The sequence below is a fragment of the Nicotiana tomentosiformis genome, chromosome 4 (genome assembly GCF_000390325.3).
Source record: "Nicotiana tomentosiformis chromosome 4, ASM39032v3, whole genome shotgun sequence".
NCBI classification, from domain to species: Eukaryota; Viridiplantae; Streptophyta; class Magnoliopsida; order Solanales; family Solanaceae; genus Nicotiana; species Nicotiana tomentosiformis.
Window position 1 is genome coordinate 60,380,314 of NC_090815.1, and position 144,179 is coordinate 60,524,492.

Genomic DNA, 144,179 nt, shown 5'->3' on the forward strand with positions numbered 1-144,179 from the left:
TCAACCCATGTGTATCCTAGAAGCAAACCAATCAGTTCACAGTTGGTTTGCCAGAGACTGGAACATCTGTATCTTTTGTGTTGTTGCATATATGAAATAGCTTGCCTTTCCATTGAGTGTACTCTTCTCTAATGTTCAGACCTTTACAGTATGCTTGTGATGTTTCTTCTCCTCTCCTGTGTATATTCTAAAGTCAGACCTTTAAATTCACTTGATATGTGTTCTTTTATTTGGTATCAAATGTAGATTATGTGTTCTTATGATAGGAAGGAAAGTATACTTTTATGGTAAGTAATGCTATATCATTTAGTTTACATTGAAAGGGCCTCATTGGCATTTGAACCTATAAGAAAAATATGTTGTTAGTGTTTAGGGGTATTTGGGAGTGGAGTTTAACTCTAGGTCGGGCTGCCCTCCCCGACACAAGCATTGCCCTGGGCCTTGAGTCCCTTGGGAATCTTGAAGTATCGGGGGATTCAAAGGGGGCATTGACCTTGAGTAGAACTTCCTCCTTAGCCCTTAATTCATTGACACATTTGTTTCTTTAGGGGTTTAATGCTTAATGACAACGAAAGGTTTTCAGTATAAATTATTTGCCGTGTATAACTACCACATTAGTATAATTTCCCATAGTATTTCAATATTGATAATTTCTTGTTCCAGTCGTTTGTCTATATACATTTCATACATGTTTGAATATGCTGAAAATATGGAATATACATCTAATGACCTTTTTTCTTTTTTGGGCATGTACACATTTGGGCCTGCTGAGTTACTAGGGAACTCAGGCCCAAACTAGCCTTGTTGCATTTTTTTGGAGGGTCCAGTCAGCTATAGCCGTATCTTTCAATTGCTGGGCCTACCTTCTTGAGGCCCACCCACCAGAGTCCAATCTTCTTTCCCTCATCTCCTTCGTTACTATTTATTGCTTCCATAATCTAGTTTACTGCTTCATTACTTTCTCCTACTGCCCTTGTCGTTTTGTCATATTTTGTTATCATGTATTTAACACTCATATATTAGATCATGCACTTTACCTTCATGCTTTAATATCACATGAAACATGTGCAAGCTTTAAATAATATAGGATTTAAAGAGAATTAGTTAGTAATTAATCTTCACTTCGCTAATTATAATGTATTCATATCATTACCATGATCTCGCTCAGTTGCTTTTTCTTAAAGATTTTTGAAGCCCAGAATTTAATCAAAACAGCGCCCCTATTTTCAGAAAGGAAGATTAGAAAAGAATCGCCAGTTTTTACTAATAAGAGGAAAATCAGATTTTTATAAAACAGTGAAGCACTATCGCCCCAAAAAATGGATTTTTTTTATAAGACTGCCTCGCTTCAAATTGTAGAAAATCAAGGTGCATTTAGGTTCACTTTCTTACAAACATCTTTAAGAGTTATATAAACATCCGTTCCTTAAATCAACCGCCCCCATAACTTAATTTCATTTTTACAAGCCTTCTAAAATATGGAATACTTTCAGAACTCTTCTAACCTATTTCATAACTCTTTATAATTTCACATCCTCCTAAGTCTTATATCCCTTTTGGATACCCTCCCTTAGATATATATAGTAAGCCGTGCTTTTAATGGTAATTAAGCATAGTATAAATAACTGATCTCTTAAAATTAGTCTAAGTCCTATGGAGCTACTTCAGGTAGATTTTAAGGGGTGCCTAACACCTTCCCCTTAGAAGAACAAGAACCCTTACCCATAATCTCACCGGTTAGCAGACCAGTAAAAATGTAACTTAGTAATCAAATGAGTACCATAGTATACCTTTAAATATTAGGTAGCGACTCTCTTTCATCAATAACAGAGAGACCACAAGTTGAATTCTGTCTTGACTAGTGTAAAATAGGGTGCAACAACATGGTGACTCTGTTGGGGATATTCACACTTAGGTTCTGATCTTAGCATACTTAGACTAATTTGGCATTTAGATTTATTTGTCAATTGCTTTAACTATAGAATTGCAATTACATGCTTACTTGCTTTATTTGCTCTTTCTAATTATCATACTTATTGCTGCTACACCCTTGTCTACTACTTCTTTATATACACTATCATCACATTTCTTCCTATCGAGTCTTGGCCGTATACTATCACACACAATGGCACGCGATGGTTGTCTTTTACACCTGTCTGAACCTTCTTTTCAAAATTCTCTAGTTTCAGAGAATGGCTTTGTCAGGTCAACTAACATAACTTCTCGCAGCCTTTAGTCCAATTCAAAAGTAGGAAACACTCTACTTTAGTAAATTAGGTCTTACTGCATAAACCCTATGTGAGTCGGTGTCACGCCCCAAAACCGAGGAGCGCGACCTGCGCTCAACCGAGTGAACCCGACCGAGCAAGCCTGCTAGATTTTCTTCTACCCAAACTCATCCACGAACGAAGATAATACATATTTTCATTAATTAGACAAAAACGTGATCATGCATACAATACCAATTCATTACCAATAGTTTCTTCATTTAAAGTCTCAATTTCACACACTTGTTTTTCATAATCTGAAGTGGAAATAGTAATTCAAACACAACATAACGAGTTTGATTCCCCAGCATTAATATACAACCCACACTATGTCAACGGAGCCTCTAACAGATACAAAAGAGTATAATATTGCCGGCAATAAGGCCCCGACTATACCTCAAACAGAATACACAAAGTACAAAAGATTCATGACCCCGGGATGAAGTAGGGCTCACCAAGTCAGATGGGAAGAAGGTGTACTGCTATCACTGATCAATATCTCCTGCTGTGGAACCACCTGCATTCATTTAAAGATGCAGCGCCCCCGGCAAAAGGGACGTTAGTACCGTCGAATAGCACTAGTATGTATAACTAAACACCCTCTCAATAGAACAAATAATACAAACAAGAATATCATAATATCAATGAAAGCCTTAATCAACATCAAACCTAAATTTAGGATTAAGACAATGTTCAAATTAATTTCCATATCTCACATTGGGATATTTTTAGTATCGATATACCATTGTTCACAATACCATTATTCACAATACCAATACCACCGTACTCTCAGCACGGAGTCCTATCACGACCCGATCGGCTAGGATATCTCATTAGAGACATCAACCACAATTACTCTCAATATCAATACCACCGTCTTTAACACGGAGTTCGATCATAACCCGATCGGCTAGGCTATCCATTAGGGACATCGACCACAATCACCATTTAAATTACAATTTCCAGCACAATCACCACCATGTGTGCAGTATGGTGTCCGTTCACGATCCGATCGGCTAGGCTGTCTTATTCTAGACATCAACCTTTTTATATCAATCATCGCATTTCATACTTCTTTTACATCTTTTCATCTCATTGGCACTAGTATCCAAGATTATAAAATCATTCTTGGCACATTAGCCGTATTTAGTATTTCATGCTCATCTTTTCAATTTCAAATATCATCATCATCAACAACAACAAATACAATTCAAATCAAGGTGTGTAGTACACATGTGAGCAACTTAGAGTCTAAGGCACATAGAGATATTTCACAAAATTTGGCATAATAGCCTTCGGTTGAACTTGACTTGAAGTCGAAACATTATTAATGCACAACCCATATTTTAACACATCCTCAATTGATAACATAACATAAATAAAGCATTTGGGATACTTGTTGAACATATATCTTTCAACCCAATCTTACTCGGAATAGCCAATTTTATAATGAACCACTAAGGACTTACATAATTTACATGAATATCATGGTATTCAATTCTAAGAGAAGAGTTTAGCCAACATACCTCAATCGAGCTTCCTTAAACTCTAAAATATTCTGAAATTCTTAGCAACTTCAATCTATTGTAGAAATATAACAAATTGAACCAAAATTAGGAAGATACTCACGGTTCTAGCTCATTTGAGCATTTTATCAAACACTAGGTGTGCATTAAGGTTTCAAGGTCTTTTCATGGAGGATTCCATCATCCCACAACTCAATCTTTACCATTTTTAGCTCAACAATCTTCTTATTGATAACACATGCATGTAAAATAAACAACTCTCATGCCCAAAAATTATCTTGCTAGTTACCCACTTCTAGACAAAATTCGAAATTGAGGGTTAGGATGTATAATCTTACCTCTAGGATGTAGACCTAGTGAGTTTCCCTTCTTAATCTTCCAAAATTTGAGCAAGAATTGAAGAACAATTATTGAGGAACACCTTCTCACTCTAGGGCACACTCTCTCACTCTAAAATGTTAGATTTTAGCTCAAAAATGGCCCAAAGCATGTATATAACGAAGTAGGGTCGGGTTTTAAAAACCCAAAAATGGAGCTTAGGAACAAGGACTGGGATCGCATAATCGATATGCAGACTGCATATTGGTCGCATAATTAGAGTCCAAAACCGGCAAAACATGTCTGTGTCTGCGGTTACTATGCGGCCCGCAGACCTATTATGCGGTCGTATAATGAACCGCATAACAGTTCTGCTGTCGCATAGTCGACCGCAGAATGGCATCCAAACTAACCCTCTCTTGCCTCACTTCTGCGGCCATTATGCGGCCCGCAGAGTGATTCTGCGGTCGCATAATGAACCGCAGAAACGCATTTCGCTGCCAAAATTTTTCCTTTACTTTCCAGTGCATTGTTCAACCCAAAAAGTCCGAGCCGCGGCGAGCTACAATCCTCAAACACGTAAGCCTAGTCCGGCACCATGAAACATTATTTTTTTTTCCTTTGCAAAAATTTTACGGGGCCTTATAGTCGGTCCTTGACATCGACACACAATTAGGAAAGCCTCCCTAATGTCAATGGGTCATGCACCCAACGACATGACTTCTGTGGAAAGACAAACAAACTTGACAAGACACTTAAAGATCCGAAGCAAACACTTACCCAAAACATCTTTCTTTTACCCACCTCAGAAAATGGAAATCAACCGAAACATCCCTGAAATCAGCATGGTAATGGGAGCACCACATAAGTTGAAATATTGGTGGAAGAATATTCGCCCGGAACACGGAGATGAGGTTCGAACACACCTGGGGGCATTAACCGCATTACTGAACATCCGAGCAGACAGGGTACTCACTCGCCTGTTGATAAAATTTTGGGATCCGGCTAAGGTGGTATTCAAATTTGCTGATTGTGAGTTAGTCCTAACACTGGAAGAAGTCACAAGTTTCACGGAGCTGCCGTTTAATGGAAGAAAGCAGTATTACCAGTTACTATCCCCGGTTACCGGTTCTTGGATGCCTTAGGCCTTGCCAACAGTAGGAGTCTCTGAATTATCGAGGACAGGTGGGTGAGCCTCGACCAGCTGTTCGACAGATTTGGGCACCATGAAAGCTACGAATGGTATTCAGGGGAGTTTCAATGTGACCAAACGACGTGGGAGAGTCTCAGGCCTATCACTTTCTCAATGGCACTTTTGGGACTATTGGTCTTCCCGCAGCGAAGGGGCCGTATAAACATCAACTTGTTGCCAATGGTTCTGGCAACCTTTCGTGGCAATCTTCAAGCTACTTTGGTGCCGACGGTGTTAGCTGAGATGCTGAGGGACCTGTCCACATGTGCACGAGGGTATGATTTATTTAAAGGTTGTAACTTGCTGCTTCAGATCTGGGCTACTGAACATTTCTTCCAGCGAGAGGCCACCATCGACTATTTCGTGGGCGTCAGCACTATGATCCGTAGCCACAATGAAAGAAAGAGACATTGGGTCTCCCCACATGGACAAGAAGTATAGAGGGAAACACTGACCAATATGACGGGAGAATGGATCAACTGGAAGCTCTCTTGGTTAGGTGGAAGGACAATCTTGGGGACTCCTCAAAAATACTTTATTGAGCTGATCAGACTTGAAGGTATTCAATCATACTCGCCCCCGCAGGTCCTCAGACAGTTCAGGATGATCCAAGATGTGCCTCTGTGGACAAGGACAGCGCTATACGAGGATGAGTACAATGGGCAAATCCCAATTCCCAGGATAAAAAGGCTACAAGAAGAGTGGAACGACCTATTCACAATGCCTATAGGTCAAAACTCGTGGTGTACTCCTGAGTATTACGTCTGGATTAATGAAGAAGAAGAGCTGGCCTGGCCAAGCAGAGAGGGCGTAGCCTGGTTAAAGGATGCGGTGGTTGCTTTACAGATTTTCCATGAGATCCTGCCACATTATCTTGTGACCACTTCAATGCACCGTCAAGTGGTCCCAGGATCCATTGACCACATGTTGCCACCTGCAAAAGATGATGACCGGGTAGTAGAATGCATCCAGATTGAGTCAAGTATAGAGCCAGAAGAAGATCCAGAGGAGGAGTCTGAATTCAACGATGATGAGGAGGAATTTGAGGAAGACCCGGAAGAGGATCTGTAGGAGGAGCCAGAATAAGTGAAGGATATGGGAAACGGCTCATGGGATGGTTATTAGAGTTGGTTGATTTCCCATCTTTCCCACTTTGTACCCTTATCCCTAGTTTTCTCTTTTACTTTCCAAAAGGGCAAGTTGTCCAAGCCCATGCAGTTCTATGAAACAGTGATGTCATCCTTGTTCCCACTTGTATCAGTGCAAATTATCAATGAAAACAAATTGCTTTGGATCTAAATGTGTCAAGTCTAAATGTTTGTCAAATCTCTGCGAATTAGGCCTACCTCCGGCAATGAGAGGTCCATGCGAATTCTAGGAAATGTGCTAGCTGTAATGCACGAATTACTTGTTCTGTGTGATTTTCTGCTTGTATAAATTAAGAAATTGACTCTTTCTCCTTTTTTTTCTTTCTTTTTATTTTTCTTCTTATTTTATTATTATCCCCGAAAAGAAAAGAAAGTTGGTTTGTGTCGACCAAAACTGGCGAAACCACCATACAATCTAAGATCAAAAGGAAAGATGTCAGCCGTAGAAGACCGAACTGAACATGCTCTGGTCATAGCCGACAGCCCGGGGCGATCGGGGAAAAACGACAACACTAGGAATGATGAACACGTGGCTAGGATAGCCCAGGAAATGGAGTCTTTAAGGGAGGAGGTACAGCATATCAGAGAACTGGTGCACCTGGCCGTGACAACACTTCCTCAACTACCTCGATTCCCTTCTTTGGATTCACTCCCTTATCACCTTCCTTTCACATCACGCCAAAACAACAACACCCCAACTTCAACTTCCACCACTCAAGTCATACCTCCAGTAACCCCCGCTAACCCACCAAATCCCTCTATTCACACTCCTTACGTACAACAATACATTCAGACATCATAAAACCCACCTATTACCACTAATGCAACTACCTCTCCTCGTGACAGAGTCACTTTTACTACCAACCAGCACATATCTGTGGAACATGCCGCCACCCATGAGCGGTACGTTCCCCCTATATATACCATTTTTGAACCTACCTTTATAACACCTATCACGGTCAGAGTGCCTTATGAGATTGACCAATACGTCGAGATGGAGAGAGAAGCCAAGCGTAAGGAAGAAGAATCAGTATCTGAGTAGTTACAAATGTTGAGAAGGCAAATGAAGAGCCTCCTAAGTTGCCTGTGGAAGTGAAAGTTTGGACTATGAGGATCTGTGTATTCATCTAGATGTGGATATGCTAGCAGGACACAAACCCCCAAAGTTTGATATCTTCGATGGGACGAAGGACCCTCACACACATTTGAGGGCATATTGTGACAAGTTAGTCGGAGTGGGGAGGAACGAGAAACTAAGGATAAAATCATTTATAAGAAGTTTGACTGGAGATGCACTCACCTAGTATACTCGACAGGATCAACGGAATTGGAGAACTTGGCAAGATATGGCGGAGGACTTCATGAATCATTTTCGATTCAACACAGAGATCACTCCTGATCGGTTCGCACTAGTGAACCTGTAGAAAAAACCATCCGAATCATTCCAAGAATATGCACGTCGGTGGAGGTCAGAGACTGCCATGGCGCAACCTCTGCTGGACGACAGTGAACTAACCAAGTATTTCATCAAAGCCCAGAAGGGAATATACTTTGAAAAGATGATGGGAATGATGGGACAAAAATTCCCCGAGTTGGTCAAGATGGGAGATTTCTTAGAAGAAGGCATAAAATCTGGTAAAGTACAATCCATGGCAGCACTACAAGCGGCCAACGAGGCCATCTAGTCAGGGTCAATCGGTAGCGGAAAGAATAAGAACCATACTACCAGTCCAACACGCATTACGGAAGCACCACTTATTCCCCAAACAACCATTCACCACCACCCACTTACGCTCCAGTATATAACACCCAGCCATATTACCACCCTCAACCACATTACAATACTCCTCGAGCCAACAGTAACCAAAACCCACAACGACCATATGCTCCTGTCCAAACCACTACTCATCAAAATTGACCTGCTTATGCACCACGCCCTTGTCCCAACTTTGAAGAGAGGGGTCCTAGAACTTATACCCCAATTGCTGAGCCTCTGGCCCAATTGTTCGAGAGATTGAGAGGAGCAGGATTGATACACCCAGTCAAAGGAAGGGTTCCTGAACATCCCTCCAAGTATTTTGATGCCACTAAAAGATGCGTGTACCATTCCAATATACCTGGGCATGATACTGAAGAATATCTTAAGCTAAAAATGAAACCGAAACCCTGATCAAGAGCAGATCCATTCAGTAAACTCTGACACCACCCAATGTGAATCGCAATCCGCTACCAAATCATCGAAATCAGGGAGCTAACATGATCCCATTGGACGAAGAGTATGACCTAAAGGGAACAATTGTCACTACAGGAAATGCAGAAGCTGCCATGATCCCTTCTCAAAAGGCTCCGATTATTACAGTGCAATTGAGGCCTACATTAACGGTTCAGACTTATCCGCAGAAACTTGCTGATGCTACTGGAGATGAATAAAGTCGGGAATACAAAATCGTCCCATGGACATACCAGCAAAAGGGAAAGGACAAAATGACAGACTCTGTCGCAGCCCATGGTATGACTAGGTCTGGGAGATGCTACACTCCTGAAGACGTCAATCGAGGAAACTTGAGAAGGGAACAAATTAAAAGAAGGAACATAACAGACCCGGAATCTGCTGAGTTTTGGAAGAGAATGTCAAGCAAAGAGTATTTTGTGGAGGAGCAGCTGAAGAAAACTCCAGCACAGATATCAATCATGGATCTATTAATAAGTTCCGACAGTCATAAGGATGCCCTATTGAAAGTATTAAGTGGGGTAAGTGTACCAAGTAACACCACCGGTGAGGCATTGGCCGCGATAATTGGGAAAATGGTCGAAGCAAACATGATCACTTTTATAAGAGACGAACTTCCTATCGAAGGCGCAAGTCACAATAAGGCTCTTGACATCACTGTCAAATGCGGAGAGAAAGTGGTGTTCCGGGTGCTGGTCGATGGAGGATCAAGAGTCAATATTTGTCCGCTCTCCACCATGCGGGAGCTAGGAATTCATTTGAGGGAAGTCAAGGAAAGCCACATAAGGGTGAGAGCCTTCGATGGTTCACAAAAGGATGTTATTGGAGAAATTTATTTAGCCTTGCAAATCGGGCCGGTCGATTTTCCAGTGTTGTTTCAAGTAATGGACATCTCCTCTTCCTACAACTTGCTGTTGGGAAGGCCCTGGATACATATGGCAGGGGCTGTGCCATCCACTTTGCACCAATGCATGAAATTTGAGTAGGGATGTCAGGAGATTGTGGTTCACGGCGAGTGGGGTCACTCCGCCTATTTGGAGTATGCTGTTTCATTCATTGAAGGGCTAAACAGAGTTGCCTTCCACGTAGTGGAAATCATATAGACTACCGAGATGGAGAAGACTGAACAAAACTTGGGAATGCAGTCACCGTATAGATCCAAAATGGCTATGAGGGAGATGATGAAGTATGGATATAATCCAGGAATAGGGTTGTGAGCCAAGTCAGACGGAATCACAGAGCCAATTGAACATAATGAGAAAAAAGGAAGGGCTGGCATAGGATATCAGACTCCAGAAGGGAAAGCTCGCACTGTTAGCTCCGGGAAAAAAAGGGTTTTGTATGCCAGAGCATGTTGCAAGTCCGGGATAGAGTTTAGTACTCGAAGATGATATCATCGATGGGATAGGAAAGCTGTTCCTGAATATGATTGAAGAACGCTGTGAAGGGACTAACATCAAGACACTGACTATTAGTAGTATCGTACTATAAAAGTTTTCTTTTGAAAAGTGCACGGTCAATTGAGGCATGTACCATGTCTGTACCTTTTTGTCATTTGCCTCTTGTGAATGCTTAAGACGTTCCTCTTTTGATGAAATAAAAGAATCATTTTCCCAAATATTACAACTCTATTTACCGCTTTATTTATACTTAACTTTTTCTTTTTATTAATCAAACTGCTAAAAAGTCGTATTCCGCGATTATGACATATAAGGAAACCGTTGAATGCAATGACCCAGATTACGAGGTGTATGATGAGGGCATGATGCCCGGCAATCTCTCACAAGATATTGAGCAGTTGGAGAGTCAGAAAAAGCCCAACCTCGAAAAAACGGAAGTGGTCAATCTTGGAAGTGAAGAAGATGTAAAAGAAACCAGAATCATCATCCACCTAGAAGCCGAGCAGAAGGAAGAATTGATTGAGCTCCTCTGATAGTACATCGATGTGTTTTCATGGTTCTATAATGACAACCCGGGATTAAGAACTGACATTATCTCGCATCGACTACCCACCGATCTTACCAGACCGTCGATCGAGTAGAAACCCAGAAAGTTCAAACCTGATTTGAGTTTGAGGATAAAAGAAGAAGTGACCAAACAGATAGAAGCAAATGTGGTAAGGGTTACCTATCCAATCTGGTTGGAAAACATCGTCCCAGTACCCAAGAAAGATGGAAAGATCAAAATATGTGTGGACTACCGAGATATCAACAAAGCTAGTCCAAAGGACGATTTCTCTATACCAAATATCCACATCCTCATCGACAACTGCACGAAGAACGAACTGCAGTCGTTTGTGGATTGCTTCGCTGGGTACCATCAAATCTTGATACACGAGGAAGATGCGGAGAAGACGGCCTTCACCACACCTTGGGGAGTCTACTGTTATAGAGTTATTCCATTCAGTCTCAAGAACGCCGACGCCACCTATATGAGGGTCATGAGAACCCTCTTTCATGACATGATTCATAAGGAAATCGAAGTGTATGTGGATGATGTCATCATAAAGTCTCGAAAGAGCTTGGAGCACTTGGATGACTTGAGGAAATTTTTCAAACACATGCGAAGGTACTATTTGAAATTGAACCCATCAAAGTGCGTGTTTGGAGTCCCCGCTGGAAAACTATTGGGCTTCATTTTAAGCAGGAAGGGAATAGAATTAGACCCATCAAAAAATAAGGCCATTCAGGAATTACTGCCACCGAAGAGCAAGAAAGATGTCATTAGTTTCCTGGGTAGATTGAATTATATCAGTCGCTTCATAGCCCAGTCCACGATAATATGCGGACCTATTTTCAAACTGTTGAAGAAATATGCTGCTACCAAATGGACAAAAGTGTCACTCCCCAAACCTGAAGAGGCATGGCCGACACCCCGTGCCCTACTCTGCCCGAGCGTACCACTTTGTAACTGTGAACTTTGGTGGGGTAAACCTCGACTTAGGCCGACGAGGCCTACCTGCAAACTGACAATACCAATCAAGGCCGATGAGGCCATATTCTGAATCATCTAAAAATGACGTCTCTCTCATTTGAGGGGTAAACATACCCAAAAGCTCATATACATAACTGTGCAGGCCGATAAGGCCTCCATGAATGTCTCCAACCAGCAATACTAAACTGAACATATACACAGGGCTGGTAAGGCAATAATACTCAGATATAAAATATACAGGACTCATCTACAAGCCTCTAGAGATAACTGAACTGTATCATGGTCGGGACAGGGCCTCGACCTACCCATAAAATCTGTATATATAAAATGGACTCCAAGGTCTAGACCTGGTAACTCCGAGGAAGTGGAGCTTACCAACCAAGCTGATGTTTGACTCTATCTACTAGGGAGGTCTATCCAGCTATCTATCAAGACCTGCAGGCATGAAATGTAGTATCCCCAACAAAAGGGACGTCAATATGAAATAATGTACCGAGTATGTAAGGCAACAGAATAACTGAAAGCTGAAACTGAACTGATAATATAATAACTGTAACTAACTGGGAGTCAAAGATGATCTGAAAATATGCTTACCTGCTGATACTGACTTAGCTCTCTCTATATTGTAAGTAAAATAGATGTCCGGCCCTATAAGGCTCGTTACGTATAACTGCTCTGTCGTAGTAGGCTCGCTCATAGGCGCTCGGCCATACTAGGCTATGTATCTCGACCATTCTGGGCATGCTCATAGGCGTTCGGCCACAGTAGGCTCGGTATATAACTTACCATCTGATCGGAGGTTGACCAATAGGGGCATGCCTACCAATTATAGCTCGATGGTGATGAAAATAATGTAATACTGCCTAATAGGGACCTGCCCATCGATTATAGCTCGATGGTGGTGAAAATACTATAATACGGTATATATGTATAGATCCTCTACTCTCTTGACTGGAAGAAGAGAATACTTAACTGAATATAAAGTCCCTATAAGGGAGAATACTATAACTTATGAGACTAGGATAATGTACATAAATTCAGGAGTAGAAACTTTTCTTTAAGTCTCGTTATTAAACGCATATAGTTACGCGATCATGCCAAAATAAAGGAAAGGTTTAGGCTTAAAATACCTTATCACAATCTGTCCAATAACCACGTTGAAATCGTCTCGTTGAACCTTAATCTACAACAAAAATAATAATACTATCATTAAGTTATGGAAGGTACAACTATCACACAATGAACAACAAGCTTATTTTATACTAAAATCGGCAGCCTCTCCCCTATAATCTTTACTTCCTCCCAGTTCGACATAACACCAACAAAAACAAGAACACAATAATAAAAACATGTATTCATCATTTTCCAACCTTATCTCCATCACAAAATACCATAAAATAGCCCACACACCCCAATCACTTCATACACAAAACGACAACCATAGTAGCGTCAAACAACCTAAAAATGTAATGACGAATGACCAGCCAACCACCCTGCCATTATGTGGTGTTTCTACACACCCTTTATCCTCCCAAACTCCATAAAAACAGTAGCAAAAGAGACAACACAAAAGCAACATGAAACACCCCACAAAACAGTCTACTAGAAGTTGAACAACTCGAACTCACGGCTTTCGATCACTGTCCCGTGAGTTCTTACAATTATTGAACGAATTTTTATACTTTTCCAGCAGAAAAAATGGATGAAAGAGATCAGTATACATACCTTATTTGGTGAATATCTCAGCTCCTATCTTGGTTCTTCAACCCTTAGGTTTTCCTCCAACTAGAACTTGAAAAGAAGAGAAAATCATTTAGGGTTTGTGTTGAAATTTTGGGAGGGGTTTGCAGGGGCTTATCTCTGGTTTTTATGCTCTATAATTAGTGTAATATCTGAAGAAGATCAGCCCTTAAAAGGGCTCTTTGGCCTACCCAAACTAGCCTCTTTTTGGACAGGTTTCGTGCTTTTATTTAAGCAAGTAGGTAACACACCTACTTGTCACCTATGCAGTATGTGCAGTCTCGCAAAAATACAAATATATCTCTACTCCGATATTGTATAGACAAGCGGTTTAATGCGTTAGAAACTAGACTCGTAGATCTTCAATTTTCTAGGTGGATCATCCCGTAATTCCACGTATGTTGGGAGAAAATCTCAGTTATATTAGACCTAATGTTCAGCATATTTATGAATGTAACTTGTGATGACCTTTGCCAACTTTTGTTCCACAAATCGCTTGACTTCAAAACATAACACACGAATATGATACGACTAAAATAACTCATAACATAACCTCCTTATTATGTTAAGCACCCTTGTCTTACCCCAAAAGTACATGTTATAACATTCACAACTTGTCGAGTTTCAACGAAACTTATTTTCTTCAATTCATTTAGCTTCTAAGCCTTCCAACCCTTTTGGTACTTGTTATTCATGATCTTAAATATTTGTAACCTGCACGGTAACATAATTAACTTACTTTATGTACTTTCAAAGATGATCTTATTTTTGATCTTATATCAATTGACTTACGATGTAATCTCACGTACGAAAACATGGGGTATAATATCATTCCCCCCTTTGGAACATTCTTCCTCGAATGATGAGTGATGTGCTTATCAGTATCATAACCTATAACTCTTACGAATACTTTAATATTGTCCTTTCCATCTAGGAAATTGCTCTGTGAATAAATCCAAATGCCAGGGCATTCCCCCCTTTAGGCCTCTTTCTCACACCACGACATGTTGATGACGTCCAAATCCACTACTTAAAAGTAAATGGATACGGTCGCATACAATATAATTTACCCAATTATGAGCCGGGGTCGAATTCCATATAAAATAATATGTAGGCGAATAGGCGTTTAAGAGAATTATCACTTGTTATGCTAAGCCAAACACTTGGAAAGGTTTTGAGAAAATATTTATAACTAATTGCTAAAATGTAAACTAACCTATAAAGCAAGTAAAATGATCAATGGCTACAAGCATGGATGCATTGGAATTACACTCAAGTAATGATCCAATGTATTTCACGATTTTACAAATATAAGGAAGTTTATGTTAATTAGCCTCGGATAATAATTCTATATTAGCTTCTTCCGAAGACTAACAAGACTTCCTAATTGAATTATCCCTAAAACAATTAAGATATTAAGAACTCCCGAATATGGCTACAAGTAGTTCAATCCTATCCCTAGGTAGAATCTATAAAGTGAGGGTTAACGCTTCAAGTTTTTGTTAATTAATCTTTTTTAACCCCAAATTATCTTTCCCAATGACTCACTTCATAATAAATAAAAATCGTTCAATACATAAGCACAACAAGATATTTAATCCACACTTATATATGAATATTCTCATAAACAAGATTCAAGTGTTGGAAAAAATACTAAACACTTAGATATTCAATACAAAGCAAGGAAATGAAGAAATGAACATAAATGGTAAGAAATTCTCAACCAAAAATATCAAATCTTCAAGACCCAAGTGTGTGTACAAGAACCCTAGCTTCCAAACTTGTCTTCTCTAGTCAAGAGACTCAAAAATAATCCAAAGGATATTTTACAAATTAGCTAGGTCGTGTATTTGTGAGATTGGAATGGAGAAAATGTAAATTGCAAAGTCTGTCTAGAGCTAGAGCCCGTTGACGCACCTGCGGAAGCATTCATCGCAGATGCACCTTCGCAAAAACGTACATTTATTCGCAGATGCAAAACTTGTGTAGAATTGCCTACTCTACAGAAGCGGACATGTCGGCGCAAAAGCGTCTTCGCAAATGCGGACCTCAACCGCAGAAGCGGATTCGTGGTCGCAGGTGCGCTTCCAGTGCAATTTCTCTTATTCCGCAGACGCGGCGCTTTCTCGCAGGTGCGGGCTCGCAGAAGCGGGCACCCTTCCGCAGATGCGGTTTCACTGAAGAAATTTTGCACTTCTTTCCCTCTTTTTTGCTCAATTCCACTTCAATTGACTTTAATTCTCTTCAAGGTTCATTGTACCTGAAAATCTAGTTATGCACACCATAAATCACCTTATTTTATAATTAAAGGACACAAAAACTAAAGCAAAAAGACTAGAATAAATGGTAGAATCACCACTCATCAACACCCCAACTTAAAGCTTTTGCTTGTCCTCAAGCAAATCAAAACCAAATACTCAATGTGGCTCTAACATTTAAAGCTCAATTAGCATCGCTATCATCTTCAAATCACATTCTCCAATTAAGCACAACACTTATGGTTTTGGTTGGCACTAATAATTAGGCTCAAGCATGTGAACTTCAACCAAACAACTCCCTCATTTAAATTAATCTCAAGAACGCAATGGAGTTTCAAAATAATCAAGTGACAACAACCAAGCCTCAAGAAGTGACTCAAAAGTACTAGTCTACTACATATTCTCAATTTACTCAATTCGGAATATATCAATGTCATGCTCAATTTACGCCAATTTACTCAATTCGGGTTATGGCTTTACTGCATCTAGGTAGGTCATACTATACCATAACACTTGCTTCGATTTTATTATTACTGAGGTCTGCTATCCAACTCCAGGTTACTCACTCGCTGCTTATCCTATATGTATATATCTAAATCCTTTAATGCTTCCTCATTACTGTTCATCTTAAGAATGACAGCCTAATCTCATCTCATACTTTAGAATTTTTATCCATCTATTGTTGATTCACCTTAATGTTGATCTATAATATACCACTGATAACTTTAAACCTCTTACATAACATATCGTCACTAGGGCTCACGTCTCATCGGGGAACATCTGAAGTGATTAGCTCGATCCACCTAGCGGCGATACAATATGTCAATAACCGTATTTCATAGCATCCCAATGTGATTCATCTTATGAGGGTATTCTAACACTGTTCAATTCACGAAATCCTTTTACTTTGAATCCTTACACAGTCAAAGTCCTAGACGTCATTCTCTTATCTCCCACAATTACACCCTTATTCTACTAGCAGGGAAGCATTCCATATCTTCTAAATGCACCTAGTCTTAAACTCCTCCGAGTTTATTCACGCTATACAGAGCTTTCTATAACTTATGAAAACCATCAGCTCTCTTGTTTTGATGGGCTTAATCCTGAGGCCTTACCTATTCTTGTCACCTTTTCACTCACCTTTTCTTGTACTTACTTATGTCTACCTAAAACTTTGTTTATCTATGATTTCTTCAGGTATCTTTCCGGAAAGCTGGTTATCAAAGAGCTCAAGCTGCTGCAATTCTGAGCAACTTCCTATCTCCTTTGGTATCTGACCTTGAAGGAAATTGGAACTCAAAGAAAGTTGCTTCAGTTGTGATAATCTTCCTATTTCAGGTGGAATACTTCCTGTTAGAGCATTGAAACTGAGATCTAAAATTCCCAGAGGTGATGACAAGTTTCCAATAGAAGTTGGAATTTGACCAGTGAGGTTACAATTTGAGAGGATTAGAACTTTGAGGAAGGGAAAAGAAAGAACTTGAGTTGGAAACGTTGTGGGAAGATTAATGGACATGATCTTGATATCTGAAACAAAGCCATTTCTGGTGCATTGTATATAATCCCATTTGCATGGATTTTCATGACTTGGATTCCATGAAGAGAAGGATGTAACAGAAGAAGAAGAGTTAAAAGTGGAAAGCCATGACATTAAAGAAAGTCCTTCTTGATTTAAACCAGAAATGGCAGTAGGGAATAAAGATATATTCAGAAACAAGAAGAATAAGGTGATTGTTTGTTTGGTTGACATGATTATAATGATGATGAGAGTCTGCAGGTACTCTGTTCTACTGTACTTCTATGTCAGCTTCTTCTTGCCAAATGCAGTCATTCAAGTTTATCTGCAATGATTTCCTTATCATGGTTACTGGTGTAGGAAAGGCACCAAAGTTTCTTCCAGAAATTTGTAAGATGTAAAAGAAATGGAATTTTCAGAAATTGTTTTCCTCCAAATAACTAGATTCATTGTCAAGATTGACACTTGACAGTGTAGGACAGGGTTGGGATAGAGTGGTATTATTGCAGTGATGGTTTGGAAGATTTTGTTTGTACAAATATACCTTCTTGCTGTTTATTGTCTATATATATGTAATGTGATAAGTTTTTGTCTCCACACGCACACATGGCTACTTTTTGCTATTACACCCTTTATCTCTTCATCCTCTACACTTCTCTAATATCTAATTATCTCCTTGATAAAGCCTAGCTAATAGTGTGGAACTTTATCTTTTATTTCAATTTCTTATTGCTAATTTAGTTTGTTGTATACATCAAGACTACTTCCTCCTATCCGGTCTTTAGAGTAGTACTTTTGTTTCAAATATTTGATGTTTTAGAAAAGTTAAGTCATGTATTACTTTCTTTGCTAAATCTACAGTTATTGCTTCATTTAATGGAGTACTCCTTAATTACGTGAGATGAGATAAAGAGTAATTTAGAAAAATATTATTATAATTAAGGTTATTAAATGTCTTTTTAAGAGGTGTGAAATTTTTTAAAAGATAAATAATGTGATTTCGAGAGAACAAAATTGGAGATCTCAATATAGGCGAAGTCACAATAATCATTACGTAGAAGAGAGAGTTATAATATATCTACGTTCAATTGGAAAACATAAAAGTTTGCCGACTACTGCAACATGTACTTGTCAATATCGAAGGTCACAAACCCAAAGAAATAATTTGCTTCATCCTTTGATCCTTTCTCTTATTTTTGTGTGTGTCCTTTTTCCTTGAGGCCCCACTTTGGTGAGACAAGTGCTTAGCACAACCAATCCTTCATTAAGGGATTAAAAATCCAATAATCAAGATTTTATCTTGAGTTGAAGTGTTTAATTACTAAAACTAACGAGAAGGACAAGTCACCACCATGAAGATATACATTTTATGCCGTATACAATAACAAAAAACTCAGTGTAATCTCACAAGTGGGGTTTGGGGAGGATAGAGTGTATGCAGATCTTATTACTATCTTGTGAGGGTAGAGAGTCTACTTCCGATAAACTCTTGGTTCAAGAAAAATATTTTAGGCCATATATAATTCAATAATTATAAGAAGCTCACTAAATCTTTTTTCTTTTTCTTATAATAAAGTTGTCCCTACCATGGGACAGATAATCTTAGGGCAACCATCCCTCAACAAAGTGTAAAAGCCCATTCTTTTTCCCATTCATGAACCTTCCCAAGAAACCATATATGAACCAAGGCATGGCTTTTTTTTTCAACACATGTACTCATTGCTCCCCTTTCTACACCATTCTTTAACTATGAGATCCATTTTAGCCAATCTGTTACATAGATAATTGAGATTAATTATTTCTTTGGATTTAATATATTGGGACAAAAGTGAGTTGTTCTAGTGGTGAGCACCCTCCACTTCCAATCAAAAGGTTGTGAGTTCGAGTCACCCCAAGAGCAAGGTGGAGAGTTCTTGGAGGGAGGGAGCCGAGGGTCTATCGGAAACAGCCTCTCTACCCCAGGGTAGGAATAAGGTCCATAGTAAATGAAGCATTATAAGTAAGATGTGATAAATGAGTGATAACAGTAAATCAAAATATGACAGGATGACATAGTCTATAGTGAAGTGAATGAAAAGACAAGAGGAGACTGGCCTTGAGACAATAAAAGAGATAAGCCATAAAGTCATATCCTTATTTCGAGAAATGAGTTAGTGGATCCAACATGATTACCAGAAGGACAAGTTAGACCCCCGGATTAATAGAAATTAGTATGGGCTTGTGAACAAGATAAACTGAACATAAATTAGGGATCGGAAGATTTGATAATAGTCGACATCAAGAGAATTTCAGAGATCGCATTCCGAAAATAATAGAATGGACAATAGAAGAATAACCTTCAAAGGTCATTCAGGGAGATACTTCCCTGAAGCAAGCACTGTGAGGAGAGTTAAGCTTAAGGGACTAAGTTTGCCAGTTACACTAGGTGTCACCCTCGTGCGTATGAAATTCAGTTATCCCTAGTACATAAGGGTTACCGCAAGGCGAGTAAGAGTCATTGAAGATGTGAAAAGATGCCAAAGATGAAGAGGTAAAACATTTATAGGTAAATATTCATAGCATTAAATGTTAGTACTCCCCTAAAGCGGGGAAGATGGTGTATATGGTATTAAGTGGTTCATGTAACTATGGAATAGTAAAGGAAGCGGTAAAAAGATGAAAGGAATGAGATTGCATTTATTCAGATCTTACAAATATATTACGACTCCAGAACATTATGCAAGCATGATGCCGGGGAGAGGCAGTAAGGGTTTCCGGCCAGGATGTTATTGATAAATAAGTGTGAATGGACACTTGATACATTCGGAGCCCGTGCGAAAGGTAAGTTAAGACAAAAGACATAACCCAAGAGAGGTACGCAGAATATAGATATGAGCATGGACTGACAAGTAGTTAGTAGTTGATTAAGGAAGGAAGAGCCTAGGTATGGCTAGACAAGAGGTCTCAGTAAATTGACAGATCATGCAAGATAAACGTAGTGAACCCCAACATAGGGAATTCAGTCTCGCAGATATGAAATCGTAATCCTTAAGAAATATTCAGATAGGAGTTGGGGTAGTTAAAGGTACCATATAAGTGTTACACAAATAAAAGAGAGTGCCATTGGGGAGAAATTCAAAAATTTCAATTCAGAAGCAACCCTACGAGAACAAGGGCATGGAGAAAAGAAAATAAGGATAATTATAGGCGAGTAAGAGCATCAAAAATTATGTCGGGTATACGAGGTGATAAGCTCGCATATTTACAAGATTCGGAGGGCCTCCCCTATGTACTACAACAAAAGACTAGCTGAGAAAATAAGGAAGAAGGCTTCAACCTAAGCACAGTGACCAGAAGAAAAAATGATCTTGGAACAACAGTCTCACTACAACATTATATGCACTCCATAATAAAGTGGCACCTATCGTCACCAATGAACGAGAAGTAAAATAAAAAGTAACATTCGAGATCATATAAGTTGCACGAAATTCTAATATATGTGGGCACTATAAGCCAAGTATTCATGCAACAAGTGACAGAACGACCAGGAAACATAACTGCTTACTTTAAAAAAAAACTGAGAAGGCACGGAAGGAATTGTTCGATCAATGACCCAGAGTTAATCACGTTATGAACGCACTTAATATTTTGAAGTGTTATCCATGCAGCATATATATTGACATTCATACAACTATAGGAGACTCCGGTATAAGTTAAAAAAAAGGAATTGAGTCCATGTCACAGACAAAGGCTTGAATTGTTAGAAGGTTATATCATTGATCTTCCATAGCATCCACGAAAGGCTAAAGTAATAACTAATGCCCTGAGCTGCATATCAGAAGATAGCTTAAGCCTACTTAAAGTCTGAGAGAGAAGAGGAAACTAAAGGGTTACATCAGCTAAGTGAATCAGGAGTCTGATTATTAGACCCAGATAATTATAGAAATCGCGATTCAGAACATTGCAGAATCACTCTTAATATCATAGGTACAAGAGAGATAGTATAATAGCCATATTCTATAAGGGCTCTACGATAAAGCTAGTTGGAAGAGTACCAGCCTCATAAGAAGTCAGTATGAAGATTTCACCGGATTGTGTATGCATCAGAGCTGCAAGTATTATAATAGAGCTTTAAGGTGTGGATGTGAATTCTACCCATGTGGAAGGGAGGTTATGAAAGCGACAGAAGATACAATGCAAGATTTAAAGGTAAGAAAGGTAAAGGTAAAAAGGTACGAGATACTCAAGTGCAAAAGATTGTGAATAGTCCAGTCTTCAGATAGAGAGCTAGAAGCGTTGTGATTCAGTATCCAGAAATAATAGTTCAGTAGCATATCTTTCATCCGATGGTTTTCAGGTACCGAGAGGTCTAGTTAAGAGGGTAAAGAAGAGTTAGAGACGGCGTGATATCTCGCTTGAGGTTCCAGAATAACATAAGGAAATCTATGGTACTAGTAAGTTAAAGGAAAGTTGCGAGTAGTATAAATAGATATGTGTAGGTCGTACTCTTTTCTTATTCTCCTGCTAATATTTCTGTCTATTATCTTATTCTGAAAACATCAACAAAACATTCCTTCAATTTTATCTCCCCTTGCTGAATCCACTGGCTCTTCAGTTCCAACCTTATCTCCATCACAAAATATCAAAAAACATCCCACACACCCCAATTACTTCATACACAAAACGACAACCATAGTAGCGTCAAACAACCCAAAAATGTAACGACGAATGATCAGCCAACCACCCTGCCATTATGTGGTGTTTCTACACACCTTTTCTCCTCCAAAACTCCATAAAAATAGTAGCAAAATATATAACGCAACAGCAACATGAAACAGCCCACAAAACAGTCCACTAGAAGTTGAACAACTCGATTTCACGGTTTCCGATCACCGTCCCGTGAGTTCTTACAATTGTAGAACGAATTTCTATACTTTTCCAGCAGAAAAAATGGATGAAAGAGATAAGTATACATAACTTATTTGGTGAATATCTTAGATCCTATCTTGGTTCTTCAACCCTTTGGTTTTCATCCAACTAGAACTTGAAAAGAAGAGAAAATCATTTAGGGTTTGTGTTGAATTTTTGGGAGGAGTTTGCAGGGGCTTATCTCTGGGTTTTATGCTCTATAATGAGTGTAATATCTGAAGGAGATCAGCCCTTAAAAGGGCTCTTTGGCCGACCCAAACTATCCTCTTTTGGACATGTTTCGTCCTTTCATTTAAGCAAGTAGGTAACACACCTACTTGTCACCTATGTAGTCTGCGCAGTCTCGCGAAAATGCAAATATCTCTCTACTCCGATATTGTATAGATAAACGGTTTAATGAGTTAGAAACTAGATTCTTAGGTCATCAATCTTTTAGGTGGATCATCCCGTAATTCCACGTATGCTGGGAGAAAATGTCAGCTACATTGGACCTAATTTTTAGCACATTTATGAACGTAACTTGTGATGACCTTTGCCAACTTTTGTTCCACAACTCGCTTGACTTCAAAACATAACACACGACTATGATACGACTAAAACAACTCATAACATAGCCTCCTTATCATGTTAAGCACCCTAGTCTCACCCCACAAGTACATGTTATAACATTCACAACTTGTCGAGTTTCGACGAAACTAATTTTCTTCAATTCATTTAGCTTCTAAGCCTTCCAACCCTCTTGGTACTTTTTATTTATGATCTTAAATATTTTTTACCTCCACGGTAACATGATTAACTTAATTGATGTACTTTCAAAGATGATCTCATTTTTGACCTTACATCAATTGACTTACGACGTACTCTCACGTACAAAAATATCGGGTGTAACAAGAAGAGTGCCAGAACGCCTTCGACAAAATTAAGGAGTATCTCTCAAACCCACCAGTGCTGGTTCCCCCCGAACCAGGGAAGCCATTGTTTCTCTATTCGTCAGTCTTGGATAACGCCTTTGGCTGTGTGTTGGGGCAGCATGATGAAACTGGGAGAAAGGAGCAGCCATCTACTACTTAAGTAAGAAGTTCACGCCATGCGAGGCCAAGTATACCCTGATAGAATGCACTTGTTGTGCTCTGACTTGGATTTCTCAAAAGCTAAGGCATTACATGTCGGCATACACTACATATCTGATATCTCGGCTCGACCCGCTCAAGTATATTTTCTAGAAGCCAATGCCTACCGAAAAGCTGGCTACATGGCATATTCTCCTCAGTGAATTTGACATTGTGTACATAACTCAAAAGGTTATCAAAGGACAAGCTTTAGCCAACCACCTCGCAAAAAATCTGATGGATAGGGGTTACGGCTGCTTACCACGTATTTCCTTGATAAAGAAGTACTATTTGCCGGAGAAGATATTGCAGAATCGTACCCTGGGTAGAGAATATTTTTTGATAGAGCAGCAAATTTCAAAGGAGTCGAAATTGGGGCAGTCCTGATTTCGGAATATGGACAGTATTATGGCAGTCGACATGAATATCAAAGAACTTTTGGTCATAGGAGATTCCGATTTGCTGATACACCAAGTCCAAGGAGAATGGTCCACCAAGAATGTCAAGATACTTCTGTACCTGCACTGTGTGAAGGAGCTACGCAAGAAGTTCACAAAGATTGAGTTCAAGAACGTCCCCAAATTTCAAAACGAGCTCGCCGACGCCCTTGCAATCCGATCATTTATGATTCATCATCCAGACAAGAACTACATCGACCCTATCGAGGTAGAGATCAGGTATCAACATGCCTATTGCTTCCATGTAGATGAAGAACCAGATGGTAAACCATTGTATCATGACATCAAGAGATTCCTTACAATAAGAGAATACCCGAAAGATTCTACTATTGTTTAAAAGCGAGCACTCAGGAGGCTGGCAAACCACTTTTTCCTCAATGGGGAAGTCCTGTATAGGAGAACCCCAGATTTAGGTTTGTTGAGATGTGTAGACACTGCTGAAGCAATCAAACTGTTGGAAGAAATATATGCAGGGATGTGCGGACCCCATAAGAATGGGTTCACATTAGCCAAGAAAATTTTAAGAGCTGGATAGTTTTGGATGACTTGGAAAGCGACAGTATCCACTACATGCAGAAGTGTCACTAATGCCAGATTCACGGAGATTTTATTCGGGTTCCATCAAATGAGTTAAACATAATGGGTTCACCTTGGCCGTTCACCGCCTGGGGCATGGATGTGATTGGACCCATAGAGCCTGCAACATCAAACGGACATCGCTTCATCTTCGTAACTATCGACTATTTCACCAAATGGGTCGAGGAATCTACTTACAAGGCCGTCACGAAGAAGGTAGTGGCAGATTTTGTCCGGAACAACATCGCCTACAGATTTGGGATACCGGAGTCTATCATCACTGACAATGCCGCTAACCTCAACAGCGACCTCATGAGAGAAATCTTTGATAAGTTTAGAATCGTCCACAGCAATTCCACAGCCTACAGACCACAAATAAATGGGGCAGTCGAGGCAGCCAACAAGAATATCAAGAGAATTATGCGGAAGATAGTGGACAATCACAGACAATGGCATGAGAAGCTACCTTTCGCTTCACTGGGCTATCGGACTACTATGAGAACATCCACTAGAGTACCGCCATACATGTTGGTATATGGCACTGAAGTTGTGATACCTGCAGAGGTCGAGATACCGTCTTTAAGAGTCATTCAAGAGGCAAAGTTGGATAAAGCAGAATGGATACGGGTCAGACAAGAACATTTTATGCTCATTGACGAAAAATAATGGATGTAGTATGTCATGGTCAGCTATATCAGAACAGGATGGCCAGTGCATTTAACATGAGAGTGAAGCCTTGCCAGTTCACACCGGGATAATTGGTTTTGAAGAAAATCTTTCCCTCTCATGAAGAAGCCAAAGGAAAGTTTGCACCAAACTGGCAAGGTCCTTATGTGGTTCACCGAGGACTTTCGGGTGGTACTCTAATCTTGGCAAAAATGGATGGAAGAGTCAACACAAAGCCTATCAACTCAGATGCAATCAAGAGATACTATGTTTGAAGAAAAATAGAGTTAGGTTTTTGATGTAACAGAATTACGTTCAACCTAACTTCCCATAGAGGGATACGTAGGCAACCCACGTAGGGTTCGATTTCTCACCCCCCCTTTCTCTTGTAATAGAAAAACCAAATATCACTTTTGTATGTTTCTCTGGAACTATGCCGACTTGATTTCCTTAGAAAGGGATACGTAGGCAATCCTCATCGGATTTAATCATCTTTTGTAATTGAACTACGTTTTGGCATGATTCCACTTGGATACGTATGCTGTCTGAGTCAGACTCGGCCAATTTCATTCTTAATCATGCATTTTGCATCTGTTGTAATCGAACTACATCTTGGCCTGATTCCATTTGGATACGTAGGCTGCTTGAGTCAGGCTAGGTCATTTTCATCATATTTCATCATAATCCACGAACTATGTTTAGACCTGATTCCCTTTCGGATACGTAGGCAACTTGAAAAGGTTTGGTCAAGACCTTAGGAAAGCCATGTAATGCATTAGTTCAAATTAGGACGCAGTCACAAGTAGCCACGTTGTCAGAAACATCACGGAGGATCGACATCAACAGGAAAAAGTTTTCAAGAGGATACGTTCGCGTGTGGAGAACTTTCGTAGCCTGTCATACTCTAGAACGACAGCATTTGCCTTTAAAAAAAGCTATCTTCAAAATGTTTTCTAAAAAAAATATATACCTATACAGTAACTTGTTCCATATACTGAAATTCATGGCGCAATCATGTCAAAAGATGGGTAAAACCAACAACTGTGGTCGACACAAACCAACTTCTCCCCCACTAAGAATTTTTTTTTGAGTGCAGGGTCGACAGGGAGTAAGGAAGCACTAGGACCACACTGGGGCAAAATGACGGATCCTCCTCTTGCCTAAGATTATCTCTCTCCCTCCTTTAATTAATATCTTATAGTACAACTAAAGCTAACTCTTGAATCATTTGCAGGTACCTCGGAATCAGACAGCTGATACGGAAAAAACCTGTACATAGCAAATCGCCTGCTCAATCAATCGGAGCACCCTGTACAACGAGTCGTCGACTTCACAAATTGAGGTTATGTATATAGAAAACCATCAGCTCAATCAATCCGAGCACCCTGTACAAATCGACGTCGGCTTCATCAATTAAAGTCCTGTATATAGTAAACTGTTAGCTCAATCAATTGGAGTGCCCTGCACAAATCGAACGTCGGCTTCGCCAATCGAAGCCTTGTATATAGCAAACTGCAAACCTCCAACAAAGCAATTTGCATCGCTGCTCCATCTCAACGGATGCCAAAATAGACAATCGCAAACCTCGTCATCGATGTTCCGCCAATCGATGGCCGCAACTTAGCTTCGCAGTCAAGAGTTTCGTTTGGGCATGCTTTCATTTAATTTGCTATTTGCTTTGAATATTTTAACATTTTTCTCACGTAGCTTCAGGTATGATTACGGTTTAGTCAATCACTTCTAAATGGAGATTACTTTGTATTTTAGTGTAAAGCTCTCCCAACAAGCGGAGACGCACTTTACAAATCAAGCTCTTCCGACAAGCGGAGACATTCCTCAGTGCAAAGCTCTCCCAACAATTGGAGACGCACTCTACCAATCAAGATCTCCCAACAAATGGAGATAATTTTCAAATGCTTCGACAGCTGCTGAACGTTACACAGCGGGCTAACAAATAGAGTCAAGATCAAGTATCCCATCATCCTAATCCCAAATAATGGGTCACTGGCATCCAGGCATTATCATTCCTACATCATTTACATCAGATCTTAAAATATTCTGCATTACAATATATTGTTGTGCATGTATTTCATTTGTTTTGCAGGAACAAACACCGCAGCGTGTAACATTTTCTTAGCAGCAGACCGAACCACAATGCTATGGGGACAACCAACCAATTAGCGGGCCTAAGATCCAAGCTCAAGACGATCAGTGAAACTCAAAATTTCGAATCATTAAAAATCAGGCCGCAAAATCAAGCCATCATGAGTGCCCAATCCTCTGTCTCTCTGTATCGTCATAATACGATACTGGGGCAATTCCTGAAAGTGCCGCTTCCCCAAAATCTCTACTCCAGAACTACATGAGGCCTGATCCTTGTTAAGTCCGAGGTATGTAGCCAATTCAAAGCCAGAATTCGGCCCCAATATTTCCAAAATATTCCCAGATTCTTCCTTAACTCAATCTTGCAATTCACCATTCCCATTTCCTACAATACATGCCTAAGTCGGGACAAAATTGACTCCGGTTCAATTTCTTTGCCCGAAAACTCTTTTATCGTCTCCGGTCAAAGAGGGGTAGCTGTTGATGGCTAATTTTGACCCTCCCTTTTTAAATTAATTTATTTATACTTAATAATTTATAATAAATATTTTTAAAGTACTTTCTAGTGACAAGTACGTATTTTTACAAATTAACCAAGTATTAGTTTTTAAATTAATCGCGTAGTATTAACATTATGTAATTAAAAATATATTTACTATTTTTAAGATTATTAAAATAATTCTTATATATACATTACATAGGTTCTATAATTAATTTGATAAATTACTCTTTAATTTCTAGTTAATTAGATTATTATGTGAAATTCGAAATTAGTGTTGTAGTTAAGGAAAAATAAGTGTTTTATAAGTGGTTAATTAAATAATTAGTAGTATATATAGTAATTATAATTTTACCACATTTTATTGAAAATTATTAAGGTTATTTAAATTAAATTTAAAAGGGGTTAAAAGACAAAAGGGCTACAATTGTAATTTTCAAACCAAAGACAAAATGGCCATTTTAAAATCATTTTGGCCCAATTTTTCATGGTTATTTAAATTTAATCGACGGCTCACGTTTATTCTATGACTTTTTCTTTTAATATAAATACCCTCCCTACCCAGAGATCTAATCTCAACCATCCAAATTCTTTTGATCTAACAGCCCCCGACTTTCCCACTTAAAACTTTTTTTAAAAATCCAATCACCAAATAATCGGAGCCGTTGATCAACAGATCCAACGGCTCCCGTTCAGTCTTTCACCTTTAAGCCTAAAGACCAACCCCCAACCCCCTTAACCCTAAATTATGTCCCCTCAATCCCATTGATCAACATATCCATATCATAAGGCTTTATGAGGCTACCATCATAAGGCAATTGAGGCGCATAGGGATGATTATATAGCCAATGCTATAGAGAAAACACTATTGTAGCTTTTGGCCTCCTTACTTGTACTCTTACTTTGTGATTTTTTTTATTTTCTATTATTAATAAAATAGTTACTAGGCAGCCCGCCTAGTAGCATAATTTACTTTAAAAATATATATATTTCCCCTCTGACCCCGCCGCCCTTCTTTCCCTTTTCTCTCTCACTTCTCTCAACCTAACAGAATGGCCATCAAAGAAACCTTGCACAAATTCGTGCAAGGCTTCAAATCAACCAGAGATTCATACTTTTTGTCTCTCCATCCCCCCGAATCGTGCTAGTTTCACCTTTTTGCTCTCCAAATCTGAGAGTTTAGACACAACTCGTGAGGTCGAAACACCATTCCTTTGTTTTTTCCAAATCAATTTGCAGATTTATCTCCTTTGTCCCTAGGAGATGAAGCTAGTGAGACCAATTTCCATTCTCGTTGTTAGAATTCAAAAACCCCAATTCGAAACCCTAGACCTAACTGATGAACTTTCATTTCATCTGGTTTTTCCACTCACTCTGTCAAAACGGAGCATGCATGTGCACGATTCAGAGTTTCATCATGAATATTCTGTACCTAGAGGTCAAATGCAGTGACCTCTGATTTTTAGGATTTGTCAGTTGGTTCTTTTCCATCAGTGGTTTACTGCTCTCCACTCAGGTAAAAACTATCATGAATTCCCCTCTGTCCTTGAGATTGTTTCACTCAATTTGCTATCATCATCTACTATGCGTCACTCTCCACTTCTGATTTGAATCTGAAACCCTAAGAGCCTTAAATGATACTATAAATAGAGCTCTTTAATGTTCTCACCAACATGACAACCTAACACTGGAATCATCTACACAATCACTTAAGAGAAATTTTAAGATCAAAAGCCTAGGGTTCCTTATTGTTCTTTTCTTTTCGTTTTTGAGTATTGTAGTTGCTTCGAACTTGAAGTTTTTGGGTCTTAAGAAATGAAGAGAGTCTTCGTTTGGTCCGTTGCCCTAAAAAAGGTCAGTACATCCCTCATCTCTCTCTTTTGCTCATCTCATCTAGTTATTGGTTTCATCTTTTGACCTAGTCTTGTTTGAATTGAACTTTCTTCTTTTCATGAATACCAATAGCTCCACTGTACACATCCTGTTAGGATTAAGTTGTCATTCCCTCATAAAATAAGTCATGATCATATTTTGTTATAGTTGACTGGTGGTTGTTTAGCTTTCCCATGATTAGTTAAAATCTTCAAATACATTTTCCATTCAAAACCTACTTGGTATAGTAATTCCCCGTCTTTAATCTCTTTGAACTACTATTGGTTTTTGTGAAGCTTATAGGCATCTATTATTAATTTATCTTCCATAAAAAGTAAGACTTAGTTATTCTGTATTAATCAAGTGATAACTTTTAAAAGTTGAAGCATGACTACTTTACATTTAGATACTAAACTAGACTTATGCCTAAGTTAAACTCATTTTAATACAATGATTTCCTTTATCTATAACTCCTTCTCCTCATGGCATGTTTAACCTGATTCTGTAATGTGCAAAGCTCCCCTGTCTATATGAAGTCATAACTTCACTTGAAGTGTTCATGTAACTAACTGAATACTGTATGTTCCTGTTTGATTCATGATTTTATGCTCTGACCTGAACCACCCCAGTCTTTTCCCTATGAGGACCTTTGTTGATCCTTAAACAAAATATGATCCTTAAACCCTATGAGGACCTTTGTTGATACTGTCTGAACATGATGACTTGTCAAGGTTAATGCTGTTAGGGACATAACTCTATTGAACCCTTAGGGATTCCATGTTCAAATCTATGATTTTGTAGTCATTTTAAAAGTCCAATCTTGTATCTGATATCTTTTGTAAAAATTGTTAGCCATGACTTTTCTGTCTAAATCTTTATTGATGACCCTTAAAGTGCTAAGTAGTATCATCAACCCATGCATATGTTAGAAGCAAACCAATCAGTTCATAGTTGGTTTGCCAGGGACAGGAACATCTGTATCTTTTGTGTTGTTGCATATATGAACCCTGTATAGCTTGCCTTTCCTTTGAGTGTGCTCTTCTCTAATGTTCAGACCTTTACAGTATGCTTGTGATGTTTCTACTCCTCTCATGTGTGTGTTCTAAAGTTAGACCTTTAAATTCACTTGATATGTATTCTTTTATTTGGTATCAAATGTAGATTACGTGTTCTTATGATAGGAAGGAAAGTATTTTTTTTATGGTAAGTATTTTTTTTTATGTTTCTACTCCTCTCATGTGTGTGCTCGTGCCCCAGCTGCAGTTCGTCATGGTAGGGCTATGTGAGTCACCCTGTTCATTCGGCACTTCCAGCCGCCAGTGGTATTCTGGCTACTCCTAGGCCCCAGGAGCCTTATTATGCACCGCTAGTGTCTAGTGTACCTCCTGCACGGGGTGCTTTCAGTGGTCAGTCTAGTCGACCTGGCCCGAGCCAGTCGCAGTAGCCACGCCTTCCGAGAGCTTGTTTTGAGTATGGTGATACTCGCCATATGGTGAGGGATTGCCCCAGACTTAGGAGGGGTGCACCTCCACAGACTACTCAGGCACCGCATGCTCCACCGAGTCCCCAGGCTTTGATTACAGCACCAACTACCACTCTACCTCCTCAGCCAACTCGAGGTGGAGGTCGGGCAGGTATAGGTCACCCTAGAGGGGGAGGCCAGGCCAGATACTATGTTATTCCTTCTTCTACAGAGGCATTTGCATCCGACTCTATCATTACATGTATTATTCCGGTTTGTCATAGAGATGCGTCAGTCTTATTTGATCCAGGCTCCACTTATTCCTATGTGTCATCTTATTTTGCTCCATATTTGGGCGTATCCCTTGATTCTTTAAGTTCTCCTATTTATGTATCTACACCTGTGGGGATTCCATTGTTGTTGACCATGTGAATCGGTCGTGTTTGATTGTTCTGAGTAGTTTTAAGACCAAAGCCGATTTGTTATTGCTCAGTATGGTAGACTTTGATATTATTTTGGATATGGACTGGTTGTCACACAATTATGCTATTCTTGATTGTCACGCCAAGATCGTGACGCTGGCTATGCCAGGATTACCACGGTTAGAGTGGAGAGGTAACTTAGATTATACTCCCAGCAGATTTATTTTATTTCTTAAAGCTCAACTAATGGTTAAGAAGGGGTGTGACGCGTATCTAGCTTATGTGAGAGATGTCAGTATTGATACCCCCTACGGTTGAGTCCGTTCCAACAGTGAGGGATTATCCCAATGTATTTCCAGCTGATCTTCCAGGCATGACGTCCGACAGGGATATCGATTTTGGTATTGATTTGTTGCCGGGCACTCAGCCCATCTCTATTCCTCTATATCGTATGGCTCCTCCTGAGTTGAAGGAACAGTTACAAGAATTGCTTGATAAGGGCTTCACTTGGCCCAATGTGTCACCTTGGGGTCCCCCGGTCTTGTTTGTGAAGAAGAAGGATGGTTCTATGCGTATGTGCATTGATTATCGCCAGTTGAACAAAGTTACAGTGAAGAACATGTATCCATTACCTCGCATTGATGACCTATTTGATCAATTACAGGGTACCAGAGTGTTTTCTAAGATTGACTTGCATTTAGGCTATCATCAGCTGAAGATTCAGGACCCAAATATCCCGAAGACTGCTTTCAGGACTCAGTATGATCACTACGAGTTCCTTGTGATGTCATTTGGGCTGACCAATGCCCCAGTAGCATTCATGCATTTGATGCACAATGTATTTTGGCCCTATCTTGATTCATTCATCATTGTGTTTATTGACGACATTATGGTGTACTCTCGGAGTCGAGAGGATCATGAGTAGCACCTGAGGACTGTGCTTCATACCTTGATAGAAAAGAAGTTATATGTAAAATTCTCAAAGTGTGAGTTCTGACTAGATTCAGTGGCATTTTTGGGACACATAGTGTTGAGTGAGGGAATCAAGTTAGATCCGAAGAAGGTTGAGGCAGTGCAGAGTTGGCCTAGACCATCCTCGGCTATGAAGATCCAGAGTTTTCTTGGTTTAGCGGGGTACTACCATCGATTTGTAGAGGGTTTCTCATCTATTGGAGCACCTATGACCAGGCTGACCCAGAAGGGTGCTCTATTCAGGTGGATAGAGGAGTTTGAGGAGAGCTTTCAAAAGCTTAAGACAACTTTGACTACAACCCCAATATTGGTATTGCCTACATGTTCGGGGTCTTATACCGTATATTGTGATGCGTTGTGGATTGGTCTCGGCGCGGTGTTGATGCAGGACGGTAGGGTGATTGCCTACGCATCTAGACAACTGAAGGTGCATAAAAAGAACTATCCGGTCCATGACCTTGAGTTAGCAGCTATTGTTCATGCCTTGAAGATTTGGCGGCACTATTTGTACGGTGTCCCTTGCGAAATCTACACTGACCATCGGAGTTTGCAGCATCTGTTCAAACAGAAGGATCTTAACTTGCGTTAGTGGAGGTGGTTAGAGCTACTTAAGGATTATGATATCACTATTCTATACCATCCTGGGAAGGCCAATGTAGTGGCTGATGCCTTGAGTCGCTTGGCAGAGAGTTTGGGGAGCCTAGCATATCTACCAGCAGCAAAGAGGCCATTGGCTTTGGATGTTCATACTTTGGCCGACCAGTTTGTTAGATTGGATGTTTCTGAGCCGAGTCGAGTTTTGGCTTGTGTGGTTTCTCAGTCTTCTCTTTATGATCGTATTAGGGAGCGTCAGTATAATGATCCCCATTTGCTTGTCCTTAAGGACACGATTCAGCATGGTGATGGTAAGGAGGTCACTATTGGAGATGATGGTGCATTGAGGATGCAGGGAAGGCTATGTGTGCCCAATGTAGATGGTTTGCGTGAGTTGATTCTCCAGGAGGCTCACAGTTCACGGTACTCCATTCATCCGGGTGTCGCAAAGATGTATCAGGACTTGAGGCAGCATTATTAGTGGAGGAGAATGAAGAAGGACATAGTAGAGTATGTAGCTCGGTGTCTAAATTTCCAGCAGGTGAAGTATGAGCATCAGCGTTTAGGTGGATTGCTTCAGAAGCTAGACATTCCGGAGTGGAAATGGGAGCGGATCACTATGGATTTTGTTGTTGGTCTTCCACAGACTCAGAAGAATTTTGATGTAGTTTGGGTGATTGTGGATAGGCTGACTAAGTCAGCTCATTTCATTCCGGTAATGTCTAATTATTCTTCCGAGCAACTGGCTCGAGTTTATATCCGCTAGATTATCAGGCTTCATGGCGTGCCGGGGTACGTAGTTTACATCGCGGTTCTGGAGAGCCGTACATCATGAGTTGGGTACTCGGGTTGAGTTGAACACAGCATTTCACCTTCAGACGGACGGGCAGTCCGAGCGCACTATTCAGATACTGGAGGATATGCTCCGGGCATGTGTGATGAAGTTTGGGGGTTCTTGGGATCAGTTCTTGCCTCTTGCGGAGTTTACCTACAACAACAGTTATCAATCGAGCATTCAGATGGCACCATATGAGGCTCTGTATGGTAGGCGGTGTCGGTCCTAGTAGGTTGGTTCGAGTCGAGCAAGGCTACGCTATTGGGTACAAACTTGGTTCAGGATGCTTTGGCGAAGGTTAAGGTGATTCAGGATTGACTTCGCATAGCCCAGTCCAGACAAAAGAGTTATGCGGATCAAAAGGTTTGCGATGTTGCATTCATGGTTGGTGTCATGAGGTTCGGTAAGAAGGGTAAGCTGAGCCCAAGGTTTATTGGCTCGTTTGAGGTGTTGTGGCGAGCTGGGGAGGTTTCTTATGATCTTGCCTTGCCTCCCATCTAGTAGGAGTTCATCCAATATTCCATGTTTCTATGTTCCGGAAGTATCACGGCGATCCGTCTCATGTGCTAGATTTCAGCTCAGTCCAGTTGGACAAGGATCTATCTTATGTTGAGGAGCCAATGGCTATTTTGGACAGGCAGGTTCGAAAGTTGAGATCAAAGAACATTGCTTCAGTGAAGGTTCAGTGGAGGGGTCAACCGGTGGAGGAGGCGACGTGGGAGACTAAACATGATATGCGCAGCCGTTATCCTCACCTTTTCACCACTTCAGGTATGTCTCTATGCTCGTTCGAGGATGAACGATTATTTTAAGAGGGGTAGGATGTAACGACACGGCCGGTCATTTTGAGAGTATTATCCCCGATTCCCTATTTACTACCTTCCCCGTATGATTTTATGCTTATGTGACTTGCCGGGAGGTTTTGTTTTTGGTTACGAAGTGATTTTGGACACTTAGTCCCTAAAACGGAAGCGTAAGTTCTAGGATTTTGACCGTAGTTAGAAATGTGTGAAGACAGCTCCGGAATGGAGTTTCCTCCATTCCGTTAGCTCTGTTGGTTGATTTTGGACTTAGGAGCGTGTCCAGATTGTGAATTGGAGGTCTGTAGCTGAACTAGGCTTGAAATGGCGAAAGTTAAATTTTTGAGAAGTTTGATCGGGCGTAGACTTTTTGATATCGGGGTCGGATTCCGATTCTGGAAGTTGGAGTAGATCCGTAATGTCGAATATGACTTGTGTGCAAAATTTGAGGTCAATGGGATGTGATTTGATAGGTCTCGGCATCGGTTGTAGAAGTTTGAAGTTTCAAAGTTCATTAAGCTTGAATTGGGGTGCGATTCGTGTTTTTATTGTTATTTGATGTGATTTGAGGGCTCGACTAAGTTCATATGGTGTTTTAGGACTTGTTGGTATATTTGGTTGAGGTCCCAGGGGCCTCGGGTGGATTCCAGGTGGTTAACGGACTAGATTTGGACTTGTTGGAATTGCAAAAAAATCTGTTGCATCAGTTGCTGGTTTCCTTCATCGCGTTAGCGAGAGAGGCCTCGTGTCCGCGTAAGGCATCTGGGAAGCCAGTTGTGTTTTGTTCTTCACGTTCGCGATATGGTTCCCGTATTCACGAAGCTTTGGAGCATTGAGCCTACGCGTTCGCGATAGGGACCTTGCATCCGCGTAGAGGAAAGGGCAGGGGGTCCAGGCATTTAGCCTATGCGTTCGCGATGAGGTTCCCGCGTTCGCGTAGGGTCGGGCTGTGTAAGCTCCACGTTCGTGATTGGTCCATCACGTGTGCGAAGGATGTTTTTGGACTGAAGCATTTTATGCTTCGCAAACGCGAGGATGGTTCCACCTTCGCGAAGAAGGAATCACTAGGCAGTTATAAACATTTCAAAAACGAGGGTTTTGCCATTTTTATCAAAACATGAGATAGAGAGCTCGGAACTGGACGAGATTTTGAGGGGTTTTCAGAGACATCGATTGGGTAATGATTCTTCACTTGTTTTTGGTTATACCCCAATAATCTATCATTAATTTCATCATTTAATTAAGGATTTGGGTTGAATAAATTGGGGAAAATGTTGGAAAGTTCTTCAACCGAATTTTGGGGTTTTGATTGAAATTTTGGTATCGGATTTGAGTAATTTTGGTACGAGTAAACTCGTGATTGAATGGGTGTTCGTATTTTGTGACTTTTACCCGATTTCGAGACGTGGGCCCGGTCGACCTTTTGGGGCGATTTTCTAAATTCTTGTTAAAGCCTTGATTTCATTAATTAGAGTAGTTTATTATAGTTGTATTTATAGTGTGTAATTGCTTTTGGCTAGATTTGGGCGATCTAGAGTTGGAAAGTTGAGGAAAGGTTATTCTTACTGATTGATTGAGCTTTGTTCGAGGTAAGTGGCTTGCCTAACCTTGTGTGGGATAAATTCCCTTAGGATTTGGTACTGTTGTGATACTTCTGTGATATGTGAGTGCCATGTGCACGAGGTGACGAGCGCGTACACGGGCTAATTGTTATAAAACCCGGTTTTTACTGAGCAGTAACCTGTTACATCTTAATTGAGTTATACCAGCATGTGTAGTTATCCTGTTAGCCTAATATCACATTTCTATGTGTCTTAATTGCTTATTTGAAACCTGTACAACATGCTTAGTTGATTTTCTATTTTTCCTTGACTTGTATTTAGTCATAAACTGTAGGATTTCTTGCTGTAATTGTTGTTTCCCCTGATTTCAAGCTGTGTGTTTACTTTTGGGACTACGAGGCAGTACCTCGGGAGATCACCCTGTATATTTATTTTTGGGACTACGAGGCGGTACCTTGGGAGATTCCCCCTGCATATTTACTTTTGGGACTACGATGCGGTACCTCGAAAGATCCCCTATTGAGAATTTACTTTTGAGACTACGAGACGGTATCTCGGGAGTGCCCCCGTTGTTTATCCCTATGTGCTGTGCTATTATCTTTCTGTATTTTCTCCTTGTTAAATTTCTAGTCTCTTATTACATTGCTATATTTTTCTGCCTTAAATTATTATATACCAGTAGGGCACTGACCTGATCTCGTCACTACTCTACCGAGGTTAGGCTTAGCACTTACTGGGTACCGTTTGTGGTGTACTCATGCTACTCTTCTGCAGAAATATAGTATGAGTACACCACAGCGGTACCAAGTAAGTATCAAGACTAACCTCAGTAGAGTAGTGATGAGGGACAGTCAAGACACCTACTAGACTAGATAACCTGAAAAAGTATAGGTATAGAACTAATAGAGTACGATATCTTTACAGAACTACGCATAATGACAACAATAACACGGTGCTTGCAATAGGAAATAGAAGCAACAATTAGCAGCGGGACACCACAAGTAATAACACAGTAGAGTAAGCTGGACACAGTTTAAATCCGATGAAAAACAAATAAAGGAAAGACAAGTAGCAAATCGATAAGAATAACCGCTTTACACCAGGTTTATCCAATAATCCCCACGAGGTACCAAACCTAAAAAATATTCACAATTCATAGGTCCCGATTCGTGAACCCTAATTACTTGGCATCTTGTGCCCTCATTACAACTGGTAACTACACGGACGACGCACGTGCCAATAGAACAATTCTCACATAGAAGGCAAGTAGATGAGGGTATGTATGAATGATCAATAACATCAGGATCCACGTTCTTAAACCGATAGGGGTGAATAATTACGTGTATACTTGTGCAAGTGTTCTATCACAGTTCAGGCCAAAGAGTAAGAGTAGAGGAAATGCACGGCACATAAGAAACGATCCCCACAATTTGCACAAGGTAAAATTCACACACATTAGGCACGCCACTACATAATTATCAACAACAACAATGCCCTCAGGCCATCCCAAGTCATCACAAATCAATCCCCGACATTGCCCGCCTTGTCTGTCCACGTGCACAATAAATAATTAAATGCCAGCTTTATCTCACCGCACGCATGATACGCTCAAATTACACCTAAATAAATGGTGTAAGGTGGTCAATGTCAAATATAATAATCCAACTAGGTTGGGGTTGAATCCCACAAGGAATAGGTGTGAAACGATTACTTGAATAGTGTGCAACTTGACTTAGGTCATAATTCTATAAAAGTTAGCTTGAAAATGGTGTTGTAATTATGTGTAGTAAAGAAGAGATTGTATTGTGAGAATTTATTTAATTTGATTAAGGAAACCAAGGTTGTGTCCCCATCGATGGAATGTAATGCTATCAGTATTAATATGATATATTTCTAATGGAAAGTCCTTTGATATGCAAATGGTTTCTAAGTGACTACCCAATATTTCCCAATAGTTGAGTATTATCTTCTCTTTAATATTTTCCCAAATATAAAAGAGTTGTAATTAAAAATAACCAATTTATTCCAAATAGAACCCACTTATTCCTAGGCGATTCTATTAAACAAGGTTTAAAATCTTGAGTTTTTGATATTCAATTCTACCAAACCCTAACCCACTTTTCCAAGTGAAGATAGAGTGAAATGGAATTAGTTAATGTTTGCAACCACTAACAACACATGAAGCATACGAACTGAATAAATATCAACCAACCATTATATATATATATATTCAATGGTAAATACCCATTAACATTACACCCATCTAGAGTCCACAACCTTAGTAGTTAAAACTAACTACTCATACTAGAATCTAAGAACAGAGCGATAAATAAAGTCATAAAACTTACAAAGATACAAGATTCTTTCTTCAAACGTCTCCAAAATAATGGTGCATTCAATGCTCTAAAAGTAGCCTCTTTTTCTAACTCAATACCCCACAAAAACCCTAGTAAATCTATTTATAGTGGACTAAAAGTCGGGGTCAAGATTTGACAAAAATGCCCTAACAGAGCCCTTCTGCGACCGCATAATGGTCGCAGACCATGTATGCGGTCTGCATAGTTGAAAATTGCATCGCAAAATTTTAGATATTCAAGCCTATATTTCCACCGCATTTCCATTATGCGGCCGCATATCAGTTATGCGACCGCATTTTCCATCACACAAGTGCTACGCAGATTCTTCAGTTGTAATTATGCGGTCATTATGCGATCGAAGAAGTGTTATGCGACTGCATAATGGACCGCATATTCTTCTCTTCAGTTGACCAACAAACGGCTTTAGTTTGCGGTGAGTATGCGATCGCATATTACTTCTGTGTTCGCATACTTGCAGCATTCCTGCCCTTTTGTGGCTTTTTGACTTCTTTTTCATGTTTTTGGGTCTTCAAGTCTCATGCACCATAAAACACCAAAACTTCATAAGAATTAACTAAAAATGCATTGAAAGACGAGCTAAAGTCTATTTAATTGGTATCAAAAATTCCAAAATTCTACGGCACATCAACACCCCTAACTTAAACTCTTACTTGTCCTCAAGCAACTAAAATAAAATTATTCTATCCTATACTACTCCTATTTCCGACATGTCACAAAATAGTAGTTCTTGTAGATGGTTTTGACTGTCAGCTAACAAGCATGTAATTTCTTTTATTTACCCTTCATGGAAGATAACTATCATTTAACAATTCGATTAATCAACTTGTGAACTTCGAGCCTCAACCAAAATGACAAAATGCTACTCACAGCTAAGTGTGTACTTGTATTCTACTTCAAGAATCTCACTTCTGCTAAATCTTGCAATTCATGCGCGCTCACAACAACGAAAATCCCCAACTCACACATATATACAGGGGATGCAATCAAAACACTCTTGCACTCGGAAAGAAAGCATGAACTATTCAACACAACATAGTTCCAGCCCTCAAGTGAATGCAAGGCAACTCAAAGCTTTTATCACATGATATGTAAGATTATGAGTAAGCATAAAGTGAAAGAGCGAGCCTCAAGTTCACAAGAATGACTAACCATATATATAAATATGTATATATATATATATATATATATATATATATATATATATATATATATATATATATGTATGTATGTATATACATATTTATACATATATGTATATATTTATAGATATATATATTTTTATAGATATATACAAAAGACGGAAGGGTACAATTTAAAAAAAAAATTCATTACATGTTTGAAACTAGACAATCAACACCAAACAAGTCAAAACATTACATGCTATTGTCGTGGTTCTACTATTACACCGTTGGAAAAGAACCCGGCAAAGAAAAACCAAAGGGAATTCATTGCTAGCTACCAATCTATATTATTAAAGAAAAGATTTTATGTACAATTGTTTACACAAAATATGACTACCCCACCCCCAACTTAAAAGCATGCATTGTCCCCAATGCATAGAGAATGTAAAAGCAAAGTTTAGGGGCTTCCTGGGGCACACTGGGCGCTCGGAGGGGCTGGAGCATCCTGGGCAGCTGTGGGGTCAACTGCTGGCACTGTGGCAGCAACCGGCGGAGCCTCGAACTGTGTGGTGGTGTCTGAGGCTGGAAAAGGAAGCTCCACCTGCTATGAGGCTGAGTCCAGTATCTGGGAGCTGCTAGCCTCTCCCAGTGATGATTGTGGGGTCGCTGGATGTGCCTTGGCGACCATGTCAGCAAGAGAATATGCAATTGTTATCTGCAAGTCTACTTCCTCTTCGTCCTGAGCATCTGTAGAAGTAGCCACTTGCTTACCCTTGTTGTCCCGCTAATCCTCAGTCTCCTCTACCAATGTGTCCTCATCGGTTTCCTCATCTTCAATCGCTCCCTCATCAGAGTCCCCTTCCGACTCTCCGAATCCTTCCTCTGAAGGAGTGTAAGTGTGTACAATGAAAGCTGGAGCTTTGAAGTCTCAACACCCTGTGCCTCCGGGTCTGTCATAACGTTTGTGAAGTCCAAATCCAAGCCCGAAATGGAGGTGCTTGTACCCTGCTCGCCGCCCTCCGGGAGAAGGGAGGTCAAGTCGAACTCTAAGTTCTGCATCTTGTGCAGGTCTGATTTCAGCTCATCAACATCTTTCCTGAGCCGAGGCATATCTCCAACTTTGCCTTGCTCGACCCTTTCAAGTCGCACTTCAAAGTGTGTTAGGCGATCTTCATAAGATTTATGCTCTTGTTGAAGAACGCTCACTGAGGCTTAGATGTGGCCTAATGCTTGCCGGATAAGATTCGGGAGTTCCTTTGTCAACCGGTCTACCTTAGCATTGGCGTGCTGGGCTAGTAGACCCATCTTTGAGAGAGTTGGTAAGGCAGCAAGTAGCTGTGTAATGGTTGGCTGAGGAGTGGCTATGAAGGTAGCTGGGGCAGAAGCAGTGTCAGGCAGTGAGGGGGCAGCAAGTGCAGGTGTTGTTGAGTCTGATGGATGAGGGAGTGAAGTCTCAGGTTGGATGTTTGTCTCCTTGTCTACTGCATCACTTATCCGAGTGATGTCAATATCTTGGAGAGCTTTCTCAATACGATCATGCTGTGGGATAGGGGGAACTCTCACAGCCTTACATAGAGCCGTGATCAAACACGGGAAAGGAAGGGATGTTTGTTTTTGGTTTGCTCTGATCCCCAACTCCCTGAATATGATATGTCCCACATCAATCTTTATGCCCGACATGATGCATGCAATGATGGGTGCCTTTTCAATATTTATGTCAGTTTCATTCCTAGTCGGCATCAGACGGGAGTAGACGAAGCTGAGCCAATATCAACCCTCCTGGGTGAAATCCCGCTTGTAAATCTTGTGGCGTGGGTCAATCCAGGAGGGGGTTCCCTTTTCTATGACAGAAGCAATCCAGGCATGCTCGTTGTCACTGTTGGCGAGTTTGGCATCATACTCAGCCGTGCCTGACGACCAGTCCTCAAAGTATAGGTCATTAATGGTACCTGCATCACAGAGTACTTGAACCCCTCGAACTTGGACGGATTGCAGAAATAACATGTTCCTCTTTTTCTCACCATTTCTTGAGGCAGCATAAGAAGCATAGAACTCCCTCACAAGTGTCTCATTATACTCATTTGGGATTTTAGTGAAGAACTCCCATTGCCTCTTCGTAATGTTCTCGATCATGTGAGGGTAGTGCTCTTTCAGACCGTTTAGACTCAATTGCTTCTCCTCAATAATGTTTCTCTTTTCTATTCCTTCTTTGTATAGTTTCCATGAGCCTGGGACCCCAAATCTTAGATCTTCCCCACCCTTCCGTCGTGATTCAGCTTGTAGGTCAATGGATGGCAGGAGGTCAATCTGTGCCTCCTCTTCTTCAGACTGGGAGGAGTGTTCAAAAGTGTTACGGGTTGTTTCAAGCCGTGGACGTTTAGACTGTTGTGCCTGTTGGTTCAGAGCAGCAGCCCATTTCTTTCCACGAACGGGTTGTGATCGCATTGCAAGAGACTTCTTTGGTTCCATTCCTGTCAATGAAACAGTGTGTGGGGTGGATATAGCATAGGGATCATGTTGATAGAAAATGAAAGAGGCAAACAACTTATGCGATGGGTTATGCGATCGCACAACCACTTTGCGGACCGCAAACCCATCTCAGAATTACACTCCCAGAAGGTAACCAATTATGCGATTGCAAAAACCACCGCAAAGTTTGTTATGCGAACGCAAAACAGTCGCATGTCTATTCACAACAAAGCAATTTTTCTGACCTTGTTTGATGTAGCTTTGCAGTCAGCAAAACAAGTTTGCGACCGCATACTCTATCGCAAAATCATATTATACCAGGCCACCTAGGGTTCTAGTTTGCGGCGACTTTGCGGACCGCAAACCAATTATGTGAACCGTAAAGATCATCTTCCTCAGTCAAAACTGGTCATACCCCTCACTTATAGGACTCCTATCACTCGAATGCAAAAATTTACTCACCTAGATCCCCACTGATCAGGTTTGAGAGGAAGGGGAAAGAAAGGGAATCAAGCACATGCCATTGTTCAACATAATTACGAGAAAGAGGGAAGAGAATCACATACCAAATATCTGTGCAAGGTAAAAATTAATTATGAGATATGAATGGGGTGAATCTTTCCGCAATGCTGATCCTTGCTATGTGATTTTATGTGTGATTCGATTTTTTTTGGCTTTTTCTTCTGTTTCTTTTGTTTTTGTATTTTTGATATTGTGTGTGTTGTAAAGTGTTCATGTGTGAGTGGTAGTGAAGGTATACGAAAGGTTTAGGGTCTTATACCTGAGCATTTTGTGGTGAGCAAATTGATCGCATAACACATTATGTGGTCGCATATGTGTTATGCGATGGATTTAGGACTGGGTTGCTCACCTTTATTTTGCGACGCATTCTACGGTCGCATAGTTGTTATGCGTGCTGCAGAATTTGAAACCTTACCGCATCTTTGCGGACCCAAATTTACAATTTCACTAACTGTGTCTGCGACTACTATGCGGTTCGCAAAGTCATTATGCGACCGCATAGTTGCCGCAAACCCCCGATTCTCCTTTTCTTCACTTGCCTCAGTCCTTGCACCTTGTTTCATGGTATTTTGGGTTACCTGCATTCTAACACACACGTCAACCTGCTCAACACCAACAACTAAACCTACAGAAATGAAAAAAAAAACTAACAAAAAGGTGTTACTACACATGGGTTGCCTCCCAAGAAGCGCTTGATTTTACGTCGCGGCACGATGATGTTGGTCCCGTTTGGGCTACTCAGTGGTGGGGGTTGGTGTAGGACTATCCTTGAGAGAAAATTGTTCTACCAAGTGCCTTTCTCCTATTGTGCCGAGGTAATGCTTAAACCGTTGGCCATTTACTTTGAAAGTTTGAGTTCCGTCATCCGACTCCAATTCAATAGCACCATAAGGAGACACATTCATAACTTTAAACGGGCCAAACCATTTGGATTTGAGTTTGCCCGGAAATAACTTGAGTCTTGAGTTGAAAAGTAAGACCAAGTCACCAAATTTGAATTCCCGCTTTAAGATCTTCTTGACATGAACAAACTTCATTCTCTCCTTATACATGGCTACACTCTCATAGACATGGAGAGAGAGTTCTTCCATCTCATTGAGTTGTGTCATTCTCAGGTTAGCAGCTTCAGCCCAGTCAAGATTCAACTTTTTCAGAGCCGACATGGCTTTGTGTTCAAGCTCCATAAGCAAATGAGACGCCTTACCAAAAACCAACCAGTATGGTGAGGTGCCAATGGGAGTCTTAAATGCTATGCGATATGCCTACAATGCATCATCTCGCTTCCTTAACCAGTCGGTCCTATTTGCATTGACAGTTTTTCCTAGGATGTTTTTAATCTCCCTGTTGGAAACTTCAACCTGACCACTCGACTGAGGATGATAAGGTGTGGCCACCTTTAGCTTTACGCCATACTTTTCGAGCAGCCCGGTGAAAGCCTTTTTGCAAAAATGAGAACCACCATCACTAAGGATGGCCTTGGGAGTACCAAACCGTGTGAATATGTTCTTCTTCAAGAATGTGGTCACACTCCTTGCCTCATTGTTGGGTAAGGCGATTGCCTCGACCCACTTGGAGACATAGTCCACAACCACCAAGATATATATCATGCCATAAGAGCTCATGAAGGGACCCATGAAATCGATCCCCCATACATCAAAGATCTCGACCTCCATTACAAAATTCATAGGCATCTCATGCCTGTCACGCCCCGAACCTAGGAGCGAGACAAGCACCCGGTGCCTCACCTAACCTGGCGTACCAAATTGCGACTAAGGGACTCTGAACACATAATGTCATACTTTGGCCATGGGGCCACCTTGCAAGACAATTTGTGAAGCAAAATATAAAACTGAATGGAAACTAGCGCTAACTAAACATCAATATAAAGCTAGGCTGAAAAGGCCGTCATAGCTACTACAGCTGACAAACCACCAAATTATACATACCAGGCCTACAAACCCAACATACTGCACTAACCAACAGGATATGTCTACAAGCCTCTACTGATAGATGTACTATGATCGGAACAGGGCCCCGACCTACCCATAACATATATACAGATATACATAAGATGTACACAACACTCTAGACCTGGCAACTCCGAAAGACGTGGAGCTTACCGATCAGGCTGAACTCGGGAAACACCTACTGAGGAGATCTACTCGTCTGTCTATCTGAACCTGCATGCATGAAATGCAGCGTCCCCGGAAAAGGGACGTCAGTACGAAATAATGTACCGAGTATGTAAGGCAATAACATAACTGAAAATCGAAACTGAACTGATAATATAATAACTGGAAGTAACTGGGAGTCAAAGATGATCTGGAGATATACTTACCTGCTGATAGTGACTCAACTCCTTCAATGTAGTAAGTAAAATAATTGTACGGCCTTATAAGGCTCGGTATATATAACTGCTGTGCCATAGTAGGCTCGCTCATAGGCGCTCGGCCATACTAGGCTATGTATCTCGACCATGCTGGGCTCGCTCATAGGCGCTCGGCCACAGTAGGCTCGGTATATAACTTTCCATCTGATCAGAGGTTGCCCAATAGGGGCCTGCCCATCGATTATAGCTCGATGGTAATGAAAATACTGTAATACTGTATATATAGGCTTGCTGCTCTCTTGACTGGAAGAAGACAATACTAAAATTGAATATAGAGTCTCGATAAGGAATAATATTGTAACTTATGAGACTAGAATAGTGTGAATAAATTCATGAATATGAACTTCTCTTTTTGTCTCATTACTAACACATGTAGCTACGAGATCATGCCAAAATGAAGGAAGGCTTAGCCTTAACATACCTTATCACAATCTTTCCAATCACCAAGTTGAACTCACCTCTTCGCACCTTAATCTACAAGAATGATAATAATACTATCGTTAAGTTACGAAAGGTACAACTATCGCACAACGAACGACAAACCTATTTTGTATTAAAACGGGCAGCATCTCCCCTATAATCCTTACTTCCTCCAAATTCAAGATAACACCAACAATACAAGAACAGAACAATAACAACATATATACATCATTTTCCAGCCCTATATACACCATCAAATACTACAAAACAGCCCAACACACCCCAATCTCTTCGTACACAAAACGACCACCGTAGTAGTGTCAAACGACCCGAAAATGTTATGATGAACGACCAGCCAACCACCCTACATTTATATGGTGTTTATAAACCCCCTTCCTCCTCCAAAACTCCACAAAATAGTAGTAAAACATGCAGCCCAACAGCAACACAAAACAGTCCACAAAACAGTCCGCTACAAGTGAATAACTCGAACTCACGGCTTCCGATCACCGTCCCTTGAGTTCTTACAAGTATAGAACGACTTACCATGAATTTACAGAAGAAAAATTGGATGAAAGAGAGCAGTAAACTCACCTTATTTGTTGGATAACTCAGCTCTTATCTTGGTTCTTCAAACTCTAGGTTTTACCTCCAATTGGAACTTGAAAGGGAGAGAAAATCAATTAGGGTTTGTGGGAAATTTTTGGGAGGATTCTTTGCAGAGCTTATGTCTGGTTATTATGCTCTATTTTAAGTCTAATATATGAAAAAAATAGGCCCTTAAAAGGCCTCTTTGGACGACCCGAAATGGCCCATTTTTGGGCTTTCATTTAAGCAAGTAGGTGACACACCTACTTGTCACCTAGCAGCTTGCGCAGTATCGCACAAATGCCCATATCTTTCTACTCCAATGTTGTATTGACAAACGGTTTAATGCGTTGGAAAATATACTCATAGATCTTTAATTTGATGGGTGGAACACCCCATAACTCTAAGTATATTGGGAGAAAATCGCAGTTACATTTGACCCAAAATTTCAGTAAAACTTATGAGTGTAACTTGTGATGACTTTCATCGACTTTTGTTCCACAACTCGCTTGACATTAAAACATAACACACGGATGTCATACGACTAATATAAATCATAACATAATCTCCTTATCATGTTAATCACCCTAGTCTCACCCTAAAGGTACATGTTATAACATTCCCAACTTGTCGACTTTCGACGAAACATTGTTTTATTTAATTGCTTTAGCTTCTGAACTGTCCAACCCTCTTTGTACTTGTTGTTCATGATCTTCAATATTTGTAACCTCAGAGGTAACATGATTAACTTACTTTATATACTTTTAAATATTATCTCATTTTTGGTCCTACATTAGTTTGCTTACGACGCATTTTTACGTACGAAAATATAGGGTGTAACAATGCCTTTTAGAAATTTACCCTTGTATTTGACATTGATCACAAGCCTTGACCATTTGATTTGCGTCATGGTAGATCGATGGCCAATAGTATCCACATTCGAGCACTTTTGCTGCCGTCCGGTTTCCTCCATGATGGACCCCAACCGGGGAGTCATGGCATGCCTTGAGAATTGGCATTACCTCATCTTCCGGAACACATCGCCGAATGATGTTGTCAGCACAAATACGGAACAAAAATGACTTCTCCCAATAGTATTGCCTATACTCCCGCAAGAACTTTTTTTTTTGATAAGCTTCCAATCCATCGAGAACAAGGTCACTAACCAAGAAGTTGGCAATATCGGCATACCAAGGAGCGAATGTGCCAGACAATGCCAATATGTGCTCATTTGGAAAGGCATCATTGATTTCAAGGTTCTCTTTTTGCCTCCCTGCTTCTTCAAGCCTAGATAGGTGATCCGCAACTTGATTTTCTATCCCTTTTCAATCCTTGACTTTAAAGTCAAACTCTTGCAACAAAAGGACCCGCCGAATCAATCTAGGTTTGGCATCCTTCTTCACCATAAGATAGTGAAGAGCAACATAATCGGTGTAAACTATCACTTTGGACCGCAACAAATTGGTCCGAAATTTTTCAAATGCATAGACAATGGCAAGAAGTCCTTGCTCAGTCATAGTATAATTCATTTGAGCACCATTGAGTGTCTTGCTTGCATAGTAGACAGGGTGAAGGATTTTGTTATGCCGTTGACCAAGCACCGCCCCAATAGCGACACCACTGGCGTCACACATGAGTTCAAATGGAAGGGACCAATCGGGTGTGACAATAATAGGTGCCGTGGTGAGCTTTTCTTTCAATTCTTCAAAAGCTTTGAGACACTTCTCATCAAATACAAACTTTGCATCTTTTTCAAGGAGCTTGCACATGGGATTTGTAATTTTTGAGAAGTCCTTGATAAAATGTCTATAGAAGCTGGCGTGCCCCAAAAAGCTCTGGACACCTTTTGCTAAAGTGGGTGGAGGAAGCTTGGAAATGATTTCAATCTTTGCACGGTCAACCTCTATGCCTTGTTTGGAAATTTTGTGGCCCAAAACAATGACCTCGTCCACCATGAAGTGGCACTTCTCCCAGTTTAGCACAAGGTTTGTTTCTTCGCATCTTTTGAGCACTTGTTTAAGATTGTCAAGACAATGCTCAAAGGAATCACCCACTACAGAGAAGTCATCCATAAACACCTCTAGGAAGTTTTCCACCATGTCCGAGAAGATTTACATCATGCATCGTTGAAAGGTAGCCGGGGCGTTGCATAACCGAAATGGCATACGGCTAAAGGCAAAAGTCCCATATGGGCATGTGAATATTGTCTTCTCTTGATCTTCCAAGGAGATGTTGATTTGGTTGTAGCCGGAATATCCATCCAAGAAGTAATAGAATGACCTTCCTACTAGCCGATCAAGCATTTGATCAATAAAAGGCATAGGAAAATGGACTTTGCACGTGGCACTGTTGAGCTTCCGGTAATCCATGCAAACTCTCCATCCGGTCACAGTTCTCGTTGGGATGAGCTCATTTTTCTCATTTTGGATCACGGTCATGCCTCCTTTCTTCGGTACACATTGCACCGGGCTCATCCAAAAACTATCGGGAATGGGGTAGACTACCCCGACATCTAACCACTTGATGATTTCCTTCTTCACCACCTCTTGCATGGAAGGGTTTAACCTTCTTTGATGCTCCACACTAGGTTTACTTTCTTGCTCCAATTGTATCTTGTGCTCACAAATTTCGGTGGGAATCCCTCGGATGTCCGCTATTGTCTACCCAATGGCTTGTTGGTGTTCCCTTAGGACATTCAACAAATGATCTACCTGCACATCATTCAACAAAGAATAAATGATTACCGGTAAATTATAATTAGCGCCAAGAAATTTATACCTTAAGTGCGGTGGAAATGGCTTGAGTTCAAGTTGTGGCGGCTAAATAATTGAAGGCTTGGTGGGGGGAGTGAATCTATTCTCTAAGTCAAGAGAAATTTGCTTTGGTGCATAAGTGTAGGACCCACGTCCTTCTAATGCATTCAGCGATTCCATGTACCCCTCCATGTATTCACAAGGGTGAGAAGGAGCGTGTCTATTTTCGAGAACCAATTTGGATTTATGCCGGAGCGTTTGACTACAGAAGCCATCCACCTTGTTAGGAGATTGATGGAGCAGTATAGAGAGAGAAAGAAGGACTTGCATATGGTGTTCATCGACTTAGAAAAGGTGTACGATAAAGTTCCGAGGGAGGTTTTGTGGCGATGTTTGGAGGCTAGAGATGTACATGTGGCCTACATTAGGTTGATTACGGACATGTATGATGGAGCAAAGACGCGAGTGAGGACGGTGGGTGGGGACTCAGCCTTTTTTTGTTTGCTCTGGTGATGGACGTACTGACGCACCACATCCAAGGGGAGGTGCCGTGGTGTATGCTATTTGCAGATGATATTGTATTGATCGACGAGACGCGAGACGGTGTGAATGCACAGTTAAAGGTATGGAGGCAGACCCTAGAATCTAAAGGTTTCAAGTTGAGCAAGTCCAAGACAGAATACTTGGACTGTAATTTCAGTGACGAGACTCAAGGAGAGGAAGGGGAGGTATGGCTGGACTCGCAAGTCATCCCCAGGAGAGGGAGTTTTAAGTACCTTGGGTCTATTATTCAGGGGGTGGGCAGATTGATGAATATGTACACATCGTATTGGGGCGGGATGGATGAAATGGAGACTCGCTTCCGGTGTTTTGTGTGACAAGAAGGTGCCACCGAAACTTAAGGGTAAGTTCTACAGAGTGGTGGTAAGACCAACGATGTTGTATCACTACAAAAAAAATAGTGTTTAGCGACGGACGTATTTCGTCGCTAAACCACTTATTTCCGTCGCTACAGTTGTTTAGCAACGGATTCAAGTTTGTCTTAAAAATGCTTGTAGCTAGGCTCATAGTGACGAAAAACACCAAACCGTCGCAGGATTAGCGACGGAATATATCTGTAGCAAATTTTAGTGATGGAAATAGCCGTCGCTATATTTCTTGTTTCTGTCGCTATTTTGACGAAATTTATCGCTACGATACATAACAAAATTCGTCGTTTGTTCTTACTAGCAACGAAAGCGTCTGTCGCTAGTCGTGTTATAGCTAATTCTCCCTGCTTTGTGCAATAAAAACCTTTTGTCGCCAATTCGTCGCAAGATTTAATTTTACGCTGTAATTTTAGCTACGAAAAATATTCGTCACTAATTTATTTTTAATCTATTACTAATTTTTAAAAATTCTTTTTATTTATTATTTTAAATGTACTCTGTTCAAGCATATTACATAAAAGCTATTAAATACCTTAATAAAAAGTCACTGATATTAATATAAATTAACAATATATTCAACAAGGTCCAAAATATATAGCATAATGCATATAATGGTATCGTTAAGTACAAAAAATCCACAAGGATTAATAATAAAGTCCAAACAAAATAGGCTAACTATGTGAGGCTGGAGAGTTACGGTCATTATCGGAACCCAATGCATAAACCTCATCAACGTTAGCAGCAGTAGAAGATGTAGGAACTGTAGGTGCCATATCTGATGGGTGGTTGGTAAGATCAGTATTTGGCTGATGCGAGGGTAAGGAAACTAATTCACATACTCGCTCAACGATTACAGAAACTATATGATCTGTCAGTGCAGGAATCAATCGCATCACTAACTCATCCAGATTCCCTGTCGGTGTTGATTGAGCATATGGAGGTGTTGCTGACGATAAAGTATCAGATCCAAAAGAGTCATGAAGATTTGGCCCGTAGTAGCATTTTGCTTGAGATCCAAGATCATATACTCTTCATTTCTTTTCTCCTCCTGCGGCTTGATAATATTCTTTACACTGATCAATATCAGATTGAGTCTGTGTTTGTTGTTGTGATATCTCCTGATATTTTTCCTGTAGAAGAGTTAATAATTAGTGAAATAGAAAGACTAAAGAATATTGAGCATTCAATTTACAAAATAAAAAAATATATGAAAGTAAAGTCAATAAAATTATTTAAAAAGTTGTCTTACATGTACGATTTGAGATTTCTCGCCAACAAAAGATTTTCCATCATTACCATGTGTATGGACGTGCAAATGCAACTCACTTGGTGTTGGATCTCGACTTTTTTTAATAGCCTATGCAAAAGTTATTCAATTCAGAAGATTGACAAAAAAATGTTTGTGTAAAAATGAGATTGGAAATAACAAAAAGAATATACTAGTCTTTGTTGATCCATAATAACAACTATAGCCAACTGTTTTTGCCTCATATTATATTTTAAAGCAACAAAGCATCTAGAAATTTTCAATTATATATGTAGTAATGTAGCATTCATGTACTGCCAATTAATTCATGTAGCATCTAGAAATTTTTAATTATATAGATCCATAGAAGATAAATGTTTATTACTGAAAATAATGCCAGTAATAAACCAAGCCAAAACCTAAAGCTTTAACAATCATATGATGCGCAAGTTTTGCCAAACAAATCCGCCGCAACGCATCAAAAAATTGATTTGCTTCCTATTAAAATTATCCATAGAGAACCAAAAATTGAATTCACCATGGAGGATGTTAATGAGTTCACCATCAAAGAAGTTTTACGCCAAGCTATCGTCGTCAAGTTTTCTTATGGAAAACCAGATCTGCACGAGCTTAGACAGATTTTTCCAAAACAGTTCTAATACCGTGGTTACAAGTTCTGGGGGAGTATAGCATTACATATTCTCAAGGTGGTAAAGTGGCATATGGTGATCGACCTGCTGTCGCACTGGATAATTCAGCAGGTGTGAAGGCTAACGGTGTGGATGTTGTGGGGAAAGAACATGTAGGTGTTTTGGCATTAGATGATAAAGCTACTACAGGGTATAAGGCAGTGAATTTAGAAGCTAAACAGTCTCAAGTTTTAGCAGGAATTGTGCAGGATGTTGTTGGTAATGGAAGTAGGGTACGTGAAGTTGGTCAAGGATCCGATGTTAAATCCCAACATAGAACAACTATTAATGTTGTTGTAACAGTTCCAGTTACAACAGCTCTTAATAGGGTTGCTAAGGAATTGAAGGCTTCTACGGTTGTTGTGTTAGATCGAGGTTTAGTTGGTATTTCTAAGGGTCCAGCTGCTGCGCAAAAAGCTGATGAAGCTGCGCATCAAGTGTCACGACCCAAACCAATGGGCCATGAGGAGTGCCCGAGTCCTACCTGTCGAACACCCCTAAGCACGTGTCTAAGATATAACATGAATTAAGGGTAGGTCATGAATAACATCTGTCATTAAACTGTTGAATCACATGAATAACATACGTGAGAAAAATATGTCCAAAAGACATATATACATATACATGCGGAATACGGTAGGGCGAGCCGACAAGGCTGCTATAGACAACTATTTATCCAAAATTAAAAGCCGACAAAACCACATACTATCCAACTATACATGACTGCCTACAGACCTCTAATAGAGTGTACAATCGTATAAAGGACAGGACTAGGCCCCGTCGTACCCATATCTACATACCAAAAATAGCGTACCAAAACTAGTAACAGCTCCGGATCAAGAAGAGCACACCAACTCTCGCTGATCAAGGATCCTAAAAAGGGGGACCGTCAGCTTGTCTACCTATACTACGGGCATGAAACGCAGTGTCCCCAAGGAAAAGGGACGTCAGTACGAATAATGTACCGAGTATATATGTCACAAAAATCAGTACATAAAAGACATAAATAAAACATGGAGTAAAGGAATCCGCCCGTAAGTCTAAATAACTTTGTGAATCCTGAAATATTTATAAGTCATGCATGTGCGTATAAATGTCATATCATGCACAGGTATATGGGTACATAACATCATCCAGCCTCTGAGGGCATCCCGTCATATCATCTCGGCCTCTGTGAGCGAAATCATCACGTATACCAACTGATCAGGTAGTGGTGCGTATATAACGCCGTAACCTTTTCCCATATCCCATATACATATAATATACGCGTATATAATGCCATCTGGTCATGGGTCAATGTACATGTATAAATGAATGCAATGCATAATGAAGTAAGTCAATAAGATCTTTCGGATAAACTTTATCAACTTACGTATTTTTCTAAGACCCATGAACAAATAATATAATAATAGAACACATGGGAAATCAAGAACATAGGCACTCCTAGTACTTCTATGAATAGAGCCATTTATGAAAGTTGTGTGTTTACTCGTTTCATTTGTATCATATGGATCATGCCAAAAGGAAAGAAGGTGTTACACCCCATGTTTTCGTACGTGAAAGTACGCCATAAATAAATTGATGGAAGCTCGTAAATGAGATGTTACATCCCACATTTTCGTATGTTAAAGTTTCATCGTAAGTTAATCGACGTAAAATTCGGGAATGAGGTTATTTTGAAATTATAAGCATTATGCTATTTCAAACACGTGATGAGTAAATTTGTGAAGGAAAAAGGGTAAGCAAATCAAAGAAAAGGAATTTCGTCAAAGTTTGACATTTTGGGATAAAATATGGCCCGAGCTAAAATACCCAGTATTTATGGACTAGCGCCATACAAGGTACCACATGACCATGATAGTAAGGTGTATAATGTATGTAAAAGTGAGTAGTATTTTAAATAAGTTGAGGTATTCTGAATTATATAGGTAATTGGTTAATTATTGGATAGTAGGAGATTATTAAGTTAATCAAGAGATTAGTGGTTGATTAATAATGATTTTGGATAAAGTTTGAACCCCATTAACGTGGCAGCCAAAGACTTTATATAAATGTGACTCTTGAATTCGCATGAAATGTGGCAAAACTTGGAAAATGTTTTGGCCAACTAAGCCACATGTGGGGCCCACCCCCACTTAGTAAAAGACTTCTCAAAAATCAAGAGAATGATGCTTGAATCAGAACACAAAGGATTCCAACACTAGCAATATTAATTCACTTTCCAAATAGCAACGTTGTTGCTAAGTTCTTAATGAAAGGTTTCTGCCAAGATTTACTTTGCATTGCAACGTGATTACTTCGAGCTTTTCATACGACTTGTTCCATATTTTGTCGCAATTAACGGGTGTTAGAGGATTGTCAGGAGAATCGACTCAGGTATGTTAAGGCTATCCCTTCTTTCCTTTTGGCATGATCTATACGACACGAACGAAACGAGCAAATTCACAATTTCCATAAATGACTCTATTCATAGAATCACTAGGGGTGTCTATATTCTTGATTCCCCATGTGAATTATTATTATTATATCTTCTGTTTATGGGTTTCAGAAAAATATGTATATGATAAAATTTATCCGACAGGCATATTATTTTTATGACATTCCGAGAAAATTTTATTAACGTATTTCTTATGCATTTCATGTATTTATACATGTACATTGACCCATGACCAGATGGTGTTATATACGTGTATATTATATGTATATGGGATATGGGAAAAGGTTATGGCGTTATATACGCACCACCACCTGATCAGTTGGTATACGTTGATGATTTGCCCACAGTGGTCGAAATGATATGATGGGATACCCTCAGAGGCTTGATGATGTTATGAACACATATACCTATGCATGGTATGACATTTATACGCATATGCATGACGTTATAAAAATAAAATAATTCACAGAGCTATACAAACATACATGTCGAGTCTTTTACTCCATGTTTCTCTCATGTATATTATTTACTGATTTTCACTCCTTACATGCTCGGTACATTATTTGTACTGACGTCCCTTTTGCCCGGGGACTCTGCGTTTCATGCCCGCAAGTCTCGATAGACAGGTCGAGAGTCCTCCAAGTAGACTATCAGTTCAGCGGAAGATGTTGGTATGCTCCATTTGCTTCGGAGTTGCTTGTTTGGTTAGTATGAGTTAGACGTGTATTTTTTGGTATGGCGGGACTCTGTCCCGACCTTTATGAAAATTATGTATCCTTAGAGGCTTGTAGACAGATGTCATTTACATGAAAGATTGTATGGCCTTGTCGGCCTATGTTCAGTGTACTAGTGGTTAATTTGGTCTTATAGGCCCGTATGTCTTGTGTATAAGTTGGTATTACATGTTGTATTCTACTTTTCTCACGACAGCCTTCCGGCTCAGTTATCTATGATAGTATGACATGAAAAGATACGTTATGTTGGTACTCGGTTGAGTAAGGTACCGGGTGCCCGTTGCAGCCCATCGATTTGGGTCGTGACAAAAGTGGTATCAGAGCAGTTCTGTCCTAGGGAGTCTACAAGTCGTGTCTAGTAGAGTCTTGTTTATGGGTGTGTTGTGCACCGCACTTATAAGCAAGAGGCTACAGGGCATTTAGGACTGTCACTCTTTCTTCTTACTCTAGATCGTGTGGTAGAGCTCAGTTGTAAGAACTCAATTTCCTAAACTCTATCTTATTCACAATACGATGATACCTATATCCAGAAAGACGGTTGGTAAGAGATATAGCTGTGGAAGAGTTGAGTCAGAGGAACTCAATTTTTGCATCATGCTTATGATGGATAAATATTAGGTATTCAGCGGATCATGTGTGTACTAAGATGTGTAAACTTCTTGATAACGATCCCTAAGGCAAGAATGTCTATCCACTCTTACGATAAAAAGGAATAAGAGAATAGGAAAGTAGACACAATTTTCAGCAAGTAAAAGAAGCAAGACGAAAAAGGGTACGAGCTACCCAGCTAATGAAGATTATCTCAGAGGAATATAAGCCTTTTGAGTTACCTTCAACAATAACAGAGATATGCACAATTGGCCACACCCATCTCATGTATGCCTTATGAGGGCTAACAGGTGTAGTTTAAGAAAAGGACGGGATACCAGGATCTAGCTAATGTTAGAGTAACCCAAAATGGTGAATGAATTATTTGTGTTAGTTGACATTTCCGAAGGATATTACAAAGGTGCTAATAGATCTTCTTGTGAGGCACCCGGATGGTGCACTCTAGAATATTACAATTAGATGTGAATACTAGCATGATCAAAAAAATTCAGAAGATAGGCACTTAAAGCCAGGAAGGGATAAATATTACCTTAGTGTGGCTCGCGTCCCTAGTAGAGCGAGAACGTTAAGCAACCCGAAGAGCCACTGGATGGAACAAAGGGGAGCTAAAAGCAAAAAAATGTCTTGTTCGAGTTTTCAAAATAAAGTGATAGACATAAATGTTAGCGGGAAATAAGAAAAGAGTTAATGAAGCATTATGAGTAAGAAATGATACATGAATGACAACGGTAGATCAAAAGATGACAGTATTACAGAGTCTATAGTCAAGTGAAGGAAAAGACGAGAGGTGACAGGCCTTGAGACAACAAAAGAGTATAAACCATAAAGTCACATCCTCATTTCGAGAAATAAATTTGTGACTCTAACGTGATTACCAAAAGGAAAAGTTAGACCGCAGAGTAATAGAAATCAGCATGGATTGGTGAACAAGATAAACTAAACATGAATCAGAGACTGAATGATTTGAATATGGTCGACATCATGAGAATTTCATATTGCATTCTGGCGATAATATATGCTCATTTGTGCCTATACATGCATCACCATAATATTTACCTATGTGGTATCATATCCAATGGAAAGCAGCCTAGTGTTGAGATCCTTCTTGAGTCACTGTTTTCCTCTCCGGTATATGTGACTTCTATGGTTGGAACAATTATTCTACTCCTTTATTAATAGTATCATGAATCCTTTTCATTGTCTAGTAACATGAGAGTATATCTTAGCATCTATCATGTGCGTACATGTCAATTGAAAGGGGCCACTTATCCGCATGAAGTTTCTGAGCAACTTGAGATTTATCACAAATTCATCACAAGGAGGTCTTGTTGTTTACCCATCTCAATATGACTTTCATGTCCACCTAGATCATGCCTCAATTAGTAACTCACCTTGTTCCCAGTATTGTGGTTGCCCGTGAATGGGCCTGATATGGCACCTTGAGAGTTGTTATGGCAAAAACATGTCTAGCTCACGGCAAAGTGTTCATTCTCTCTAACTAATACATGATTTCATCCCAACATTAAGATGTCCTAGCTACATGATTCCACTTGTGTGAGATTGAAAGTTAAGCAGCCTTATGATGAGCATATTGAATTGAAAGACAAATTCGTCGTATCTCTAGTCCTCTCACATAGGATCAAATATTGGCAAAGGTTAAGCTGTGGGAATGATAATAATCTCACAAATGTTCAACTTTTTTAATCCTTGTAAGCTTGTGGCATAGATTCCTTGTGCTAGTTACTGTTAAGAGTGTAATGCAACTTTGTGTATCTTGAAACCCATATCATATTCAGGGTGCTAGAATATTCTCATTTCGAGTTAAATTGATTTTCCCTACATACCAAGAGGCGACTGGTGTCACATAAGTGTTAGCTATCTTTGAGGCTTACTATTGCCAAATAAGGCACGGATAGAATGAAACAATTGTTGATGTCCATTTCATGACCCATTTCTTTTAAATCTCAGAATCATGAACATTTTCCCTAAGTTATCAATGCCTACTAGGCAATTCTAAGTCTCATTTGTCGAACCGATGATGTCACCACAACGAATCACCATGTCAGCGCTATTGGTAGTGACCTTCATGTATCTTAGTATATAACCTCCTGAAATGCCGTGGTCAGCACGTTGATGGATTCTTGAATAATTCCAGCAAAATCTCGAACCTCGTTGTTCATGTGTGTAGCAAATCTATCGAGTATTGTAGGTTCAGGCATGTCAAACAAGAAGCATCATCCCATGATCAAATATATAGGATAGGAAATTTTATGGTCATAGTCAAGCTAGCACATCTTAGAGAAATTGTTGGAGGTTGCCAAAGGTTTAGTTTGGGTGTTCGGCGTGGAGATTTAGAGTTGAAGAAAGTGAATGGGTTATTCTCAATATTTTCTGCATGAGGATGCTATGTGAATTGTTAATAAAGGTAAAGTATGTGAAGTCACATTAGGCCTTATGAAATATTGAAAGGAAATAGGCTAAACTATGAGTATGATGTTTCCCTATTATTGTTCTCCGTGTACCCAGTGTTTCATGTGTCTATATCTAATAAGGTGAAGATAAGGGATAATGGGATTGTGAGGAGCAACTATTTGCTATCCTTGTTAGAAAAGTCCGGGAGTTGAGATTGTCTCCGTTAATGTGTTATGGCGAAGTCTGTAAGTCGAGGAGACCACATGGAGGGGCAAAAGTGTTGATGAAATAAAATGTTCCCACTAGAGTGTATAGTTAAATGATTGTGATTTGAAAGGTACTTCTGTGTGTTATGATTTAAATATGTGCAACTCATATCCAGATACCACTCTTGATAGTATAATGCCTGTAATGATTAGATTAGTGACGTTGTTATACATGGTGATGTTTTGTCAAGTTGTGGATGTGTTGTTATGAATTATTTTGGTATTACTCTGGCAGGTGGATAGGCCCAGTAACAGGGGAGACTCTGGCGAAATTTTTGAAAATTTAGTAAGTTAGCCAAATTTTGAAACTACTGGTGTGTGTGAACCAACAGTTTAACCACATTGAATGCTAATGACGGATTTTGACCCTCATTCGAGGACGAATGATCCTAAGCGGGGGAGAATGTAACACCCCAAAAATTTTTGAAGTATTTCAGTGTAAAGCCCCGTAAATTTTGCAAGTGAATTCAAGGTTTCGTGGTGCCAGTATGGGGGCAATTATGCGGTCGACTATGCTATCGCATAACTGTTATGCGGTGCATTATGCGATCGCATAACAGTTATGCGGACCGCATAGTGACTGCATACACTGACAGATTTTTGATCGTTTTGGTCTGTAATCATGCGACCGATATGCGGTCCACATATCCATGATGCGGTCGCATATGCGACCGCATAACCTATTTCGGAGCTCCATTTTTGGGTTCTTACAACCCGACCCTACTTCGTTAAATACACGCAAAGGGTCATTTTTGAGCAAAAATTCTGATGTTTTAGAGAGAATGGAGAGTGTTTTAGAGAGAGAGGAAACCCTAGGCTAATTATTCATCAAGTCTTGCTCAAATGTTGGAATATTAACAAGGAAAACCCACAAGTTCTTCATCTAAGATGTAAGGTTCCGTACCCTAGTTTTCAATTTCGAATTTGGGTAGAAGATGGTTGATTAAGAGTATGATTCATGGGTATGAGATTATTATTTATACATGAATGTACCAATAAGAATTGTGGGAAGATTATTGAACTGGAATAAGTAAGGATTGGGTTGTGGAGTGAAGGAAATCTTGTAGAAGAAACTTGTGGTCAAATTTGCACACCTAGTGTCTGATAAAATGCTCAAATGAGCTGAGACCATGAATATCTTCCTAATTATGGTTCAATTTTGTTATGTATCAAAATAGATCGGGATTTCTAAGAATTCCGGATCATTCTAGAGTTAAGGAAGTTCGATTAAGGTATGTTGGCTAAACTTTCTCTCTTGGAATTGAATTCCATAATGTTTCTGTAAGTTTCAAAGTATGGGTTGTGTATTAAAAGGTTATGGCTTTGAGTCGTGTTTCAATGAAAGATAATATGCCAAATTGTGTGAGAAAATCTCATTATTCTTAAGACTCTTAATTGCTCATATGTATACCTAAAGTCTTGATTTGGAAATGTCTTATCGTTGATAATCTATAAAGATGGTTGAAAGTGAAATAAGTTAATTGGGGATATAGAGTGTGGCCAACGTGCCAAGAATTTAAGTTATGATTGTGTCTAATAGTGCAAATAATTTGAGAAGATGCAATAAAGAATATGAAATGAGCCTCGACTCAATTGTTTAAAATGACTTCGAAGATAGAATTACCTAAAAGCTTTTGTACTCAATTCATGCCCATTAGTGGTTGCTTTAACTAATGCTTTGCTTTATAAATATATCCAGTGTGATTCGAGTTCTATATACTCATGTGTTGAAATTGTACATTGTTATTTCTGGGGAAGAGTATTGCAAGAGTAAATGGTGTATTGACTGTTTATGATTTTTTATGTGTATTTCTATTGTTGGTTGGTATGCCTCATTCTTTGGGAAGAAACCATTTGTGTTTGAATTTCCCATTTCAAATGGATTGGAAGTATATGATTTCTGAAATTTTCTATATGTTGATATTTGATGGTGATCTTTGAAATTGAAAGAGGTGAAAGTGTGGAATATGAAATACGGCCATCGTGCCAGGAATAAAGAATCTTGTGAATAGCCTAATGAGCCAAGGAAATATTGTCGTTGTGAATGACTGGGAATACTAATGAGAATTTATACAATGTGAAAGATGTTGAGGTGAGTACAATTGCATTTATGATATTTCTGTTTACAAATCAAATCAAAAATATTTTTGGGAGCACCATTAGCAAAACCGAGGAAGGGTGGGTCATAAGGCCCACACCTGAAACTACACGTTCCGGTGTAGGGGTGGATTGTGATTATTCCCCTTATTTGGGATGAAATTGGAACCTTTTGGGAAATTATGATATTATTCCCCTTATTGAGATGAAACTGGAACCTTTGTGGATTGAAAAAGTCAACCCGCACAGCATATGTGGGAAGGCAGCCTAGCTGATCGGGTGGAGATCAGACGCCATATTGCGCATATGGTGGTACTACTCTTGGTAACAACTTTCTTCTGCATCACATGTCAAACCACATTGTTCGTGGGGAGATGGCCTAGCCAATCAGGCGTGATCGGACTCCGTGCTAACAAAGACGGCGGTATATCGGTGCTAATGATCTCCCAACCAAAATTGTATATGAAGTTCGTATTTTGAAAATTATTATGTTTTAACTGAACATTTGGATATTGTTGATTATGACTTGTTTTTTCTATGTGTTGCATTTTCTTATGTGGGCATTCTATTTTGAAAGAGGACTTTTAGCTATGCATACTAGTGCTATTGACAGTACTAACGTCCCTTTTGCTGGGGGCGCTGCATCTTTAATGGATGCAGGTGATTCAACAACAGGCGACATTGATTAATGATAGCAGTGCACTCTTTTCAACTGATTTGGTGAGCCCCACTTCATTTTGGGGTCATGTATCTTTTGTTTCTCATGTACTGTGTTTTGAGGTATAGCCGGGGCCTTGTTGCTGACATTTTTATATTATTCTTCTATTGTATTTAGAGGCTCCGTAGAAAGGTTGTGGGTTATGGTTGAAATTGGGAATTGAACTAGAAATGTTGGTATTTGGAAATCATATTTTTTATTAATTTTATAAACTCGTAATATTTTGAAAATTATGAATGAAGCTGCTAATGAGAATGAAAAAGTAAGTTGTTAATAAAATCTTTTCAGTGAATGATTAATGGAGTATATCTCCTCTTTATTCATGGATGAGTTTGGGTAGAAGGAAATCTAATAGGCTTGCTCAGCCGGGTTCTCTCGGTTGAGCGCCGGTCGCGCTTTCCGAGTTTGGGGCGTGACACTCTGCCACATGTATTCTTTACATCCTTCGCAGCTATGAGGGTATGGACATATTTCCTAACAAATGCAGGTTTTTCCATGGAAGGGCTGACATTACACCAAGCAATTGTTAAATGTTGGACTGCAAAAGTAATACCACGACTGCAACCTATTATGCAAGCACTACCAGCGATCATCATTTGGGAGTTGTGGAAGAGAAGAAATAGTTACAAGCATGGAGAGGTGGTGACAATCAGCAGAGTTTTATATCAAGTCTCTACCACATTACAGTCTCTTGTCAAAATAAGGAAGCCTAGTATGCAAAATGTGCCTCACAAATAGCCTGATTTGATACAAATACTAGAGCCATATACTCCAACTCTGAAGGTGACAAAAGTGATCTTGGAGTTTTCTTTTGAAGGATGGATTAAGGTCAATATAGATGGGGCGAGCAGGGGAAATCCTGGAAGAAGCTCTATAGGTTTTGTGTTGAGAGATGAGGAAGGAGATGTCATTTACGCACTAGGAAGGGAGGTTCCACCAGCTACAAACAATGAGGCAGAAGCTCTAGCTATTCTGGAGGCATTGAGATATTGTGTGGACCATCGATTCACACAAGTCTTGCTATAAACAGATTCCATGCTGATGATGAAGGTGATAGAAGAAAAGTGGGTGACCTCATGGAATATTGCTGACTATGTTAAGGAGATCAAAAATGTTAGTGAAAGGTGTAGTGTTAAAATCTCCCCTTTCTTGAGGGAAGGCAACAACTTAGCAGATCATCTAGCTAACTATGCTCTAGATAATGGCCATTTCGAAGCTCATGGATTTTCACAGCTTGACGTGCATGGTCAAAGGATTGTTAACTCCGATAAATCATAATGTCCATATTTGAGGGTGAAGGTTGCCAACATTTAGGGGTGATGAAGTTAGAAAGCAGAAGGAGGAAAGGAGATCACAATAAATACTGTGAACATTGGGAGGAACTCAGAGTACATTTGACTAACTTTGTTGTCTTTCTTGCAGGAAATTTTACTTTCACCCACCCTAACCACAACATTACTCTAGTATGTGTGTTACTAACACTTTGTAGTCAACTTCAGGAAGGCTTAACATTGGTACAGATAAGGAGCAAACGCTACTGGAGATACAAGTTGCCCAGTTTTTTTAGTGCGACGTACAAGAGAGTTTCACCATTTCACCAATCAAATATGGGAACAACAAAGCTTAAGTTCCATACCAGAAGAAATACTCAGGAGGAACAACTACTGCCCAGGTGCTTGATGAGCAGCTATGACATGGGATTTTGGTGCTCAAACACGGGTTCAATGGGAACATTGTGTACTAAAATCTCAGTGCAATTCTTTACCTTCATCTGCCAGGAGGGCTACCAAACAATGTTTGTCTCAGAATCTTGCTCGAACTCACAAGACGTCTTCAGCAAACTATGCAAACTCACTCATGCGCACAACTGCTGGTCTAAAGGTGCCATATTTTGCAGACCAGTTGCAGTGGATCACAAGGTACTTCAGCTGGTACAATGCATTTGTTTTAATCATATACAACACGAAGTAAATAATGATCGTTGTATCTTGAGATCATCAACACAAATCTAGATAATGCAAGATACAAAATTGCTTACTCCAAGCAAGGAAGACTACCCAGTTAGCGTTACTGGGCAGGGGAATTGTTTGAGGATCACACCACTTCCACAGGCCTAGATTTTTATTCATGATGTGTACTACTTATTTTGATATCAGTTTTTTAATTATTTCAAAATGTACTATCATAATTGGGTATCTATTACTCAATATTGGTACTAAAAGTTATGTTATCGTCAAGTTTATAGTAGCTACACTAGGAAAGACATTACAAGTTATGTTTTTTTGTTTATTTTATTTATATATAAAAACTAGCTCTAGGCACCTTGCCTAGTGGATTGCTAAAAAAAACAGCATGCTGGAGCACTACTGGACAGGGCAATCGACATGGCATTTTTGGCAACATATTTTGGACTCATTAGATCGAAACTGGGTGTATATCTCAATGCGATATAATAAAATACAGAAGGAGGTCACGCAAAAATGATGGCAAAAGCAGTGCACTTGTACTTGATTGGGCAGTGCATTTTTTATTCAAGATTTTGCGAGACTTTCAAGTATACTCAGATGCGATCAAGTGGAATGGTACATTGAGGATCATGGAGGGAAACACACATCTAACATTGGTACAAGCACAAGGATTCTCGACAGTGGCAATTATAGAGCAATTGTGAAGTGGCTATGAGTGCAATCAAGGTGACCATGCATGCAAGATGCGGAACTGGGCAGTGGCTATTTGTGTTTGAGGCTATTATTGCAAGAAGCGGAATTTTCAGCTGGACATTAATTATAACGGGCTTCAAGGGCTAGTTTTTAGTTATAAAAGCTACACTAGATCTTGGAATAGCTTTTTTTTAGAAGACAATATGTACTATCATTGTTGAGCACGTTACTCAACTTTGATAATAGGAGCTATGTTTTTGTCAAAGTTTATTTCTTTCATTTTGTAAGACCTCCTAACATTTTGTTTTTTACTTTTTTTTAGATATATATAAAAACTAGCCCTAGGCACCTCGCCTAGTGGATTTGCTAAAAAAAAAATTCTAAACCCCACCTGTATGCAAAAAACCCATCCGCGCATCTAGAGAGAGAGGCTCTAGCGATTTGAGGCGATTCCAGGCGATTAGTGAGAGAAACTCCTTACATGGCCGCGCCGGTCACTGCCCAGCCTTCAATGGAGTTTGGGTAGTCATTTTCCAACCCTAAAACAATCCCCCAAACACCTGCTAACCCTACACAAATCCAAAACTACGCAAAATTGCTCCAGCCCCAAACATTAAATGCTCCCATGCACGTAAATACCATAAACCTAAAACCAATCGAGTTTTTACATGGAGAACCAATGGTGAGATGGAAGAAATCAGAGGTTAAACACTCGATTGTGCAGCAAGGACTTCATCTAGCAGTTCTGGGTAAGTTTTCATATGGCAAACCAATGATTCAAGAGTTGAGGAAGGCTATCCCAATCCAGTATGAATTAAAGGGATCATGTTCGATAGGTTTGATTGAGGATACACATGTTTTGATCAAGTTATCATTAATGGAGGACTACATCCACTTGTTGTCAAATCCAGCATTTTATTTGAAAGCTCAAGGAGAGTTTTGGCAGATGAGATGCACAAAATGGAGTCCATGGTGATCTTGAGATGTTGAAACACCCATTGCAATTGCTTGGATTTCTTTCCAGGATCTCCCTCCTAATTTCTTTGGTAAGGACTTTGTGTTCTCGTTAGCTAATGCAATAGGTAGGCCATTGCATGTTGATTTTGCTACACAAAATGGCACAAGACCTAGTTGTGCTAAGGTCAAGGTGGAAGTAACCTACTTGCTACACTGCCACAAAGAATCAAGATTATTGAAGAAGTTGATGAAACTGGACCTGAGGAGTCTAAATGGATCAAGATAAAGTATAATTACATGCCTAAGTACTGCAAGAAATGTAAGAAGCAAGGTCACAATGAGGGGGAATGTCACGACCCAAAATCTAGCCCGTCGTGATGGCGCTTATCTCAATACTAAGCAAGCCGACAATCTCAATAACCCACATATCTTTTAAATTTTAAAACATAATGATTAAATTTAGCGGAAGAAATCTCACAAGTACAAATATAAATACTCTAAAAATCCGGTGTCACTGAGTACATGAGCATCTAAATTGAATACAAAGTCTGTCTGATAAAATCACTGTCTGAAAATATAGAATAGTACAATAATTAAACAAGAAGGGAATCAAGTCTGTGGATGTAAAGCAACTACCTTGATAGTCCCCAACAGAATTAACTTCGAAATCAATCAGCCGCCGTATTCGGGAGCACCTGGATATGCACACGAGATGCAGAGTGTAGTATGAGAATAACTAACTCAATAAGTAACAAGACTAACCTCTGGGCTGAAAGCAATGATGAGCTCTGCAGGTACAATCCAGTATAAATAATGGTACAAAAATATAGGCATGCTTTCAAGTGTAACAGTTAAACTCAGTACAAGTGAAATAGATCAATACTGCATGATATGAGGTATATGACGTCTCAGTAGAAAGACCTCATGTAAATACCGGTCACAAATTATTCAGTCACTCGATACTTTTTATGGCCAATCCAGCCCAGGGGTGTTCCAACCCATATATAAATACACATCGACTAACAGTCAGTCACTCAGTATCGTATAAGGCCAATCCAGCCCTGGGGTAATTTATCCCCAAATGTAAATGATACAGACAAGATCCATATCCAAGTAAATTTATTACAATATAAATAAGTAAGGCAAGTCCATGCCCTGGTAAATCCATCCCGAATATGTATAATCATCTATGCTCACTGGGGGTGTGTACAGACTCCAGAGGGGCTCCTTCAGCCCAAGCGTAATATAAAGCCGATATGGCTTACTGCAGGCGGGCAGTCCCGATCCGTGTAATAAATAAGCCTATAAGGCTTGCTGCAGGCAGGCAGCCCCGATCCATATAATAATAAAGCCAACAAGGCCTGCTGCAGGCGGGCAACCCCGATCCATATAATAATAAAGCCAACAAGGCCTGTTACAGGCGGGCAACCCTGATCCATATAATAAATATTCTAGCAATGGATGAGCACGACTAAGTATGAAATGTATATTTTAAAATAATTAATTTAACAGCAACACGACCCCATGGGTCCCAAAATATAGGCGCGTAGCCTAAACATGATCTTTAATAAGATCCCCAGCTCAATTTCTCTAACACGTAGGAAATGTTCAGATAACAGCATGATTCTTTAATTTATACAACTTCACAGAATTTATTCAAGTCACAATTTCAATGGTGCACGTCCACATGCTAGTCAACTATCATGTGTGTCACCTCCAGACAATTTATATAATACTAATTCAGGGATTCATACCCTCAGAACCAAGTTTAGAAGTGTTACTTACCTCAACAAGACGAATCCAACGTCGAACAAGCTAATCAGTACTCAGGAAATTCCATTCCGTGCGTATCCACCTCTGAATGCCTTCTTGTCTCCTCAATTCAATGCCAACGATCCAAAACTGAAATTCACCCCTTAATGAAATTACAACGATCTACTATACTAAGCAACTTCAATCTACAATATCAACATCCAATGGGACCAACATTAGTAACCAATTCCATAGTTTAGGCCATTTAGACAATTACCAAACACTTAATGGGCATACATTTATACATTTCTTAACCATAGAATTAGTTCTTCCAACTACCATCATTTACCAACAATTCATCCCACCATCATTCTTTAACAACTTATAATCCTAACATCACGTGTGTGACCAACCATTCTCACCTAACCAACAAAATTCCATCAAATAATCACCTTTCAATCTCTATAATGGTTATGTATTTAAATTGAGAATTTATGGCTTCCAATCACTATACCAGAAGTTTTAATACTTGATTCATACTCATATTTCCATAATAAATCCATCCATGTACACATAATACTCTCACACCCAAGATTCATACTTCTTATGGCCTACTTTTAATCCAAATCCCGAAATTAAAAACTAGTGTATGGAACCTTACCTCTTTGATGAAGATCTTGTGATTAGCTTCCTTGATTCTTGAAGATTGGTGCAAGATTGGATGATTAGAATTTTAGCATTACTGTTTCTCTCTCTAAAATGCTCTTACTTCTCTCTAAAATATCAAGTTTTACCTCAAAAATGACTTAACCCCTCTCTCTACCCGGCCTTGGTGTTATTTAATGGGTTCCTACATGCGCGGCCGTGCACCTGGGCAAGTGGCCGTGCATCTGGCAGCGCACCTGAGGCAGAAACTCTCAAATATGCGCGGCCGCGCATCTGGGCACGCATATGACACAAGTCCAGTAAAATGACCATAACTTTTGGTATACATATCCAAATGATGAACGGTTTGATGCGTTGGAAACTAGTCTCAAAGGAATTTGATTTGATAGGTTATACACCATACAATTCTCATATATTGATAGTTATGCTCATTTGAAGTTAGGTCTTGTGCGAACTCACTTGAAACTTTATCCCATCATATAATTTTCAACTTGACTTAACCTTAGGACTCTTCTTAGACCATAAACTATTCTTAATGAACCTCATACATATATTATCATGATCAATTGATATCATTCAAATTATTAGTCTTGTTCATACCCGAATTAATATAATTATCACCCGCCAATATTCTTAATGGTCTTAAAACACTTCAAAATTTCCGGGGTGTTACATTCTCCCCCACTTAAGAACATTCATCCTCGAATGTTTTACAAGTCATTATTAGGCACAGTATTATCCTCCTTTCACCTTAACCATCATCTTTAATTATTCTTGACTTCATATAGATCTTAGATATTCTTCCAACATTTCAACTTCCTTAAGGCCCCAAAATTTGGCTAACTCCCATTTTTTTCCGAAATTTCGGCAGAGTGTCCTCTGCAATTGGGCCAAACCACCTGCCAGAGAATCACCAAAACCATTCCTAACAACATATACATGAACCAACAACACAACGTAACATTAAAACAATTTAAACCGTGGTCTCACGAGCAGTATACTACCAAAAAGGAACACTTTCACGGAAGCAATTTCTTTATTTCTCAACTTTCGGACTTGCCGATCAATATTAGAAATTGGAATCTCTTCATAAGTCAATTTCTCATTAACCTCAATAGTCTCAACCGGAACAATGAGTGTCGGGTCTCCAACTACTTTTTTCAACACAGATACATGAAACACCGAATACATGGAGGACAATAATAAGGAAACATCCTACTCATAGTTTGGCCTATTTCCTTCAAGATTTTATAAGGCCTATTGTGACTACACATACTTTACCTTTCTTAACAATTCACCCAATATATTCATAGAGAAAATTTTGAGAATAGCCCGTTCACTTTCTTCAACTCTAAATCTCTACGCCGAACACCCGAACTAAGCCTTTGGCGACCTCCAACAATTACTCTAAGATGTTCTAGTATGAAAAATGACCATAAAAATTTCTACCCAATATATATTTGATCATGGGGTGATGCTTCTTCTTTGACATGTTTGAGCCTTCAAATCACTATTTCCTTATCAGGCATGCATACCCGAGGTGATCCCACGTCACCCTATCCCATATAGGCCTGATGACACCACATAATTAAAAATTACCAATTTAGCCTTAACCCATAAACCTTGGAATCCAATTTCCAACATCCAAACCCTTCTTTTCAAGACCCGAATCTCACATCTATACACTGTATAAGTCTGAAAAAATTGTATCAAGCCATAGCCATAACTCCAGATATAATCACATAACATACTACACAACTCACACACTCGCAGCACCATTCTCGATCATAGTAACTACTCAAAACCAACCCGGTATTGGTATTGAACCCCATATCAAACAAAACCTCATTCTAAAACCTTCACACACTGCTGATAATGAAAAAAACACGTGGAATCTCATAACCCCTTATCAAATCAATAAGTCATGGAGCTTTCTTGCCCCAACCAGAATCATAATCACCTTCTAAGACGACTTTCAATATTACCTTCCCAACATACCGTAATAAAATCTGATAGTACCCATTCTAGGTCCAATGACCATATATTATTAAGCATAACTATCCCACTGACATGCCACACCAATACAACTCAAGCCATAACTGCGCAACCTTGTACCCAAAATGGAAGATGTCTCAACGTAGAGAACCGTATTGCAAGTTCAACAAGCACCACCACAACTGCAATGCTATAAGCTCATCATACATAGTAGAACTGTTACACCCTATATTTTCGTACATAAAAATGCGTCGTAAGCAAACTAATGTAGGACCAAAAATGAGATAATATTTAAAAGTATATAAAGTAAGTTAATCATGTTACCTCTGAGGTTACAAATATTGAAGATTATGAACAACAAGTACAAAGAGGGTTGGACAGTTCAGAAGCTAAAGCAATTAAATAAAACAATATTTCGTCGAAAGTCGACAAGTTGGGAATGTTATAACATGTACCTTTGGGGTGAGACTAGGGTGATTAACATGATAAGGAGATTATGTTATGATTTATATTAGTCGTATGACATCCGTGTGTTATGTTTTAATGTCAAGTGAGTTGTGGAACAAAAGTCGATGAAAGTCATCACAAGTTACACTCATAAGTTTTACTGAAATTTTGGGTCAAATGTAACTGCGATTTTCTCCCAATATACTTAGAGTTATGGGGTTTTCCACCACATCAAATTAAAGATCTATGAGTCTATTTTCTAACGCATTAAACCGTTTGTCAATATGACATTGGAGTAGAAAGATATGGGCATTTGTGCGATACTGCGCAAGCTGCTAGGTGACAAGTAGGTATGTCACCTACTTGCTTAAATGAATGCCCAAAAATGGGCCATTTCGGGTCGCCCAAAGAGGCCTTTTAAGGGCCTATTTTCTTCATATATTAGACTTAAAATAGAGCATAATAACCAGACATAAGCTCTGCAAAGAATCCTCCCAAAAATTTCCCACAAATCCTAATTGATTTTCTCTCCCTTTCAAGTTCCAATTGGAGGTAAAACCTAGAGTTTGAAGAACCAAGATAAGAGCTGAGTTATCCAACAAATAAGGTGAGTTTACTGCTCTCTTTCATCCAATTTTTCTTCTGTTAATTCATGGTAAGTCGTTCTATACTTGTAAGAACTCACGGGACGGTGATCGGAAGCCGTGAGTTCGAGTTATTCACTTGTAGCAGACTGTTTTGTGGACTGTTTTGTGTTGCTGTTGGGCTGCGTGTTTTACTACTATTTTGTGGAGTTTTGGAGGAGGAAGGGGGTTTATAAACACCATATAAATGTAGGGTGGTTGGCTGGTCGTTCGTCATAATATTTTCGGGTCGTTTGACACTACTACGGTGGTCGTTTTGTGTACGAAGAGATTGGGGTGTGTTGGGCTGTTTTGTAGTATTTGATGGTGTATATAGGGCTGGAAAATGATGTATATATGTTGTTATTGTTCTGTTCTTGTATTGTTGGTATTATCTTGAATTTGGAGGAAGTAAGGATTATAGGGGAGATGCTGCCCGTTTTAATACAAAATAGGTTTGTCGTTCGTTGTGCGATAGTTGTACCTTTCGTAACTTAACGATAGTATTATCATCATTCTTGTAGATTAAGGTGCGAAGAGGTGAGTTCAACTTGGTGATTGGAAAGATTGTAATAAGGTATGTTAAGGCTAAGCCTTCCTTCATTTTGGCATGATCTCGTAGCTACATGTGTTAGTAATGAGACAAAAAGAGAAGTTCATATTCATGAATTTATTCACACTATTCTAGTCTCATAAGTTACAATATTATTCCTTATCGAGACTCTATATTCAATTTTAGTATTGTCTTCTTCCAGTCAAGAGAGCAGCAAGCCTATATATACAGTATTACAGTATTTTCATTACCATCGAGCTATAATCGATGGGCAGGCCCCTATTGGGCAACCTCTGATCAGATGGAAAGTTATATACCGAGCCTACTGTGGCCGAGCGCCTATGAGCGAGCCCAGCATGGTCGAGATACATAGCCTAGTATGGTCGAGCGCCTATGAGCGAGCCTACTATGGCACAGCAGTTATATATACCGAGCCTTATAAGGCCGTACAATTATTTTACTTACTACATTGAAGGAGTTGAGTCACTATCAGCAGGTAAGTATATCTCCAGATCATCTTTGACTCCCAGTTACTTCCAGTTATTATATTATCAGTTCAGTTTCGATTTTCAGTTATGTTATTTCCTTACATACTCGGTACATTATTTCGTACTGACGTCCCTTTTCCGGGGATGTTGCATTTCATGCATGCAGGTTCAGATAGACAGACGAGTAGATCTCCTCAGTAGGTGTTTCCCGAGTTCAACCTGATCGGTAAGCTCCACGTCTTTCAGAGTTGCCAGGTCTAGAGTGTTGTGTACATCTTATGTATATCTGTATATATGTTATGGGTAGGTCGGGGCCCTGTTCTGATCATAGTACATCTATCAGTAGAGGCTTGTAGACATATCCTGTTAGTTAGTGCAGTATGTTGGGTTTGTAGGCCTGGTATGTATAATTTGGTGGTTTGTCAGCTGTAGTAGCTATGACGGCCTTTTCAGCCTAGCTTTATATTGATGTTTAGTTAGCGTTAGTTTCCATTCAGTTTTATATTTTGCTTCACAAATTGTCTTGCAAGGTGGCCCCATGGCCAAAGTATGACATTATGTGTTCAGAGTCCCTTAGTCGCAATTTGGTACGCCAGGTTAGGTGAGGCACCGGGTGCTTGTCTCGCTCCTAGGTTCGGGGCGTGACAAGAACCAAGGCACACGAATCTAATAACGGTAGCTAGCTCTCCTATAGCTCACATTAACATCAACAGTACGGACAACTCACGTGCCATAACATAATCAGCCCGATATAGTCCCAGGCCTCCAGTCCAAACATATCATATGGGAGCATTTACACAGGTATATATGTATAAGCTAAATGAAATCAGATTCTCATGCTCTTGGGCCTCCAGTCCAAACATATCATATGGGAGCATTTACACAGGTATATATGTATAAGCTAAATGAAATACGATTCTCATGCTCTTGGACTGGTATAAATAACACGCTATAGTGTAGCCTTGAGCAATTATGCTATCACAACTCAAATCGGCAAGTTAACGCACAATTAGTAACTACCCAATTTAATTAGGGAATTAGCCTCTTTGTAACCTCAAGTATAGTCCAGATAGTTCTCAACAAAGGTACGAATACGAGAAACATTATAACTTTAATCTTAACAATCAACTCTAGGCATATCACATCCTAAGCATTTTTTCCGAGTAGGAATACTTTCCCCGATACCCGCACATGGGCTCAAACCTCACATATATGTGCACTCATAGTGCATAGCTATCACAAATAATTAACGCAACTAGTGCCTACACTGAGTTTAAATAAAATACTCACCTCAAACAGGTCGCAACCCTGAAACAATATGCTTCTGAGAACTCCCAGTCTCCAAATTCATAAGACATATGAATCCCCGTAACTGATCCCAACTCCAGCACTCGAATAACTAACACATCTTTCATGCACGATCCTCCCACTAGGAATACTTCCAAAATTCTTCTGTACCACATAGCAATAATTTGAATATCAACAGTCTATCAACCAGCTGGGTACTGCAGTACCAATGGTATCCGTAAATCCAAACACAATGTGCCTTTTGAAATGCGCACCCTTCTCAAGGATTACCGAGCAGTTATATCATTCATCTAAATATATAACACTAACCATTTTGTCTAGAATTCGTGACCTTCCCTTTAAGAAAGAACTGCCACCTTGTACATGTAAATCTTAATCCCGCACAACACACCACATCTATCATGCCATCATGTGACAAGCACAAGAATCTCATTATCAACTTTGAGTCACCAGTAAATTACATACCCTATTAGTTAGAAACCTTTCTCTTGCTTCTTTTCGGGAGGAAATCACAATACATGACACGTTCCCCACACCGGTAGAAAATATCTGGTTCAACTATGGTAGAAACCATCAAGAATATTTTGAAATCCATTTGCACATAACCAAGCTATCAGAACTGAATTCCTCTAACTCGACCAAGCCACACAGGTTGCCAAATCCGAGAGTATTGCCACAAAATACCCGTAAAGTCTCACCACATTATAATTACCCCTAAAGAACCGAGCATACCATTACCATATTGATCCAGCATGCTACCCATTTTTCCTATTTTCTCCGAGTTTCTTCCTCAAGTTGCCATTTCTCCTTGTCAGAACACTACTATCCTTACCCAAAGCTCACTACAAGACATCCTAACATAAAACCACACCCCCTAAGGCCCATTAGCCATTGTATTCTTCTTAAGCACCTACATAAATGCCACAACTGTAACACTCACTCTGAAAATACCTTATGCGAATTTAAAATTATTCCTATTTCCTTTCTTATACTGAAATGTAGAATCCATAGTCAAACAAAATTACTGCACGTCCCGATACCATCTAATGTAAGTAATCGATTCTACTTGATATACAAATTCGAAGAAGAAAAAATTCAATAGCCACATATACATTTTGAATCCATTAGAACCCTCTCAAGAGTCATCCACTCTGCTCAAATCTAATTTGCTCCGCCAAAATGGGCCGAAAGACACGTGCTCCTTTAGCACAATCAACACTCAAAGAAGTAACCTTGCCTTAACACGACTAATCAAATTCATACTTCGTGCGCACTACATCCTTCAAATAACAACTTAATCATTCCATAATTTTCATAGTTTCATAAAGTGCAATGCAACCCGTATTCAGGAATTTCCTTACCCGAGTCATCCTCGATCTCCACCTCTGCAAGTCATAACTAATCCACCACTATGCATCAGACCAAAACTAAAATTTTACATATATCCATCAAATTGAACTATCAATAGCAGGCTCTCCCACTTGGCTCAAAGCCATACAACAAAACACTCAATAACTGACAATACCCATACTTTATTACTACCATAATACTGCAGTCAGTTCAACGAAAATTCTTCTCAAACTTATGCAACACCCACCATAAAATACCTCAATCATCCGCTAAGTTCGCATTTATTCTCGTGACAGTCAAGTCAACTTTCTCAACCAGATTCAAATTCAAATCTCAACACATACGCCCAGCTGGTAGAAAAGAAACTCTCCACTCAACATTATAAGGAACACACCTACATAGATTACTCTGCAGGAGATAACCCACATGCTTAGCCTCAAATTGGCATCTTGTTATACCCTTTCGCAATTACAATTACTACAAAATTACTTACTCCTTCTGAGTCCAAACTCATTAACAAGACATGAGAATTTAATATGTCCCACAATTTAACAGCGTGAAAGATCTTTCAATACACTCACATCTCAAAACTATACGTCAAATCGAGACAGAAGTCAAATACCCAATAGTCCTTTTAACTTCTCAAGCAAACATTTTTTTTCGTCACTTTCAAACCATCCGAACACCTCCCACAATCACAATATAATCATCATATGGTCATCCAGCCATTCATCGAGCCATAAATTTCACTCATAGGGACATTACCGGACATATGAGTCCAATTATACAAGTTCACACAACTGAAACTATCCTGCCTAAGCTACGGTCTAATTCTGGCCTCAAGTGCTCCAGACTGGTCCATCATCAAAATACAGAATACACCTTTCGAACCTCGTTCATGGAATCACAAGCCGGCGATGCACATCTGATACCGAGCGCTAACATGCGCACGCGAATGCGTGGAAGGAATTCAAAGAGTTATGTTTCAAGCTGAATCAATTCTGCACGATAGAATACAAGAGAGTGAAATTTTCCTAAGGGTTCGACAACCTCTCAAATATAAGTACAGACGTCTCCGTACCAATCCGCAAGACTCTACTAAACCTGCTCATGACTCGTGAGACCTATGTTACCTAGAGCTCTGATACCAACTTGTCACGACACAAAACCTAACCCGTCGTGATGGCGCCTATCTCAATATTAGGCAAGCCGACAATCTCAATAAACCACATATCTTTTAAATTTGAAAACATAATGATTAAATTCAGTGGAAGAAATCTCACAAGTACAAATATAAATACTGCCAAAAGCCGGTGTCACTTAGTACATGAGCATCTAAATTGAATACAAAGTCTGACAGATAAAATCACTGTCTGAAAATATAGAACAGTACAATAATTAAACAGGAAGGGAATCATGTATGCGGGCATCAAGCAACTACCTTGATAGTCCCCAACAGAATTAACTTCAAAATCTAGCAGCCGCCGTATCCGGGAGCACCTGGATCTGCACACGAGGTACAGAGTATAGTATGAGTACAACTAACTCAATAAGTAACAAGACTAACCTCTGGGCTGAAAGCAATGACGAGCTCCGTAGGTACAGTCCAGTATAAATAATGGTATAAAAATGTAGGCATGCTTTTAAGTTTAACAGTTAAACTCAGTACAAGTGAAATAGATCAATACTGCATGATATGAGGTATATGACGTCTCAGTAGAAAGACCTCATGTAAATACTGGTCACAAATTATTCGGTCACTCGGTACATTTTATGGCCAATCCAGCCCAGGGGTGTTCCAACCCATATATTAATACACATCGACTGACAGTCAGTCACTCAGTACCGTATAAGGCCAATCCAGCCCTGGGGTAATTTATCCCCAAATGTAAATGATATGGACAAGATCCATATCCAAGTAAATTTATTATAATATAAATAACTAAGGCAAGTCCATGCCCTGGAAAATTCATCCCGAATATGTATAATGATCTACGCTCACTGGGGGGTGTGTACAGACTCCGGATGGGCTCCTTCAGCCTAAGCGTAATATAAAGCCGATATGGCTTACTGCAGGCGGGTAGTCCTGATCCGTATAATAAATAACCCTATAAGGCTTGTTGCAGGTGGGCAGCCCCGATCCATATAATAATAAAGCCAACAAGGCCTGGCAAACTCGATCCATATAATAATAAAGCCAACAAGGCCTGCTGCAGGCAGGCAGCCCCGATCCATATAATAAATATCTTTACAATGGATGAGTATGAAATGTATATTTTAAAACAATTAATTTAACAGCAACACGACCCCATGGGTCCCAAAATATCAGCACGTAGCCTAAACATGATCTTTAATAAGAGGCGCAACTCAATTTCTCTAACACGTGGGAAATGTTCAAATAATAACATGATTCTTTAATTTATATAACTTCACAGAATTTATTCAAGTCACAATTTCAATGGTGCACGTCCACACGCTCGTCAACTATCGTGTGCGTCACCTCCAGACAATTTATATAACACCAATTCAGGGATTCATACCCTCAGAACCAAGTTTAGAAGTATTACTTACCTTAACATGACGAACCCAACGTCGAGCAAGCTAATCAGTACTCAGGAAATTCCATTCCTTGCGTATCCACCTCTGAATGCCTTCTTGTCTCCTCAATTCAATGCCAACGATCCGAAACTGAAATTTACCCCTTAATGATACTAAACGATCTACTATATTAAGCAACTTCAATATACAATATCAACATCCAATGGGACCAACATTAGTAACCAATTCCATAGTTTAAGCCATTTAGACAATTTACCAAACACCTAGTGGGCATACATTTATACATTTCTTAACCATAGAATTAGTTCTTTCAACTACCATTATTTACCAACAATTCATCCCACCATCATTCTTTAACAACTTATAATCCTAACATCACGTGTGTGACCAACTATTCTCACCCAACCAACAAAATTCCATCAAATAATCACCTTTCAATCTCTACAATGGTTATGTATTTAAATTGAGAATTTATGGCTTCCAATCACTATACCATAAGTTTCAATACTTGATTCATACTCATATTTCCATAATAAATCCATACATATACACATAATACTCTCACACCGAAGAATCATACTTCTTATGGCCTACTTTTAATCCAAATCCCGAAATTAAAAACTAGGGCATGGAACCTTACCTCTTTGATGAAGATCTTGTGATTAGCTTTCTGGATTCTTGAAGATTGGTGCAAGATTGGATGATTAGAATGTTAGGTTTACTCCTTCTCACTCTAAAATGCTCTTATATCTCTCTAAAACATCAGGTTTTACCTCAAAAATGACTTAACCCATTTCTCTACATGGCCTTGGGGTTATTTAATGGGTTCCTACGTGCGTGGCCGCACACCTGGGCAAGTGGCCGCGCATCTGGCCGCTCACCTGAGGCAGAAACTCTCAAATATGCACGGCCGCACATCTGGGTTCGCATATGACACAGGTCCAGTAAAATGGCCATAACTTTCTGTATACATATCCAAATGACAAACGGTTCAATGTGTTGGAAATTAGACTCAAAGGGATTTGATTGGATAGGTTATACAGCATATAAATCTTCATATCGTGAGAGTTATGCTTGTTTGAATTTAGGTCTTATGCAAACTCACTTGAAACTTTATCCCATCATATATTTTTCAACTTGACTTAGTCTTAGGGCTCTTCTTAGACCACAAACCATTCTTAATGCACCTCATATATATATTATCATGATCAATTAATATTATTCAAATTATCAGTCTTGTTCATACCCGAATTAATATAATTAGCACTCGCCAATCTTCTTAATGGTGATGATCCAGAATTGCATAATAAATTTGAGGAAGGTGATGATCAAGGCAAGGAGAAGGCAGTGGTGGTGCGTAGTGATGTAGTTGGGACTGCTGCTAACACTTCTAAGGTGTTGTTGAGTGGAAAAGTGCTGGGAAAACCTATCCCTAATCCAGCAAAGCAAGAATTGATGCAAAGGAGGAATAATAGATATCAAAGAGACAAAAATGGCCACATTATTGAAGCTACTAGTGAGAAAGAAGGTGACAAATTGAAAGGAAAAGCCAAAGAAGATGGAGTTGCGACTAAGAATTCTTTTGATGATTTGGAAGTTGAAGAATCAGACAAGACAATTTTGAGGATCACTGAAGGCAAGGGTGAAGAAAATAGCAAGGACAAAAGGCAAGAAAAAGACAAGGATCAAGCTAAAAAGGGCAGGAGAAGGTAAATTTGAAGAATTTCAGAAATCCTAATCCTATTCCTATAGGTAGTGGGAGTAGGGCATCTGGGAAGGAAGGAATCCCAAATTCTAAGGGAGAAGGGATTAATCAACTACAAGACCTAATACACATGAAGAAAGAAGTTGTGGAAAAAGTTCTTGAAAAGGAAAAGAGTGGGAATCATTCTCCTACTCATACTGGGAAAGGAACTAAAGCAACTATAAAAGGAGCTGGAGATGGAATTATCAATGGATTGAATGGTTCAGCTCCTAGCCCTACTGGCAATGGGGGTAGTGAAGAAATTATGAAGGAAAGAACAGTGGATTGGGTGACAAGAAGGTTCATTGCAGCTCGTGAAGACATTCTTGTCACTACTAATTATTCATGTCAAGAAATTCCTACGCAAACAGTTGGTGATAGCTCATAAGGTTTGGCAACTTCTGAGACCCTAACTGATGCAAGGAAGGCTTGGTGTGACAAAGTTGAGGAAGTGGAGAACACAATTGTAGGAGAGTTGAATGACAAAAGCAATGCTCAAGCTAAAAATTTGCAAGAACTAAAAGAGGGTGGTTTGGAAATCCTAGCTACAGTAAACCCTAACCCTAACTGCCCAAAAATTAGGGTTGAGGGTAGCTCGAGTTTTAAGGTTAAGCAATCAAAGCCATCAATTGGAGGTGATAGAGGATCATCAAAGGAAGCTGGAAAGCAAGGTGGATCAACTCAATTAACATTGAGCAAGAAGAAAGGCAATGGAACAGTAAACCCTAGCAAAACGGGGGAGGTTTTGGCCTTTGTTGATGGTGTTCCAGTGAATGCATTGGAGAAGGGACTTGATGAGAATGTTAATATGAAGGTTAGGGATGATACAATAGGGTCAGACCAAAAAACAGACAATGGGAAAGGTAGTGATCTTATGAATAGTGTTTTCTGGGCAGACTGCTACAATATTTCCTGGATGAGGCAATGTTTATGAACTACAATTTAAAATGATGCATGACGCTGATTCTTCAATAGAACATAACAAGGGGATTGAAGAGCTAGATGAACAGGTTAAGGAACAATTTGAGCAAGCAATTGTCCCTAGATCAGCTGGGGAAGTAGAGGCAGTTCCAGTGGCTTGTGAATCTGGCACTAATCAGATCATGAAGTTACAAGTTAATGTCCCATTGAAGACTCCTTTGCAGACCTTACATGATATAGTCACACATAATATTGCACCAGTGAAAGAAGAGTTAATGAAGCAGCAACCATTAGAGGAAGAAGGAGATGATGAATCAACTGCTGGCAATTTTAAACAAGTCATGAGGGAGGCAGATGTATCACCTAAAGCTAGTGAAAAGGGAAGAAAGAAGACAAAGAAACAAATCAAAGAACCTCAGCTACCTTTAAAAACCATGCCCAGGAGGGAACTTTCTCAATCCAAATGATGATCAAGACACTCATATGGAATATTAGGTCTGTGAACACTCAGGATGCCTTTCCTAGATTGATCAACATGCATAGGGAGCACAATTTCTTTGTCATTGCATTGATGGAACCTTTTCAAAAGAAAGGATTCATTCAAAGATATAGAAGGAGGTTGAACATGGAGACTGCCTACTCAAACATTAATGGGCAAATATGGTTGTTCTTTGATGCTGTGGTGGAATGGGAACTAATTGAGGATACTGAACAACAAGTAACTGTGAAGGTGTTTCACCATGACCTAGGGCAGCACATGATGATGACATTTGTTTATGCAAAATATTCAGCCTTAGAGAGGTTGGAATTGTGGGAGCTTTTGTATTACTTAGCTAGTGATATGGAGATGCCTTGGCTTGTAGGAGGGGATTTTAATATGGTGGTACATGAAGATGAGAAGATAGGGGGATTGCCAGCACACCCTCCCGAGTATGAGGATTTTGCCTTCTGTGTTAACTCATGTGGATTGTTTGATCAAGGGTACAAAGGGAGTCCATTTACATGGTGGAATGTGAGACCAAATGTTGAGTGCATATTCAAGAGATTGGATAGGATCTTTATGAATTTTCCATTCCAAAACATGCTGCCAACTATAGAAGTGGAACACTTAATTAGAACTGGATCAGATCATGCACCTTTGTTCATGACATGTGGGGAGCAGACTGCCAACTTTGTCAAGCCATTCAGGTTCTTGAATTTATAGGCCAAGCATGATACATTCATGGAAGTGGTGAAGCAGAATTGGGAAGCTGATTTTATTGTTGACTCCTTTTTGATGTTCAAGCAAAAGCTCAAGAAGGTGAAGGCAGCTCTCTATCAAAATGGAGTAGGGAAACATTTGGTGATATCTTCAAGCAGTTGGCTATCTTGGAAGACATTGTTAGGGTGAAGGAGATGTTGTTTGAGGAGGAGCCTACAATAGAGAATAGGATTGTTCTTCAAAGAGCTCAATCTGAATTGAAGAAGTACTTGAGTATTGAAGAGCAATATTGGAAGCAAAAAGCTGGGATGACATGGTTTGCTGAGGGTGATAGGAATACTAGTTTCTTCTACAATCATGTCAATGGAAAGAGGAAGAAGCTACAATTGAAGAGGATTCATACTGGAAATGGGTTGTGGATTGAAGATCAAGAGCACTTGGCTAGTGCTGCAGTGGACTTCTATCAAAAGCAGTTCACAAATGAAGGAGACACTATTGATTTCTCATTGCTAAACAATGTACCTGTTATGGTGACTTTTGAGCAGAATGTGGAGTTGAGTAGATTGCCAACACTTGAAGAAGTTAAGGCAGCAGTATTTGAGCTTAGTGGGGAGAGTGTCAGTGGTCCCGATGGATTTACGGGCCTATTTTATCAAGCATGCTGGGATGTTATTGGTGTTGACATACACAACATGGTACTATACCTCTATGGAGGAGTTGCATTGCCTAAGTCTATCACTCATACTAACCTAGTCTTGATTCCAAAGAAGCCTAGAGTGGAGACATTTTCAGACTTAAGAGCTATTAGTTTGAGTAACTTCATCAATAAAGTCCTGTCTAGAGTGTTACATGATAGATTGGAGAGAATTTTGCCTTCATTAATATCTCCAAATCAATCTGGATTTGTGAAAGGGAGGAGTATATTTGAGAATATCTTACTCACTCAAGAGATTGTAACTGATATAAGGTTGAGAGGCAAGCCAGCAAATGTGGTTATTAAGCTTGATATGGATAAGGCCTATGATAGGGTTTCATGGAAATACTTGTTACATATTCTAAGGAAGATGGGAGTTTCAGAATATTTCATCAACATGGTGTGGAATTTGGTGCCAAATAATTGGTATTCAGTGATGGTGAATAGCCAGTCTTCAGGATTTTTCAAGTCTACGAGGGGTGTGAAGCAAGGTGATCCATTATCTCCAGCCTTGTTCATATTGTCAGCTGAGGTACTCTCCAGATCATTGAACAAGCTATTTGAAGAAAAAGCTTTTGGAGGATTTGGGATGCCTAAGTGGTCTGATTCTCTAAACCACTTGGCATATGCTGATGATACCATTATATTTGCATCTGCTCACCCTCCATCCTTGAACAAGATTATGGCAGTGTTGGGGAGCTATGAGAAGGTGTCAGGCCAGATGATCAATAAAGCCAAGAGCTCATACTATATGCATGCTAAGGTAACTAATGGACTATTTCAGGCAGTAGGTGATATTACTGGATTTGCAAGAGGTAAATTCCCCTTTACATACCTAGGTTGTCCTATTTTATATACTAGAAGGAGGAAGGAATACGATGATGATCTTATTAAGAAAGTTAAAGCTAAACTACACTCATGGAAAGGCAAGCTGCTCTCATTTGGAGGAAAAGCAACACTTATATCTAGTGTGTTGCAAAGTATGCCAGTTCATATGCTTTCAGTACTTGATCCACCAAATAACATTCTGGAACATCTTCATAAGCTCTTTGCCAGATTCTTTTGGAGTACAAAGGAAGAAGGTAGGAGCATGCACTGGTCTTCTTGGCAGAATCTTTGTTTACCTAAGGAAGAGGGGGCCTAGGTTTTAGGTCCCTTCATGATGTTTCAAGGGCATTGTTTGCAAAGCTATGGTGGAAGTTTAGGACTACAAAGTCTTTGTAGTCCAATTTCATGTGGAACAAGTATTGCAAGAAGGAATTACCTACAGTTGTGCAATTTCGAGAGGGATCTCATGTTTGGAGACAAATGTTGAATGCTAGGGAAGATGTTGAACATGAGATTCTATGGGAAATGAAGAGAGGAACAACAAACATATGGCATGAAAACTGGACTGGATTAGGAGCTCTATATCATGTACTACCTGAAGATTTTCCAATCAATGAGGACCTTCAAGAAGTGGCAGAATTGAGGCAAGGAGAAGCATGGAATGATCAGTTGCTTGACCAAAGTTTCACTGAAGATATTACTGATCATATTAGGTCCAATGTGCACTATGAGGGCAGTGAGGAATACTGGGATAGACCTTACTGGATGCCAACTCCTTCAGGCAAGTTCAGTGTTAGCAGTGCTTGGCAAATACTAAGGCATAGGGCTGATCCTAATCAGGAGTTTAAGCTAATGTTGATAAAAGGTGTGCCATTCAAGATATCATTCTTCTTGTGGAGGCAGAAAATAGCCACTGATGATATGTGAAAGAGGCAAGGGAAAATGTTGATGTCTAGATGTTGGTGTTGTTAGCAGCCTCAAGAGGAGACTATAGAGCACATATTTGTAACTAGTCCTACTGCCTCAAAGGTGTGGAAGATATTCATGGGAGCTGCTGGAATCAATGTGCCTTTGAAGTTGAAACAAGTTATAAGACATTGGTTGAATGCACAATTTTGTCCAACGTTGAAGCCATTGTACCAGGCAGTTCCATCTATCATCACTTGGGAGCTATGGAAGAAAAGAAATGTAGGCAAACATGGAGGTTCAGTGTCCAAAGATAGGGTGATTCGTGAAGTAAATAGGACACTGCATCAATTGGCAAGGGTGAGGTATGCTTGGCTGTCTAATATTCCATTGCTATGGCCAGATATAATCCAGTTCTTTGAAGGTTACAAACTTATACTGATCACAAGAAGAGTAACATGGCAGCTTCCTCATTATGGTTGGTACAAATGCAATACTGATGGGGCTTCAAAGGAAAACCCTGGTCCTAGTTCCCTAGGCTTTTGTGTGAGGAATGATGAAGGGAATTTGGTGTATGCTAGGGAAGTGGACTTGGGGTGACTACAAATGTGGTAGCTCTAAGGCAATAGTTCAAGGATTAAAATATTGTGTGGAGAATGAGCTCCATCCTTTCATCTTAGAGACAGATTCATTGGTGATGAAGAAGGTGATTGAAGGGGGATGGGATCCTCCATGGGCCATTGTTCCGGATGTGCAAAAAATTAAGGACATGAGGGACAACTTCAATGTGATCTTTCAGCATGTGTTCAGAGAAGGCAACACAGTGGCAGATTTTATTGCTTACATTGTTTTTTCTTTTGCAGGTACAACTGAGTTTCATTCTTTTTCTGAACTACCTAGTGCAGGGAGGAGGCTGATCAATCTAGACAAATCTCAAACTCCTAATCTTAGGGTTAGGATTGCTAAGAGAAGAGCCTCAGACTGATGACTACACATGGTTTGATTTTGCACTTGCCTGCTTGTCTTTTTTACTTTGTTTTTGTATGCTAGTAGGGTGTTATCCAGTGGTATTAGCATGGTTACATGCTCATTCTGGAGGTGCTCTAATGGTATATAGGAGCTTTCACTTAAGCAGGTTCTTGATAGTGTAGTGTCTTCTACTTCAAAATTGTCCAAATATTACTCATGAGCTTAAGGACATAGTTTACATAGTTTATTGTTACCTTAATGGTTTCTATGGTCTTGAAAATGTTCTACATAAAAGTTGAGATCCAACGACTTCATCAGGATGTATTGTATATGTGTGTATTGCAAGGTTGGTATCCAGTGTTATTGGTGTGCTTACATGCCCAATCTGGAGACATAATGGCAGTACACATAGCTTATCTGAATTGAAGTCATGGTTCATATGTTATGGAAAGTTTTGGCAGCACTTTGGTATCATTAGGATCTGCATCTCTTGGAACAAAGAATTGTTGGATTCATTGATCACGCAGTTTACAGCCTTCTTGGAGAGTTGGTCATTCCTAGTAGATGGTGTTGGTTGGAGATTCATGTTTGCCTTGTCCTTTGGAAAGCAAAACTTGGCACCTGGTGAGAGCATTAGAGGTGCTACATTGAGGTTTTGGACTTGGCTTCTGGATCCACACTACATCTCATGTGGGGAGCCGACTGATTCATTATGTGTAATAGTTAGCTTATTTCATTATATTAGCTATAGCATTAGTTCTAGCTTAGCATTTTTGAGGTTGGTGTTGCTAAATTGTAAACATTGGATCCTTGTTTTTATTTATTTATATATTAGCCACTAGGCAGCCTGCCTAGTGGTATATTTGCTAAAAAAAGTTCTCGGTCTATACAACAATATAAGGAATAAGAGATACCACACAAATGGAACGGCATCACCCTTCATGCTTTTACTCTCATCCTCACAAGCACATAATCACTCTTTGTGAACAATCACTCTTCCTCACTAGTATGGAAACACCTTTCGTGCAATTCACTCTTTCTCACCAAGCATAAACATGTAAAGCAGTGCTAAGCAAGGTTGCACAAACAATATCTAGAAGAGTGACTGAACATAGCTTGTCATATAGGAAATAATCATCACTTTGCACCAATAGCCAAATCAATATTTCAATAGACGTACTGCCCAATATCACAACAAGCTCAACACGAGTACTAACATGAATGAAAATAGTCAAAAGAGTCTTACATTCTATTTAAAGCGTGATAGACATAATACATGAAGTAACAAGATGTAAATAACTAGTTCTAGCCGCATGCTCAACCCATAGCAACTCTTACACTCGTCACCTTACATATACATCGCTCCCAACATAATAACACATAATAATTAGACATAATTGCATCCTAATTCTTTTAAATCAAGGTTAACCAGGACACTTACCTCTTTTTGACACAAACAACCATCCAACACTGCTTTTCCTTTAGCATAAGCCTCCAAACCACTCGAATCTAGCCAATTAATACTCAAATAAGTCAAAACAAGCTTTAGAAACTACCCTAGTATATAAAATGTTTGATCTTTGACATATTTGAAAAAGTCAGCAAAAAGTCAATTTGGGCCCACATGGTCGAAATTCAAAATTAAGACCAAATCCTATTACCCATTTTTCCCTGAGTCCAAATATGTGATTTGTTTCAAGATCCGACCTCAAATCGAGGTTTAAATCTCAAAAATACAAAATCTTATATTTCTACCCAAATCTTATTTCTACTCTATGAAATCTTAGATTTAGGGATATAAATTTATGAAAAGTAATGAAAATTGATCAAAACAAGCTAAAGTTACTAACCTATGAAGTTGGAAAGAAAATATTCTCCAAAATCTCCTCTAAGTATAATCTAGGTCTCAAAGATGGAATAAAATGAGCTAAATCCTCAAATTCCAACTTTATCCTAACTGCAGATGTTGCAATTGTGATATCTTGTTCGCAATTGCGATGTTCGCAAAAGCTAACAGCTAGTCGCAAATGTGAATCAGCCTCTGAGTCTCAAACCTTACAATTGCGACCTATGTATCGCAATTGCGGATGTAGCAAAAGCGACAAGTACCTCGCAAATGAAACGACAGGACCATCGCGAAGCTTCTCAAATCCCCCTCCCCTCAGTATTGCAAATGCGATCTAACACTCGAAAATGTGAGGCTGGCATTTGTGAACAGACCATCGCAAATGAGATGTCTGCAGCACCAGCAATGCCCGACTCATGGAAATCAATCCAAAACCAATAAGAAACTTACCCGGGCCCCCGGTGCCCACTCTAAACTGCCAAACAAGTATAATAACATCATACGAACTCAATCGCTAGCTAAAATCATTGATATAACGTATAAAATCAAGAATTATGCATCAATTTCAAAGATTCAAAGTTCATAACTTAAAACTTTCAACTATTCACAATAAGTGCCAAAATGGCCTCGGGTCACCCGGAACCCCAACCAAACATGCTTACAAGTCCAAAATTATCATACAAATCTATCATAATCATCAAAGTATCTATCTGGGGTCGTTTATCATGATTGTTGATCTTGGTCAACTCTAACAACTTTTAAGTTAAAAAATCAAGCTTTCTTTAAAAAATCACATATAAACTTTTTGGAATTCAAAATGGACGATACACACAAGTCATAAATCATCAAATTAGGTTATTCAAAGTCTAGAAGAACGAAACAACAAGCTAGAACTCAAAGCAACCTATCGAATCATTACATTCTCCACCTCCAGAAGAAACATTCGTCCTTGAATGGACATAAAAATGTACCTAAATTGGAAAAAAGATGTGAATATCTACTCCTCATATCTGACTTGGACTCCTAGGTAGCCTTCTCCGTCGGATGACCTTTCCAAAGCTTCCACGGAAGAAACATCCTTAAATCTCAACTTACGAACCTGCCGATCTAGAATAGTTACTGACTCTTCTTCATTAGTCAAATCCTCATCAAGCTGCACTATTTTGAAGTCCAAAATATACGACTTATCTTCATGATACTTCCGAAGCATAAAAAATAAAATACTGGATGTACCCCTATAAGGCCGGGAGGTAATGCAAGCCTATAAGCAACCTCCCTTACTCTCTCTAAGATCTCAAATGGGTCAATAAACCTCGAACTCAACTTTTCCTTCTTCCCAAATTTCATCACGCCCTTCATAGGCAAAACTTTCAAAAGTATCTTCTCGCCCTTCATATACGCCACATCACAAACCTTCTTGTGTGCATAACTTTTCTGCCTACTCTGCGTTGTCCAAAGGCGATCCTGAATCAACTTTACCTTCTCTAAAGCATCATGAATCAAATCCGTGCCCAACATCCTAGCCCCACCGGGCTCAAACCAACCAATAAGAGAACGACACCGCCTATCATATAAGGCCTCAAATAGTGCTATCTGAATGCTAGACTGGTAGCTGTTCTTGTAGGAAAACTCCGCCAATGGTAGAATTTGGTCCCACTAGCCTCCAAAATCAATGACACAGGCCCTCAACATATCCTCAAGGATCTGAATAGTCCGCTCGGATTGGCCATCCATCTGCGGATAAAATGGAGTACTGAGCTCCACCTGTGTGTCCAACTCACGCTGAACAACTCTCCAAAAGCGTGAAGTGAAATTGCTTGAGATAATAGAAATAGGCACACCGTGCAATCAAAAAATCTCTCTAATATAGATCTAAGCCAACCGCCTTGAAGTGTAGGAAGTTATCACCGAAATAAAATGCACTGACTTGGTTAATTGTCCACAATGACCGAAACAATATCATACTTCCTAAAAGTACGTGATAAGCTTACCACAAAGTCCAGAGTAATGCGCTCAAACTGCCAATCCGGTATCACCAACCTCTAAGTTAAACCACCCAGTTTTTTATGCTCATACATCATCTGTTGGCAATTCAAGCACCATGAGACATGCCTAACTATGTCTTTCTTCATCTTCCGCCACCATTAATGCTATTTCAAGTCATGATTCAAGAACTGTGAGACATAGTGACTTTTTATGTCAACCATATATAGGAAGTGTATCAAGGACAAAGAAGGTAGAGTTTTGTTGGAAGAGGGGCTAATCCGTCGGAGATGTTAGACCTACTTCCATAGTCTCTAGAACGAGGAGGGAGACATGAGCATTGTACTGGGTGATTTGGAACTCTCCGGGAGTCGCTGTGACTTTGGGTACTGTAGGCGGATTAGAGTTGATGAAGTTAAGGGGGCTATGCATAAAATGAGCAGAGGCAAAGCGACCGGGCCAGATGAAATCCCAGTGGAGTTTTGGAAGAGTTCGGGCAAGGCAGGCTTGGAGTGGCTCACTAGGTTATTTAATGTCATTTTTAGAACGAAGAAGATGCCCGAAAAGTGGAGGTGGAGCACGATGGTTCCTGTATACAAGAACAAGGGTGATATCCAAAATTGCAATAACTATCGGGGTATCAAGCTGCTTAGCCATAGTATGAAAGTCTGGGAGAGAGTGGTAGAGATAAGGGTGAGAAGGAGTGTGTCTATTTCTGAGAACCAGTTTGGGTTTATGCCGGGAAGTTCGACTACAGAAGCCATCCACCTTGTTAGGAGATTGATGGAGCAGTATAGGGAGAGAAAGAAGGACTTGCATACGGTGTTCATCGACTTAGAAAAGGCATACGATAAAGTTCCGAGGGAGGTTTTGTGGCGATGTTTGGAGGCTAGAGGTGTACTTGTGGCCTACATTAGGTTGATTACGGACATGTATGACGGAGCAAAAACCCGAGTGAGGATGGTGGGTCGGGACTCGGACCATTTTTCGGTTATGATAGGGTTGCATCAGGGGTCGGCACTCGGCCCTTTTTTGTTTTCTCTGGTGATGGACATACTGACGCACCACATCCAAGAGGAGGTGCCGTGGTGTATGCTATTTGCAGATGAAATTGTATTGATCGACGAGACGCGAGACGATATGAATGTGCAGTTAGAGGTATGGAGGCAGACCCTAGAATCAAAAGGTATCAAGTTGAGCAGGTCCAAGACTAAATACTTGAACTGTAATTTCAGTGGCGAGGCTCAAGGAGAGGAAGGGGAGGTGAGGCTGGACTCGTAAGTCATCCCCAGGAGAGGGAGTCTTAAGTACCTTGGGTCTATTATTCAGGGGGATGGGGAGATTGATGAAGATGTACACATCGTATTGGGGCGGGATGGATGAAATGGAGACTCGCTTCCGGTGTTTTATGTGATAAGAAGGTGCCACCGAAACTTAAGGGTAAGTTCTATAGAGTGGTGGTCAGACCAACGATGTTGTATCACTACAAAAAAAATAGTGTTTAGCGACGGACGTATTCCGTCACTAAACCACTTATTTCTGTCACTACAGTTGTTTAGCGACGGATTCAAGTTTGTATCTAAAATGCTTGTAGTGACAAAACCATCGCAAGATTAGCGACAGAATATATCTGTAGCAAAGTTTAGCGATGGAAATAGCCATCGCTATATTGCTTGTTTCTGTCGCTATTTTGACGAATTTTGTCGCTACGATACATAACAAAATTCGCCATTTGTTCTTACTAGCGACGAAAGCGTTCGTCGCTAGTCGTGTTATAGCTAATTCTCCCTGCTTTTTGCAACAAAAACCTTTTGTCGTCAATTCGTCGCAAGATTTAATTTTATGCTATAATTTTAGCTACGGAAAATATTTGTCACTAATTTATTTTTAATCTATTGCTAATTTTTTAAAATTCTTTTTATTTATTATTTTAAATGTATTATGTTCAAGCATATTACATAAAAGCTATTATATACACTTAATAAAAAGTCACTGATATTAATATAAATTAACAATATATTCAACAAGGTCCAAAATATATAGCATAATGCATATAACGGTATCGTTAAGTACAAAAAATCCACAAGGACTAACAATAAAGTCCAAACAAAATAGGCTAACTATGAGAGGCTGGAGAGTTACGGTCATCATCAGAACCCAATGCATGAACCTTATCAATGTTAGCGGCAGTATAAGATATAGGAACAGTAGGTGCCATATCTGATGGGTGGTTGGTAAGATCAGTATTTGGCTGATGCGAGGGTAAGGAAACTAATTCGCGTACTCGCTCAATGATTACAGGAGCTATATGATCTGTCAGTGCAGGAATAAATCGCATCACTAACTCATCCAGATTCCCTGTCGGTGTTGATTGAGCATATGGAGGTGTTGTTGATGATATAGCATCAGATCCAAAAGAGTCATGAAAATTTGGCCCGTAGTAGTATTTTGCTTGAGATCCAAGATCATATACTCTTCATTTCTTTTCTCCTCCCGCAGCTTGATAATATTCTTTACACTGATCAATATCAGATTGAGTCTGTGTTTGTTGTTGTGATATCTCCTGATATATTTCCTGTAGAAGAGTTAATAATTAGTGAAATAGAAAGACTAACGAATATTGAGCATTCAATTTACAAAATAAAAAAATATATGAAAATAAAGTCAATAAAATTATTTAAAAAGTAGTCTTACATGTACGATTAGAGATTTCTCACCAACAAAAGATTTTCCATCATTACCATGTGTATGGACGTGCAAATGCAACTCACTTGGTGTTGGATCTTGACTTTTTTTAATAGCCTATGCAAAAGTTATTCAATTCAGAAGATTAACAAAAAAATGTTTGTATAAAAATGAGATTGGAAATAGCATAAAGAAAATACTAGTCTTTGTTGATCCATAATAACAACTATAGCCAACTATTTTTGCCTCATATTTCATTCTGAAGAAACAGAGCATCTAGAAATTTTCAATTATATATGTGGTAATGTAGCATTCATGTACTGCCCATTAATTCATGTAGCATCTAGAAATTTTCAATTATATAGATCCATAGAAGATAAATGTTTATTACTGAAAATAATGCCAGTAATAAACTAAGCCAAAACCTAAAGCTTTAACAATCATATGATGCGCAAGTTTTTCCAAACAAATCCGCCGCAACGCATCAAAAAATTGATTTGCTTCCTGTTAAAATTATCCATGGAGAACCAACAATTGAATTCACCATGGAGGATGTTAATGAGTTCACCATCGAAGAAGGTTTACACCAAGCTGTCATCGTCAAGTTTTCTTATAGAAAACCAGATCTGCACGAGCTTAGACAGATTTTTCCAAAACAGTCCTAATACTGTGGTTACAAGTTCTGGGGGAGTATAGCATTACAGGTTCTCAGGTTGGTAAAGTGGCATATGGTGATCGACCTACTATCGCACTGGATAATTTAGCAGGTGTGAAGGCCAACGGTGTGGATGTTGTGGGGCAAGAACATGTAGGTGTTTTGGCATTAGAGGATAAAGCTACTACAAGGTATAAGGCAGTGAATTTAGAAGCTAAACAGTCTCAAGTTTCAGCAGGAATTGTTTAGGATGTTGTTGGTAATGGAAGTAGGGTACGTGAAGTTGGTCAAGGATCCGATGTTAAATCCAAACATAGAACAACTATTAATGATGTTGTAACAGTTCCAGTTACAACAGCTCTTAATAGGGTTGCTAAGGACTTGAAGGTTGCTGCAGTTGTTGTGTTAGATCGAGGTTCAGCTGGTGTTTCTAAGGGTCCAGTTGCTGCGCAAAAAGCTGATGAAGCTGGGCATCAAGTGTCACGACCCAAACCGATGGGCCATGATGAGTGCCTGAGTCCTACCTGTCGAGCACCCCTATGCACGCGTCTAAGATATAACATGAATTAAGTGTAGGTCATGAATAACATCTATCATTAAATTGTTGAATCACGTGAATAATATAAGTGAGAAAAACATATCCAAAAGACATATATACATATACATGCGGAATACGGTACGGCGAGCCGACAAGGCTGCTATAGACAACTATTTATCCAAAATTAAAAGCCAACAAGGCCACATACTATCCAATTATACATGACTGTCTACAGACCTCTAATAGAGTATACAACCGTATAAAGGACAGGACTAGGCCCTATCGTACCCATATCTACATACCAAAAATAGTGTACCAAAACTAGTAACAGCTCCGGATCAAGTGGAGCACACCAACTCTTGCTGATCAAGGATCCTAAAAAGGGGGACCGTCAGCCTGTCTACCTGTACCTGCGGGCATGAAATGCAGTATCCCCAGGAAAAAGGGACGTCAGTACGAATAATGTACCGAGTATGTAATGTCACGAAAATTAATACATAAAAGACATAATAAACCATGGAGTAAAGGAATCCGCCTGTAAGTCTAAATAACTTTGTGAATCCTGAAATATTTATAAAGTCATACATGTACGTATAAATGTCATATCATGCATAGGTATATGTGTACATAACATCATCCAGCTTCTGAGGGCATCCTGTCATATCATCTCGGCCTCTGTGAGAGAAATCATCGCGTATACCAACTAATCAGATAGTGGTGCGTATATAATGCCGTAACCTTTTTTCATATCCCATATACATATAATATACGCGTATATAACGCCATCTGGTCATGGGTTAATGTACATGTATAAATAAATGCAATGTATAATGAATTAAGTCAATAAGATCTTTCGGATAAACTTTATCAACTTACGTATTTTTCTAAGACCCATGAATAGATAATATAATAATAGAACACATGGGGAATCAAGAACATAGGCACTCCTAGTACTTCAATGAATAGAGCCATTTATGAAAGTTGTGCATTTACTCATTTCGTTTGTATCATATGGATCATGCCAAAAGGAAAGAAGGGATAGCCTTAACATACCTGAGCCAATTCTCTTGACAATTCCTCTAACACATGTCAATCACGACGAAATACGTAACGGTGAGATCGAAATAGGGAAAAATCCGTATGATATTCTTGAGAAAGATTGCATCTTACTCCCTTAAAATTGCAAATCACGTTGCTATTACATTATGTAGTCTCGTATGAATTTTGTTGTAGCAAATCACGTTGCTATTGCAAATCCGTATGATATCTCTCTTTAATGAATTGTTTGAGCTCCATCCGTTACTTAGCAAACCTAACATCACACCTTAATGAGGTAAGAAGGTCTCTTATAATTGTGGGTTTGTGGGCCCCACTTTTGTAAGGATTATTTTGCCAAAATCCCCCTAAACATGCCACCTAGCCATATAGCCCAAGAGTCATTTTTTTTAGTCTTAACCATTTAACCCCTTGTTGCCACGTTGGGGTAATGTTTCCACCAAACTTATCCACCAATTTCCAATTATATATTAATCTCCCACTAAAAATCCATAATTAACTAATTATCCATATAATTAAGAATTATCGCAAATTATTTAAAATACTAATCACTTTTAACATACTTTATATACCTTACTATCATGGTCATGTGGTACCTTGTATGACACTAGTCCATAAATACCGGGTATTATAGCTTGGACCGTATTTTATCCCAAATTGACAAACTTCAAAGAATACTCATTCTTTGATTTGTTTACCCTCTAATATTCACGACATTCACTTATCATCACATTTTGATTTTCACTTCACAGTGTTATTTTCATATTTTGGAAATTATTTTGTTTTAACTTGGCATTTGGATATTATTGATTGTTGATTGTCGTTTCCATGGTTTTCCCTTTCTTACATTGGCATTCTATTTTAAAAGAGGACAGTTAGCTTTACATACTAGTACTATTCCATATGTACTAACGTTCCTTTTGCCAGGGGCGCTGCATCTTTAATGGATGCAGGTGGTTCATCAGCGGGCAACTTTGGTCCTCGTGAGCAGTTGCTCTCTATTCAACAGGTTTTGGTGAGCCCTACACTATTTCGGGCCTGATGTCATTTGAGTTGTACATTGTGTTTTGAGGTATAGCCGGGGCCTTGTTGCCGGCACTTCTATATTACTATTGTGTTGTACTTAGAGGCTCCGTAGACAGGTTGTGGGTGGTAGTCGAATGTTGGAATTGAACTATAAATGTTGGTATTTGGCAAAACATATTTTTCATTATATCTATAATGAAATCTTATTAATGAAATCTTTTCAGTGTTTGATTAATGGAGTACATCTCCTCTTTATTCGTGGATGAGTTTGGGTAGAAGAAAATCTAACAGGCTTGCTCGGCCGGGTTCACTCGGTTGAGCGTCGATCGCGCTCCACATGTTTGGGACGTGACATGTCCACCCCGTATTCCATGTATCTATGTTGAGGAAATGTATTGGAGATTCTTCTCGGGCCGTCCCTATCAAAGATGTACAAGTTATGAAGGCTCTATCATATGAAGAAGTGCTAGTGGCTATATTAGATCGAAAAGTCTGCAAGCTGAGAACAAAGGATGTAGCTTCTGTCAAAGTATTGTGGATGAACAAGAATACAGAAGAAATGACATGGGAAGCGGAAGAGGAGATGAAGTCTAAATACCCTTACCTATTCTAGATTGTGGATAACGAGGATGCCGAGGGAACGCATGATGCAATGGAAGCTGAAACGGCTCTATAAGGTAAACAATAGCTTGATAATACTCTTCCTTAATACAAAATGGTGATACGCAGTTAATGTACATATCTATATGCTTCGTATGGACATGTGAGGTCGTAGGTTGGGTTTAACTGCTTTCATATTTGGCTAGTGTCCATTTTATAGGGGAAACTCGGCCGGAAATTTCCGTCGGAATCCATGATGAGTTAGACTCCCCATAAACCCTTACATTCGAGGCCATATGTTCCTAAGGGGGTAGGGTGTTACAGCCCATATTAATGTATTTATATCATGACGTAAGTAAGTAGACGTAAATCCAAGAAGAGATTATCTTTGAGATGATAAGAAGTTAATCCTATTGGTCTTAAATGATACAAGGGTGTACAAGTTAATCAAGGATATTGTAACCTGTATATTCATATAAAACTAGATGTGCTTAATATGCTAAGTAGGTCGTGTTTTAAGGTCTTTGAATCATATGATATCCGTATCATAAGTTTTGAAGTCAAGTGAGTTATGAAACAAAAGTTGTCACAAGTTACGTTCATAATTTTACTAAAATTAGCTCTAATGTTACTAATCTTTTCTCTCAATTTACGTGGAATTACGGAGTGATCAACCCCCCAAATTGAAGATCTACTAGTATAGTTTCCAACTCATTAAACCGTTTGTCAATACAACATCGGAGTAGAGAGATATTTGCATTTTCGCTAGACTGCACAAGCAGTTCTCTATGGGACCCACTTAGGCGGTTGAGATATATTGATATGTATGAGACGCCTAGAGCCCATTTTAACTCATTATTTTTCAGTCTCTTCAGACCCTAGACACCTAAAAACATTCTCTCAAAGTTCTCTCATGATCCAAGACCCAAACAAAGGGCAAACAATACAAACTAAGTGTCGGGAATCCCGTGCCGCTAGTGAGTTTTTTGTTCTTCTTATTGTTGTTGATTTTGGTGTGGTTCCAACTCATGGGGGGGGGGGGGGGGTTGTTTAAAGTGTTTTAAGTTCTATAAATACTCTCCAATGATTTTCATATCAACACTAGGTGATTTTAAGTCTTCCAAAGTGATTCTAGTGCCGAGAAACCCAAATTGCTAGTTTCACTTCCTTGTTCTTGTGGCTGCATTGGAAGGATATTTTAGGGTGAAGTAAGCTAAAATTGGAGTTGTTCCATCTGTTTAAAGGTAAGTAACCTCTTACTCTACATGTATTTAACCTTATCCAAGTTGCGTCTAAGTCGTTGATGCTAGAAATTATGAGATATCTATCGAAAGGCTTGTAAGTAATGTTGATGATTGGTGGACTGTTTTGGGAGGCTTAATATGATTATTATTGATATTGTTTGGGCTGTTTGGTGATTGTTTTAACTTGTGGGAAGTCATATATATAGGGGAGGTGTTGTCTATTTCATCGTAAAATAGGTTGCGGTAGATATATAATAATTACGACACTTAAACGATAACGATAGTATCATTTATCTTATTGTAGATTAAGGAGACGTGACATTTGTATAGCTTGAGGTTGGGCAGTATATACAAGGTATGTGAGGCTATCCCTTTCTTTCTTTTTCACGACTTTGATGGTACGTAACATAAACGATTGAGCTTCCAAAGATACTCCACTCTTAGAATCTAGCAGTACACACATTGTTTCCCTTCTTATAGAGAAATTGATGTTGATGTTGATTCTCTTATTCTAATGTATCAAATGTTGTTGGTATTTCCTGATTTCTATAAGATTCATGATGACGAATTAGCTCTAATAACATATACGGAGGTTAGTGACCTTACGTCACTCCGAAAGGTTTAGAACGTGATCCCTTGAGTCCAGCATGCATTATATATATGTATCTATTTTACTCTACCGAGCCACGTTATAGTTGGCCAGGTACAACACCTATTGTCCAACCACTGATCAGTTGGGTTTTACCGAGCTCCACATGGCCGGGTATGATTTTACCAATCCTTATGATGGCCGGGTATGTTTTTACCGAGCCTATTATGGCCGAGTACGATATGATGATAATTTTGCCCACAGAGGCGTATGTTTTTAAAGGTATATGTGTAAGGCCCCGTAAATTTCGCCAAGGAATTTGAGGTTTTGTGGTGCCGAGGTAGATTTACGTGTTTGAGGAGGTTCGGACTTTTTGGGTTGAAGAATGCATCGAGGTGTTGGTGGAAAAGTTTTGCTGAAGGGCCAGTTATGCGGTCAGATTCACGACCGCAGATCCATCATGAGGGCCGCATACACGTCGCAGAGTTGAGAAGAAAAATGGTTGAATTTTGAAGGTCGTTTTGCGGCCCATTCTGCAGTCGCATATCCATTTCGCGGTCCGCACATCCATCGCATATTTTGTATGAAGAATTTTATTAGGTGATTATGCTGTCACGACCCAAAACGATGGGTCGCGACGGGCACCCGGTGCCTTACTCAACCGAGTACTAACGTAGCATATCTTTCTCATCGTACTGTCATTGGTAACTGGGCCAAATATGGCCACAACTCGTAACGTATAACTATAAGTGGAAAGCACTGTATCAATGAACCATCTTTCTTAAAACATGAATACATATGGGCCGTCAAGGCCTCTGACATACTGTACAATATGAACCACTTTCTACAAAGCCTCTAAAAGTATTTGACACCAAATGTGACAGGGTACCGGCCTACCCATAAGTCTGTAGCAAAATTCTGACACGATGACTCATAGACTCGGCTACACTCCGAATGAGGTAGAGTCTTACCGATCTTCGTTGAATGCTAACCTCGTCTACTATGAGGGCTTGTCAAACTGATTGTCTATACCTACAGGCATGAATGCAGCATCCCCAGATAAAAAGGGACATCAGTACAAATAATGTACCGAGTATGTAAGGAATGAAAATCAGTAAATAATAGACATGAGAGAAACATAGAGTAAAAGACTCGACATGTAAGTCTGGATAACTCTGTAAATCATGAAATACTTATAGTGTCATGTATATGCATATGAATGTCATGTCGTGCATAGGTACATGTGTTCATAACATTTTCAAGCCTCTGAGGGCATCCCATCATATCATCTCGGCCACTGTGGGCAAAATCCTCAACGTGTACCAATTGATCAGGTGGTAGTGCATATATAATGCTGTAACCTTTTTCCATATCCCATATACATATATATACATATATACACATATATAACGCCATCTGGTCATGGGTCAATGTACATGTATAAATGAATGAAATGCATATGAAATTCGTCAATAAAATCTCTCGGAACGTCATAGGACCATTATGACTTTGATTAATGTCATAAAATAAATTTATCAACTTACGTATTTTCTGAGACCCATGAACATATGATTAGAATAATAAGACACATGGGGAATCAAGAATATAGACACCCCTAGTATTTTTATGAATAGAATCATTTATGAAAGTTGCGTATTTTGCTCGTTTCATTTGTATCATTTGGATCATGCCAAAAGAAAGAAGGTATAGCCTTAACATACCTGAGCCGATTCTCTTGACAGTCCCTCTAACACACGTTAATTGCGACAAAATATGTGACGGCAAGATCGGAGTAGGTAAAAATCCGTATGATATTCTTGAGAAAGATTGCACTATACTCCCTTATAATTGCAAAATCTCAAGTTGCTTTGAATTGTTGAAGATCTTACATTATGTGATATATGCAGATGCATATTAGAATGGCTCACATTTGCTTTGAATTGTTGAAGATCTTCCGTTATGTGATATATGCAGATGCATATTAGAATGGCTCACGTTTGTTTTGAATTGTTAAGAATCCATCTGTTCCCTTTTGCAAATCTCTGTATCTCAAATAATAATATAGGAAAGGCTCTTAACATTGTGGGTTGTGGGCCCCACTTTGTATGGTGACTAATAAGCCACTAACTCACAAATTTTGCCACCTTTCAATGTAATTCAAGAGTCATTAGTTTGAAGGGTGGGCTGCCACGTTGGAGAAATTTAATCCTTATCCAACAATTATCCACTTAATTCCTTAATTAATTAGGTAATATCTCATTATCCAATAATTAACCAATTACCCACATAATTAAGAATTATCTCAACTTACTTAAAATACAACTTACTTAAAATACAACTCACTTTTAACATACCTTATACACCTTACTATCATGGTTATGTAGTACCTAGTATGGCACTAGTCCATAAATATCGAGTATTTGGCTCGGACCGTATTTTATCCCAAATCGACAAACTTCAACGAAACTCACTTTCTTTGATTCGTTTACCCTTTAACCTTCAGGAATTAACTCATTGAAATAGCATAATGCTTATAATCTCAAAATAATCTTTTTCCCGAACTTACATCAATTAACTTATGACGAAACTTCAACATACGAAAATGCGGGATGTAACATCTTATTTCCAAGCTTATATCTATTTACTTATGGCGTACTTTCACGTACGAAAACATGGGGTGTAACATATGCGGTCCATTCTGCGGCCGCATAAATGGTCTGCAGACCGCAGACCTGTCACAAACCGGTCCAGACCAGACCAGTTTTTGGGCATCACTTTCGCGGTCCATTTTGCAGATCGTATATCTGTTCTGCGGTCCATTCTGCGATCGCAGACTTGAGTTCGGAGGGTCCGTTTTCCTATTTTTATAACTCGACCACATTTTGATAAATAACCTTTGGGGCTTATTTTAGAACGATTGTCTGATGATTTTAGAGAGAGGTAAGAGTATTTTAGAGAGAGAAGGAGGAAACCTAGCATTCTAATCACCCATTCTTGCACCAATCTTCAAGAATCAAGGAAGCCAATCACTAGATTATCATCTATCTGAGTAAGTCCTAAGCTTTCATGCAAGAGGTTATGAGTTCAAGTATATGGTGGGGGTTGGAAATAGGCCATGCATGTGACAATAGGTTGTAGTATGTGGGATTAATGGACCATTTTGATTAGTTTCTTGTTGAAATTGGTTGAGGGAGGAAGGGATTACCATTGTAGAGCTTTATAGTCTATTTTGTATACTAGGTGTTTGACAAAATTCCTAAGAGAGTTATACCATGGCAATCCTTCTAATTATTATCCGATTTTCGCTATCTTTCTATAAATTGTTATTGCTAGGAGTGTTGGGGCATTGTAGTAACTTAAGGAAAGCTCAAACAAGGTATGTTGGCTAAACTATTCTCTTAGAATTTAATTTCATGATGTTCCCGTAAGTTTCAAGTATGGTTTATGTGCTAAAGCGTTATAACTTCAATTCATGTTTCAAATGAAAGTCCATTATGCATAACTTGAAAAGAATACTCAATGCGTCTAAACCTTCTATTGCTCATATATATATATATATATATATATATATATATATATATATATATATATATATATATATATATATATATAGAGAGAGAGAGAGAGAGAGAGAGTTAAGGCCTTGATTTCAAATGTTCATATTGTTGATAATCTATAAAGATGCTTGAAAGTGAAAGAAGTGAGTTGGAGATATAAAGTGTGGCCAACGTACCAAGAATGAAAATTATACTTGTGGCCAATGGTGCCAATAAAATGAAATGATGTGAGAAAGGTTATGAAATGAGCCTTGATTCAACTGTTCAAAATTGACTTCGAAAATAGATTTTTCTAAAAGCTTATGTCCTCAAGTCATGCCCCAATGTGGCTGCTTTAACTGATGTTATGCTTTGTAAGTATTTTTAATGTGTTTTAAGCCTTTACATATTTATGAGTTGAAATTGTGCACTGCCCTTTTGGGAAAGTATTTCAAAAATAAATGGTGTATTGCTTGTTTATGATTTTAACATGTGTTTCTACTGCTGGTCAGTTTGCCCCATTCTTTGAGAAGAAACCTATTGTGTTTAAAATTTTCATTACTAATGAACTTGAATTTATGATTTCCGGAATATTCGATATGTTGATGCTTGTGATGATGATCCTTGAAAGTAAAGAAATGAAAGTGTGGAATATGAGATACGGCCACCGTGCCATGAATGAAGAATCATAAGTATTGCCAAGAGAGCCAAGGAAATAACAATGTTGTGAATGGTTGAAAGTACTAATGAAGATATATATAGTGTGAAAGATAATGAGGTGAATATAAAACATATTTGTACTTTGTTTCCCTAATGTGCAAAACAAAAATGTTTTTGGGACTATCGTTAGTCACCGAGGAAAGGTAGGTAGGAATAACATAACCCCGAAACTACACGTGCCGGTGTAGGGTGCATTGTGATTATTCCCCTTATTTGGGATGAGATTGTTGTGATGTGAATATTCTCCTTTATTTGGATGAGATGATTACTAGAAAAGGGTGATGTCGATCCACACGTCATTATGGTGAGACGGCCTAGCCGGTCGGGTCATGATCGGATGCCATGATGCACACATGGTGGTGATTGTGCTAGAAATTGAAATTGAAATTGTGCTTGAGATTGTGATTGAGAAAATGATTGAAGTTCGTGATAGAAATTGTGTGGTTGATGTCTTTGGGGAAGACGGCCTAGCCAATCGGGTCGTGATCGGACTCCGTGCAAAAAACACGGTGGTATATCTATATCGGTACTAATGATCTCCCAACCAAGAATATATATTATATCTGTATTTTAAAAATTGTTATGTTTTAAACTTGGCATTTGGATATTGTTGATTGTTACTTGTTGTTTCCATAGTTTTCCCCCTTGTTATATTAGTGTTCCATTTCGAAAGAGGACATTTCCCCCGGGGGCGCTGCATCTTCAATGGATGCAGGTGGTTCATTAGCGGGCGATCTTGATCCTCGATAGCAGTTACTCCCTATTCAGAAGGTTTTGGTGAGCCCTACTCTGTTCCGGGCTTTATGTCATTTGACGTTGTACTTTGTGCTTTGAGGTATAGTCGGGGCCTTGTCATCGGCACTTCCATTCTTCACTTCTGTTGTACTTAGAGGCTCCGTAGACAGGATTGTGGGTGGTGTCTGATGTTGGGAATGGAACTAGAAGTGTTGGTAATTGGGCAAACCTGTTTTTCGTCATATCTATAAACTTGTAATATTTTGGAAATCGTAAATGAAAAAGAATGTGGAACACTTGACTCTTCTCATGTCTATCACTTGTACTGATTCTTATATTGTTAATGGGCAAGGTTGGGTAGAAGGCATCTAGCAGGCTTGCTCGGCCGGGTTATTTCGGTTAAGCGATGGTCGCACTCCCTGAGGTCGGGGCGTGACAATATGCATATATATATATATATATATATATATATATATGTATCATGCATTTCATTCCAGTCACCCTCAGAGGCACTCAGATGTTATAGGTTGTATATTCTCTATCCCTCTTTACATTATTGTTCTATTTATGCTCCTTGCCTTACATATTCAGTACTTTATTCGTACTGACGTTCCTTTTATTTGTGGACATTGCATGTCGTGCTGCAGGTCCTAATAGATAGGTAGACGAAGCTCCCCCACCACAGTAGGCTGCCCAGTTCAGCGATTATTGGCGAGATCCCTTCTCCAGACTTGTCGTGGTCTTGGTATGCATTTTTGTTATGGACATTATGGGTATGTCGGGGCCCTGTTCCAGCAATGTTGCAACACTTATGTTCCTTTAGAGGCTCATAGACAGGTGGCTTCTCATGTATAATTTTGGATATCTTTGTCAACTAGTTTTTGTTGTATAGTGTAGCATGGCAGCCTTGTCGGCTCGTACCTTATATATAGCTTCATGACAGCCTTTTCGAGCCATGTTATATATGTTCATGCCATTATTTGTCATTGTTGGTTATTTATGATTCATATCTACCATTTATATTGTTATCGTCGGCCATTATAAATAATAAGAAAGGTTAGATAAAATGTATGTTGGTGCTCGGCAGGTATGACCCGGGTGCCAGTCATGGCCCTCCAGTTTGGGTCGTGACACCTAGAATCCAAACAACCACCCCGGCAAGTCACATAACCACAAATGAACATAGAAGAAGCGATAAATGGGGTAACGGGGCTACAATACACAAAATGAGTGGCCGGGTCGTTACATTCTTCCCCTCTTAAACAAACATTCGTCCTCGAACGGGTCTAGAATCATACATGGAGTCTCAAATAGGTGTGGATAATTGCTCTGCATCTCCCGCTTGGTCTCCCAAGTAGCCTCCTCAACTGGCTGGCCTCTCCACTGAAGCTTCACTGAAGCTATATTCTTTGATCTCAACTTTCGAACCTGCCGATCCAAAATGGCCATCGGCTCCACGTCATAAGTCAAATCCCCATCTAACAGAACCATGCTGAAATCCAAAACATGAGATGGGTCACCATAATACTTCCGGAGCATAGAAACATGAAACACTGGGTAAACACCCGATAGACTACGTGGCAATGAAAGCTTGTAGGCCACCTCTCCAATCCTCTCATGCACCTCAAAGGGGCCAATATATCGAGGGCTCAACTTTCCCTTCTACATGAACCTCATCACACCCTTCATGGGCGAAACTCTGAGCAATACCTTCTCTCCTGCCATATATGCAACATCACAAACCTTCCGATCAGCGTAACTCTTCTATCTAGATTGTGTTGTACGAAGCCAATCATGAATCAACTTTACTTTCTCCAAGGCATCCCGAACCAAATCAGTACCCAACAACCTAGCCTCACCCGGCTCAAACCAACCAACTAAAGATCGACACCGCTTCCCATATAAGGCCTCATAAGGAGCTATCTGAATACTTGATTGGTAGCTGTTTTTGTAGGCAAACTCTGCAAGCGGTAAAAATTGATCCCAAGAACTCCCGAAATTCATAACACAGGCGCGTAGCATATCCTCCAAGATCTGAATGGTGCGCTCGGACTGTCCGTCCGTCTGGGGGTTGAATGATGTACTCAACTCGACTCGTGTGCCTAACTCTCGCTGCACTGCTCTCCAAAACTATGACATGAACTGTGTGCCTCGATCAGAAATAATGGACACCGGCACACTATGAAGACGAATAATCTCACTGATATGGATCTGAGCCAGCTGCTCTGAAGAATAGGTAGTCACAACCAGAAAGAAATGTGCGGACTTAGTCAACTGGTCCACAATCACCCAAACTGCATCAAATTTCTTCAAACTCCGTGAGAGCCCAACAACGAAGTCCATGGTAACACGCTTCCATTTCCACTCGGGGATCTTAAGTCTCTAACTGCCCAATCTTTGATGCTCATACTTCACCTGCTAATAGTTCAAGCACCTAGCCACGTACTCTGCTATATCTTTATTCATTCTTCTCCACCAATAGTGTTGCCTCAAGTCGTGATACATCTTGGCAGCACTTAATGAATGGAATACCGCGAACTGTGGGCCTCCTCAAGAATCAACTCATGCAACCCATCCACATTGGCCACACAAATCTGACCCTGCATCCATAACACCCCATCATCTACAATAGAAACCTCCTTAGCATCACCATGCTGCACCGTGTCCTTAAGGACAAGCAAATGGGGGTTGTCATACTAACGCTCTCTGATGTGGTCATACAAAGATGACCGAGAAACCATGCAAGAAAGAAACCGGCTAGGCTTCGAAACATCTAACCTCATGAACTGATTGGCCAAGGCCTGAACATCTGATGCTAGTGGTCTCTCACCAATTGGAATATATGCAAGTCTACCCATACTCACAACCTTTCTGCTCAAGGCATCGAGCACCATATTGGCCTTCATGGAATGATACAAAATAGGGATATCATAGTCTTTTAATAGCTCCAACCACTTGCACTGCCTTAAGTTAGATCCTTTTGCTCAAACAAGTGTTGTAGACTCCGATAATTTATGAATACCTCGCAAGACAAACCGTAGAGGTAGTGCCTCCAAATATTCAGTGCATGAACAATGGCTTCCAACTCTAAATCATGAACGGGGTAGTTCTTCTCATGGGGCTTCAACTAGCGTGAAGCATAAGCAATCACCCTACCCTCCTACATCAAGACACACCCAATACAAATCTGAGAAGCGTCAGAATAAACCGTATATGAAATCGATGCTGAAGGTAAAACTAGAATTGGAGTTGTGGTCAAGGTGGTCTTGAGCTTTTGAAAGCTCTCCTCACACTCATCAGACCACCTGAATGGGGCACCCTTCTGAGTCAATCTAGTCAAAGGTGCAGGAATGGATGAGAAACCCTCCACAAAATGGTGATAATATCCATCCTAACCAAGAAAACTCCGGATCTCGGTGGCTAAAGACGGTCTAGGCCAACTCTGAATTGCCTCAATCTTCTTCGGATCTACCTTAATCCCCTCACTGGACACCATGTGCCCCAAGAAAGCCACAGAATCAAGCCAAAACTCACACTTGGAAAATTAGCATATAGCTGCTTCTCCCTAAAAATCTAGAGTACAATCCTCCGATGCTACTCATGATCCTCCTAGCTACGTGAGTACACCAGTAAATCATCAATGAATACTATAATAAAAGAATCAAGATATGGCTGAAATGCACTATTCATCAGATGCATAAATGTTGTTGGGGCATTGTTCAACCCAAAAGAGATCACAAGAAACTCGTGATACCCAGACCTCAAATCAATCTTAGAGAACACTCTAGCACCCTAAAGCTGGTCAAATAAGTCATCAATGCGCAGTAGTGGGTACTTGTTCTTAATTGTAACTTTGTTCAACTACCTGTAATCAATGCACATCTGCATAGTACTATCTTTCTTTTTCAGAAATAGAACTGGTGCACCCCAAGGCGCCACACTAGGCTTGATGAATCCCTTATCAAGTAGCTCATACAGATGTTCCTTCAATTCTTTCAACTCTGCTAGTGCCATACGATATGGAGGAAAAGAGATGGGTTGCGTGCCTGGCACCAGGTCAATACTAAAATCAATGTCCCTGTCGGGTGGCATGCCCAGCAGGTCTGTAGGAAACACATCCGAAAAATCTCTCACTACCAAGATGGACTCAATGGTATGAATATCATCAATAACATCCCACACAAAGGCCAAATATGCCAAACATCTCTTCTCAACCATCCGTTGAGCCTTCAAGTATGAAATCACTCTACTGGGAACATAATCCAGGGAAACTCTCCACTCAACCCTAGGCAATCCCAGCATCGCCAATGTCATGGTCTTAGCGTGACAATCCAGAATAGCGTGATATGTTGACAACCAATGCATCCCTAAAATCACATCAAAATCAATAATGCTAAGCATTAAAAGGTCAACTCTCATCTCTAAACCCCCAATAGTCACCATACACGACCGATACATATTGTCCACAATGATAGAATCACCCACCGGTATAGATACATGAACATGCATAACTAAAGAATCACGAGGCATACCCAAATAACGAGCAAAGTATGATGACACATATGAATAAGTGGAGCCAGGGCCAAATAAAACTGAAGCATCCCTGTGGCACACTGAAATAGTACTTGTGATCACTGCGTCTGAAGCAACTGCCTCTGGCCTGGCGGGAAAAGCATAGCATCGAACCAGACCACGACCTGTCTGACCTCCCTCTCTGGGGCGACCTGAACCCGTACGACCTCCACCTCGGGCTGCACTGTACCTCGATAGTGATGGGGACAATACTTCCTCACATGCCCAAACTCTCCAAAATCATAACAACCTCGAGCCAGAAATGACGGCGGGGCCTGCTTCGAACCCCGGGAACTAGAATAGCCATTAGAAGAACCCAGTACTGATGAACCCTGAACTGATGGAGCACGGTACAAGCTCTAAGCTGGAAGTGCACTGAAAGACGAGTAACCCAGGTGAGTGTTGTATAAACCATGACTAGCTGATGTACCACGATGAGTCGGACGAGCCATGTGAGCTGGCTTGAAAGGACGACCTCTTCTATGATGTGACTGACCTCCAGATGAGGTACCACTGAAACAACCAAATCCACGAGGCCCCTTGCCTTCCCGATCATTGTGCTCAAGCCTGTGAAACGACTCCAAGAGCCTATCAATCTCGACCACCTAGTCAAAACTAGCATCCATCTCAGCCTCTCGGGCCAAACTGCAACCTAGGCCATAGTTGAGACAATCATTGAACCTCTTGATCCTCTCTCTCTCTATGAGAACCAAATATATAGCATGACGGGCCAAATCTACGAATTTCATCTCATGTTGGATCATAATCATATCTCCCTAGCATAGCTGCTCAAAATCTCTACGCAGCTCCTCCATACGTGATAGCATCAAGGACAAGGATATAGTTTTGGAAGCTCCATAACCATTTACAAGATTTCAAGCTAAAGAGTTGCAGACTAAGGTTGTTGGACTTCAATGGCAAATAAAGAAGCTTTTAATTGTAGAGGAAGAGCTCAAGCCCAAAGCAGATGAATTATCCAAGTTTTACAATTCTTTGGTGATCCAAATTAAAGTCCAAGAGGAGGAATATTGGGGCACCAAATCAGTCCTTGAAGTCCACCAAAGGGGCTCAAAATGAGCTTAAAAGAGGTCCAAAAGGGGGTGTTTCAAAAGGAGCCTAATTGGAGTCCAAACCAATGGCCCAAACTAATAGTTTTAAGCTCCAAATCTACCCCAAAGGGATTTGGCGCCCCCTCCCCCCCCCCCCAATTTTAATGACTTTTCTTACTCCTTAGCAACCACCCTACCTAATTGTAATGACTTTTTGATGCCTTAGCAGCCACCCTACCCAATTTTAAGGACTTTTTATGCCTTAGTACTTCTATAAATAAGGAGTTCTTCTCATTCATTGAAATACTTCATTATTGATTAAGTATATCATACTTTGAGAGTTCTTTTGAACCTTTGTTACTTGTGCTTTGAGATTTTTCTTTCAACCTTTACTAGTTCGTAGTTCAAGGTAGTAAGATTACTTCTCTATTGTGATATCTTTGATTTCTTTGTGGTATTCTTAGAAGGCGATTAATACTAGTTATTAATTGTTGTCTCAAGTTACTCGTAAAGCGGTCAAGATCCGAATCTATTATTTTGATTTGCTTTTAAATAAAGGCATTTGATTTCTTCAATAAATTAAGACGGTGTTGCTTTGATCTTGTCAAGGCTATAGAACTTGCGTTCTTGGAATTCTTTCCTTGAATTTTTCCATATCCTTTATTTTCTGCCCTTTAGTTCTAGTTGTTCAATTCCTTATTGTTATTGCTTCCGCATTTACTTTTTAAATTCTTACTCTAGTTTGGATTCCCGACCTAGTCGTTATCAAGTGGTATCAGAGTGGTTCTATCAAGGTTTCATTCTTGATAATTCTGGGGATTTCTTGAATACTAAGAGCAAAAAAAAAAAAACAAGTTAAAAAAAAACTAAAAAAAAACGAAAATCATTTTTTTAAAAATAATTGCTTGCTCTCCAGGAACTTTCTTTTGTATCTAATTTGTTTCTAAAAAACTATCAAAGGAAACAAGAAGAGGGGATCCCAGATTTTAAAGATAAGATAAAAATTCAATTTTTCTTACTCTTTCTAATCTAAATATATAATCATTTCCTTTTTGTTCGTGTCTTGTTTCAACCAAGCCTAATAGTTTTAGGATTTGGTTCTTCTTTCATTTGTTCCCCAAAAATCTATATTTTACTACTAATAACTTTATACGAGTTGGGTTTAACTATAAATCTACAAAGTATTTTGTTCAAAGGTTATTTCGAGAGAGGAAAAAAAGGCAAAGTGTGTGTGAGAACAATTGAGGAAAAAGTCAATTTGTTTGATATGGTTAATTATTTAAGATGTCACATACAGGTAGTGATGATGAACGAAGGGTTCTTCAAGAAGCCAAAATCAAAGCAAGAAATAATTTTACCTTGCAAGCTATGCATCAACAATTCGAAAGATGGAATTTGCAACTCCAAGAGATGAGGGACACCATTGCTGAGCAAAATGATACAATAGCTGAACTTAGAAGGAAAAATAATGTTAGGCCCCAAGCTAGGAGAAATGTACCCCTTGCTCCCATTGTAAATCAAGAAACCCCTATAGATGATTTTAATGATATTGATTTTGATACGGTGGGAAGAGATAGGAGGGGACAAAGAGGTAGAGTAGAAGATGATAATGTAAGTAGTATAAAGATGAATGTGCCATATTTCAAGGGAACAAGGGATCCAGACTTGTACCTTGATCGGGAGAGAAAGGTTGAAGCCATCTTTGACTGTCACAACTACTCTGAGAGTAAGAAGGTTAAATTTTCTATTGTTGAGTTTTCTGACTATGCTGCTATTTGGTGGAAAAAGCTTACTAGGGACAGATTGCAAGAAGGACAAGTACCAATTGCTACTTGGGCTGAGATGAAGAGGGTGATGAGAAAGAGATTCATACCATCACACTTTCAAAGAGAGCTACAACAACGTCTTCAAATATTGAAGCAAGGGTCCATGTCTGTGGATGAGAACTTTAAGGCTATGGATATGGCTATGATCCAAGCTAATTGTATGGAGGAAGAAGAGGCTATAATGGCTAGGTTTTTAAATGGTTTAAATAAGGAAATAGCTGATGTAGTAGAATTACAACAATATGTAACAATAGATAAGTTAGTTGATTTGTCTGTAAAGGTAGAAAATCAAATTAAAAGAAAGCAAACTAGCTCGTGAAAAAGTCGGTCAAACACCATCTCCAAGAAGCCATGGTCGAATCAAGAGATGAAGAGTTCTTCTAGACCTCAAGAAGACAAGGATAAAGGTAAATTTGAGAACAAAGAGGGAGGTAAAACCTTTAACCCTAAACCTTTTACAACTTCTAGTTCTATTCAATGTCATAAATGTAAAGGAAGGGGACATATGATGCATGAATGTCCAAGTAGAATAAACATCATTCTTAGAGAAGATGGAGGATATGAGAGTGAAAAAAGTGAGGGAGAAGAAGAGGGAGATGTGAGTAATGATGATCATATAGAACTACCTAATGATGGCATGATTGGGGTAGTTAGGAGGATTATGACTATCAATTTGGGAAGCAATAGTGAAGAATAAAGGGAGAATATATTCCATACTTGGTATGGGATAAAGGGGAAAACTTGTTCTATGAACATTGATAGTGGTAGTTGTGCTAATGTGGTGAGTTCATACTTTGTGGAAAAATTGGGACTTGCATGCATGAAACACCATACTCCCTATAGACTCCAATGGTTAAATAATAGTGGTGAACTAAAGGTAAACAAATAATGCATGATTTAATTCAATGTTGGTAGATATGAGGATGATATTCTTTGTGACATAGTCCCTATTCAAGCTTGTCATATCTTACTGGGTCGTCCTTGGCAGTATGATAGGAATGTTTTTCATGATGGAAGGAAGAATATATATTTATTTTTTCATTCAAACCCCTTTTTATCTCTTCTCTCAAATTGCTTCCCTCTCTTTCTTTCTCTTGGCCATCTCTCTTTTTTTCTAACTCTTGGCCTCCTTTCTTTTCTTTTTCCTCAAGCTCACTTTTTATCCCTCCCCTGGGTTTTTCCATTATTTTTCTTAATCTCTTTTGATCTTCAAACACTTGATAAGGAGATACAGGTGCAAGAGTAAATTTCCTGCCATTTAGCTCAAAGTCTTGGTGAGAGGAAAGAGGCTAAGAAAATAAAAAAAAAAGAGTTTTTATATACAATCCAAATAGTGTTTAAATGCAAGAAAAGAGGGGTTGCCCATAATACTACTTACTTACAAAGAAGCTTTGATTAATTTTGAGTTACTAACTTCTTCTTTGCCAAGTAGTATTTCTTCTCTTTTGCAGGATTTTGAAGATGTCTTTCCTGAAGATATTCCTAATGGATTACCACCTTTACGTGGCATTGAGCATCAAATTGATTTTGTGCCTAGATCACAAATCCCAAATAGGCCTTCTTATAGGAGTAATCCAGAAGAGACAAAAGAGCTTCAAAGGAAAGTTGAGGAGCTGCTTAAGAAAGGCCTTGTGAGAGAGAGCATGAGCCCTTACTCTGTTCCCATCCTATTGGTATCCAAAAAGGATGGAACTTGGAGGATGTGCGTGGATTGTAGAGCAATCAATAAAATAACGGTAAAGTATCGCCATCCTATTCCTCGTCTTGATGACATGTTGGATCAATTACATGGATCCAAAATGTTTTCTAAAATTGATCTAAAAAGTGGTTACCATCATATTCGAATGAATCTTGGAGATGAATGGAAAACTGCTTTTAAGATCAAATATGGGCTTTATGAGTGGTTAGTTATGCCTTTTGGCTTGACTAATGCACCTAGCACTTTCATGAGATTAACAAATCATATCTTTAAGGATTTTCATGGAAAATTCGTTGTGGTTTTCTTCGATGATATCTTGATCTTTTCTAACACTTTAGAAGAGCATGTAGAATACCTACAAAAAAGTTTTTGAAGTTCTTAGAAAGCAACTCTTATTTGCTAATCTTAAAAAAGGTACTTTTTGTGTGGATCGTGTGATTTTTTTGGGTTTTGTGGTTAGTTCTAAAGGAGTTGAGGTTGATGAAGAAAAAATTAAAGCAATAAAAGAATGGCCTAAACCTAAGAGTGTAACTGAAGTTAGGAGTTTTCATGGACTTGCTAGTTTTTGTAGGAGGTTTGTGAGAGACTTTAGCACCATTGCTTCTCCTTTAACTAAAGTTATTAAAAAGGATAAGATTTTTACATGGGGAAAAGAATAAAATGATATTTTTAACTTGTTGAAAAAAAAGTTATGTTCTGCTCCATTGTTACAATTGCCTGATTTTTCTAAATCTTTTGAAATTGAATGTGATGCTTCTGGCAAAGGAATAGGCGCTATTTTGATGCAAGATTCTAAACCTATTGCATACTTTAGTGATAAGTTGAGTGGAGCCACATTGAACTATTCCACTTATGACAAAGAGCTATATGCTTTGGTAAGGGCTTTAGCCACATGGCAACATTACTTGTGGCCAAGAGAGTTTGTCATTAAAATTGACCATGAATCCTTGAAATACTTGAAGAGTCAAGGTATGTTTAGTAGAAGGCATGCTAAGTGGGTTGAATTTATTGAAACATTTTCTTATGTAATTTCTTACAAACAAGGGAAAGAGAATCTTGTTGCGGATGCACTTTCAAGAAGGTATGTCTTAGTTTCTACCCTGACTTCTAAATTGATGGGTTTTGATCAAATCAAGGGACTTTATGCTAATGATGTTGATTTTGGCAAGATTTTTGCAGATTGTAAGTTGGGACCTTTTGAGAGATTTAACCTCCAATATGGGTTTCTCTTTAAGAAAAATAAGTTGTGTATCCCTAATTGCTCTTTACGTGAAGTATTTGTAAGGGAAGCATATTGTGGAGGGCTTATGGGTCACTTTGTAGTCCCAAAGACACTAGACATACTTGCTGAAAATGTTTTTTGGCCTGGAATGAGAAAAGATGTTGAAAGAATATGTGCACAGTATTTGGAATGTAAACAAGCTAAATCTAAAGTGTTACCACATGGTCTTTACGCGCCATTACCTGTTCCTACTTCACCTTGGATTGATATTTCTATGGATTTTGTGTTAGGTTTGCCTAGAACAAGGTATGGTAAGGATAGTATATATGTTGTGGTAGATAGGTTCTCCAAAATGGCTCGTTTTATTTCTTGTTTAAAGACTAATGATGCTTCACATGTTGCTGATCTTTTTGTAAATGAAGTTGTCAAATTGCATGGTATACCTAGAACTATTGTTAGTGATAGGGATGCTAAGTTTTTGAGCCACTTTTGGCGTGTATTTTGGGGGAAGTTTGGCCCTAAATTGTTGTTTTCTACTTCTTGTCACCCACAAACTGATGAAAAAACTGAAGTAGTTAATAGAACCTTAGGAAACATGTTGAGGGCTGTTTTGAAAGGTAAATTAACTTCTTGGGAAGCTCACTTACCTATGATTGAATTTGCTTACAATAGAACAATCCATTCTTCTACAGGTATGTCTCCTTTTGAGGTTGTTTATGATTTAATCCCTTCATTCCCCTTGATTTATTACCATTACCTACTAATGATATTTTTAATCTTGATGGTAGGACAAAGGCTGAGATGATTAAAACAATTCATGAACAAACAAGGCTTGCAATTGAAAAGAAAAATGAGCAAACTGCCTTGAGAAAGAATAAGGGTCGAAAATAAGTTATTTTTAAATCTGGAGATTTAGTTTGGGTTCACTTTAGAAAGGAGAGATTTCCCTCCAAAAGGAAGTCAAAGTTGCATCCTAGAGGAGATGGCCCATTTCAAGTCCTTGAAAGGATTGGAGACAATGCTTACAAGCTGGACCTTCCTGGTGAGTTCCAAGTAAGTGCTACATTCAATGTTATTGACTTGTCTTTATTTGATATAGGATGGAATTCGGGGACGAATTATTTTCAAGAAGAGGGGAATGATAGCATCAAGGACAAAGATAGAGTTTTGGAAGCTCCAAGGCCATTTACAAGATCCCAAGCTAAAGAGTTGTTGGACTTCAATGGCAAATAAAGAAGCTTTTAATTGTAGAGGAAGAGCTCAAGCCCAAAGCAGATGAATTATCCAAGTTTTACAATTCTTTGGTGATCCAAATTGAAGTCCAAGAGGAGGAATATTGGGGCACCAAATCAGTCCTTGAAGTCCACCAAAGGGGCTCAAAATGAGCTTAAAAGAGGTCCAAAAGGGGGTGTTTCAAAAGGAGCCTAATTGGAGTCCAAACCAATGGCCCAAACTAATAGTTTTAAGCTCCAAATCTACCCCAAAGGGATTTGGCGCCCCCTCCCCCCCCAATTTTAATGACTTTTCTTACTCCTTAGCAACCACCCTACCTAATTGTAATGACTTTTTGATGCCTTAGCAACCACCCTACCCAATTTTAAGGACTTTTTATGCCTTAGTACTTCTATAAATAAGGAGTTCTTCTCATTCATTGAGACACTTCATTATTGATTAAGTATATCATACTTTGAGAGTTCTTTTGAACCTTTGTTACTTGTGCTTTGAGATTTTTCTTTCAACCTTTACTAGTTCATAGTTCAAGGTAGTAAGATTACTTCTCTATTGTGATATCTTTAATTCCTTTGTGATATTCTTAGAAGGAGATTAATACTAGTTTTTAATTGTTGTATCAAGTTACTCGTAAAGCGGTCAAGATATGAATCTATTATTTTGATTTGGTTTTAAGTAAAGGCGTTTGATTTCTTCAATAAATCAAGACGTTGTTGCTTTGATCTTGTCAAGGCTATAGAACTTGCGTTCTTGGAAGTTCTTGGAATTCTTTCCTTGAATTTTCCCATATCCTTTATTTTCTGCCCTTTAGTTCCAGTTGTTCAATTCCTTATTGTTATTTCTTCTGCATTTACAGCTACGCGAATAATAGTGTTAGTAGTTGGTGAGGCTAATTTTGAGCTAGATAGTGGATTGATGTTCACTGTAGCACTATCTGACCTTGAAGGTTAAGTTAGTGTACCATGAACTCCATCCCACATATTTTGGATGCTGTGGCATCAGTTATCTAGCTACATTCTATTACCGGTTGACACCATTTTGGAAAACTTTTATTCCAGTTACTGCTTGTTAAATTTCGTTAATTCTTACTCTAGTTTGGATTCCCGACCTAGTCGTTATCACTACGAGTCTATGGGACAAACTTCTTTAGAAAGAGAATGGAGAACACATTCCATGAAAGTGGCGTTGTGCCAACTGGCCTGCTCAACTCATAGGTCTGCCACCATCTGTAGGCTCCCCTCTCAGCTAAAAAGTGCTAAATGCAACTCCACTGGTCTCCAATATACCCGTTAGGCAAAGAATCCACTGACACCGGTCTAGGGAATCCTAAGCATTCTCTGACTCCTCCCCGCTCAACTCTGGAGGCTTAAGCCTCCCGAATAGCTCCAATCTTTTCTTCTCCTCATCACTCATAGGTGGGCCAACCTCGCCCCGAGCAGCAATAACCGTTTAGGTTGGCAGTACCCCAGGTGTCTGGAGTCCCTGAGCGACCTGCTTTAGAGTACGGGCGGCGGGGGTCTGGGCACCTCCCCTGGCCTGTGAAGTGGCTGGTGCAGTTGGAACTAAGTCACTTCCTGAGTTAGGCTCGTGCACACAATCAAAATCTGGGCTAAGGCCTCCTGAAGGCCTGAGATCACAGTGGGCACTACTGGTGCCTGAGCTGGTCCCACCAGCTCAGCAACATTTGGTACCTGCTCCTCAACTGGAGCAACTTGTAGCTCCACAGGTGTTGCTCTGGTTGTAGTACGAGCCATACCCCGGCCCCTACCGCAGGCCCTGGCCTCTCGCGGCCCTAGCTGGTGGTATTGGTGGTCGTCCGCCTGATCAGGTCATATGTGTAACTCACCATCTATGAGAGAATAGAAGGGTCAAGTTTCAAACTTCAGAATAACAAATATGCATGATAAGAATGCAAGAAAGTGAAGTTTCCTTAGTTCGGTAGCCTCTCAAAGATAAGTACAGACGTCTCCGTACCTAGGGCTGGGCGTTCGGTATTTCGGTATGGTATTTGAAAATTTCGGTTCGGTATTTCGGTATTCGGTATATCAATTGTGAATACCAAATACCGTACCAAAATAATTCGGTACGATTCGATATTTTCTTGTTTGGTTCAGTACGGTTCGGTATCGTACCATATCTTTGTTAACTAAACAGTGCTAAGCTAATTCATTAAAAATTCCTAATTACGTGATAATGAGTATAACAACAACAAAATGTGAGCAGTACCTTCACTTCTTCTAATAATTTCTAATAGAAATCACTACATGAGCATAACAGTAGAATGTGAGTAGTTTCTTAATTTCTTTACTTCTAATAATTTTTACTAGAAATCACATCATTAGAAAATTTCTAATAAAGTGATAAATGAGCATAACAGCAACAGATGTGAGAAGTTTCTTTACTTTTCTAATAATTTCTAATGTTAGGTTGGGGAGTTGGGCTTAGTCTCGGTGGGTTACAGGCTAAGGGTAAGAACTAACAAGTTAGAAATGTTAGGCTAAAAATTGATAACTTGGGCTGGCAGTGAAGGAAGGTGTACTTAAATAATTCGGTAATTCGGTATACCGAAATATCCAAACTTCAAAACTGAGGACCATACCGAAATACCGAAAAACTGAAAATCTTATACCGAAGTAGGACCGAAATACCGAATAAACCGATACCGAAATACCGAATTAATTCGGTCCAGTTTGGAATTCAATTTTTCGGATTTTATGCCCACCCCTATCCGTACCGGTCCGCAAGAGTCTACTAAAGTTGCTCGTGACTCGTGAGACCTAAGCAACCTAGGGCTCTGTTACCAACTTGTCACGACTCAAAATCCCAACCTATCATAATGACACCTAATACACATGCTAGGCAAGCCGACAATCACATAACAACTAAATATTTGAATAAAAGTTGTTTTAATAAACTCAACAACGGAAATCTCATGAATATCTGAAATACCACTGTCAACGAGCACACGAGCACTACTGAATAACAAGGTACAAGCAAAATCCTCTAATTCAACTGTCTGAATATAAGAACAGTAAAGATAGAGATAACAAAAAGAGAACTTCAAGGACTGCAGACGATATGGCAGTTATCTCGTAGTCGCCCAAAAGCCGACAACAACTCAAGTCTAAAAATCACCTCACCGAATGTACCTGGATCTGCACACAAAGTGTAGAGTATAGTATGAGTACGACCGACCCAATGCACTTAATAAGTAATAACACTAACCTTGGGTTGAAAACAGTGATGAGCGAAGAACAATAGTCAAATGCCAATACCAATAACCGATAACAATTCAGAATATAAAGGATAAACCATAGAAATAGTAGCTCAATGATATCAAGTTTAGCTTTTTCACATATAAAAAATTTAGGCAAGCTTTCGAGTATAACAGTTAAAGCCCAACACAGAAAAGCAGGTCAATTATCAGTTAGCATGAGGAAAGTACATCTCTATGCCTACATGTCAAGTATACATGTCAATCAACAGTATCACACTGGATACATCAAGAATATTTACACTTAGCACTGTACTGGTGCCTGTCATAATTGCCCATCATCAAGCACGTATATGAAATACTATGCATGCGCCCATTGATGGCATGTCAGACTCTAGAGGGGCGGATCCTGTCCAAGCGCTAATCATAATCATTTAACCCAATAGTGAGGCATGGTGCATGAGTCTCCCCAAAACAATAATACTTAGCCCAATATGGATCTGGCGTATGCGTCACTTCAAAATCAGTACCAAACTGGCTCTATGGCCCAAACTCAATCATTTACCGTTCAAGTCTCAGATTAACACGTCTCAAATACTTAGTTTAACAGTATTAACATTAAGCAGTATGAATAATATGTGAGGAATCAAATAAGAAGTATTGAGATAAAGATATAATACACGGCTATAGTATCATGACTGAGAACATGTGTGCAACTAAGGTATATAACTCAGAAATAACAAGAATAGCCCTATCAAGTCTCAAATAGTTAGCACATAGCCTAGACATGATGTCTAACATGATTCACAGTTCAAATAATCAAACAAGTAGATAGAACGCGGGGAAAACATGATATGATAGCCAAACAAGCCCGATAATCTTCTAAAGGCCTCCCCAAACCATGAACATACAGGTGCACGCACACACGCCCGTCACCTTACACGTACGTCACCCCAATATCTTTCATATAATGTATTTCTCAAGGTTAAATACCCTCATATCCAGGTATAGATGTGTTACTTCCCTCAAAGCACAAAACTCAATGCTCCAACAAACTTTTGCCACACGAATCGGTCTCCAAACGACTCGAATCTAGTCAAAGAAACTTAATCCCATCAATAATAGCTATAGGAAAAATTCCAAAAGATAAAGCTAAGGTCTTTAACCAAAATCAAAAAGTCAACTCTGGGCTTGCAGCTCGGAACCCGACAAAATTCACAAAATCCGAACACTCATTCAATTACGAGTTCAACCATACTAAATTCATCGAATTCCATCCACAAATCGACCTCCAAATCCTCAATTTTCATTCTCCAACAATATAGTCTAAAATCAAATTTCACCTCAAACACACATAATCTAGTTGTAAAATTTAATGGGTAAATAATAATTATCAATTTGATGAATCTTCACTTACCTCTTCAATGGTAGCCAAAGCCCTCTCAAGAATCATCCCTAGCCGATCTCCAAAATTCCAAAATGATAAAAGTGGCTCAAACCCTTGATTATATCTCTACCCAGCGATTCTCGCACATGTGGCTCACTTAACCGCATATGTGGTCCTGTAGGTGCGGCCCAAATCTTACTTCTGCGATTCCTCCATAGCTTTTGACCTTTCGCAACATCGCATTTGTGGAGGCGCACTTGCGCTAAATCCTCCGCTTTTGCGAAACTTCCTGCCGATCACAAAATCCGCTTCTACGAATACCTCGTCGCACCTGCGCCCCATTTCTGCTTCTGCAAACTCATAGATACGGAGTCCTTTCGCACCTGCGCTCCTAGGAAGCCTCCCCCAAACCTTGCACCTGCGCACATCTAGCCGCTTTTGCGGCTCCGCACATGCGGCCACAACCTCGCAGGTCCGGTCACACCAGAACTGAAGACAACAAAATTTCTCTAAGTCAAAACCTCAATCCGATTTCAATCTGAATCACACCTGATGCCCCCGGGACCCCATCCAAACATACCAACACGTCCTAAAATATGATACGAACTTAGTAAAAACCTCAAATCACATCAAACAACATCAAAATAATGAATCGCACCCCAATTCAAGCCTAATAAAACTAATAAACTTTCAACTTCTAAAACTAATGTTGAATCATATCAAACCAACTCCGATTGACCTCAAATTTTGTACACATATAATAAATGACACAACGGACCTACTCCAACTTCCAGAAACAAAATCCGAACCCGATATCAACAAAGTCATCTCTCGGTCAAACTTCTCAACCTTCCAAACCTTAAACTTTCCAACTTTCGCCAAAAAGCCTCAAACCAACCTACAAACATCCAAATCAATATCCGGACATACGCCTAAGTCCAAAATAACCATACGAAGCTATTGGAACCATCAAAACTCCATTACAGAGTTGTTTACACAAAAGTCAAACTCCGATCAACTATTTTAACTTAAGCTTCCAACCTTGGGACTAAGTGTCCCAATTCACTCTGAAACATTCCCGAAACCAAACCAATAGCCCCGAAAAGTCACATAACCACAAATGAACATAGAAATGCGATAAATGGAGGAACATGGCTACAATATACAAAATAACCGGTCGGGTCGTTACAATAACTCAAAGACATTTTTTTAGCAAATTCACTAGGCAAGGTGCCTAGGGCTAGTTATTATAAATATTTAAAACGAAAACAAGTAGCATGATCTCTTACAAAGAGCAAAGAAATAAAGCATGTGAATACCATAGCCTCTAGTACCAACTTTGAGTAAGTGACACCCAAGATTGGCATTACATTTTGGGCTACAAATTATATAAAATAGCAACATATCTAAGTAGAAAAGAACATTTATAAAAACTAGCCATCTGGATGTGACCATCATGAATGACCATAGTCTCCAGCTTTGATGAGTCATTTGCAATACACTGACCAGTAGTTTCATAGCCATGTAGGTATCTCTTGGCACCAGTATTGTGTCCTGATTTTCTCGTACAATCGAGCCTAACAATGATCCATCCAATCTGTCAATTGTAACCTCCTTGGATGCGTAACCAAGAACAAATCATCCCTTAGAAGGAAGTATCTCCAGATCACCGCAATTAAAACATACAATAATGTCCAAATGTGTTCATCCTTGTTGTTCCTGTGTCATGTCCTCAGTATATCGTGTATGATCCATGCATGTATATGTACAAACCAAGCAAATATACCTTCCTCTTGTACCCTATTTGATGTGTGTAAGTTGCATTTCCTCCCAGATATCTTCAAAGCTCCTGCAATTTCGTCCAAACAGGCATGTCCAGTCATAGCGAAACTGGGAAGTAACATTGTACATATGCTCATAACTCAAACGTGTGACTTCCATGCTCCAAAAGGTGTATGGAATGTCATCATATGTGCATTAGTGTGATCAGTGTTCCTGGCAACATTGCTACTAGATGAGCAGTGTGCATGAAATGCACTCAAACCTTCAGTATGGTTTCCAAAAGAGGGACAACCTAGTATCTCTAGATGATCATTGCTTTCCATGCTTGTGCTTAACCTTAACTCTTCTCCAAGGGAATGATCAGTAGGTGCTAATACCACCCATTGAAGTCAAGTCATAGGGTAAGGCATGGCCCCAGTAACTTGTCCTGCAAAAAAACCATGTTAGTTGTAAAAGAATCCATTATACTCTCCTCCCCATGGATTTGAGTATAACAGACGTAGGTACTGCCTCGTTCACCTGTCATCACCCTCCTTCTCACATCTCATCCTTTCTCCTTGAAACTTTTGTCCCCACTAAGGACTTGAGCCTGCTGCCTACCTCTTCCCTAGTACTCCTCATAAAGATCTCCTCCATGAACATCAACTCCTGACTACTCTTATTCGTAGATATAGATATTGTAACTTATCACTATTTACAATCCTTCTACCTTGTACTTCCAGTTCATCAAACCCATATGCTTTAATGTACAATAGCTCATCTTGGCTAATTAAGTAGTAATACCCTAAACATGATCTCTAGCGCACAAGATAAATCCACGTAGTCAGACAATTGCTTTAAAGTGTATCATACAAGGCATACAATCAAAACAAGGCATTTTTAGAAGCTAAAATTCTAATCTGGTCATTAAACCACACATAGTACCCGTGTATCCACTCGTCATCTCGCATACACGTCGCTTTTCACATAACGCAATTAAGCGAACAAGTCAAATCCTAAGGGTTAATTCCTCACACAATGTTAGGCAAGATACTTACTCAATAAGCCCAAATAAACCCTGAAAATAGCCTTTTCCTTAAAAATATTCTTCGTCTGGCTCAAATCAAGCCCAAAAATAACTCAATAACATCAAACAATGTTAAAAATCAAACCAAACAGTAAAGTTCCGATCTTTACCCGATTCTCAAAAAGTCAACAAAAATCAACCCCTGGCCTAAACAATCAAAACTCGAGTCAAGGGATAAATCCCGACTACCATAAACTCACGAGTCCAAATATATTATTAGATTCCACAACCAAGTCCAAATATAGCTCAAAACCCCAATTTTATTTTCTTAAGTTGTAGGACAAAATTCCAAAATTTTTCCTCAAAATTTAATATTTTAGGTGTTAATAATCCATGTAGATTTGTGAAATAATGAAAGAAATGTATGCAAATCACTTAACCCAAAGCCTTGTGTGACAATGCTTTTCAAAAATCACCCATCTCCAAGTCTAGGGTTCAAAATATGAGGTAACGGGTCTAAGTCCCGAAATTCCTTCCTAATAACCAGCTGCAGAAGTCGCAAATTTGATCAGGGGTTTGCAAATGCGACCATGGGTTTACAAATGCTAGCCTCGCAAATGCGAGAAATGGCTCGCAAAGGAAAACTGGTTGCCTCAGCATCAGTCATCGCAAATGCGACCAGGAATGTCGCAAATACAATACTCCTTTCGTAAATGGGGATGTCACAATTTCAACACCAACTTCGCAAGTGCGAAGCTGGCTTCACAGCCCAATATCGCAAATGAGATCAAGACTTTGAAAATGCGGACCTTCGCAATTTCAAGTAGACCATTGCAATTGTGATGTCTGTAGCACGAGAAAAATTGAAGCCTTACAAAATAAATCCGAAACTCATCTGAAACTCGCCCGAGCCCTCAGCCCCCACCCTAAACATCCACACCAGTATATAAACTTCATACAGCTCGCTCATAAGATCAAAACATCAAAATAATGTCCATAACCAAGAATCAAACACCAAAAAGTATCATGCAAGCCTTCAACTTCATGAAAAGCAAATATTCAAAACCAAGCATCTGATTTATACCAAACCAACTCAGAATGAAACCAAAATTTGCACACAAGTCCCAAATGACAAAACGGACCTATTCCAAGCCCCGGAGCAACAATCTGAACCTGATAGCCTCAAGTCAACTCACAGTCAAACTTATGAGCTTTCCAAACCTTCAAATTGCCAATTTTTGGCAAATAGAGATAAATCATTCTAAAAACCTCCAAATACAAATCCAGACATACGCCTAAGTCCAAAATCACTATACAAACCTATTGTAACTATAAAACTATGAATCCGAGGTCATTTACATAAAAGTCAAATCTTGGTCAACTCTTACAACTTAAGCTTCCAACAACAGAACTAACAGTTCCAATTTACTCCAAAACCTCTCTGCAACATAACTAACGATCTCCATAAGTCACAAGAATACAAGAAGCATCAAATGGGGAAATGAGGTTCAAATGCACAAAACGACCAGGCGGGTCGTTACATTCTCCCCCTCTTAAACAAACGTTCATGCTCAAACGAGTTTAGAATCATACCCAGAGTGCCAAAAATGTGAGGATATATGCTCTGCATATCATGCTTGGTCTCCCAAGTCGCCTATTCGATTGGGTGACCTCTCCACTAGACCTTCACCAATGAAATATCTTTCGACCTCAACTTCTGAACCTGCCTATCAAAAATGGACACCGGCTCTTCTTCATATTCGATATTCTTGTCTAACCGCAATGTGTTGAAATTCTAGACATGTGACTTATCTTCATGATACTTCTGAAGCATAGAAACATGGAATGCTAGATTAACCCTCGAAAGACTAAGAGGTAAAGCAAGTTTATAAGCAACCTCGCAAACTCTCTCCAACACATCGAAAGGACCAATAAACCTCGGGCTTAACTGTCCCTTCTTCCCAAACCTCATCACACCCTTCATAGGCAAAACTCTAAGAAGAACCTTCTCACCCTCTATTAAAGCTACATCACGAACCTTCTGATCAGCATAACTGTTCTGCTTGGACTGAGTCGTGTAAAGCCTCTCCTGAATCAACTTCACCTTCTCTAAAGCATCATGACCAAATCTTTGCCAATAACCTAGCCTCGCCGGGCTTGAACCAACACAACGGAGAATGAAATTGCCTCCCATATAAGGCCTCATACGGAGCCATCTGGATACTCGAATGGTTGTCGTTGTTATAGGCAAACTCTGCTAAAGGTAGAAACTGGTCCCACTGACCTCCAAAATCAATGGTGCATGCCCTCAACATATTCTCCAAGATTTGAATGGTCCGCTCGGATTGCCCGTTCATCTAAGGGTGACATGTAGTACTCAACTCAACAGTGCTCAAATCTTACTGAACCACACTCCAAAAATGCGAAGTAATCTGAGTGATGCGATCTGAGATGATATAAACAAGTACACCATGAAGGTGAACAATCTCCCTGATGTAGATCCTAGCCAACTGCTCTGAAGTGTAGGAAGTCATGACCAAAATTTAATGCACAGACTTGGTCCACCGATCCACAATGATACGAATGGCATCAAACTTTCTCAGTGTCTGTGGCAACCCTACCACAAAGTTCATAGTAATGCGCTCCCACTTCCACTCTGGTATATCAATCTTCTGAAGCAAACCACCCGATTTCTCAAGCTCATACTTGACCTGTTGGTAATTCAGACACCTAGAAACATGCCCAACAATGTCCTTCTTCATCCTCCTCCACCAATAATAAAATTCAAACACCTAGAGACATGCCCAACAATTTTCTTCTTGATCCTCCTCCACCAATAATGCTGCTTCAAGTCACGATATATATTTGTAGCACCTGAATGAATAGAATACCGCAAACTAGTCCCTGGATGAATGGAATACTGCAAATTATGAGTCTATCAACTCCCTCAAGCCATCGACATTAGGAACACAAACTCGACCATGAAGTTGCAACATACCATCATCACTAATAATCATTTCTTTAGTACCACCATGCTACACTGTGTCCTTAAGGGCAAGCAAGAGAGGATCATCATACTGGCGTGCCTTAATGCGCTCAAACAAGGACGACCAAGATACAAGCAAGGACTCTGCTCGGCTTTGAAATATCCAATCTCGCCAATCTATTGGCTAATGCCTGAACATCCATAGCTAAAGGTCTCTCCAAAGATGGAATGAATGTTAAACTCTACATGCTCTCAGCCTTCCTACTCAAGGCGTTTGCAACCACATTAGCCTTCCCCAGATGATATAGAATAGTGATATCATAATCCTTCAACATCTTTAACCACCTCCGTTGCCTCAAATTCAAATCCTTCTGTTTAAAAGGATGTTGAAGACTCTGATGATCCATATATACCTCACAATACACGCCATATAAATAATGGCTCCAAATCTTGAGAGCGTGTACAATACATGCCAACTCCAAATCATGCACCTGATAGTTCTTCTCATGGAAGCATCACAATAAACCATATATGACTGCGATCTTGAAGGCAATACCAAAACTGGAGTTGTGGTTAAAGCAATCTTGAGCTTCTGAAACCTCTCCTAACACACGTCAAACCACTTGAGTGGGGCACCCTTCTGAGTCAACTTGGTAAATGGAGCTGCAATAGACGATAAATCCTCCAAGAAGAGCGATAACAGCCAGCCAATCCTAGAAAACTTTTGATCTTTGTGGCTGTAGAAAGTCTGGGCCAACTCTGAACTGCCTCAATCTTCTTCGGATCCGCTTAATCCCCTCACTAGACACCACATGGCCCAAGAATGCCACTGAATCAAACAAGAACTCACACTTGGAGAACTTAGATTTCAACTTCTTCTCCCTTAGAACCTGAAGCACCATCCTCAAATGTTGCTCGTGTTCCTCCCTACTACGGGAATATACCAAAATATCATCAATAAACACAATCAAGAATCCAAATAAGACTGGAACACATTATTCATCAAATGCATGAATGTTGTTGGGGCCTTAGTCAAACCAAAAGACATCACCAAGAACTCATGATGCCCATAACGAGTCCTAAAAGCCGTCTTAGGAATGTCTAAAGCCCTAATATTCAATTGATAGTACCCTGATCTCAAGTCAATCTTGGAGAATACCCTAGAACCCTGAAGCTGATCAAATAAATCATTAATGTACGGTAGTGGATACTTAATCTTGATGGTAACCTTGTTCAATTGTATGTAGTCAATGCATATTCTCATGGAGCCATCTTTCTTCTTCATAAATTGTACCGGTGTACCCCAAGGTGAAACACTCGGCCTGATGAAACTTTTATCTAACAGTTCTTGCAACTCTGCTGGAGCCATGCAATATAATGGAATAGATATGGGTTGAGTGAGCGATGCCAAATCAATACCAAAATTAATATCCCAATCAGGTGGCATGGTCGGTAGATCTGCAGGGAACACATCTGGAAACTCTCTCACTATGGTTAATGAATCAACCATGTGAATTTCAACACTGACATATCTAACAAAGGCTAAGTACACCAAACATCCCTTCTCAACCATCCGTTGATCCTTCAAAAAAGAAACCACCCTACTAGGAATGTAACCAAGCGAACCCCTCCATTCCAACTTCGGCAACCCTGGCAAAGCCAGCGCCACAATCTTAGCGTGACAATCAAGAATAGCATAGTACATAGATAGCCAATCCATACTCAGAATCACATCAAAGTCCACCATATTAAGTAGCAAAAGATCAACCCTCGTCTCATAGCCCCCAATTGTAACAACACAAGAACGGTAGACATGATCCATCATAATAGAATCCCCAACTGGTGTAGACATATATACAAGAGTAGCCAAAGAATCATGAGACATAACCAAATATGAAGCAAAGTAGGATGACACATACAAATAAGTAGAACCCGGATCAAATAGTATTGAAGCATCTCTATAATAGACTGGAACAATACTTGTGATGACTGAATCTGATGTGAAAGCCTCAGTCTTACCAGGGAAAGCATAACAATGAGCCTAGACTCTTCCGCTAGGATGACCTCTATCCGGCTGTCGCCCACCTCTAGTTAGATGTGCAGGTGATGTAGCATCTGAAGCGAGAATCAGAGCCTGAGTACCCTGTTGAGGTACACTGATCTAAAGCCTGGGACAATCTCTCACCAAATGTATCGTATCACACACTCATAACCTCTTTGAAGACATGGCTGCTAGAACTGAGTCTTCCCCGGACAAATAGAATAACCATTGTAAGAACCTCATACAGGAGATGCACTAAAGGATGACTGTCTAGTACGAGTGCCCTCTGATCCATGGCTAGCTGGAGGACTACATAAAACCTGAATTGTAGACTAAAGTAACTCTACCATGACGACCCTTGACCCCAAAGTAGGAGCCACTAACTCCTCTAAAACCACGAGGCTTTTTAATCTCCCTATCATCCCTCTCCTGCCTGCGAATACACTCTAACCTCCTAGAAACATCCACAAACTAATGAAATGCAGTCTCTGCCTCCATATCCTATGCCATCCCAAACCTGAGGCTGTAAGTGAGTCCCTTAACAAATCTACGGATTGTCTCCCTCTCAGTAGAAACCAAAGGAGTTGGATGGCGTGATAACTCTATAAACCTCATAAAATAATGGGTCACAGTCATACCCTCATAGCGCAAATGCTCAAACTCACTGCGCAACTCATCCCTGCGGGTTTGTGGGATAAACTCCCCCAGGAAAAGATCTGAGAACTAGGAGCATGTAAGTAGTGTTGCGACAGCTGGCTACTTGCATCATAAGTCTGCCACCATCTATATGCTGGCCCCGTCAACAGAAAAGTAGTAAAGTTGACCCATTCGACTTCACAAACCCAAAGTATGCAAAATCTGATGACACTGATCATAGAAACCCTATGCATCCTCAGAAGCCCCTCCATCGAAATGGGAGGACAAAGTCTTTAAAACCTCTCCAACCCCTTCTACTCCTCAACAGACATGACTGACCCTACCTCTAGTTGAACTGCAACTACTGGTTGTACCGGCATAACACCTGGTGTCTGATTAACATGAGCCAATATCTCAAGTGTACGTACGGTGGGAGTCTAGGATCCTCCCCCAGCCTGTGAAGTAGCTGGTGTGACTGGAATCAACCCTGCCTTGGCCAAGCTCTCGAACATACTAAAAAAATTAGCCAAAGTCTCCTACAGTCAAGGGTAGTAATAGGCCCCTCAGGTGCCTAAGTGGGTCCTACCTACTCAACATGATTGGGCTCCTACTTCTCAATTGGATCTACTTGTGGCTCCGTAACTACTTCTCTAGCAGGGGCTCTAGATGCGGCACGTGCCCCACCTTGGCCTCTACCTCGGCCCTGGCCTCTTGCGGCTCTGACTGGTGCCTGCTCAGCTGATCCCACACAACATGTCCTCACTATCTGTGAGAGGATAGAAGAGTAAAGGTTCAAACTTTGGAATAAATAAATCCGCACGAAAAACAAAAGTGAAGCTTCCTAGCAGTCTGGTCGCCTCTTGAAAATAAGTATAGACGTCTACGTACTGATCTGCAAGACTCTACTAAACTTGTTCATGACTCGTAGAATCTATGAACCTAGAGCTCTGATACCAACTTGTCACCACCCAAATCCCACCAAGGGTCATGATGGTACCTAACCTTCAAGACTAGGTAAGCCTATCACATTAACAACCTTGAATCATCAAAACATGATGTAATGAGTCTAAATTATCATAAACAACGTAAATAGAGATAAACATAAGACAAAACGGCAATACACAATACAACTCCAAAAACTAGGTAGTACAGAGTAATGATCTCTAAACTGAATACATAAGAAATCTCAAAAGTACAATACTGTATAAAAGTAATACAACAGTATAAAAATAATGGAAGGGGACTTCAAGGGTCTGCGGTGTCCATGCAATACTACCTTGAATCCTCGCTAACAGACAAAAGCTCACTCTCGAAGTCCGCTACCTCCAGCACCCGGATCTGAAAAAAATATGCAGAAGTGTAGTATGAGTACGGGACAACATGTACACAGTAAGTATCAAGACTAACCTCGATGAAGTAGTGATGAGGTTCAACTCATGTGATACTCACTAATCAAAGTGTAAGGACCCGTAAAAAGTTTAACCAAAATACTCGGGGTTTCGTGATGTCAAGATAGATTCCTGCGCACCGTGGTTCGGACTTTTTGGATTGAACAGTACCCTACGGACTAAGAGGAAAATGTTTCACAGAAGAACGCGTTTCTGCGGCCCATTATACGGCTGCATAATCACTCTACGGACCACATAATGGCCGCAGAGTGAAGCAGTAAGTTTGGCCAATTTGAGGTCAGTTTTGCGGTCGATTATGCGACCGCATATCGGTCGCGTAATTTCTCTTGGGTTTCTGCGGAGGGAGTTCTACGGTGCATTATGTGACCGTAGAATAAGTATGTGGATCGCATACTGGTCGCATACCTAAGCCGAAAGTTTTGGCCCGTGAGGGCCATTTCTGCGGTCACTTTGCGGACCGCATAACCATTATGCGGTCACATATGCGACCGTAGACCTGTGTCGAGGCACTATTTTTCTTAATTTAAAACCCGACCCCCATTCCGTTTAAAATACCCATTTAGTCTATTTTGAAGCTCATTTCTGATATTTCTAGTGTGAGAGAGAGATGGTTCTAGAGGAAGGGCCTAATTCCCATCAATTAATCTTCAACCATCACTCAAAGCTTGGAAATATTCAAGTAGAGCACCAAATTCTTCATCCAAAAAGGTAAGACTTCATCACCCCAGCTCTTAATTTCAAACATAGCTATAATGGGGTATTAATAAGATGGTCCATGGGTGTGAGGGTTGTTTATCTTGCATGCATGTGATAAAGAGTGTGGGAAAAATTATATAAAAAAAAAGGTGAACTAGAACCATGAACGTTTTCCTAATTTTGGGTTCAATTTATATATTGCAAAAATAGATTGAGGTTGCTAAGGGTTCCGGATAATTGTAGAGTCTAAAGAAGCGCAATTGAGGTATGTATGGCTAACTCTCTTCTTCCTAGAATCGAACTCCTGGTGTCCGAATAATGGGTGTAAGTTCTAACTTGATCATACTAGAATTGTTTTCCTTATTGTGTTTGATTGAAAGATTCATATTCCCTAATTATTTTAGATGGTTACCATGTCATCATGCTATTTGAGAACGTAATTATGTTGTTTCCAAGCTCCTTCCCTTATGTGTGCAATGCCTTATGTGATGGTACTTATCGACATGAAAGATGATGTTATTCGAACGGATAAAAAGGGAAAGACTTGAATTGTAAAATGTTCCCAAGTGCCAAGAACTGTTAAATAAATGAGGTTGTTTGTGCCATGTAACGAAAGATGAGAAAGAAATGTGAATTAAGTGAACAATTGAAAGAGGTTATGTCTCAATTGAGATGGCTTAGCCGATCGAGCCGCGATCGGACGCCATGATGTACACATGGTGGCATTTGTGTTGGAATTATTGATTCACATGGTGGATATGGATATGTCTCACTTGAGATGGCTTAGCCGGTCGGGCCGAGACCGGACTCCATATAAAAACACGGTGGCATTGTGAGTTGTGGCTTTGGAACTAAAGATTATTAATCTAAAAAGATGGAAAGATTGAATTGGAAACTATGTGACCCTTACTTGGTGTTTTCTTTGTATTTCTATGAATCTCTTATTGATTATTATGACTGCCTTCTCTTTGTTTCACTGTTCATTCTACTAAGATTGGTGTTTGCCTTACATACTAGTACTATTCGACAGCACTAACGTCCCTTTTTTCGGGGGCGCTACATCTTTGAATGGATGTAGGTGGTTTCATCGCAGATAGTGCCGATCGTAGATAGTGGTGCTCTCTTTCTCTCCTCACAGCAGTCTTGGTGAGCCCCATTTCTCCCAGGGGTCATATAGTCCTTCTTTTGTATAAGTTTTTATATTTTGAGGTATAGCCGGGGCCTTGTTGCCGGCATTGTCATGTTGCTCTTTTGTACTCATAGAGGCTCCGTAGACGTTTATGTGGGTCATGTATGTATGTTGGGTGGTCGTTGGATCGAGTTGTATTTTGGGAACTCAACTATGGCATAATGTATATAAGGAAAAATGAACTAACAATGTTTATATATTTATATAACTGATCTCCCCCCATGTTTTACAAATGGTGATGCGATCCCTTTTTGGATTATGAATGAGTCGGGTAGGAAATGTTTAATAGGCTTGCTCGACCGGGTTCACTCGTTTGAGCGCCGGTCGCGCTCCCCGAGGTTGGGGCATGACACAAAGAACCTATGCAATATATCCATAACTGGCAACAAGAATAAATAAGATGTAATACTGAAGCTCAACAAAATAGGAGATATAAACTCAACATAGGTAAAACCATCCTCACTATCAAATCTTCAAATGATAACAAAGGCATAAGATAGAATGTTAAATACAATGTGCAAACATGTTTAAATGCATAACAAAGCATAATGAATGCATATGCAGGAAAAAGAATGCCACCTTTATACCGCCTTATGAACTTCCATAGTGAAATGCCACCCTTATACTCCACATATCATCAACTGTGAAATGGCACACTTATACTCTGCACATGATAATCAATCACAACAATTATGGTACCACAATCCGCGTGTACGCCATCAAGAGAGAAACATAAGAGGGCGACCCAAGGGGAATGGATATGTATCCATACGCTACACGAAAAAAATCTCATGCATAACAATAATCATAATCGCACGACAAATACCTCGTGCCAACACCCAGTATTTGAACAGTGCGCTGGGGAGTTGAGGGAAAATATTTGGCAGGAATAGGCATTTTTGCGGCCGTATAATCACTCTGCGGGCCGCAGAATGGTCGCAGAGTGAGACAGTTTTTCTACGTCATTTTGATGTCATTTTCGCGGCCCATTATGCGACCGTATAACCATTTTACGGGTCCTACTCTTATCACACAATCAGCTTTAGAATTTTGTGGAGGGAGATTCTGTGGCACATTATGCGATCGCAGAACAGGTCTGCGGGCCGCATAGTGACCGCAGACCCAGTCAGTTTCTTTCCAGTTTTGGCACCCAATTTGTGCGGCCGATATGCGGACCACATATCCATTCTACGGTCATATATGCGACCGCAGATCTCTCGGGGCTTCATTTTTGGGGTTTTTAAACCCGACCCTACCTCGTTAAAACATATGCCATAGCCCATTTTGAGCACATTTCTGATATTTTTAGAGTGAGAGAGAGTTCTTAGAGTAGGGGGGTAACCTTCAACCTATTATCCATCAATTCTTGCTCAATCATTGAGGATTAACAAAAGAAGTCTTCACCCTAAAGGTAAGAATCTATGCCCTAGCTCTTAATTTGGAAAATCTACAAAAAAATAAAGGGAGTAATTAGAAAGACAATTATTAGGTATGGGGTTTGTTGTCTTGCATGCATGTATTCTTGAAGTATGTGGGAAGGTTTTGAGCTAAAAATGGTAGATAATGGGTTGGGGAATGATGGAATCTTCCACAAAAGGGCCTTAAAACATTGATGCTCACCTAGTGTTTGATAATATGCTCAAATGAGCTAGAATCATGATCATCTTCCTAATTTTGGTTCAACTTGTTATATTTCTAAAATAGATTGAAGTTGATAGGAATTGCGGAACGTTTTAAAGGTTTAAGGAAGCTCAATTGAGGTATGTTGGCTAAACCCCCTTCTTCTTAGAATCGAATCCCACGGTGTTCATGTAATTGGTATAAGTCCCAAATTGATCATTATAGAATAGGCTATTCCTAATGTGTTTGTGTTGAAGGATGTATGTTCAATATTTATTCTAAATGCTTCATCACGTCATCTTGCCATTTGAGGATGTGTTCAAAATGTGGAATATGTGTTAGAAATGTTAAGACTTCATGTCAAGATCGAATAAAGGTTGTTATGCCAAATTGTATGAAAAGTCTCTATGTGCCTAAGATTCCCAAATTGCTCATATGTGAATTTAATATCTTGAATGGGAAACCTTTTTGTTGTTGATAATGATAATGATGTTTGAATGTGGAAAGGGAAACTGAAATTATGAAATATGGCCAAGTGCCAAGAATGACTTTCCGATTGAGGCCACTCGTGCCAATGAATTGAAAAGATGTGAAAGAAGTATGAAGTGAGATGATTGATTGAAAAGGTAATGTCTCGGGTGAGACGACCTAGCCGATAGGGCCGTGATCGGATGCCATGTCGCACACATGGTGGTAACTGTGCTGGAAATTATAATAAAATGGTGATTATGGTTGATGTCTCAAATAAGATGACCTAGCCGATCGGGTCGAGATCGGACTCCGTGTAAGAATACGGAGATATTGTGAATTATGGTATATCGTCTTTAAAGATCACCCAACCTAATGACATGGTAATTGACTTGAGAACTTGTGTGATCTTTATTTGATGTTTTAGTATTGTTTGAAGCTCTTATTGAACTCATGACTATTTCCCCCTTGTATTATTATTCATTCTATTGAGATGGTGTTTAGTTTTACATACAAGTACTATTCGACAGTACTAACATCCCTTTTGTCGGGGGCGCTGCATCTTTAAATGGATGCAGGTGGTTCCATAACAGGCAGCGTTGATCGACGATAGCAGTACACCTTCCTCCTAGCAGACTTGGTGAGCCCCACCTCATTCCGGGGTCGTATCTTTTGTACATTTTGTTATCACGTTTTGAGGTATAGTCGGGGCCTTGTTGCCGGCACTATCATAACACTCTTTTGTATCTTTTAGAGGATCCGTAGCCACTATGTGGGTTGTGCATGGGTGCTAGAAAGGTCAAATAGATTATCTTGTCTTTTGGTCTCTTGTTCCATTCGAATCATAAGAATGTGTGTATCTTGAAACGTAAAAGTGAAGTAACTAATGAAACAATTTAGTATTGTATGTATGAACTCCCTACCATCTAATTAATGGAATCATGTCCTTTTTTTTAATCATGGGTGAGTTGGGTAGAAAGTATCTAACAGGCTTGCTCGACCGGGTTCACTCGGTTGAGCGACGGTCGCGCTTCCCGAGGTTGGGGCGTGACATCACTAGCCACCAAAATAAAAAACACAGGCTCTCAACATATCCTCCAAGATCTAAATGGTCCGCTTGGACTGCCCGTCCGTTTGAGATGAAATGCAGTACTCAACTCCACTTGCATGCCCAACTCACCCTGAACGACTCTCCAAAAGTGCAATGTAAACTAAGTGTCGTGGTCCGAGATGACATACACAGGCACACCATGCAAGCGAACAATTTCTCTGATGTAAATCTTAGCCAGCTGCTTCGAAGTGTTGGAAGTCTACTGGAATGAAATGCGCAGACTTGGTCAGTCTGTCCATAATGACCCAAACAACATCAAATCTCCTCAAGGTCCGTGCCAATCCTACCATAAAGTCCATAGAATGCACTCCCACTTCCACTTCGGTATATCTAACCTCTGAAGCAAACCACCCGGTCTCTGATGCTTATATTTAATCTCCTAACAATTCAAACACTACGTGACATGTCCAATAATGTCTTTCTTCATCCTTCACCACCAATAATGCTGCTTCAAATTACCGTACATCCTCGTAGCACCTATATGAATAGAATATCGCGAACTGTGAGCCTCCTCAAAAACTAACTCCCTCAAACCATCCACATTAGAACACAAAGCCAGCCCCAAAGCCGCAATACACCGTCATCACCAATAACAACCTCCTTAGTACTACCCGCAACACCTTGTCCTTGAGGACTAGAAAATGGTGGCCATCATAGTGACGAGCCTTAATGCACTCAAACAAGGACGACTGCGCCACAACACACACAAGAATTCTCTATGCTCAGAAATGTCCAACCTCACAATTCTATTGGCCAAAGCCTGAACATCCATAGTCAACGGCCTCTCTGCGACTGGAATAAATGTCAAACCACCCATATACTCTGTCTTCCTACTCGAGGCATCCGCTACCACATTTGCCTTTCCCGGGTGATACAAGACAGTGATATAATAATACTTCAACAACTCCAACCACCTCCGATTCTTTAAATTCAAATCCTTTTGCTTGAATAAATCCCAAAGACTCTAATGATCAGTGTAAACCTCACAAGACACGCCATATAATTAATGCCTCCAAATCTTGAGCGCATGAACAATGGCTGCTAACGCCAAATCATATACTGGATAATTCTTCTTATGGGACTTTAACTGGAGCGACACATAGGCAATTGCTCTACTATCCTGCATCAACACATACCCAAGGCCAACCCGCAAAGCATCAAAATAAACTGTATACAACCCCAATCTTCATAATGCCATAACGAGTCCTGAAAGCCATCTTAGGGATGTCCGAAGCCCTAATCTTCAACTAGCGATACCTTAATCTCAAGTCAATCTTTGAGAACACCCTAATGCACTGATTCTGATCAAATATATCATCAATGCATGGCAGTGAATACTTATTCTTGATGGTAACCTTGTCCAAATGCTGATAGTCAATACACATCCTCATAGAACTATCCTTCTTCTTTACAAACAAAACCAATACTCACAAGGATCACAGGTACCCATGTTCACAAGGCCCAAGGTAACATGGGTAATCTCCTGACTCCGGAGGGACAGATTCAAAATCTAAGTGTTAATCATTTTATAATAATTATGATTAACCAATAATCAATATCAATATCTGCTCAAGTGCCCGTAATGCCAAAAAAATCCTCAACTTTCCTCCATAACTAACTCTCTCCGCTCATGCATATGTGTATGAAATGATATAATAAAAGGGCACCAGACATGCTAATAAGAATGCGGATAAAAAGCTCATATGGCTAAAAGATGGCTATGGCAAAATTATGTAATTCAATTTATTACAACGGCTCAATAAGCTATTTAGCATGTCCAAGCTAAATCATATTATTTATCATTATTCCATAGAAACCACCAAATTCATTGAGAAAATAAGACAAGTATATGACTACAGATTTATAATAAAGCTCACTTGGCAAAACAATCCTTCATGTCAAATCAACAAGTCATAACCTTAGCCATGCTCCTAAATCATGAATATAAATCATCACGCAGTCATAGAATCAGTTTGAACATGGATAGCAACTTCACATAATTCAACAAAGCACAATTCAAGTCAATCATAACAAATATGGTCAAGACTTAGCTACGCATATACGCTCGTCACCTCGCATATACGTGGCTCCTAAATCATGAAACAAGTAGCAAATAGATCATCTATGGGGAGAATTCCCTTTTACAAGAATAGACAAGAGAATTACCTCCGTCCGGTAAGCTAAAATCAGGCAACAATCGCCTATCCGTCCAAATTAAACTTCAAATGACTCGAATCTACTAAAAACAACTCAATAATGTCAAATAAAGTCATAGAAAATAACTCCAAACAATAAAGCTTTTTAATTAAATCCACAAAAGTCAAACAAAAAGTCAACCCAGACAACGCGGTCAAAACCCAAGTCAAGGGGTAGATCCCACTATCCATAATCCCGAAATCCAAATATGTGATTAGATTCTAAACCAAGTCCAAATCGACCTTCAAATCCTCAAAATTCATTTCCTTAAGTTGTAGGCTAAAATCCCAATTTTCTTCTTTCAAATCCATGCTCTACGTGTACAAATCCATGAAATATTGAGATACATAATTAAATTCAAGTAGAAAATACTTACCCTCAAAGTTGTAATGAAAATCTCCCCAAAAATCGCCTTTAGTCGAGCTCCAAACCCCAAATAATGAAAAATATGCCAAACCCTCAAAATATATTCTTCTACCAGCGATTCTGCATCTATGACAAAACTCTCGCAGATGCGAGAACCACTTAACCAGCCAACCTTCGCTTTTGCACTACACTGTCCGCTTCTGCAGAATCGCATCTGTGATCCATCCTCACAGGTGCACAAACGCTTCTGCGCATCTGCTTTCGTACATGCAAACTATAAATCCAAGGCCAAACTCCGGCTTTTGCGATCTCCCCTCCCCTTCTGCGACCTCGCACCTATGCCAAAATTTCCGCAGGTGCGACACACCAGAACCAGTTCTGCCAACATGTAACAAAATAATTCAAAATTAATCCAAAACACACCCGAGGCCCCCCTCCCCCCCGGAACCTGTTCTATTATACCAACAAGTCCGAGTACCTAATCCAAACCTATCCACATGCTCAAAACACCATGAATAACACCAAAATTAAGAATCGATGATCAAAACACAAGGTGAACCTCTCTTAAGTTCAACAGCTTCCAAGCTTCCAACCATACATCTGATTCAAGCCTAACCAATCCGGATTACATCCAAACGCTGCGCACAAATCCCAAATGATAAAACGAACCTATTTCAAGTTTCAAAATAATAATCTGAATCCCATATCATCAAAGTCAATTCTCGGTCAAACTTAGGAACTCTCAAAACCTTCAAATTGCCAACTTTCGGCAAATAGAGCCAAAACATCCTAGGAACCTCCAAATCCAAATTCGAACATATGCCCAAATCCAAAATTACCATACGAACCTATTGGAATCATCAAATCACCAATCCAAAGTTATTTATACAAAAATCAAATATTGGTCAACTCTTTCAACTTAAGCTTCCAAAATGAGACTAGGCTAGCGGTTGGACATAGATTTGGTTTAAACTTGAAAAATAAAAATTTGAATTTATGTTAAAAAATAATTTTTGGAAGTTGAAATTGTATTTGGGTATGTGTTTTATTTGAAAAAAAGTTGAAACTTTATGAGTGGTAGAAATATTTTCACCCAAAAACTGCCATAAACTAGTTTATGTGAAAATAATTTTTTTTCCTTCAAAACGTTTTCAAAAATTGATCATAGTCCATGAAAATAATAATATTTTTTATTTTTATTTTTTGAAAAAAAAATTGCCAAAATTTATGGTCAAACGGAGGCTAAGTGTCCCCAATCACTCTCAAAATTTTCCGAGACCAAAACAACCATCACCGCAAGTCACTAAACAACAATAAAACATACGAAAAGAATCAAACAGGGGCAAAAACGATCAGGCGGATCGTTACATGTACCGAAATATATATTATGTTACACAATGCACATATTATTGATTATAACATATACATAAAATTTTAAAATTTTTATTTCCTTTATTCTCTTAATTCAACAATTAACTTTATGCAAGTAACAAGACATTTTCAATGATCAAATTTATTTATTTATTTATGTACCATTTTCTCTCTATGGGCTGATAGTTGCTGATTTTGGATAAAGACCTTGTCAACAAAAATATTTTCATTTTCGTATTTTTGAGTACTTTAATTAAGATATTATAGTCTATATCTCCATGCACTAGTTAATATTCAAATTACAAATCAAAGTTACTGGACCGAATAAACCAGAATCGAAAAAAAAAAAATCGAACCATAACGAATTAAATTAGGTACGATACTACTATAGCATTTAACAAACTGAATACCAAAAATACAACCTGAAATATCTAAATAATTTACCGTGATGACCTACAAACACTCCTAGTTGGAAGGGAGTCGCTTTGTGGTTTGTTATTTCCGTGCTTCTCGTACAGTTGGATTCCTTTGACATAGAAGAATCTGCTATGATATATACTCCCTCCGTTTTAATTTATGTGAATCTATTTCCTTTTTAGTTCGTGCCAAAAAGAACGACTCCTTTCCGTATTTGGAAACAATATACCTTTATGCAATAATTTATAGCCACACAAAATATATGTGACTCATTTTACAATACAAGTTTAAAAGTCTTCTTTTTTTTCTTAAACTCTGTACCCCGTCAAATATATTCACACAAATTAAAACGGAGGGAGTAACTCTTTAACGACTAGGGAATGCTAATTAAATAGAGAAATTGGCACCAGGTGACAACATATAAATATAGAAATTGACACAAGGTGATAACATATAATAAGAATTGGCAAACTTTTGACATTAGATTATATTTGGCAAAGCAGCCCCAAAAAATTGGCTATGTATAATCAAATCTACAAAAAGCATACTTCCCTATTTATTATCTCCTTGTAATCCCCTCTCTACCTCTCTTTGTTGGCTCCCTCTCCCTTTCTCTCTAATATCTCTCACCTTGTGTCAATTTCTCAACTAAAAACCGGTCTATCACATGGTGTATATCCTCTAATTTGATGCCTGGACGACACATAAGAAAGCCGATTTCATATCTCTTTTTCGGCAATAATCTGTTTGGGCGACGTTTTTTCAATTGTTTTTTAATTTTAATGGTCATTTTTCTTATCTTCAATATTAATTAATGGGTGAAAGATATCTGTAACAACTTTTGTTTTGTCTCTGACGATTTCTTTTTAAAATTCTAAAGGTACTTTGAAGTTGAAAATGCTTGAAGAAAATTTTTGAAGTTGAAAAACAGTTTCCGAGTTTTGCCAAGAAGAAAATTGAAACGCATATTGAAAAAAAGAAGTATTAATTTTTGCAAGTAGTGCCCAAAAAATGCCAAGTTTTCCTTCACGTTAAAACTTTTCGATCTATTGAACTTATAAATGGAGAATGTGTTCTCGTTATATATGGGCTTATACACGAGAAATTTTATTATGAGGGAGACACAAGTATTACTAGTTGTGTATCAATATATCTGTAAGATATATTTTTTGTGTATATCCGCAGAAAATTATGTGTTATACACAAAGATATACAAAAGAGAAAAATAAAATTTTGATATACAAAGAAAATTAAATTAATATTTAATATACACAAAGAAGAAAAATAAACTTGTAACATACATTTTGGTATATACATGTTTTGATGTATTACACACTGCCATAGATAACAATACAATTATTTTCGTTATGATATTTATTTATATAGAGAAAATAATAAATTTAAAGAACTATGTTTATAATTTCATATTTTGGATATGCAAAAAAGAAAAATTAAATTTTAGTACACATTTGATATACACAGAGAAGGAAAATAAAGTTGTGATAGATATTTTGATATACATATTATTATTGTGATATACATTTATTGGCTACCTGGTACCAAATATTTACAATTAGAATTTTTTTCTGCTAATTATATGAGTATTTTTCATATCATGTTAAAATCCCAATTAAATTATCCTACTAAGATTATATAAATATTCTTATATATACTATTGTTTAGTTGCCTTTCTTTTTCGGTCCACCAAGTCGGCCTACTAAGGTAGTCCAATTTGGTCAGAGAACCCGTGTGCGTCCTTAAAGGGAGATGTGAACGATCGAAAATTGGAGAATGATAATTTTTTGGTTATCCATGGTGGTATTGTTGCTGGTAAAGCTAGAAAGTAAGATTGTTGTTTCTTGCTTTGTGCTCTGAAAAATGGAGAGAGATGGTAAGGGTGGGGGAAGAGTCTAAGTGAAAAAGAAAAAGTTTTTTTTTTTTTTTTGAAAATAAAGTGAAAAAATAATGATGTGTCATAAAAAATATGATATGGAGGACGACGTGTCATCCACATTGTGCATTTGAAGAACACGTGAGGTAGGGAGGATTTAAAGTAGTGTGTTTTAACAATTACGAGTGTGTGGATGAAACCTTGTAGGATATAGGGACCGGGATAACAAAGCGGGACAAACAAAAGTTATCTATTAGGCTATTGTGCCAAGTTTTATATTTTGAGATGCCGTCTTAAAATGCGTTCTCCCTTAACATTGAAGACACCTAATTCAAATAAGCGAACGACAACCAACAAATTTGATTTTCCAGATCAACACAAGAAGTATGTGTTAGTACGGTCAGCTTCAAAGGTGGTACTTTTATTTAGTTTGGAAAAGGGGAGAACGTCAAATTCCCAATTCAAAAGAAATACTAATGCTTTCCTTTTTCTTCCGTATTTATTCTCTAATCATTCATCCCTCCGTCACCAAACCCACACACCATCCGCTTTCTTCTACGCTTCAGATTTCTTCTTCCATATAACTTCACCAAAAATTCGAATATCCCCTCTTTACCCTTCTCCCAAACCCTATAAAATACCTATTCACGCTTTCTCTCTGGACCTTTTCCGTCGCCCGTAAATGGAGAATTCAAAAAGTAATAACAACAACAACGAAGCAGCAGCAGCAGCTAAAAGCACAACCGCCATCGCGGAGGCGGCCGATGCCAACAACCAACAACGAGTAAACCCCGATGGCGGCAATTGGCCATATGGGGATAGTAGTTCGCAAGTTGTGGAAATCAATGCAAATGGGGAATCGGGTGTTTCTGCTGCTGTGGATAGTAATGGCGGAGCTTCTCGAAGAACTCCGTTCACCAACCTTAGTCAGGAGGATGCTGATCTTGCTCTCGCCCGCACTTTACAAGAGCAGGTTTTTGCCCTATCCCCATTACTTGGCGTGAATACTGATTAGGTTTCAGCTTTGAACTGAAGGAGTTTTTTCTTTTTGTATTTTCTTCCTTATTCCCATAGACTAAGGGTGTGTTTTTAAATTTAATTTCAACTCCAACATGTTTTGCTTTGTATTTTTAAATTAGGATTGGGGTTATTTTACATCTTAAAGATTCAGCTTTTGTAACCCTAGATGAGCATGTTGTGTATATCAGGATCTTGGATGATGTTATTTGCTATATACCACCTATAACTATATTACATCATGTGTTTCGTACCTTCCTATATTTAGAAATAATTTTACTTTAAATTTGTCATTTTACTTTTAACGAGATGATTTATAGCCACATAAATGTGTATGCCTTGTTTTAGACCACAAGTTTCAAAAGACTTTCTTTTTTAAACTCCGTGCTAAGTCAAATAATGCCACATAAATTAGGATGGAGGGAGTATAAGATTCTGAATAGAAGTTTGGTGCACATGGGAAAAGAGTACTTTCTATAGTATCTGAGAACTATCTGAAGTCATTATGCTTTTATTTGAATCAAGTTTGGTGCCAAGTCATTATGCTTTTATTTGAATCAAAGCTTTTAACTTTTATTTGAGGTAAAGATAATCTAAATACTAAAAGCCCTTTGTAGAATGATGGTAGCTCACACTTGATTGAAGTAACTTATATAACATACTTAAGAGTCAAATTTCTAAAGCATTAACAGAAAATAAGTTGTTCACCGATAGCTATCATCATCCCAGATATCAGGCCTGTGAAAATTTTGGTCAGTTTGGTGTCAAAATTATTGGCTTCTATATTCGTTAACCTGAGGTAAACTTGCAGCTAATTTTGAATGAAAAAATAAATGTCGAATATTTCAACTAGCATTCTTGATTTTTAATCCTTAACTGAAGCATCAGTGTTGCGATGCCTAGAAGAGTAGTGATTGAACAAGAGGCTTTGGCGAGATGATTGTGTGTGGGGTTTTTTTTGTGTGTGGGGGGGGGGGGGGGGTGAGTTGCCTGTGTAGAGCATCCTTGGTTTAAAAAACTGGTGCTGTTTTCCATTGTGACGCTTCCAGACAATCATGGTTATTTAGAGGAACAAGATGGCAGACAGATTATAGGCTCGTGGGGCTGAGACAAGCCCATGAAAGTATTCTGGCTGGGAAAATAAGTTGAAGACAAAGCCGGAGAGCAAAGAGTCATAAAAAGAGAAATTGAGAGTTAACAGGAGGAGTATGGAAAACCAAAAAGAAAGAGGATCAAGAAAAATAAAGAAATGCAAAAAAAGGAAAGCGAAAATGAGAAAAGAGTAAAAGGGAGGGGAATATGGGGAGAGGAAAATGAGGAAAGAGTAAAAGAGAGGGGAATATGGGAAAAGGAAAAAAATCTATTAAGGAGAGGTTAAATTTACTACTATATGACAAGAGATCACATTACATGCAACAGACTTAATATAACATCATAACTCCAGTTTTTTGGTTGGTTGAATCGCTCTTTTGGGAACCACAACCGAATCGAATAACTAAGTAATGCTGATACACACCCCAGTCAAATAGGCCTGAGCAGTGTTATCAAAAGCGCGCTTAAAGTACGCTTAATACCGGAAACGAGGCTCAAAACATGTTGAGCGCTTCGTCTCGCATAGCGGGTGCTTCAGTGTTGTCATCAAGGCTCTAAAGCATACTTTTCTTTGCCAATGAGCGTAATCCTGAAGAGGCGACACTAAGCAGTTGATATTTCACTTTATTGTAAATTTTTTTCAATTTCTTTGTCCGTATATTTGGTATTCATGCTTATAGATATTTGTCTTGGACTATACATACATATTTGTAGTTTTTCTCCATTTGTGCCTTTCTTCGTTAAAACTGCGCTTAAAGCTCCAACAGACCTTAGAAATTTTTTGGGCTTTTCGCCTTTGATAATATTGGGCCCAAGTTAGTTTTTGACCAAATTCAGAATGCATCAGCTTTTTATCTGCAGCAGTACTCTTCATGCCGAACTATATTACTAAGATGTTTCCCTGACTTGTTGCTTTTTGGTTGTGATCTTGAAATATAAAAATGTAAACGTTCATTTAACCTCATTTGGAACTTGATAGGGATCAAATGAAACTGGATTTTCTCTTGAGTTAGGGAATAAAATCTTCTGTGATTTGTTTGTCCTTTTCAATCTTTGCTTATAAATGAGGTGACGCCCTTATGTTTAATCTTATAGGAAAGGGCTTATATGATGCTTAGCATGAACGGTGACGGGATTGATTTCGGGAGTTGGGATGGTGGGAGCTATGACCATGATGAGGAGGATGATGAAGATTTTGATGATCCAAGCGAAGAAGATGAAGATGATAGTAATGTAGATGAGGATGAAGAAGATGGAGAAGATGCATTCGATGTGCATGCTCATGATGAAGCTGGCGAGGATGAGAACCAAGGGATTGAGTTAGACCCATCGGCTTTTTCTAGTGATGAGGCCTATGCCAGAGCATTACAAGATGCCGAAGAGAGGGAAATGGCAGCAAGATTATTGGCCCTTGCCGGGATAAATGAAAGTTAGTCTTTTTGTTGAAACTTATTCTTACAGTTGTTGTTAGCCCTTTCATTCTGTTCTGTTATCTTGTAAAATATTGACAAATCTATGACTTTTAGTGTATGTTGGACAAGCTCAAGATCGAGAGGATCGTGGTATTAATTCCCAGGTAACAATCTGTTATAGAATTCTAATGGCTCTAAGTAGCATTTCTGGCCAGCTTAACAGTATTGCTTCTGAATATTAAATTTATAGTATCTTTATATGCGTCAATTCATCAGAATTTTCATATTCTTGCATGGATCTTGCATCTTGAACTCTTTGAGCTTCCTTTTTCATAAATTCAAGAAAGGTCAACGTTGATAAATTTTGAGATTGGTAATATGTTGAATTCACATAATCTTCATCTTGGATAATTGCATCCACCTGTCCCGTTGAAGGGACAAGCCCATGCAGAATATGTTTACGACAGTTTTTGGTATTAGTGTAACAACAACAACAACAAACCCAGTGTAATCCTACAAGTGGGGTTTGAGGAGGATAGTGTGTACGCAGGATAGATAGACTGTTTCCGATAGACCCACAACCCAAGGACAAATGAATCTGGTATTAGAGTGATACTTAAAAATAAAAATAAGTTGGGAAGTTAAAAGATTTGGTACACGCACACAGAGTCACACACACATATATTTGTTTTTCTCTTGTGATGCACACACATATATTTATGGAATTACGTTTTATCAAAACATTAAGTGTACTGCAGTAGTTCTATTCTATTAGTCTAGATATTGCCAGTACAAACAGTCATCACCAGCATTGTCACCACTGCAATAGCCCAATAAAGTTCTAGTCCTTCCTTCTATGGATCGTATAACAAGACTATTGCATATACTAAAATTTTTGTTACTTAAAGCATGCCAATAGGGCATTACTGATGAGAGAGAATTTCCTGTCAGAGAAGCATACGGTAAGCCTGTTCCCAAGTAAGAAAACAAAATTTCGATTTTCGAATCTTTGTTTGAAAATATTTTTCACAAGCCGTAATACGACCACTAAATGTTTTCAAGATGCCACTAATAACCAGTGATTTGTAAGTGCTTTTCCTTTAAATGATTCAATTTAGATAGTTGTTTGTGGCTCTGGTAGAGACTAGATTAACAGGTTATTACTTCTACAGAATCCTCCATTGCCAATAAAGTCATGGGCAACTATGTCAAGTCTTACTGTAACAACTTTAAATGCATTTGGAAAAATTCTTTTTAGAAAGGGTATAGATTTAAATTTTCGCGCAATCTGAAGACGAAAGGTGTTAGAAAATAGAGAGAATGGTTAGATGATTTGATGAGATAATGAAATGCAAAATACTGCTATTGTAGGTTGGAGATTCATAGACATCTTATATAACCAATGAGAACTTAAAACTAAACCTAACATGCTAACACTCTAATACGCTAATGCTTGACATTCTAACACGACCCCTCGAACTTAAGATTGAGAAAATCTCAGTTTTCCTTATTTGAAAAGTTAGGAAAGTAAATAGTCTTTAGAAAGCTTGGCAGAAAGTCACCATAAGCTTCTGATCACCAAGATTGCGCCAGGAAAGTTGTCATAATGGCCGAAAGATGCCAAAGAGCGATGGTGCAGCTGTAATGGTCGCTAGGCATGGTTTCATCAGAAGTCATCGAGAATAGATGCAGTGTCATAACAATCACCAGAAACAAGAGTTTTAGCTATAGCAATCTTTGGAATGAGACAAGAATAGTAATATTTTGCAAAAAATCCCTTCATTATTAATCAGCGCATAAGAATCTCACATTATTAATTGCTGCCTAAGTTGCTCTGACACGACAGTCTAGGTGCTGCACCCGCGTTGACACGATACTAGTATGAATGTGGGTATGGGACCCGTACCGGATCTGGTCAAACAATTTTGGATACTTTGACCATGACGGAAGGAAAAATTCGAGACGAGATACGATTTGATTCCTGAAATCAGATCCAAAACTAGGGTAAATTTGAAGAAAATAGAAAACTTTATCTAGGAAATCAATCCTTCACTTATCTACAACTTGAGAATAAAAAAAAAATTCACACTTTACAAGCTATACGTAAGTATTCCACAAAATTTATCATAATTTTAAAATAATTTTATATTTTTATGTTTTTTTGAATTACTTTTAGCCGGATCCCCGCACCCGTATCCGTATTAGGATCCGTATCCCCGAATCTTAGAATTTATATTTCGAAGGATCCGACCTCTATATCCGCACCTGTGTCGGACACCCGCACCCCCTGTCCGAGCAACTTAGGTTGACCCATTACATTCCCTTCATTATTTTTCACCATATAGACAATCCTTGCATTATAATTTTCGAAATAAATAGCCTATGAATACGAAGCAAACGACCCCTAAGGTAATTGGTGGATTGGTAAACATTTATTTTGTGGGAGATCTTTCGACTCATTCTTTTTGGTGTTTTCCTGAAGTAGGAGGACCTCTAATTCGAAAAGTAATAGAAGATGCCTATTTGTGAAGTGTTGCATTGAGGAGGAAAGTAGTCATACGGAGGGTTGATAAATGGGAGAACCACGGGTAAAAAACTTGACTCGTAATCAACAAAAGGTATTATGGTGGAATTGTTATTCTAAGAGAACCACTAGTAATCTTGAAGAAGCCCTTTAAAAACCCTTTTATATGCCT

The 144,179-nt window shown here is 39.3% G+C and overlaps 7 protein-coding genes and 3 long non-coding RNA genes across 10 annotated transcripts in view; 4 read left to right on the plus strand and 6 right to left on the minus strand.

The window, feature by feature from the left end:
- Positions 1-16,775: 16,775 nt before the first annotated feature.
- LOC104094375 (LRR receptor-like serine/threonine-protein kinase RGI2) lies at positions 16,776-17,264 on the minus strand. The gene has a single exon (XM_070200984.1). The coding sequence runs from the start codon at positions 17,262-17,264 to the stop codon at positions 16,776-16,778; it is 489 nt and encodes a 162-aa protein (XP_070057085.1).
- Positions 17,265-23,542: 6,278 nt separating this feature from the next.
- LOC138909771 (uncharacterized) lies at positions 23,543-23,941 on the plus strand. The gene has a single exon (XM_070200985.1). The coding sequence runs from the start codon at positions 23,543-23,545 to the stop codon at positions 23,939-23,941; it is 399 nt and encodes a 132-aa protein (XP_070057086.1).
- A 19,250-nt stretch (positions 23,942-43,191) lies between these two features.
- Positions 43,192-43,620, minus strand: LOC138909772 (uncharacterized). The gene has a single exon (XM_070200986.1). The coding sequence runs from the start codon at positions 43,618-43,620 to the stop codon at positions 43,192-43,194; it is 429 nt and encodes a 142-aa protein (XP_070057087.1).
- Positions 43,621-43,719: 99 nt separating this feature from the next.
- Positions 43,720-44,130, minus strand: LOC138909773 (uncharacterized). Its single transcript, XM_070200987.1, has one exon. The coding sequence runs from the start codon at positions 44,128-44,130 to the stop codon at positions 43,720-43,722; it is 411 nt and encodes a 136-aa protein (XP_070057088.1).
- A 5,939-nt stretch (positions 44,131-50,069) lies between these two features.
- Positions 50,070-50,916, minus strand: LOC108948824 (uncharacterized). The gene is made up of 2 exons (XR_001973605.3): positions 50,786-50,916; positions 50,070-50,666 (listed from the first exon to the last, which is right to left on the minus strand). It is a non-coding gene; the product is annotated as an uncharacterized lncRNA (long non-coding RNA).
- Positions 50,255-89,740, plus strand: LOC138908961 (uncharacterized). The gene is made up of 3 exons (XR_011415421.1): positions 50,255-50,353; positions 89,397-89,513; positions 89,636-89,740. It is a non-coding gene; the product is annotated as an uncharacterized lncRNA (long non-coding RNA).
- Positions 89,173-89,998, minus strand: LOC104114019 (uncharacterized). Its single transcript, XR_011415420.1, has 2 exons — positions 89,889-89,998; positions 89,173-89,757 (listed from the first exon to the last, which is right to left on the minus strand). It is a non-coding gene; the product is annotated as an uncharacterized lncRNA (long non-coding RNA).
- A 17,827-nt stretch (positions 89,999-107,825) lies between these two features.
- On the plus strand, positions 107,826-111,837 carry LOC138909774 (uncharacterized). The gene is made up of 8 exons (XM_070200988.1): positions 107,826-108,214; positions 108,788-108,902; positions 109,477-109,727; positions 109,851-109,928; positions 110,539-110,805; positions 110,904-110,906; positions 111,010-111,252; positions 111,735-111,837. Exons 1-8 carry the CDS (start codon positions 107,826-107,828, stop codon positions 111,835-111,837), a joined length of 1,449 nt encoding a protein of 482 aa, XP_070057089.1.
- Positions 111,838-122,108: 10,271 nt separating this feature from the next.
- Positions 122,109-125,500, minus strand: LOC138909775 (uncharacterized). Its single transcript, XM_070200989.1, has 5 exons — positions 125,353-125,500; positions 125,110-125,308; positions 124,913-125,046; positions 123,603-124,546; positions 122,109-122,276 (listed from the first exon to the last, which is right to left on the minus strand). Exons 1-5 carry the CDS (start codon positions 125,498-125,500, stop codon positions 122,109-122,111), a joined length of 1,593 nt encoding a protein of 530 aa, XP_070057090.1.
- Positions 125,501-138,278: 12,778 nt separating this feature from the next.
- The window catches only part of LOC104114018 (E3 ubiquitin ligase BIG BROTHER-related), an 8,339-nt gene continuing 2,438 nt past the window's right edge, over positions 138,279-144,179 (plus strand). Inside the window, exons 1-3 of the mRNA XM_009624356.4 lie at positions 138,279-138,935; positions 141,167-141,500; positions 141,598-141,647. Of these exons, the coding sequence (XP_009622651.1) occupies positions 138,645-138,935; positions 141,167-141,500; positions 141,598-141,647 (675 nt within the window). The 5' untranslated portion in view covers positions 138,279-138,644. The remainder of the gene's footprint in view (positions 138,936-141,166; positions 141,501-141,597; positions 141,648-144,179) is intronic.

Coding starts and splice junctions, on each gene's coding strand:
- LOC104094375 (XM_070200984.1), bottom strand. CDS start 17,264: ATGTCATGGCTTTCCACTTTTAACTCTTCTTCTTCTGTTACATCCTTC.
- LOC138909771 (XM_070200985.1), top strand. CDS start 23,543: ATGGACAGTATTATGGCAGTCGACATGAATATCAAAGAACTTTTGGTC.
- LOC138909772 (XM_070200986.1), bottom strand. CDS start 43,620: ATGTCGGCTCTGAAAAAGTTGAATCTTGACTGGGCTGAAGCTGCTAAC.
- LOC138909773 (XM_070200987.1), bottom strand. CDS start 44,130: ATGGAGGTCGAGATCTTTGATGTATGGGGGATCGATTTCATGGGTCCC.
- LOC138909774 (XM_070200988.1), top strand. CDS start 107,826: ATGAATGTGCCATATTTCAAGGGAACAAGGGATCCAGACTTGTACCTT. Junction 108,215..108,787: donor GAAGAGGCTATAATGGCTAG/GTTTTTAAATGG, acceptor GAACATTGATAG/TGGTAGTTGTGCTAATGTGG. Junction 111,253..111,734: donor TTAGGTTTGCCTAGAACAAG/GTATGGTAAGGA, acceptor TCTTGATGGTAG/GACAAAGGCTGAGATGATTA.
- LOC138909775 (XM_070200989.1), bottom strand. CDS start 125,500: ATGGAGGGGCTTCTGAGGATGCATAGGGTTTCTATGATCAGTGTCATC. Junction 125,047..125,109: donor GGACTCACTTACAGCCTCAG/GTTTGGGATGGC, acceptor GGATGTTTCTAG/GAGGTTAGAGTGTATTCGCA. Junction 124,547..124,912: donor TACTTTAGTCTACAATTCAG/GTTTTATGTAGT, acceptor CTTTCACATCAG/ATTCAGTCATCACAAGTATT.